Genomic DNA, 144,179 nt, shown 5'->3' with positions numbered 1-144,179 from the left:
TCTTTGGCATATTTACAGACAAGGACTCTCAGTTCATTACCCCTTCACAGAAACGGAGTCTCAGAGACCACCTGCCTATGTCTGTAAGATTAGTACTGACCCCTAAGATCTTCCCTACAACACACCTTCTCCTAGAACTACACCCAAAGGTGTGAGCCTTCTGGATGACCTCTTCAAGGGATCATGTGGTAGGTGTAGCCTGTAACACAAGCACTTTGCACAGAATTCTATCACACTATTGCTCTATATTTTAATCACACAAACAATATATAGAACTATATAAAATAATCTTTACACACATTTCCCTGCCTCAGTTTCCTCATGGCTCCATTTTTGGACTAGGATCAGGGTCCTTTGGGACTGCCTAATGTCCTTCTGTTTCAGCTTGTGTGCTGAAACAAGGATTTAGCGCCCTCAGCTCAGTTACTTTGACCTTGTCCAGTCCCTCTCCTTCCTTCCTCCTGTCCAAACTTCCTGATTGTCACTGTGTCCTTTCAGAAACTCCTCAGTGCCTTTCCACTGCTCCAACTTGCCAGTGCCCCGCTGACCAACTTGGGCACAGTGGTTTCTCCCTCCATGACACAGCCATCGTGTGATCAAAATACTGTCATTAAAGTTAAGTATTCCCCATAGTGCTAATTTTGGTGTATAGTTACTGTAGGTCTTATCTACAATAGTGGATTTCACACTTAAACTGGGAATTTAGATTCTGTGATAACAGAAATCTTCATGACAAAAACTTCATAATAATTTCCTATCATCCACATTCATAAATTGTACAGATTTTCCAAATCATCATATTTGGTCTAGAAAGGTGAGAAAAAAATCCTTGGGTAGAAAAGGAGGTGTGAAATCTGAGAGCTGAAAAACAATTTTTTTTTGTCTGACAAAGTAGGATAGAAGTTCCCAGAAAGGAAGAAGACCTGATTTAATCTTTTAAGATCAAATCAGACAACCTGAGTGCATTTATTTACCATGCATCCTGAAATCTGTCTTATTCACATTTGTTTATGATTTATGCTCATGTACGCATTGATGTTGCACAGAGCAAGGGTATCTCTGGTCCATAACCAGGGCACCTACTTACTTTGATTATACAAAGAAATAACAAAAAACAACAACTAGAATGACTCCAAACTCAGGATAACTGGTTTGCAAGCTATTTCAGTATTTTAAAGTTACCCATGAACTAGAAAGTCTACAAAATTTCATTTCAGAAACACTGACACATAGTGTTTCCAAAATAATAATAAAAAAATCCTGCCAGTTTTGCTGAGCAGCTGGTAGGCTCTGAGTTAGGCAGCATGAGGAGCCAGCTGGCCTGGGAGTCTGGAAGCCATTAGAACAGGGGTAGGGAGTAATTATTGATGGGGGGGGGGGGGGGCACTCCAAGATTTTGGAAAGTGGTTGAGGGCTGCACTCTTCCAGGATATTAATGGAGGAATTCTGTGGTCTGGGATGGAGGTTGTGTGCAGAAGGAAGCTTAGGGTAAGGGATTGGAGTGCAGGAGGGAGAATGGGGTCTGGGAAGGATTTTAGGTGAAGGAAGCAGTTGTGACCTAGGCCAGGGCACTGGGATGCAGGATTTTGGGATGTGACTTAGGCTAGGAGAGGATTGTGATCTGCGGCAGGAGATTGGGGTGCCAGATCTGGGAAGGGGGTATGGGTGCAGGAAGGGGTAGAGTGTTTGGGTCTGTGAAGGCGGGGCAGAAGTTTAGGGAAGGGAAGGGCTGGGGTGCCAGAGGCAGGCTTTGGATGGGAGGCGCTTACCACCAGAAAACTGAGGCAGACTGTCTGCTGCATGCTGCTTCATGTAGCTCTGCTCCAGGCATGAAGGGGAGGGGAAAAAGGAGGGGGGACGAGGAGGGAGGCTTCCTACACTGGCCCTGCTCCCAGCAAAAATTCTCAGCGCCTATTGGCTGGAAACTGAGAGTTTGGCCAATGGAGCTAAGAGATTTGCTGGGGGGCGGAAACAGCATGAGAAGTCTCCCTCCTCCCTCCCCAGCTGTCCAGAACAGAGAACAACTGTCTTTTTAAAGTGTGAGCTGTTCTCTGCCCCATTCTCCGGCAGTGTCTTGGCAGGCCAGATCTGGCCTGCTGGCAGCCTCTTGCCCGTCCCATTTTCTTTTCCCAGCCAGTCCCAGCGCCCTCTCTCCACTCCTACCTCTTGGCTCCCAGTTCCAGTCTCCTCACCCAGCAAATCTTAGTTTCTCTCACACTTCACTCCTCCACATTCACCAATCTCACCAGATCCCTTGTCACAATCTAATCCTTTCACTTCTCCCTGTTCAGGCTTCTATCTCCAATCAAACTTCTCCCTTCATCAAACAGCCTGGGTAGCAGCGGGGAGATCGCTGACAAAATCTGCCTCTCCTGTTCTCAGTTCTGGTGTCCAAGCCTGTTCAGGAGAAAAAAGCTATTACATTATAGCAGCCCCATAGCACTGGGCAGGAGCATGCCCAGTTGTTCAGTGATGCTAGCACATGCACAGACTGATCAGCACTATGAGCTGTGAGATGCTCAAGAATATTTGGAGATTTTAGCTGATGAAATGTAAGAAGTTTCTACTGAACATGTGTGAACTATGACTTCACAAATGGATATAAGTTGGCCAAATTCGGGGAGATTTTCAGGAGATTTCCAAAATTCACATCTGACACAAAGGTCACCCCCTACCAAATTTCAAATCCCTGCTCCAAAGCATCACAATGCAGGATCTATTCAAACAAAAGGTCACTAGAATTTTTCCAACATGGGCAAAACATTTATTATAGTCTTGTTCTTGAAAATGGCTTAACTGGTTTGGCTGAAAGTTCCACAAAAATCCAGTCTGAGACAGCCATGCAGCATGGAAATATTTAGCCCAAACAGTTAAAGTTTGAACAATGTTCTAAGCAACTGAAAAATAATTTCTTACAATAGGAAGTTTCAGGCAAATAATAATAGGTGGTGTTAGCAACCCCTTACAGTAACCCCTCATGCATATATGTAGTCTTTCACCCACTCTCCTGCATGCACAGGCTCACAAACACATACTTAATAGAAAATGTCTAAACTTTACATTTCGTGCATGGGGGATGGTGGCTATGAAGCTCTGTCTGAAAAGTATTTCCCTGATATTTTTTCTGCAGCAAAATGTATTCACCCATCCCTAACTGAGGCTGCTAAAAAAGGGAAGAAAATATTTTACAATAAGAAAAACAGTTCACGTGAACTTTAGAATGCTCAGTTTAACAAAATACTGTTTTTTTACAATGACTCTGATTCTTCGATTTTCCTCCATTTGTCCTGCATTACTATCCTTCCCCCACCTACCCTCCACCCCCATTGCTGTTGCTCAAGAACCTGTGGGTGGCAGTTGAAGTAGTGAGCAGCACATGATGTCACCTAGCAACCTGATGTTCATAAATAGTAACCATCATTTTTATGACTATTTCCCTTATCAGGAAAAAAGGTTTAGATCCATTCCATTCTGATGGTACTGATTTCTCTCTCTGACCTTTGAGCATACTTACCAATTGCATTCTCATTTTGTGAGCAACTCTCTCTCCAAACTTTCACATCCTGGTTGATGATCCCAAGAGGCTCTCAACATATTTCCAAGCTTACTGTAAGGGCACATCTACACTAGGAAATTATTTTGAAATAACTCGAAATAATTTCAAAACAGCACATCCACACTATAAGGCAGCATCAAAATTATTTAGAATTATTTAGAAAGAGCGTATCCACACTGATTGGAGCCTGCATCGGATTTAGAGCCCCTAGAAACACTCTGGGAAGGGCACTTCCTGTGGCTGCTTCCCGAGGCTAGCTGAGACAAGTGCTTCCATGGGCTCCTCTCTACAACTGCATCTCACATGCTATTCCTCTATTGCCTACCCCCTTTCAGGACATCAAACTCAGACTGTGTGTTCTGGTTGCCCTTGTGTCAGCCGACGGTCAGGGCAGTGTGTGCATGTGTGTTATACACCCGAGACTTCAACTGCTGAGACCGGGGTCCCTTGCAGCGGGCAACCTGGAGGAGGTTGACGGGTGCCCCAATAAGTTTACAGGGAGAACTTATAACACCTCAGATTTTAGCTGCTAGGATATAGAAATCCCTTTGCAGCGGGCAGCCCGGGGGAGGCTGAGAGGTGCCCCAACAGATCTGTCCCCTGGAAGCGACACGATCCAAAATGCCCAAGCTCTCCCTATATCTGTCCCTTATGACCGGCTGAAGTTCTTTTAAAATTGTTCTTGGTTCTGTTACAGCAACTGAAGGAGTCAGGTTAAAGCTTAAACAGTTACTATTTTATTGTTACAGTGTAAACTTAGTTGTTAAATGCTACTACTATGTTACAGATAACACAGTCACTACAAAGGACAGGACAGAAATTACACTAAGTCACTTACAGGTACCATGAAACCCTTTTGGTTCTCTGAGCTCTTATTAAATGCATGCAAAATAGACACCTAGCAGGTATAATTCTTACCCCTGCGTTCCAGACTTGGCGTGGCCAGCGTCTTTCTCTCAATCCCTCGGGAAGAAGTAGGGTGAGGTTGGGCGCCCCACAGACCTCGGGAGACAATCAATACCTGCCAGCAGGTATAGATGATTGGAGCTCAAATGGGGTGGGCTACTAAACCCCTCTTTATACCCCTTGGGTCACGTAGGCTTCTTCCTGGTCTCAAGTGGCCAATTAGGAAAAATGGCTTTGGATGCCAAGTTTCCCAAGAAAAAGCATAATTCACACCTGGGAAAATGCAGACAATGGGCACCTCTGGTATGTGATGGGCGAAGATTCCTCTCCTGGGACAGTGCAGGCGTGTCAATTATTGGTACTAGCCATCAGGGCGACGGAAGGCCCTGGATCGTCAGCTAGCCCATTTACTGTCTGGTTTCTGTTTATGGTAGAGTCAGGGACAGGCAGCACACCTGCTTTCCCAGGGTATCAAAGGCTGACTGCCTTTCTCTTGCTCTCTGGGGTGGGGGTGGGGGGGGGGGAGAACAAGATGGGGTTCGTGTCTGGCTACACCTTGTTGATACCCCAGCACTCACAACATGGAGCCGGAACTGCTGCAAAGCAGTGCCAGGCCCACGGGCCTCGTGCTACATCTCATGGCGCAGTTCATCCAAACTCCCCATGTGCTACTTCAGGACAACGACAACCAGCCCAAACTGCAGGACTCCTTCGACCAGGCCCTGGTGCTCCTGCTGCAGCAAATGATCCTCAATCCCCTGCACACCACTGAATGCTGCTTCTGGCAGAGTGAGACCTGTTCGGACTGGTGGGACAGTATTATCCAGCAGCAATGGGATTACCTGCAGTGGCTCCAGAACTTCTGCGTGCAAGAGGCTGCCTTTCTTGGAGCTCTGTGAGTGGCTTATTCCTGCCCTTAGGTGACAGGACACCCACATGACACCCACCATCCCCCTGCAGAAGAACATTGCCATCATACTGTGGAAGCTCGCCACGCTGGAGAGCTACTGCTTTCTGGGGAACCAGATCGGTGTGGGGAAATCCACAATCAGGGCCATGCTCCTTTAGGTAGTCAAGGTCATCAACACCATGCTGCTGTGGAGGGTTAGCACTCTGGGCAATGTCAACTCCAGCATAGAGGGCTTTGCCGACATGGGCTTCCCCAACTGTGGGGGGAGGCGGAAGGGGCGGAGGCATAGACAGCACACACATCCCCATCCTGGCCCCCAACCACCATTCTATGGACTATATCAACAGAAAGGGGTAGTGCAGGCCCTGGACATTAACGTTGGCTGGTCAGAGAAGGCACATGATGCCCACATCTTCCAGAACTCAAGCCTGTTCCAGAAGATGCACGCCAGCACTTTGTTCCCTGACAGCACCATCAGGGTCAGGGATGGGGACATGCCCATGTGCATCCTGGGTGACATAGCCTATCCTTTGCTCCCCTGGCTTATGAAGCCCTACAGTGGCAGCCTGGACCCCTGGAACTTCAACGCCAGGCTGGCTGTGTAGGACATAGGAGTAGCTGGGTATCAGGAGGCTGTGCTCATCCAGAAGGCTTTGAAGGAGAGTTTTAACCAACATCCTCTGTGAGACTCTCCTCCAGGCCTCTCCACAATGGGGGTCCCTGCATTGCCTCGTTTGCCTTTCCTTCCCCCTCAAAGCCTTTTTGTTTTGAAAACACAACTTTGTTTTTTTCATTTAGGGAATATATAATAGGGAAGGGACTGGGGAAAGAACCTGGAAAGGGAGCGGGGGGGGGGGGGGGGGGGCGGAGGGAGAGGAAGAAGAAGGAAGGGGGACTCAGGGACGGGATTAGGACTGGTGCCTGACTTGGGTAGTTCAGGAGGCTTTGGCTGTCCGAGAGGTCATAGACTCATAGACTTTAAGGTCAGAAGGGAACATTATGATCATCTAGTCTAACCCCCTGCACAATGCAGGCCACAGAATCTCACCCATCCACTCCTGGAATAATCCTCTCACCTATATCTCAGATATTGAAGTCCTCAAATGGTTTAAAGACCTCAAGATGCAGAGAATCCTCCAGCAGTGATCCGTGCCCCATGCTACAGAGGAAGGCGAAAACCCTTCAGGGCCTCTGCCAATCTACCCTGGAGGAAAATTCCTTCCCGACCCCAAATATGGTGATCAGCTGAACCCTGAGCATGTGGGCAAGATTCATCAGCCAGACACCCAGGAAAAGTTCTCTATAGTAACTCCTATCATCCCTCCATTAGCCTATTTACCACTGATAGTGAAAGGTCAATTAGTTACCAAGATCATGTTATCTCGTCAAACCATCCCCTTCATAAACCCATCTAGCTTAATCTTGAAGCCAGATAGGTCTTTTGCCCCCACTACTTTCCTTGGAAGGTGGTTTCAGAACTTCATTCCTCTAATGGTTAGAAACCATCTAATTTCAAGTCTAAACTTCCTAATAGCCAGCTTATATCCATTTGTTCTTGTGTCCACATTGGTATTGATCTTAAATAATTCCTCTCCCTCCTTGGGTATGTCTACACTACCACCCTAGTTCGAACTAGGGTGGTTAATGTAGTCAATCGAAGTTGCAAATGAAGCCTGGGATTTAAATATCCCGGGCTTCATTTGCATCTTGCCGGGCGCCGCCATTTTTAAATCCCCGGTAGTTTGGACTCCGTGCCCACGGCTACATGCGGCACGGAGTAGGTAGTTTGAATTAGGCTTTCTAATTTGAACTACTGTTACTCCTTAAATCCCGGGCTTCATTTGCAACTTCGATTGACTACATTAACCACCCTAGTTCGAACTAGGGTGATAGTGTAGACATATCCCCTGGTATTTATCCCTCTAATATATTTAAAGAGAGCAATCATATCTCCCCATAGCCTTCTTTTGGTTAAGGTAAACAAGCCAAGGTCCTCAAGTCTCCTTTCATAAGACATGTTTTCCATTCCTTGAATCATCCTAGTGGCCCTTCTTTGTACTTGTTCCACATGTTCAGGAGGCCTGGCAGCCTCTGGGGAGGCTAGGCTCCAGGCACGCAACCATGTGCTCTATCACAGAGGTTAGGAAGGAACACATGGCCTCATGCTGGTGTGCCAGTTAGTCCCACATGGCCTTCTACTGCTCCCAGTCAGCCCAGCGCTCCTCCTGGTCAGCAGCCTGTTCCTGGTGCTCTTCATTGAACCCCTGGATGAGGGACTGGAGGCAGGCCATCTGGTCTTCTCTAGTTCACTTCCTCCTGTGGATCCTGCAGAGTTGTGGAGATGGTGTTGGAGGTAGTAGATGTGCCATGCTCACAGCTGGCCCAGCTGTGAAGAAAAGTTACACGTGCAGTCCTCCCAGGAGACACCGTGTATGATGCCTAGCCCTGATCTCTGAGCCGACACCAAAGGTCTCGATTCAGACAATGGCGATGTGCTTCGAGCAAGGCCACCTGCTATCTAAGCAGCAGGCACTTTCCTACATGAGCATGGATGTTTCAGGGGAACATCGCTACACCCACAGAGGAGGAACAATCTCCATATCACCACGCTTGATCAGGAGTGGATGCTGTATGAGTGTGGGCATGAGCCTATGCCATGTGCGGCACTGCTGTATATTTTCATATCTCCAACCTCCTTAGTGGTGGCTTGTCATGAGAAGGTGTCCCACCATGGAGTTTGAAGGCAGGCAGGCCTCTCCAGGAACCCTGTGAGAAGGACCAAAGGATTTCTATGTGAGAGCATCATGGAGCTGAGTGCTCCAGACTGGTGCTCCCCACGTGTGAATAGGGAAAGTTATGGAATTAACCTGAATTGCCTTTGCTGGGATTGTACAAGGCCGAGGGCAGAGGGGGGCGAGGGGGACTGCTTCAATGTGAGGAGCAGCTCCTGGCTGGCGGGCATGGTTTCCTGCCTGGCTAGCCTGCTCCTCTTCCTTCTCCACTGATGCAGGGTGTGTCCTAGTCGGACTCAATGACGACGGGAGAGGGGGGAGAGGTGACTGGTCCCCCTTTCAGGATGGAATCCAGCTGCTCATAGTAGCAGCAAGTGTGAGGAGCCACCCCAGAGCATCCACTTTGCTCCCTGGCCTTAGTGCAGGCCTGCCAGAGCTCTTTGATTTTCATTTGACCTGGTTGAAGATCTGCATGTATCCCTTCTTGGCCAGGCTGGCAGTCATACTGCTATAGACATCTGCATTCTGCCTCTTGGTGCAAATATCCTGGAGGTTGGTCTCCTCCCCGCACTCCTCAATGAGGTCCAGGATCTCCGTACCAGTCTAGGTTGGAGCCCTCTTTAATCCCTGGCCAATAGCAGCTGAGGGTGCTGTGGGAGTGCTGGCAACTGTGGGGGGCTCAGAGGCAGTGCTGGGGTCGGCCATGGCTCGTGGGATGACTACTGTGTAGCACAGGGCTGGAAAAGCTCTCCTCGTATCACAAGCCCTTTCCCTTCTGCCTGCAGCTTTAAGCTATGCAGAAGGGGAACATTGGAGTTCTCAGGTGTGGCCAATGCAGCCACAAATGCAGCTGAGAGAGGCCTCAGGAGGCCAGTTATTTTGAAATAGCAGCAGCCGAGCATTCACACTCACACTATTTTGAAATAATTTCGAAATAAGTGTTATTCCTCATGGAAAGCAGGGTTATTATTTTGAAATAACCAGCCCTTATTTCAAATTAACAGGCTTAGTAGTGTGGATGCTCTGCTTGTTATTTCAAAATAAGTGGCGTTATAATAAGTGTAGACCAGGGCTTCGAAAAAAATTATCAAACACTATCAACAGCCCTATTAAAAATGAAACCCTCTCTGAATATCTGTATTGTCTAAATTCCAAGTGCTTCAGCACACTACTATTGGGATGAAAACATAAATGTTATCCATGAAAGGTTTTTTTTTTTTTTTTTTTAAAACATGCCATTTGGGAATATGCAGGAAATTCTGAGACTTTTCAATTTTTACAGAAAGTATTTGTCTGGATTTAGTGTGTCCTAATAGCGTTGGTTATAAAGCATAAAAATATCAGCCCTTTAAAATATCAAATACGTTGTCAAGCCAGTATATCATATAATTTGACAAATGACATCACGTGTTAACTAGTAAGTTACCATCATGTAGAATTAGTAGACAAGAAACAAAATGATTATACCACCTAGCCTTATTTTTTGTCTGTAGATCTCAAGCTGCTTCCCAAACTTTATTGTATTCACCCAGCCTCACAAAACCCATGTGAAAGAGGGAAGCGTTAGGATCCCCACTTTGCAGATGGGGAATGGAGACAAGAAAAACTAAGAGTACATCTACACTTGCTCCCTATCTCGAGATCGGCTACATTTGCATCCCTACCAAAACTGCTAATGAAGCGGGGATTTAAATATCCCACGTTTCATTAGCATAATCTCCCCAACATACTATTTCGATCGCTAGCTGATTCAAACCAGGAAGTGCACTCCGGGCCGCGTTTTGAACTAACGCGGCCCGGAGTGCACTTCCTGGTTTGAATCAGCTAGCGATCGAAATAGTATGTTTGGGAGATTATGCTAATGAAGCGTGGGATATTTAAATCCCCGCTTCATTAGCAATTTTGGTCGGCTATATTTGCATCCCTATCTCGAGATTTGGCAAAGGTCACACAGGAAGTCTATGAAAGTTGTGTATGTGTGTCTGTGTAACAAATGAGCAGCACTTTTGAAAAGGAGCATTCCATAATTTTAGATGTTACATAACTGCTATATTTTCTAAGCCCAGATTGATCTCTATACGATCTATAGATCTACTGATCTCTATACGATTGGTTATAAAGCTTGCACACTTCCTTTTCTTCTCCAAGAAATCTTATTTTTCAGCATCCATAAGGGGCATAAAGGGAAACAAGAAGACCTTTTATAAATACATTAAAAGGAAGAGGAAGACCAAGGACAGGGTAGGCCCACTGCTTAGTGAGGAGGGAGAAGCAGTAACAGGGAACTTGGAAATGGCGGAGATGCTCAATGACTTCTTTGTTTCAGTCTTCACCGAGAAGTCTGGAGGTGTGCCTAATGTAGTGAATACAAGCAGAGAGACGGTAAGTTTAGAAGATAGGATACACAAAGAACAAGTTAAAAATCACTTAGGAAAGTTAGATGTCAGCAAGTCACCAGGTCCTGATGAAATGCATCCCAGGATACTCAAGGAGCTGATAGAGGAGGTATCTGAGCCTTTAGCTATGATCTTTGAAAAATCATGGCAGACAGGGGAGATTCCAGAAGACTGGAAAAGGGCAAATAAGGTGCCCATCTATAAAAAGGGGAATAAGAACAACCCAGGAAACTACAGACCGGTCAATTTAACGTCTGTCCCAGGGAAGATAATGGAGCAGGTAATTAAGGGAATCATATGCAAACACTTGGAAGGTAATAAAGTGATAGGGAATAGCCAGCATGGGTTTGTGAAGAACAAGTCATGCCAAACTAATCTGATAGCTTTCTTTGATAAGATAACGAGCCTTGTGGATAAGGGAGAAGCGGTGGATGTCATATACCTAGACTTCAGTAAGGCATTTGATACGGTCTCGCATGATATTCTTATTGATAAACTAGGCAAATATAACTTAGATAGGGCCACGATAAGGTGGGTGCATAATTGGCTGGATAACCGTAGTCAGAGAGTTGTTGTTAACGATTCTAAATCCTGCTGGAAAGGGATAACAAGTGGAGTTCCTCAAGGGTCTGTTTTGGGACCCGTACTGTTCAATATCTTCATCAATGACGTAGATATTGGGATAGAGAGTACGCTTATTAAGTTTGCAGATGATACCAAACTGGGTGGGGTTGCGACTTCTTTGGAGGATAGGGACATAATTCAAAATGACCTTAGCAAGTTAGAGAAATGGTCAGAGGTAAACAGGATGAGGTTTAATAAAAAGAAATGCAAAGTGCTCCACTTAGGAAGGAACAATCAGTTCCATACATACAAGATGGGAAGCGACTGTCTAGGAAGGAGCATGGCGGAAAGGGATCTAGGGGTCATAGTGGACCACAAGTTGAATATGAGTCAACAGTGTGATGCTGTTGCAAAAAAAGCAAATATGATTCTAGGTTGTATCAACAGGTGTGTTGTAAGCAAAACTCGTGAAGTCATTCTGCCGCTCTACTCTGCACTAGTTAGGCCTCAGCTGGAGTACTGTGTCCAGTTCTGGGTGCCACATTTCAAGAAAGATGTGGAGAAATTGGAAAGGGTACAGAGAAGAGCGACAAGAATGATTAAAGGTTTAGAGAACATGACCTATGTAGCCAGGCTTCATGAACTGGGCTTGTTTAGTTTGGAAAAAAGAAGATTAAGGGGGAACATGATAGCAGTTTTCAAATATCTAAAAGGGTGTCACAAAGAGGAAGGAGAAAATTTGTTCCTCTTGGTTTCTGAGGACAGGACAAGGAGTAATGAGCTTAAAGTGCAGCAAGGGAGGTTTAGATTGGACATTAGGAAAAAATTCCTAACTGTCAGGGTGGTCAAATATTGGAATAAATTGCCAAGGGAGGTGGTGGAATCTCCCTCTCTGGAGATATTTAAGAACAGGTTGGATAGACATCTGTCAGGGATGGTGTAGACGGAGCTTGGTCCTGCCTTGAGGGCGGGGGGATGGACTCGATGACCTCTCGAGGTCCCTTCCAGTCCTATTATTCTATGATTCTATATAGTTTCATCAAGCTCCCAAGTCTAAGTTAAAGAGCACTTTGCCTATATAGGCATACCAGCATACTGTATTGGCAAAGCACACCCCGTGTGGGCACAGCTTATACTGGCAAAGCTTTTCTTTTGCTAGCTATGGTGAACTTCAAATATCTGTAATAATGTTTATGAATATGGTGCATCTCTCTCATGTTTATGATGGGGTACTTGCTATGGAGTTAATTCAAAAGGTATTGTTAGGGAAAGAAGGAAAGGCAACACAATGTCCTATGATCAGAACTTCTCAAAAAGAAAAAGGTTGAGGCCCCTTCAGCATGCTATAAGCCTCCATTGCCTATCTGTGCAATAACAATTTTTTTTCTGCATATCTAAGCTAGGACCAACATTAGGGAGTAGCAAGCAGGGCAATTGCCCATCCCTCATGCCACACTTCACCCCAAAAACTAAGTTCCTCAGGTTCAGCCCCAAGTAGAGCTTGGATCCCTGGGCTTCAGTCCCATGTTGTGGGGTTTAGATTTTTGTCCTGGGCCGCAGCAAAACTAATGCTGGCCCTGCTTAGCGACATCCCTAAAACCTGTTTAGTGGCCCTCCTGGGGGATCCCAGACCACTAGTTGAGAAACACTGACCTAGATAAAGAATATTCCAACACACACTCAAACCCCAATAACCAGATTTATAGCAGTCAAGAGCCAGCTCCTTAGGCTTCCACTCCAGTGACATAACTTTAGCAAAACAGCTAAGAGAAATCAAAGAGAACATTACAGGAATCTGGGCCTAGAAAAGGAAGAGAGATTGGATGAACAAAAGGGTTGGGGGAATCTGTGACCCTAAACAGCTCTATATTTACACTGTAGACATTATTGTAATCATCTTTGTGAAAAATATGAGGTACCTTGTGAGGTATCATTTCAAAAACTAAAAACACACAGATGATTAATAATCTTGCGCAATGTGTGTACAAAATGCGTATAAGAGATATGAATGTGAGCTAAAATTATGACTAAAATGCCTTTTCCAGACAAGTATGGAGAAGGGGGTAAACCTGTCGCTCAAAGACAAAGGAAAAGATGATGCCTTTAGCCAGGTGTCATTAAACTTGACTTGTAAAGTGGCCATTCTTTGGCAAGAAAGGGGGGCAGGAACAGATCGATCTGCATTTTAACAAACAACAGTCTTTCGCTAGGAGTCTTCATGAGTCCTTCCTCCCATCTGGAATGAACTTTACTTAGAGGTAACCTTCAGGAAAATGCATTTCATAGTGTGACTGCACTATAAAAGTGAGAGGCAAAACCACTCCAATCTCTCTCTTTCACATAAAAAGACAAAGAACCAGCCCTGAGAATTTGGTCTTGATTTTACCTTGAACCAAGTCCAGCTTAAGTTTTAACTACTCAAAAGTATTTTAATCGCAGAGCTCTGCATAGAGGCAATGTGGCTCTGGCAGTTTTGCATCCTGCACAGCATCACACTGGAAGCCTACCACCTGCCAGGGGTTTGAAAGGCAATCGTAGATCATCTCAGCAGAGTTCTTCTCTCACCATGAGTGGACACTCTACCCTGAGGTGACTGCCTCCCTCTTTGGAGACTGGGGACATCCCCTAATGGATCTCTTTGTAATGAGAGACAACACAAGGTGCAGTTGGTTCTGTTCCAGGTTTGGCCTTGAGCAGGGCTCTCTGCCCTATGAGTTCCTGTTCAGGTGGTCGGAAGGCCTCCTGTATGCCTTCCCAACATTTCCCCTCATAGGCAAGGTCCTTCAAAAGGTCAAGAGGGACAAAGTGATGATTATCCTTGTCACACCAACCTGGCCTCACCAACACTGGTTTGGGACACTAATGAAATTGGTTTCTTGCATACCCAGGAAACTGCCACTGAGGCTGGACATGCTCTCCCAAGACCAAGGTTGCCTGCTCCAACTGAGCCTCAGCTCACTCCAACTGATAGCATGGTTCATCCATGGCTGAACCCGCAGGAGCTGGCACGTTTGGGTGGTGTACAGCGGGTCCTCCTTGAGAGTCGTAAATCCTTGATGCACTCCATGTATGTAGCTAAATAGACCTGTTTCTCTGCATGGGCGCAGCAATGGCAGGCCGTCCTGGCCAAGGTCTCTTTTCAGGAGATCCTGGACTACCTGCTGTCCCTGAAGCAGCAGGGCCTGGCCTTGGCCACCAACAAGATCCACTTGGTAGCGATCTCTGCTTTCATGCACTGCTGCAAGGCCACTCAGTTTTCTCCTCTTGGTTCCTAAGGGACCTGGAGAGGCTCTACCCCCAAGTTAGGGACCCTCTCCCAAAGTGGGACCTGAACCTGATCCTGGCAAGGCTCATGGGTCCACTGTTTGAGATGCTAGCCACATGCCCCCGTCACCACTGTCATTCAAGGTGGCTTTCCCGATTGCTATTACCTCATCCAGAAGGGTGTTGGAGCTCTGAGCTTTGACATCAGAACCTCCATATACCCTATTCTTCAAGGACGAGATCCAGCTTCAGCCACACCAGGCCTTTCTCCCCAAGGTGGCCTTTGCCTTCCATGTGGACCAGGACATTTTTCTGCCAGTCTTCTACTTGTTGTTTTATATACTCTGGAGTCTGTAATTCCCACTCCAACTCATCTGATGAAGTGTGTTTTACCCATGAAATCATATGATGCATTTGCTAGTCTCTAAGGGTACGTCTAGATTACATGCCCCTGCTGACAGAGGCATGTAAAATAGGCTACCTGACAGTCAATTAAGCAGGGATTTAAATATCCCTGACTTCATTAAAATAAAAACGGCCTCCACGCTGTGCCGGCTCAGCTGATCGTTGGCACAGCATGCGAGTCAAGATGTGGATTGGTCGACAAGGGAAGCCTTTGTCAACTGCTCCTGTAAACCTCTTTTCACGAGGCATAAAGGAGCGGTCGACAAAGGCTTCCCTTGTCGACCGATCCACGTCTTGACTCGTGCACTGTGCCGACGTTCAGCTGAGTCAGCACAGCGCAGCAGCCATTTTTATTTTAATGAAGCTGGGGATATTTAAATCCCCACTTCATTGACCATGTTGGGTAGCCTCTGTTAGCAGAGGCATGTAATCTAGATGTACCCTAAGAAGCCACAGGACTGCTCTGTATGGAGAATGTTAAAATACAAGGGAAAAATGTTAAAATAGCAGGAAAACGGCAGGTTACTATACAACATTCAACCAACTTTGTAACCGGTTACTGGTATAGCTGGTTCTAAGCAAGGTTTGGGTTTACAGAAATGCGGTTAAAACTTGGACTCCAGTCTTAAAATTTGTTGTGCTTCAGAGAACACTTTCACAGAATTACATCGACCCAAGTGGGTCCATTCAAACACAGCCAAATGCAGAGCCAAGGCCTTAGTGATTGAGTAATCATGGTCATTTAAGGGTGTTTTGCCCCTCCATAGGCTTACACATGGTTGTCTTCCCATAATCAGTTCAGTAAGTGGTATTTTACACCATCTCAGAGCCATAGCCAGTCCTCTCTTCCTGCCTCGTATGGTAGAACACCCCATAGTATATTGTCCCATGCTGCTGACACCTCTCTCTGTGGGTGTCTCCCAGGTACAACATCTGTTGTTTCGTCATTACAAATCCGTGAGGCCAAACCTGAACAAGTGGTGCTGCAATATGGTGCTTGTTTCCCCACATCATTGCTTCTACTACAACCACCAGAGCGTCAGAAGGTTTGCTGCATTGCCACAGAAAGGAGAGGTCCCTAATTTCTGTAGCTCACAGGCCCCAAAAATATAGCACCACACTCTCGACACATAATAGTTGCAATGATTTAATTTATATTTTTATTTAAAAGAAGTACATTTATAAATTTAAATAGATGAAGACATATACATATAGCATTGAATTAAATGAGGCTACATCCAGTACAAATAGTGTAAGAGGCTGCTTACAGGATATGTCTCTGCAGGAGCAAGGTGTGTGACTGAATTGGTGCAGAGAAAATCTGCGCAACCATATCATAAATCCCATCTACAAAGGAGAAGTGTTGCAAAGATTCCTAATCCATTTAAAAATTATTCAGTAAAACCAGTTCATGCCACCAACGCCTAATATACATTATAGCTCCAGCTAAAATTGGTTTAAAAACCTGAGTGAGGCTTGGAGTAAATTTCCCTAATGTTGGCAGGTTTGCGGCAGAGAAGCCAATGGCTTAATGCATTACAATGAGATTTTGATTCAAATGTCAGTATTATGAACGATTCCTTAAAAGCAGTGGGAGGATAATAGAGTTGCATGAGTTATTAGGGAGACATCTTTTTAGTGCCATGAACTGGTGACATTTGGAAGATCTCTCCACTTGCGTTTGGACTCAGGCAAGAAGGAGTGATGCCCAATATTACAATAGTAATTGTAATAGAGCATATTCAAATCCAAGAAAAGATGAGCCAAGCTCAAGTAGCTTAGTGACTCTTAGAGGGTGCGTCTACATTGCACCGTTACTCCGGAATAATGACTTTTATTCCGGAAAAACTATCGTAGTGTCCACACAGCAACTGCGTTATTTGGAAAGAAAAAATCGAAATAATGGGGGGCTTTTTCCAATGTTGGTAAACCTCATTCCACAAGGAATAATGCCTCTTCCAGAAAAGCTTTCGGAAGAGGGTGGGTGTGGACGCTCTACTGCTGCTCCCATGTCGAAATAGCTCCTCACCAAGGCCATTCTAAAATATTCCTCCCCAGTGCCTCCAGAATAGCTTTTTTCAAAATAAGCTTGCAGTATAGATTTAACCAGAGTGTGCATAATTTGTTGTGAATTGTGTCTCATTTTGATGACTCTCATGGACAGAGCTTATATTATAGGCTCCAAAATATTTCCAAACTTCTGAAACTACATATTGTCAATTTCAGGGAAGAAGGTATAGTTAATATGGTGAAATGGACTACTCTCTTAACAGAAGTAGCCCTGTAAGGAAAAAAAAAAGATTTCTATTCCAAAAGCAGAGTTCTGGAATAACTGACCACACATGACTATCATCACTATGGAATACGAGCTTGCGGGATCCAGTACACCAAATGAGTCATCAGAGAGCACTGCAACTCTGCCTCAGGCAAAGCTTTGCAACCATTGGCACAGAAACCAGACCATGAACAGCAAGTCTCTCAGAATACTTTGTTCCAATGTCTACCAATCGGGAAGACAAGGTAAGCATAGTATAGATGCATACTATTGCTCTTTGAACAACACAAAGACTGTTAAAACAAAGTGCTTAAAGGGCTGTTCATGGATAAGTAGATATTATGTCTCCAAAGGACCTTGTTTGGGTCTACCTCTGAATAATTGTGGCTAGGTACAAATTTGAACATAGGTAAGAATAATGAATGAACTGAGTTCACTCTTTGTATTGGAAAGCAAGAATATGGGTGTTTGCTAAAGAAGCTTTCAATAACACATTTCAGATTAAAGTACAATTTCAAGCACCCCAAACTCTCATTATATAACTTTAGATCTTGTCTGTAGTTTGGAATTAATTACCAGGTGCAGCAATACCAATGCAAACCCTAGATCAGGATCTCAGGAAAAAACTCAAATGGTGCAAAGGGCAGCTGTTTTCCTCTACTCAGGGATTGTTACGATGCTGCATTTAGTGCCAAAACACAGACAAAGCCTTAGAAAAACACTATCATTGCTGTCAAAGAGCTCCATTTTGACCCTGGAACCATGGCAATATTGTGTAGATAAAGAAACATAAGATTGGCCAGGATTCAAAAGAGTCTGAAAATGGTTAAAGAACTGAAAAACATTTCTATATTAAGTGAAATGAGCTCAATTTACCTTCTTAAAGAGAAGGTTAAGGGGTAACTACCACAGTCTATAAGTACCTACAGGGCAACAGGTAATATATTTTATTGGACTAATTTCTGCTGGTGAGAGAGACAAGCTTCCAAGCTACACAGAGTTCTTCTTCAGGTCTCTCTAATATCCTGGGACCAACGTAGCTACAGCTATACTGGGGGCAGATATTTGGTAATAGAAATTCTTCAGTCTAGCAGACAAAGGGTGCGTCTACATAGCAGGACTTAACTCAGAATAAGCTACACAAATTGAGCTACGTCAATTGCATAGATTATTTCAAAACAGCTTATTTCAAAATTGGGAGTGTCTACACAGCACTTATTTTGAAATAGAGCACTCCTCCTCCGACTTCCCTTATTCCTCAAACAGAGAGTTACAGGAGTTGGAGTAAGAAGTCCTCCAGCTTGATAGTATTTTGACATTATTTCGAAATAACTGCCTGCTCTGTAGATGCAGAATAAGTTTTCGAAATAATACTGTACTAGTTATTTTTTAGTAATGTTGCTGTGTAGACGTACTCAAAGGTGTATCAAGATCCAATGTTTGGAACTTGATGCTTGACAGATTCAGACAATAAATAAGGAGCAAAAGTTAAATTACCCACTAAAACAATTTATCAATGGTTATGGTGGATTCTCCCTTTCTGGAATTTAGATACATCCAATCAAGTTAAAAAAAAGATAAGTTCTGGGTGGTTACACTAGATCAGAGGCGAGGAACCGTTGGCCTGTGGGCCACAAGTGATTAATCAGAGTAAATAACCAGCAGGCTGCCAGACTGTTTCCCTGAATGTCCACAGGCATGGAACCCTGCAGCTCTCAGTGGCCATGGTTTGTTGTTTCTGACCAATGGGAGCTGTAGGAATTGGTGGCACCAGTGAGCCACCACTTCCCGCAGCTCCCATTGGCTGGGAACAGCAAACTGCGGCCAATGGGAGCTGCAGGGGTCTATGCTTGCAGATGCTCAGGAAAAAAAAACCCTGCCAGTGGCTAACCCTGATGAACTGCATGACACCAGTGTGCTAGAAGTTCCCCACCCTTGTACTAAGTGATTGCAGTGATCCTTTTGGCCATATCTAGGAATATAATGGACATTCTCACTGTTCATTTTGCAGCGAGTAATATATTATTGGGTTGAGTACTAGGAACTGTGCACAGAAGAGACAAGATTTGTGCTGCAGTGGTCTAACATGACCATAACATCCTGCAAAGATGGTATCAACTGATTTTGTACCACAAAAAAGCTGCAAGTTTCAAAGGTCCTTGTATATTGAATGATGGTACTGAAATATCTTAAAAGATTACCTGTGTAAAGAAAAATGTGTGAATGAGAGTGAGAGTGTGAGTGTGAGAGAGAGAAGCAGGCTGAAACGTATTTGCAGAAGAAAGCCAAGCAGATTTTTTTAAAAACAAACATTAAGTTTCATTTCCCCTAGTTTATGTCTCCCATTTCAGTTACAATCTATTAAAACAAATTTAAAAAGGCTAAACTGACTGCACTAAATTAAGAGATTTTTCAAATAATGTTAACCCAACTTGAGTTCTCTTTTGACCAACTATAGCCATGCCCTTTTAAGACTACTCATGAAATTGGCTATAGAAACAGACATTCTTTGGTATCAGCATTTGAACAGGGTTCAAAAACCTAAGTGGTTTCAATAGACACTTCTTGGTTCACCTTATTTACCTGCTTCATCAAAGATTTTGAGGCATATAAAATTAATGCTAATGAGTATTGATAGGGCTTCTGTTTCTTTGTGTTTATTAATTTAATTTTTGAGTGTATTTTTAACAATTTAAGTTTTATGCAGCTCATTTTTTCATTTTCTTTTTATGTACTGTACATCATTATGGCAGCATATCTCTGTAGTACTCTCTAGTGCATTTTATTATAATACTATTTCAAATGGCACAACAGTAAATGCACTAAGAAAATCTAAGTGTGCACGAGTTAAGTCTACATAGAACAATTCATTCACACTTTAGAAATAATACAAAGACTCACACTACTGAGCCTACATTAAAGCTCCATATAGGGAATAAACCATATCTAACTTTTTGTTTTGCTTTTTTAGAAAGGTAGGACATACAGTGGTAATGGAAGAGATAGATTTCATGGAGCAGATGGAAGACACCCCCTGCCCACATTTTTAATTCCTATAAATAAAGAATCTTGAATCACTAAGTCAAGTGTTACTTACACATTTGGTACTTATACATTTCAAACTTGGAATTCCCCCTGGAGTATATTCTCTGACCCCACTTCCTCATGGGTTGTAGAAAACTATGAACATATTGGTCTCTGTGTTAGTTTGTTTAAAAACGTTTTTAAAAGATAAAGAATAAGACAGAATATCTTATTTCCTCTACATAAATCCATGGTACATCCACATCTTGAATACTGTGTGGATATGTGGTTGCCTCATCTAAAAAAAGATATCTTGGCATTGGAAAACAGTTCAGACAAGGACAACAAAATTTTTTAGGGGTTTGGAATGATTAATAAAACTGGGACTTTATATCTTAGGAAAGAAGACACCAAGGGGGATGAGATAGAGGTCTATAAAATCATGACTGGTGTTGAGAAAGTAAATAAAGACAAGTTATTTACTTTTTTCTATAAAACAAGAACTAGGGAGTCACTAAATGGAATTAATAGGTAGCAGATTTAAAAACAAACAAAAGGAAGTATTTCTTCACACAATGCACAGTAAACCTGTGGAACTCCTTGCCAGAGGACGCTGTAAAGACCAGTATTTAACAGGGTTAAAAAAACCCTACATATATTCATAAGAACATAAGAATGGCCATACTGGGTCAGAACAAAGGTCCATTCAGCCCAGTATCCTGTCTTTTGACAGTGGCCAATGCCAGGTGTCCCAGAGGGAGTGAACCAAACAGGTAAGATCAAGCGATCTCTCACCTGCCATCCATCTCCAACTTCTGACAAACAGAATCTAGAGACACCATTCCTTACCCATACTGGCTAATAGCCATTTATGGACTTAACCTCCATGAATGTATAACTTTTCCTTATTCACTTTCTCCACACCACTCATGATTTTATAGACCGTTATCATATCCTCCCTTAGTCTCCTCTTTTCTAAGTTGAAAAGTCCTAGTCTCTTTAATCTCTCCTCATATGGGACCCATTTCAAACCGCTAATCATTTTAGTTGCCCTTCTCTGACCCTTTTCTAATGCCAATATATCTTTTTTGAGATGAGAAGATCACATCTGGGTGCAGCATTCAAGACGTGGGCATAGTATGGATTTATAGAAGGGCAGTAAGATATTCTCTGTCTTTTTCTCTATCCCTTTTTAAATGATTCCTAACATTCTGTTTGCTCTTTTGACTGCCGCTGCACATTGCATGGACATCTTCAGAGAACTATCCACAGTGACTCCAAGATCTCTTTCCTGATTAGCTGTAGCTAAATTAACCCCCATCATATTGTATGTATAGTTGGGGTTATTTTTTTCTAATGTGCATTACTTTACATTTATTCACATTAAATTTCATGTTGCCCAATCACTCAGTTCGGTGAGATCTTTTTGGAGTTCTTCAGTCTGCTTTGGTCTTAACTACCTTGAGCAGTTTAATATCATCTGCAAACTTTGCCACCTTGCTGTTTACCCCTTTCTCCAGATTATGAAAAAGTTGAATAGGATTGGTCCTAGGACTGACCGTTGGGGAACACCACTAGTTACCCATCTCCATTCTGAAAATTTACCATTTATTCCTACCCTTTGTTTTCTGTCTTTTAACCAGTTCTCAGTCCATGAAAGGACCTTCCCTCTTATCCCATGACAACTTAATTTATGAGAGAACCTTTGGGGAGGGATCTTATCAAAGGCTTTCTGGAAATCTAAGTACACTATATCTACTGGATCACCCTTGTCTACATTTTTGTTGACCCGTTCAAAGAACTCTAATAGGTTAGTAAGACATGATTTCCCTTTAAGGAAACCATGTTGATGTTTGCCCAACAAATTATGTTCTTCTATGTGTTTGATAATTTTATTCTTTACTATTGTTTCAACTAATTTGCCCGGTACTGACGTTAGACTTACCGGTTTGTAATTGCCGGGATCGCTTCTAGAGCCCTTTTTAAAATATTGGCATTATATTAGCTATCTTCTATTCACTGGGCACAGAAGCTGATTTAAAGGATAGGTTAACAAACCATAGTTAATAGTTCTTCAATTTTACATTTGAGTTCTTTCAGAACTCTTGGGTGAATGACATCTGGTCCTGGTGACTTGTTACTGTTAAGTTTATCAATTAATTCCAAAACCTTCTCTAATGACACTTCAATCTGTGACAAGTCCTCAGATTTGTCACCTGCAAAGGACAGGTCAGGTTTGGGAATCTCCCTAACAACCACAGCTGTGAAGACTGAAGCAAAGAATTCATTTAGTTTCTCCACAATGACTTTATTGTCTTTAAGTGCTCCTTTCATATTTCAATCGTCCAGGGGCGGGTAGGTCCATCAATGGTTATTAGCCAAGATGGGTAGGAATGTTGCCTGTAGCCAGTTTGTCAGAAGTTAGGAATTGGTGACAGGGGAGGGATCACCTGATTACCTATTCTGTTAATCACCTTTGGTCTGACCCAGTATGGCCATTCTTATATTCTTATGTCTACTTCCTTTTTATGGCAATATCTACCTTTTCAGTCTCTTAGCTGACTTCCTGGGAAAGCTATGTCAGTAACATGTTCAGTCTTTTTTAACGTAACTAGACCAACCATCCTCAGATATTTGTTAGGCAAGTGGCTGTATTAAAAATGGGAATGGCTGAAGGAAGCCTGCAGCAAAGCCCCTCTAGATATTACTTTATCATGTGTAAGAAATGTGAAAGCATTCGCAAGAAATAGAGGCACATGGAATTCAATTTAGAACGGTCTGTACTAAATTCTGACAACTTAATTTTCAAATCATAACCAACGTTTCTGCTTTCTATAGGTCCAACTTCCACTGAATACTTTCTTCGGTGAACAGATTTTTGCCCTTGATGTACTTGCTAATTTTTTTTTTCAAATTCTACTCTCTTTCCACGTGTAGTAAGTGTTCATTTTTCTAATACATTTGTGAAAAATCTAAAAATTAAAATTCAAACATAGGGTTATAAACAAGTTTTAAGTATTTTGCATGATTTAACAGAAGTTCAACAAACCAATCCAGCATAAACAGCAAACCTAAAAACATTCAGCTCCACAGTAGGTCTGTAGGTAGAATTAATGTTGTATTATTTATGTACACACAGTAATCTGAAACAGACAAGTATTTGATTAAGAAACAATAGTAATACCTTTAGAACTGATAAAGTAAAGAATGCAAGAGTTTCACAGTAACAGAATGGCTCATATTTTTTCCAAATGTATTAGAAATTTGATTGTTTTTCTTAATTAGTAAAATATTAATGCTATATGTATTCTACTCTCCAGCAACAATTCTTAAATGTGTATGTACTATCTTGAGCTGCCCCAAAAAAGAATGGAAAAATATGTCAGCTGTTTAATTTCATGATAGTTTTAATCAGGTAATTGCAGGAAAAACATTGAAACTGTTTTATGATATCTGATGCCAACTTACAAGTGTATGATGTTGCAAAACAGTTACAAACTTATATATGCATATTTACATTATATACTCAAAAGTAACAAGCTATATTCTTATACATAGAAGAAATACATCTATGACATGAGTTAAAACTAAATCATACATCATTTAGTAGAAATAGCTGTTAAGATTTTAATGGAAATAATATACAAGTGAGGCACTTTTTGAGATTGTTAGGGGAGAAAGCAAATGGCATTAAGCAAAATAAGAGGCAATGTTCACAAATGAAAATCTATGTACAGATTATACTGTAGCTTCAAATACAACTGTTCCTCCACTAGGGTAATGCTTTAGAATTCTCAAAAAACTAAGAACAACTTTTGCAATTTAAGAAGCTTTCAGAAAAAAATGCGTACATTTATCAGTGCACTAAATAGCATATGGAAGTTTTAACCACCTGGCTGCTGATTAACAGTACCAAAAGGCTTCTCACCCTGCACCTAACATCATTATTATTTTGAGATTCCTTTAATGAATATGTATGCATTAGTGTACTGTTCACATACCTTGGTGTTAATTCTGTGAAGATTTAAAATCCTATTTTAAAATTGTGCATTATTTACAAGGGATTTTTCAAATTTATCCTTTAAATACACATGAAAAGATCATCCAAAAGAGAACAAGTCAGAAATGGAAGTGCCACATTTCAACATGCAAAAATCTATGCATTCTTTAAAATAGCTTATCCAGAGCACAGTGCATGTGTTAAACATCCCTCAACTTTGCTATAGACACTTGTGAATTATTTCCAACCATTTACTGTGCTGTTCAAGCAACAATTATTTACCACAGATTTCTCAGTATTTTAAGAATTTTGCCTGAACACTTTAGATATTCCTCCTTTACAACTGTTGGGGGCCTGCTTGTTCACGGTTGTTAAAAAAAGCTACACAAAGAATTAAAATACTCTATCTACATGAGCATTTCTATCATCACCTTGGAACTAGCAAAAACTCCAAACAAAGTAACTCCATCTTTTTTCAGGCATGATTTTAGCCATTACCTTCATTTCAGTGATATATACTTTTTATATTTTAGACCATGGTACATCTTGCAAATTTGTACTCTGGCAAACATTTTATTTTTAAAGTCAGATGTAACAAAAACATTTTAAAGGTGTAAAATCTCAGGAATCAGAATAAGGGTTTTTATTCCCATTTCCAAATAGTTTCTACTTAATTCATACCTCAAACAGTCTACTGCTGTATTTAGCTGGCCATTTCTATAGGAATATAGCTACATGAAATGACTGGGCAATATAATCATATGCGACTTTAATTTTTCCATTAGGTGGTGCCCAAGTGCTATACTTGACCTCTTTCCTCAGGAGACTAAATGCTTTCTTTTCATGTCTGTAAACTGGCTGTTTCCTAAAACATAGGTCTGCCATGTGATAGCACAATACTCTATTACAAAGCTACCTGACTAAAAATTTGAGTTCTGATTTTTTTAGGAAAAAAAATGTTGTATGATGTTTCCCTCTTCCCCTTCAAAAACTTAAGAAAAGCTTTCAGAAGTAAAGGTAAACTTCACTTAATACTACCATAGACAAAGGCCGGGATGCAAGGGGCAGTTCCTGAATTGCTTTGCAAAGTGTCAATTTTCAGATAATCAGAAAGTGCCTCCAAAAGCGAATAAGACCCCAAACAGAAGAGAGGGCATACGTCTTTCTGCTTTACTACATCCAACACATGCATCCATGTATATTATGGTAATTCTTTTCATTACTCTTAACTTAGGTAATAATGGCATTAATTTTTTTAATGGACCAAATTTTAAGAAAGGAAAGGAAAAGGGACTGGGACAAAATTTTAGCAGCAAAGTGGTTAAATGCAAATTGAGAATACTACTGCACACATTCAGTAAAAATATTAAAGCATATATGTTGCATATAAAATACAGTACAGGACTAGGAGTTGCACTATGCTGAATAGTGCTCAGAGGAAATTGTTAAACTCATTTTTTTCCTGAAGTATATACACACACAATACAAGTCTACAGTATTTTCCTATACATTTTCCTATACAGCCAGCAAGTTCTTTTCTTAGGTTGTTCATACCTCACTCAATCGGATTAAAAACCTAGCACTTACAAATTTTTTTATTCACAAGAAAAACTTTCCCAGTTCACTAATGAAAAGTAGTTTAAGTAACAGTCTATTCTAGGCAACCAAGTTTATCTGAAAACATGTGAAGCATGAAAATCATTCAGAGTAGCAGCTTTCAAATATATAAACAGTAAAAATGTGACTTAAGACTGCTGCTACAGTGTCATATTCTTGGACTTAGTTCATCCAATCAATTTTTAGTATAAAACTAGAAGCTCTTTCATAACTTCTATAGTTATCAATATATCTGTCTTCTTTTCAATGTGAAATAATACTTCAAGATGCTCTATGTACACAATGGTGTCAATTCAAGCTGTCATATAAATATAAATGATTTATTTAAAAAAGTATTTTACAGATAGTGTTATATACATTTGTTCAGAATTTGATTCCTGGGCTACAGAAGAGAGCTAACAAAAGCTTTAATATATGTAATAAAGAAAAGATACAAACCCCCACACTGGGAAAAAAGCATAGAAAACTAAGAAAAAAAATCAACTATGCAACTTCTTATAGGAAGAATATACTAAGGACATTCTTTCCTATTCCATCCCTATAGAGATATCTTCCTAAAATAATGAATGCCTTTACTTGTTAGACATTTAACACGACATTAACTGAAAATTGAGTGAATGCAGTTTGTTGTAACATATAATAAGTCATAACAACTTGTTTAAAATTTCTCTAACAGTTAATCAATTGAATATTTGACCAGTTCCTGTGTAAATTAAACATTTAGTAATATAATGTTGTGGCCAATTGTATACACATTTAGTGTATGCACGCACACATACACATGCACGCCATCTCTCATTCAAAAAAATTCACTCCAATTTTTCATGGGCTGTAAGTTAATTTTTTAAACAATAATTTTATTCTTGCTAGTTTAAATATAAAGATGCAAGATGCTAGAATTCAAAATAATGAAAACAATTTCAATTTTTGTTAATGATTAATCTTTCAGTTTAATCATAGTACTTGATAAACAGTTGAACATAATCCTAGTTTAACAGAAGGATAAACTGAGAACACTGATGACAAATCATTACAACTGTCTCATTGCACCTTTTATTTTGTTGAACATTTGTAAATTCAATAAAATATTTTTGGAAGACACCCTAAAAGAAAACAACTTGCTGGTTGAGTAACAGAAAACAACTTCCTTTTTGCTATATTGTTGAAACCAAAGTCATTTACATATAAAAATAAATGTTATGTTCCTGTTAGAACATTTTAAACAATTACATCTGTGCTTAACAAATAATATTGGTCACTCAAGACTATAATTAATATTTTAAAGATTTTACAGATTACCAGAATGCATGGTTACAACTCAATATAAACTGTGGCTGATTGGAAATAGGACTGAAAATACCAATTTGTCCATCTGGAACAGAAATGCTACTAAATAAACTAATTAAATACTTAAAATACTATCATGGAATGTGACTGTAGATATGATACATACCTACTCTATATCTGGAAGGGGAAAGAAAAGTTGAATATGTAATAATTCGTACCTTACACATTTAGTTAAATATAAACATTTGTTATTTATATATAAAGCTGCTTCCAAAATCTATTAATAAGTGATTTAGTTGCACTTAAATCAGTTTCATTTCTCATTTGCCACGTATTAACTTTTCTTAGTTTTAAATCAACTGTCATTAGTGCACTTTTAATTTCCTCTCAAATAATTTGTAATTCTTTTAAGAGCCCCATCACCTAAACCATGAATGTACAAAATGGCAAAAGTTAATCCCTTTTAGTATATTGTAGTTTATATACTCATTTTATAGCCAATAATAAGAAAAGGCTTCCTTTTCCAAATGCCTTCATAACTCGCAACGAAACACCATGCACTGAAAGGAAATAGTTAGGCATGGCTAGCATTTGTAAAATGCTACGGTCTGACAAGTCTTGCTGCTTCTTCCACATCAGGCTTCTCTTACACGAGATAAGATTTCCTTTTGCTTGCCAAAAGCTTCCACAAATCCAAGATAGATGCTTCCTGGAAACAAAGATTTTCAGCTCTATCTGGCACTAAACTGTTCATCCAGCAGCTTTATGCTTTCCTCCACAGCACCCACATACCTCACCACAGTGATGGCATGCTCTCAAGGGGAGGTAGCAGCACATACATGGGGCAATGAATGACAAAGCTATTAGGGCTAACCATCGTAAGCAGAACTTGTCATCACTAGTGTCACATGAACAGGGGTCAGAGAAATCGCCTTCAGAGTCTGACATGCAGTGATATAGCATGCTCTCTGCACAAAGCATGCAACTAACTTGGTATATGCATCTTTTTATAGGATCTGGAGCATCTTGACATTTCCCCCTGCCATTCTCTTCATGATTAAATCTCTCCTGGCAGTATATGCAGCGAGAACGCTCACCGTCTTCTTTCCTTCTTTTTGACTTTTTAAATTTTAATGAGGAAGGCTGTGTTTTAAATACCACAGAATTCTTTGTGTCCTTTAGTGAATTCAGCTTAGTTCCATCCCCACATGGATAAAGATAGTCCAATTTTTTATTGTCAGACTTAGAAAACTGTATATTGGAGTCCATCTCATCCCTCTCCAAGTCATTTTTCCACATGTCAGGATGTCTGTAGTCTGCATAACGACGTATTAAAATATCACGAGGATTTATTCTAACAATTTCATCTTCATCTTGAAAACTGACATGTCTGGTTGATTTCAGTGGGACCTGAAACGGCAAATGGAAGCATCTTGTTAAATAATGTACAGGGACACAGTTTGGTTAGTACTTCAGTTACCATATGAATCAGCGCACAGAACTTTTCCCCACTGCCAGGAGAGAGTGCTCTCAGTTTATATATTACCTTGCAAGGTGTGAGCTCAACTTATCTTATGAAGCAGATGATCAATTATAGGTGGGAACATAAAAGCCACCAAACATCCATTCCAGAATAATTTCAAAATACTTTCTAATGGAATTGTCTTTGCTTATTAAGCAGTATATCCCAAGAAATGCATTAATGCTTATGGTGGGAGCTCACAGCCAATTACCACAAAAAGGGAGTAGAATACTGCTGGTATCTAATGGAAAGTCTGCTAAACCAAAATCAATGTAACTTTTTCATAGTTCTATAAAAAGAGCCATCTCTCTCTATTAATGAAAGTAAATTTGCTATATAGTTTTAGTTTATGAGCAACAATTAAAAGCAAACAATCATTTCCCATCCCTCCCAACAGCAAACAAGTCCTTCAATTATAGGGGAGATTAACCTCTGCTGAAATATTTGAGATTTATGAAGAGTTTGTTGGCTCCACTGAATAAAGTTCAGAACCAGCCAACCTTACCAAAGGTAATCATTCTAATACCCTAGAGCAAGACAGAGAGGACAATCATTGAAAAGCTGCAGGACACAGTCCTCAGTCAAAATATGGCAACAGACATCTAAGGTACTATAGAAGTTCTGGGTCTTTAATGGCAAGGGTCTTTAATCAGGCAAATACCTGATTCAGCCCAGAATAGGGGTTGAGACAGCAATGAATGCTGAGAAAGGCAGAACTCTCTAAAACTTTATTGTTCTGTCCATAGAGCTTCATGGGAGCAATTTGTGCTTTATTCTCCCCACAATGGCCCTAAGAAAACCAGACATAAGGAAAAACCTGGAGCGGGGCTCTCCATTAAGAGCACTAGAGCAGCAGTCAGGTAGGTTGTGGAAAGGACCTGTTAAGAGGCACAGAGGCAGGCAGAAAAGGCAAAGGAACTTTGCGGAGATTTATGTTGTGCAAAATCAGAAGAGGTATCTCATAAAAGGACCCCCATGGAAGAGTGATGCAAATGACCAAAAAGGCCTGAGACAATAAAGTGCTACACAGTCCTGTTTTTTGTTTCTGGGACAATACAGTAAGTGTAGACTTGACGTCAGCGCCTGCCTGATCAGGTGTTTCAAACTGGGGATTCTTCTGCATCAACACAGACTTCAGAGGCAGGTACAAGCAATCCCTCAATAGATGTATGTGATAACTACTCCCCAGAGAGCATGTTTTATATTCCTTTTGAAGCCTTTTAATTTCTACTATAATAGTACTATTCTTGTTATGCATACAAAATATCCAATCTTTCTTTGAATCTTGCTAAGTTCTTGACTTCTACAACATCCTGCGCAGGGTGGATTAATTTAAATGAAAGCAATTTAAATCACTGATGATAATCATTAAATCAGGAAGTAGGAAACCTTCATTTAAATATTTGATTTTAATCTTGCTCTGCATTTGCACGTTAAGCATTTTCATAAAGAAAAATCTGAATCTAATTTTGTTTTGTAACCATGCTGATCTGTAACTAAATGGAGTTTTTACATCAAATTTGGTCCTTTTTGCTAATCAGAAAGATGCAATATATCTATACACATTTCTTTAAACAATTATGAAGCTTAATGTACTTATTCAGATGTTTACTTTTACAATATTTTATCAAATGGATGCATTTTTATAAAATGCTATGATGTAGTTCTTATGTACTAGATTAATTTTTTATTTGTGATTTGTGTTCAGCTATATTTGGATGGAAATTAGAATTCAATGGGAACACAAGTCTTTTCTTTAGTTCAATCCAATGAAATAAATGTGCTAGAGACAGTTTTTTTTAAATCAAACATTTTGCATTTATAAACAACTGATTTACATATAGCCTTTTATTTAATATCTATAGTTAGTGAACTGAACTGATTGCTTCTGGTCACTAAATACCATCTGGACCTTCAAGATTTTAGAATAGATATCATCCTTTCACATCTAGTTTTTTCAATATATTGGAAGAGGAAAACAGGGTTCCTTCCTTCTTCAAGTTCTAATTGGTTTCTTAATTCTGAAAAAAAGCTTCAGGGGGTAGCCAAGTTAGTCTGTACAGGATAAACTTAAAAAAAAACCAACAAACAGTCTGGTAGCACTTTAAAGACTAACCAAACATGTAGATGGTATCATGAGCGTTTGTGGGCACAGCCCACTTCAGATGACCAGCATCATGAGGAACACATCATCCTGGGATCTCTTGCCTAGTCCCATTTATGAACAAAAGTGGGAGCATTTGGTATTGCTGGGGGTCACAAAGAGATCTATGGAAGGATATCCCCAATAGCAAAAGATGGAGGTAAGCATTGTTGAGTGTAGTTTCTCTCTCGTGTTCGATAGAAAAGTTGTGGCTCAGAGCATCCACCCAGACATTGTTCACCCCAGATAAGTATGACGCTTTGAGGGTGATCCCGTAACAGATGCACCAGTTCCAGAGATAGATTGCTTCTGCACAGAGTGATAGGGAGGGGGCCCCCTGTCTGTTTATATAAAACACTGTGGTCATGTTGTCGGTAAGTATATGTACAGTACATTTGGCGATGATGGTGACAAAGTGGTTGCATGCCGTCATCACGGCCCTAAGTTTGAGGAAATTGATGTGCAGTGCAGATTCATGTGGCAACCATCTGCCCTGAATAACATGTCTGTGCAGGTGTGTGCTCCAGCCCGTATAAGAAGCATCTGTAGTAATCTGCATCAATGGTTCAGGTTGGTGGAAGGGTACTCCTGCTGGGATGTTGCTGGGTAGTGTCCACCACCTGAGCGAGACCAGCACCTTCTTGAGAACAATGACCTGCTTGAGAAGAGGATGACAAGAAGGCTTGTAGACTGATGCTAGCCAGTGCTGCAGGGCTCAGAAATGGAGGCATGCATATTGGACAACATAAGTGGTAGCAACCATATGTTCCATCAATTGGAGGCAGGTAAGTACCGTACTGGAAGGACTTGTGATTAATATAGTCACAAAATCGCGTAGCGCTGTGAAGCGGTGATGTGTGAGATATGCCCTGGCAGTCAAGACAGACCTAATTAACTCTATGTCCTGTGCGGGTTCCAGAGTTGATTTCTGTTCGTTTAGCAGGAGGCCCAAACGATTGCACAAATATCTGGTTTTTGATACCGTGATGGTAGTTTCCACATGGGACTGGCCTTTTATAAGTATGGAAAGATCATGACTCTGTGCTGCCGGAGGTAAGCTGTAACTAGAGCAAAGACCTCTGAAAAAAGACACAGGAGGCGGAGGACAATTTGAAAGGTACTGGAAGTGATCATTGCCCACAGTGAATCAGAGGTACCATGTGTGACGGGTGTATGGCGATGTGAAAATATGTGTCCTGTAGGTGGAAGGCTGCCAACCAGTCCCCTTCGTCCAGTGCCAATATAATTGAAGCCAGTGTTACCAACTTGAATCGTTGTTTCCGCAGGAATTTGTTTAGCTTGCAGAAATCTAATATAGGTCTCCAGCCACCTGTGAGCTTCTGAATCAGGAAATATTTGGAGTAGAATCCTCTTCCCCAGAAAGCATCTAGGACCCTCTCTATTGCTCCTAAATGAAGGTAATCAATTTCTTGTTTGAGGAGAACCTTGTGAGAGGGGTCTCTGAAGAGGGTCAGAGAAGGAGGATGGGTAGGGGGAAGGGACATGAAGGGGAAGTATCCTGTGCAGATAATTTTTAGCACCCACTGATCTGACGTTACAGAGTCCCATTGGTGGTAAAAGGGATGAAGTCTGTTGGTGAACAGGTGGTAGTGGCTTGTTGGCAGAGGATGGAAGGGGGGGGGGAGGGTCAGGCAAACCCTTAACCAAATGTTCAAATTTGTTGTTTAGTTGCCTAGGAACTGGAGGAGCGGGACTGAGGTGGGCACTCTTTGGGTTTGTCGTCTGGGACGGTTATAGTTGTATGGCTTTTGTCGTGTGCGGTTGTAATAGCTGTCTCTATATCTGTGGTATGGCATATAATGCTTCTGGTGGTATGGAGGTGTGTACATGCTGAGTGTTAAAAGCATAGTGCACAAGTCCTTGCTGCTATGCAGGCCCTCATCTGTACTGGCTGCAAAGAGCTTATGTTTATCGAACGGAAGGTCCTCCACCTTTGACTGGAGTTCCTTAGGCACTCCGGCTGATAGAAGCCATGAAGCCCTTCTCATTACCACCGTCATGGCTGTTGCCCTGGCTGCTGTATCAGCTACGTCTACTGAGGAAAGAAAGTCTGTATGTGTGATGGTATGCCCTTCAGAAATAATCAATTTGGAATCTGAGAGATGTTCCATAAGCTCAGCAAGTTTGGAGTAATTATTGAAATTATGGTTCGCTAAAAGAGCGTGGAGTAGTTAGCAATTCTTAGCTGTAGTGTGGCTGAGGAATGTACCTTTCTTCCAAATAGATCTAACTTTTTGTGTCCCTTATCATTAGATAATGGTCAGGACTGAGGGAGTTGCATGATGATTGGCAGCATCCATAACCAGAGAATTGGGTTGTGGGTTTAAAAAAAAAAAAAAAAAAAAAAAAAAACACACCACACACTCCTTTGGAGAGATGAAGGCCAATTTCCTGTTGGCCTTCTTACATGTTGGTTGGATGGAAGTGGGTATTTGCCAAATTTCATCTCAGACTTTCATGATGGCCTAATGGATGGGATGGATGTTCCCTTGACTTCCTGCAGCTTGACATCTTGGCTCTCAGCTTCTCTTTTGAAAATCTCTTGGAATTACTTCAAATCATCCATTGGGTGAGTATCTTTTGGTATTACAGCCTCATCAGGGGATGAAGAAGAATTATAGGCCGGAAAATCTCCATGATTTTGGATTTACATGTGTTCATCCAGGATTTGACCCTTATCCTTGTCAGAGTCAACGGTGGTTGGCATGGTACAGGATGGTGAGGGTGGAGGAGGTTTCTTCGCTGGAGTAGATGGGGCTATGGATTGTCTTCTATAGGGATCGTAGTGGTTCAGTGGTGACCAGCGAGGGAGGATATACCAGGGGCTGTTTCTGGTTCGGCAGTAGCAGTGCCAGATTGAGACCTAGGCTCTATGGTGTCAGAGGAACCTGGTTTGGGCCCTTTGGCCACCCTAGGAGACAGAGTGGGAGGCAATGATTTCGAGGGGGACAGTCTCTTTCCTAGGCATTTCTGGGGCAGTGAGGAGGCAACTCTTTTTGCCTTTCCTGGAGGCAAAGAGGATTGCAAGTCCTTAGCCATTTGATAGCTCTCTTGAACAAAATCATTCGGAGCTGGAGCTCCCTATCTTTTCTGGCTCCGGCCTTAAGACTGTGGCAATGATCACATTTTTGGGGCACATGAGTTTCCCCTAAACAGTGAATATAGGCAGAATGTTTGTCTGAGACCAGCTTCAGCTCCTGGCATGTGTCACATTTCTTAAAGGCAGGTGAATCTGGCATCGTGTAGTCAGTGAGCACCTCAGACGTGTTAACTGACACCCTGCAGTTTCTCTCTCCTTTTGTGTCCCTGTTTGCTCTTGTTGTTTCATTTTCTCTTTGTTTGTCTCTCTCTCTCTCTTTTTTTAAATGAGGAGAGGGAGGGAAAGTGGTATTCGGTTGCTTGAGGAAGCTAGCGGCTCTGTTAGGACCTGACAAGAATTTTATTTTTTTTCAGGAACGGAGAGGCAAAACACAAATAATAATAATCTGAAGAAAAGAGGAACGAGGCTAACTAATTTTCTCTGTGAGATTAATGAAATGTTGAGAATGAGGAGCTCCATTTGCGACCAAGGGCAGTAGAAGAGAAATTGAAGGGGCTGGGGGGGAAATGGGCTGTGCACATAGGATGCCAAAGCGTGAGCAGCGCAAGGTGCTCTTCGCGCATGTGCAGCCCGCTGACAACTGCTCAAAAAAGCTCTGCTCTGTGGCTCTGGGATGTCCCGTCACAACAGTGGAGCACCCACGGGGACACTACCCAAAGAAGAAAAAGGAACTTCCCTGGTTTGGAGGCTTGGCTAGAATAAGAACAGTTTCAGGGTAAGTTTGTGGTAAGTGTTAGAACTAGTGATGCGTTTTCTGTAATTTTAGATTTATAATCGACTTTGCCTGTTTTCCCTTTTACTCACTATCAAGCCCAGTGTAAATAAATGTTACCTGGGGGAGCAGTCAGTGTGTATATCCTCCTTTCATTGTTAAAGGGGGATTACCTGAATGATTTATTTGGGGTTCTGATTTTATTTAGGGACTGCATTTTCTTTGGACCTGAAAATTTCAGTGTGTGTATTGCTCCTCAGGGCATGCATATGTGTATGTGATCTCAGCTCTGTGCCTTGGTTGGAGGAGACCAGAGGTTCTGGCCCAGCAGGATAGCATGGTGAGAAGCCACAGAGAGCAAGGAGGCAAGTGTCAACACTCCGGGAAGCACCCCCAAAGGGTCTTCTGTGACCATACCTGATCACAAACATTTATTACTGTTGTATAGTTTTATCATGTCCCTTCTTATTTGTCTGGTCTCTAAAGTAAACAATTCCAATGTTTACAGTCTATATGAGACTTTCAATGCCCTTAGTCATCTTGTTGTTAGTTTCTGAACTCTGTCTAATTCTGCAAAAACCTTTCTGAAATTGGGGTGACCAATATCCAACACGGTATTCCAGGCCTCACCTTGTGTCAAAGGATATTGATAAAGACTGGGACTTTTTACCATTAAGAAAAGACAAGACAGACAATAAAAGCATATAAAATAATGAATAAGCAGATAAAGAACTTCTATTTGTCCTATCTCCTAATACAAGGAGTAGGCAGTATTAAATGAAAATCCATTGAAAGGAAATACTAAGGAGCTTACAATCAAAGTACAAGAGGAGACAATAGCTGGATGCAGACAGCTAATAGTGAGGCGATTATGTTCAATATAAATTAGTAGCAGTCACAGCACATCAATTGCACAGCCTTTATTGAGTGCTTTATTGATATCAAAACCCAGGTGAGTTTTAAGGAGAGATATGAAAGAAGATAGCACAGAGGTTTTCAACAAACATATTGCAGAACCCTTGCACAAAATAAGAGGCAGGTGAGAGAAAGCCTCAGATTCAGTTCATCCATAAAATGGGATATTAATTCTTAACTACCTCACATGGCTGCTGCAAAGATGAATTAACTTAGATTAGTGAGGAATCTGGAACTATATTGGGGTCATACAAGAACCCAGATCAAGAGAATGGAAACTCTTCAAGTTTCAAATCAGTTGTTTCCTCATTCTATTGTCAGGTACACGATTTGTAAATCCTCTCACTGAAAAAGCTGAGAGTGTTGAGTCCCCTAATTTAGGGCTCTGGACCTGAATTAATGTGATCTGATTCCGTGAGCAGGAGGGAGCTTAAGTAAGAAAAGCAATAAGAAAAGTCTTCTGAACAGAAGAACTTTCGGTTTTAGCACCAGAACCTAATATAGATAATCAAAAATGTTTACTGCATGTTTGCCATAAACCTGTTAACTCTTTCCTTAGAAATGTATTACACTTCCAATCACTTCTCCTCTAAGGGAACCTTCATCAACACAAAATGTTGAAAATACATTCCAATAAAAACAAAACTAAGTCCTTCTTTAAAAATAAACTTGGTTAATTAATAAAGTATGAAGAACATAATTTGGGTTAATAGTCTAACCATAATAAATTGGACCTTTTTCCGTCTTGTTCTTTGTAAAGGTTGCTATTTTTATTTACTCATTCATATATACACATACTGTACCCACTTCTTCCCTAAATCATCCTCCAATCTAACACTTGCTCAAATATGTCAATGCTTATATATTAAAAACTTGGCAGCAATCCACCAGACTAGCAACCTGAAAACAAATAATCAGTTAAGGAACAGGGGAAAAATCTACAAGGAAACAAATTTCAGTACCAAACTTCCAAAGGTCCTATATATACACATGAAGAATATGAAGTAATTTTAAGTACTAGGTGATACACCTTAATAGTGGATACCTTTAAAACAATTCAAAAGCAGGAAGTAAAGGTGACTATCATAGTGGATGACCCGGGTTCATCTATTTACAAAACATTGCTGGCAAAACAAATTATGTTTTGCCTTTCATTGAAAACAATCCCATTCTTTAACTCAACTTCAGAGTATACCTGCATCTAGATTTATATATTTTAGGATTCACACCACCCAATAGTGAAATGTGATCTCTCCTAACACCACTTAGTAACACTACACAGCAGTCTGAAAAGAGAGTGATAAAGAATATTATATAAAATTGGAACTCCAGAGGGAACTCCAGTGAGAATTTCATTAATATAATTACCTAGCTGGAAATTAGTTGGAACACCGGTGCTAATGTGCTTAGTCTTGCTGGAAGTACCAAGAGATTAACAACATCACTGATCAGGGCCTTAATGTTACATTTTGTTTCAAACACAGCACATCCAAACTAGGCTTGGACATTGGTTTGTACTGTATATTTCCCACATTTTCAAAGAGGGTATCCCACCCAACAAAGTGAGAAGATCCAACTTTGCTTAGATTGTACAGTCAAGCTATGACTGTAGGCTGGATACACAAGTAGATTGGAAGGGTTGGATTATGGTTGAATTTCTTTACTCATCTATTAAAATGCTTAACCATAATACTACATTAAACCGTTTTGTATGTTGTGGTATATGTTGAGGAATTTACCTCATTAAGCACAACTCCACACATATATTAGTGTATATACAACTGAAGCTCTGCACATTAAAGCCATGAGAAATATACATTAATCTTTCTATAATTCTGCAAATTAAAAAAAACCCAGAACAAATCAACAATATCCCATGCTCTAAATGGGACTCTGGAGGGTTTATGCTAAAGAGGCCTGTGCAGACTACAATTGGTCCTTAGGTTCGAAAGGAATGCTTTAGGAATCTAAAATTTACCTCATTCTCCATGGATACTCAACAGTCTAGGTAAACTGGATTTGAATGTTAGTACTTCATAAAAAAAATCTATAATAAAGCATTTTTACAGAGACATGTGTTCAAAGCACAGTAGAGACATCACCTAAGAAATCTTTACAATATCCCTTTGACCCAGGTTCTGCCCCAGGGGTCCCCAAGTCAGCCGCTGCTGAAACAGATCAGCGGCTGATTCCAGGAAGCCCGGGGCAGAGCTGCTCTGCCCTGGGCTTCCTGGAATCAGCTGCTGATCTGTTTCAGCAGCGGCTGAATCAGGGACTCCTGGGGCAGAGCCTGACTATCGTAAGGGGGGGGGCTATGAAGGGTCTGGGGGGGCATCCCCTCTCACCCCACTCCAGATGCCTCATAGCCCCCCCTTCTGATAGTCCGGCATATCTGATAATCGGCACCCCCTGGGTCCTAAAGGTGCCGGATTATCGGAAGTTTACTGTAGTTTTGGGTAACTAATCAATTCACGCACTAGCTGATACAGGAGACCCTTGCGATTCTCAGAATTACTGTTTGCAGTTCTATGTATTCACAGGTTTCCTGTCCTGGCCAAGCACCGTGTGTGTTTGTGAGGGGTGGTAGTGGTGGTGAAGGGGAGCAGCAGATCCTGGCCCCTGCAGTGGGTTCAGGAGTTTTGGCTCCCCGTATTTGCAAATTTCGCCATTTACAGTGGATGCAGGAATACATCCACGGCAAATGGTGAGGGTTTCCTGTCCTAATTTGTGAAAGGGGAACGACTTCTTTGAAAGAATAGATAATGCATTAGAGAACTCCCTCTTTATATCTTTTCTGGGAGTAGAAGTATACTAATAAAATGTACTGAACTATTATTTGAACTTCCACATTTTTAGTACATGTTATGGACATACTTTCTAGTAAAAAGTTCCCCAACACTTCTGGGGAATAATGTCCTGTATAATAAATAAGTTACCCAAGTCTATAAAAATGCTTACCATTTCTATGCTGGCTATCAAAAACGTTGACGCTTTGTCACTTAAACAGGAAAATGAATTCATCATATTAGAAGATAAAGGTCAGGGTTTTTTGTGTGTATGTATGTACCACTATATTTTAGAAAGTGTATCTGAACAAGTAAAAAACAACAAACAAAAACAAAACTAAAAAACCAGCAATGGTCCTGTAGCACCTTAGAGGCTAACAAAGATATATAAATAGTATCATGAGCTTTCGTGGGTACAACCCACTTCTTCAAATGACAAATTTGGAGTCCTTTCATTGAGGACTAAGACCATGGCTAATTAATAGTTTAAAAAATAAATGGCTCATCAAAACACAAAAATGTGTAATAAACTAATAAAGACTTGAAAAAAAAAAATCAGAATATGGAAATGGTTTTTCACTTAATCTGATTAACTCACAGATGGCTAAACAATTTTAGAAAACTTTACTTTCAAACATCCTTTGAGGGAAAAATCCTGTAAGATTTCATCTAAAGAGGATATAACTACTACATTTCAGAAAGTAAGGATTGCAATTTCTACATACAGTAATTCCTCTCTTAACACGTTTTCACGATAGTACAATTTTTTTTAGGGAACGTTTTTCGAACATGACGACCGTCCCCGCAATAACACGATTTCCCTGACTGGCTGGCCAGTCGCTGGCATCTGCGTGGGGCTTCCCCTGCCTCCTTGCAAAACAGCGGAGGTTTGCAGCTGGCCAGCGGAGGTTTGCGACCGGCCAGCTGGGGAAATCCACCCGCCGGCTGCAAGCCCCCTCCCTTGTCCTCCCCTTTCCTTCCCCAGAGCCAAACACCTCCCCTCCCTGCTGTAACCCAGTCCCCTTTCTCCCCCAACTTTATGTCCTGGTCCCAAAAGACACTAACGCTTGAAACGCAACCCCCACCTCTTCCATTATTTTCAATGGGAAAATTGACCCCGCATAACACGTTTTCACTTAACACGATCATTTTCTAAACATATCTATAGTGTTAAATGAGGAATTACTGTATATGGGGCTTATAATTGAAGTGTCATCCCAACCATACCTGTGTAGCATTGGATTAGTGACTAATACAGAATTACATGATAAGTGAAACAAAAAATGTTTCTGTGGTTGGATGCAGGGTTGACAATTTCTGGGAAAAAAAAACTACGTTACAACAGGGCACTGGAAAATATCAGTTTAAACTGGAATACATATGAATTACTATTGGAATGTACTAATGAAAATTACTGGAAAATACCTAAAAATTTAAATAATAATTTTGCAGGATATATAATAAAATTTAAATACTCCATAGCACATAACTTTCTTGAGAAAATACTAAAATAAAAGACACAGTCTAATAGTGAGTATATTACATATTAGTTTACACCTACTTCAGCTTTACTTTTTTTGTACAATTTTAAATCAACTGTAAAAAACTAAAAATAAACTGCTGCCTTACAAAACCACAATTTGAATATGTACCCAAGACAGAGTAATGTGATGTGCATTACCAAAACAGTTTTTCAAATAGAAAATGCCTTACATTGGAACTAGCTAATCTTTCTGGGATATTAACAACTACAGGTTGAAACTCTCTAGTCTGGCACTCTCCGGATGTGACTGTTGCCGAACCAGAGAATTTGCCAAACCGCTAGAGGTCAGTATTGTCTAGTAGCATTACCAAACACTTCCGCTGTTTACTGGGCATTTGAGAGTACATCAGAGCTAAATAACAGGACAGAACACTGGACTGGTTGCTGTAAACCAACTATATGGGACTGTGTGAAACCCATGAAAAGTGGCCACCTGTCTAACTAAAATCATGCCAGGACCACACATATTGCTAGACCAGAAACACCGGATGAGAGAGGTTCAACCTATACAATTTCATGTGATAAAAAACACATCTGGCGAACACCATGCTATCCCTGGCTGGCAATTTCTTACCTGATTGGGTTGGCAGGGAAAGTAGGGTCTTCTGGAGTTCAACTCCTCAAATGTTGAAGGCCTTATATTTGGACTTTTATATGGTTCGTTGGTTACTATGGTTTCATGTTGGAAAAGGTGATCTTTTAATGAAGTAGAAGTATTTTCTTGAATTGCCTAAAACAGAAGAATTCAACTTTATTCTATTCTTGGTATGATTTAACAGTTGTATAAAATATTTATTAATACAAAATCATAACATTTTAAAACTCTTCAATATATGCATGTATATTACACAAAAATACATGTCAGAAACATGTAATATTCACAAAGTCTCAAACAACATTTTCTTAAGTAATGTCCAAGAGAATGAAATACCCTATCAACAAAACAGAAACAGCATAGGCAGCAGCAATACAAGCCTCTCTATCCTACCAACTTAAAATCTGACATAAGGGAACCTCTTATAGGAGTTTAGACCGGTCTCCAATACTGTATGTTCTAGAACTGCCCAGAAACATATGAATTATTGTTGATTTTAAGAGTAGCTTGTGATGTGCATTTGCAAAATGGTATTGCTGTCACTACAATCTATGAACAAACAAAAACACTCCAACATACTGCTGGAAAAAATTCTGAAAGTAATGATACACAAAACAGAATTAATGGTTGGGTGTCAAGTTTAAGAAGACAAGTTTAACAGTCTGGCTTGCTATATAAGAAATAAATGAACAAAAAGTGAACTTCAAGATAGATACCGGGAGCTGAGTGTCACATAGTCACAGTAAGCATACACAAAACTACTGATGACTAGCCAATATTGAAATGAAAATGATATGAAACTATTGGGCAGAAAATAAGATCATGTAGTAAATGCATATTAAGATATCTGCAGAATAAATCCCACTCATCGCTTGAGATAGTGGAACAGGATGTGTGCTTTGATTTAAGAGTGCCTTTATATGTAACTAATCCATTTATTGAACAGAATAGAGATAATATTAAAGACTCTGAAGTATTTAATGAATTGGAGTATAATGAGAACAGAAGGTAATGAGTCAAGGGATGCAAACATCCCAGTTAGCTACCCAAAAAAACCAACCACCCCAGAGGCCATATAAAGTTCTATTAGCACTGACAAATATAATTAAAAATTAGAATTGGCTGGGTGGTAAAATCTGATGTTACTTAACAAGGTCAAACTGACTAGGTTAATAATCGTCATTGTAATAAAATAGTACAAGCTAAGGATTTATAGAGCACCAAAAAAGTTTGAATACAAAATGAACAAAACAGAAAAGGTTGCCAGTCATGTTTAGACTTCAAAATACGAAAGTATTTTCAACTTTCAATGCAAACCCAGATGCCCAGCTAGGTACAGAAAGTGTAAAACTCTGAACCTCTAACTCCCCTTTTGATACATATTTTTTCTTTGAATTAGCTCTGCATCTGAAGCACACAAAAACGTCAAGTTCTGGATCTTTAAAGATTTGGATGAGATGTAAGAAGAGGTTACTTTCCTTACAATAACCTGAGTTTGAGATGTTTTGTCCCTATGGGCATTCCACCATATAATGTGTGCAGGCTTGGGCCCTCTTGATTGGACAATGCAAAGCAGTATCAATGGGCCCTGTCACGGCATATCATTGTTGGACAGGCACTTCCTCACAGTACTTTGGGGGATTAGCTCAAAGCTGATGCCCCTCTACTTGGTTTGCTCACTGTTACTGTCCATTATTGCTGTTCATTTGCTGTCCCTCACACAGCTTCAGGAATCACAATCCCCGACCCCTTCTGGGAAAGATTAACTCCTCAGTAATCTTAGACAATTCCCTTGCTTATCACTTCAGTGCCACTCACCCACTGGCTAGTAGGGGAACCAGAGGTTGCCCTCTTCTCCTGTTTCTAGCCCAGGGACAATCAGCTCAGTTGTCTTGTCCTTCTCTCTCTTGGCTCACTGCTCTATCTCCAGGCTGCTTATTATTGGTTTCCTTTTCTCTTCCTGGGCATACCAGTTTCCCAAAGCCTCCTTCCTCTTCCAATGGAGAGGCTGCCTTTTCCCAGCTGCCTCTTCACTTTTCAGCTCCTGGGCTTTATTAGCCCCACCTATTCCCGCCCTGCTGAGCTTCCTTAATCAGTTACCTAACGTGTTAATTGAACCAGCTGGCCAGCCTTAAAACCCTGCAGCGTGAGTAAGTCACCCCATCACAGGTCCAATACTTCTGTAAAGTAGAATCTTGTGCCTCCAAACCAGGGTGTATAAGGAGGAGTGGACCAACCACCATTTAGTTCCTTCTCAGCTGCTGAAAGCCTCCAAAGTTAGGTAAGAAGGGCAGGAGGTTGAGCATACATAGTGATGTTAAATTCTTGGGAATAAACTTTCAGAGAATATTCCTGAAAATGTTCTTGAGAATATTCTCCAATGCAAGAATTTTCTCTTAAATAGTTGTTAAATAGTTGTTTTTTTAAAAAGAATTTTACTTCTTTAATAGAACTTCAAGAATCATGAAAGTTTCCAATTGTTAAAATGAAAATTCGGGAAAGTAAAGAAAAAAAGACAGAGGTTTAAATTACTAGAACTTTTATTACAAATCTTCTGTTGTAGGAAACAAATATTTTTAACTTTCTGGATTGAATACAAGTCTAATCAGAATCTGCAGTTTCCGGATCTGACCCATATATTTCTCTTTCTTCTTCTTCCTCATACATATCTTCTTCAACTTCTTCTTTCTCTTCAGCATCATCAATTTCTTCTTCCTCATTTCTCTGGTTCTGTTTCCTTTTTTCTCTTGGGGATTTCAATGGAGCATCATTTGGGTTTTTAAGAAGCTTTATATTATGGGCTATGAATGTCAGCTTGCCTGCCCTTTCTTGTGTTAACTTGTTTCTTTTTGCATTATGAATGATACTGTAAGTGCTGAAACTTCTTTCAGTTGCTGCCGTTGTTGGTGGCATATTCAATGTTGATCGCTGCTTTCCCTAATTTTGATCCACTGCAAATACCTTTCCGCCATGTTACTGCATTTACTGAGCCAGCTGATTGTTACATATGATTAAAAAAAAAAACCACACACACACACACACACACACACACAACCACCTTCTTTAGAACAATACTCTGCAAGCTCTGCAATGACTTTTGCGGAGTGATCAGTGCCATACATTCTTGTGACTAATTTATCGATTAATTCTGTTCCTTGTATTTGTTCATTTCTAGTAAGGCACTCACCACTGAATTTTGGATCTAGAATATTTGCAGCATAGTGAATGTCTTTTAGAGCCATATCTTTTCTTTTTTCAAAACTTTTCATCACATCCTGTTTTTCTTGTTTGGTAAGTGGACTTTTGGGAAGTAGCCTATCAAAATGATTGCTTAATTCCCTGAAACATTCAGGAACTTCTCTCATTTTTGGCTGGTCAGATTCAAGCAGCATAATCCATTTAACAACAGGACCTATCCGTGCATGCAGTTTTTGGACCCATACCCAAAATACATCTTCATCCAGGATTGAATTCCTCATACATTTGCTCAGTTTAGTCTGTAAATCTTCATGGACAGCAAGGAATTTTAAGACTTTTTTTATTTCAATAAGCTTTTCAAACAATATAAAATGGAACCCCATCTAGTTTTAACTGGCAATATAAGTACACAAGTTTGATTTTTCTCTTTTTGAAATGCAGTAAAATGAGCTCGTAAAATGTGCGATTTGTTAATTTCCTTCACAATAGTTTTACAGGTAGCTTCAGTTTCTTGAACAGATTTTAAGTTATTGATGTCACCAACTAACAAATTTAGTGTATGAGCAGCACAAGTGTATACAGCAATGTGATCGTATTTTTCGTTAAACATTGATAAGGATTTCACCATTGCTGCAGCCTTATCAGTGACAATGGCACCAAATTTTTCAGTGCCTATTTGTCATTATTTCTTCCATACGGAATGCCATATACTCAGCAGTATGACGTTCAACATCGGTTGCCACTGTCTTGTAAAACACTGGTTGGGGTGTTGATATAATAAAATTTATAACACATTCATTTTTTCGGTTGCTCCAAGCACCACACTGCAGTGCAAGAGAAGAAGCTTCAGCAATTTTTGTTTTTATAAGAGCATCAACACATTGATATTCGGCTTCCAAAAGTTTGTTAGAAAGCGTGTACCTGGATGGCATCTTGTAAGATGGTCTTAATTTTTGCATGAAAAGTAATCCAATCTTCGTTTTCAACCAGTGAAAGAGGCGATCCCGATGAGTATACCTCATGCAAAAAATTCATCCAAAGCTTTGTTTTCAGTTTCATTCATAGAATCAAAGTAGCGACTTATAGAGTGAGACACCTTGGCTGAACTAGATGTGGAAGGTGGTGATGTAAATTCACTAGCACTATCACAGTATTCTATAGATGCTGATGCAGTTGATGGGTGAGATGATCTGCTTCTGGACTCTGAAAATTTTGTTGCCTTTTCCTTGATTTAAGTAGGAGTCTTCAAACAATTGGAAATATGCGCTCTCATCCTTGTTGCATTTCTGATGTATTCAGCCTTGCAGTACTTACATTCATATAACACTTTGTCTTTAACTGTTTTATGAAGGAAATAATCCCACACATCACTTTTAGGCTTAGTTCTTCTTTTCATACTGATGAAAACACAATTACACCTTTCACAAAAGAGAATAAATGTGTTATTGCCTTTTTATATACTTTTTGTGATGCTTCCAGAAAGTTCCATAGCAGTCAGAATTTCTGACTTATGAATGTTCTAGAAAGTTCCATAACATTCTGGAATGTTCTTTCTATAACATTCTCAAACTATCTTGAATCATCAAGAAAGCTCTTTAACATTCAGGGTCTTCTAAAAGTTGAATATATTATTTCAAGAGGAAATGAAAAATTAGAAAACTCTCAAAAATTCTCGGGAAATAATCTTTTGCAGAATATTCTCAGAATATTCATGTTCTCGGAGAATATTCTCCAGAGAATATGCTCACCTCACATCACTAAGCATACAGAGAGACAAAACATTTAAAAAGAACTCAAATTATTGTACAGTAAGTAACTTCTCTTTTGATTTCACATCCCTATAGGTGTTCCACAGTAGGAGAAACTCAAGCAGCAACTTAACAAGAAGGTGGGTGCTGAGGAGGCAAATCCAAGAGAGTTCAGAAGATTACATCACCAAAGCTAGTGGCATCCCTGAACACAGGAATGATGGTGTAATGCAGGGATTGGGAAACCTTTCTTGGGTTGGGAGCCGCTGATTAAAAAACCATTTGGGGGCTGCACACAAGTGAGAAGCAAAAACACCCAACCAAGCTCTCTCTGACATGGCTCCCAACAAAGAAGGAGACACACACTCCCCACATTCCCATCATACACCAGAGCTAAAAGGGCCCAGGCTAGTAGGTTTTTTGTGCTCCAGCAATGCAGGGAGATGGCGGGGAGGGGGACTGCTGGGGAGCCCTGAACCCCAGGAGCTGGATCCAGGCAAACCAGAGGCTGCATCCAGTGCCTAGGCCTTAGGTTACCCATCCCTGGTGTAATGCTTCACAGAAATATGGATAGAAGACCAAGACCTACAAATTTCTAATATGGATGCATTCTTCAATAAAGCTTGTGACAGAGCAGGTTGAAGAGCTTGATGGAAGGGGAAAGAGGCAGCTGTTGCAGAGGGAACAGCAGCAATCCTGGCTAATTAGGAGCAGCTGAGACAAGGAAGCTGCAAATTAATTAAGGGAGAGGTGAAGCTGATTCAGGCTGCCAGGAGGCCTCTTTGAAAACCCTGGGGGAGGCGGGAGGGTGGGGAGCAGAGAGAAGAGCGTTGAGAAGGAGTTTAGAGAGTGAAGGAAGAGTTTGGAGTGTGGAGATAGAGAAAGACAACTGATAAGGAGACCGGAGGAGCTAAGCAGAATAGCATCGGCGCTGCTAAAGGCTGCAGGGGGGGTGACAGAGGGACAAATACCAAAACAAGGTGAGTGAGTCTGATACTGTGACTCCTAAACTGTGGGACAGTGGGCTGAACAGGGTTCGGGGCTTAGGAGTGGGACTGACCCTGCCACACGTGGTGCCAGGTGTGGGATTATTTCACTGCACTGAGACCTTGCAGCAGACCCACCCAGGGCAGGGTAGGCCACCCTACTAAGACGGGAAAAAAAAACCAAGATGGAGGATGTAGTAATGGCCCTAATACAAGCCATTGCAGCACAGCAAGAAGCTACCCGGACTCAAGTGGCTATCCAGCAGGAGTCAGTGCGACTACAGCAGGAAACAAACAAGCTGCTGACGAGCCAGGCTGCCCAGGATTGAGCCACCTTACAGGAGGTAATAATGCAGCTAAAGGCTCTAACCACTCAAGGGCATGGCTCATATGGAGCACGGTCCCTGCGGGCTAGCAGTTTCCTCCAGAAAATGACAGTGGAGGATGATGTGTAGGCGTATCTCCTGGCCTTTGAGAGGACAGCCCTGTGGGCCAGCATCCTGGCTCCATTTCTATGCAGTGAGGCCCAGAAGTCCTATTTCGACATGCCCGAGGAGGCCGCCACTGAATATTCCCAGGTGCAGGCTGAGATCCTTGCCAGGTCGGGAGTAACCACCGTGGTCAGAGCTCAAAGGTTCAATGGATGGCGTTATGGGGAGGGCGGAGCACCAAGGTCACAACTATTTAACCTAGTAATAGAGATGTAGCTCTATCTAGATAGTCCTGTCTTTTGTTTCAACTATTTAACCTGATCCACTTGGCCCGGAAATGGTTGCGGCCGGAGACCTACAGCCCGGAGAAGATCATGGAAATTGTTGTCCTGGACCAGTTTATGAGGGGCCTATCACCAGATCTGCTAGTCTGGGTCAGCCAGAATGACCCCTCTTCATATGATGAGATGGTAGCCCTTGTGGAAAGGAAATTAATGGCTAAAGGACTTTTGCAACCCCTCAGCAAAGAATCCCAGAAGGATAAGAGAGTTGGACTAGCCCCAAAGGTCCGTGGCTCTGAACCCTCAAGTAAGACTTGGGTGGGGAAGAGGGAGACAGAAGAGCTGCTGGAGGCCGTGAAGGGACTTGGGAACTGGTGGCAAGAAGGTCGGGGGGTAAGACCCAGTAGCCCAAGAAATAGGGAGATGCCCCGTGCGTGATATAGATGCTACGCATGCGGAGAGATAGGGCATGTAACAGCACACTGTCCAAACATGACAGAACCCATGCAGTGTGACATACGAGGCCCCTGCAGTCTCAAATTTGGCAGGCCCCCCCCATCTGTACACCCAACCCATTAAGATGAATGGGGTAGGGCCCATGGCCCTGGTGGACTCAGGGAGCGCTGTCACATTGGTCTCAGGGCAGCTGATGGAACCAGAATCAGCTGACCCATACCCAGCGCACAGGGATCTCCTGTGTCCATGGAGATGTCAATTATTACCCTGTTGTCCCTGTACAAATAGAGATCCAGGGGAACGTCACAAGGATTGCAGTGGGGGTGATTCCGAGGCTCCCATAACCAGTTGTGATTGGGCGGGACTTCCCTGGATTTAGTGCCTTGCTCCCTACAACTGAGGAGAAGGAAGAAAGCCCACTCCCAAGCTTTCACGAATTTTTCCAGGACCTATTTTCTGAGCCTGGGAAACCCCAGAAATCAAGGCGGAAAAGGAGGGCAGTCAAGAGACTGGGCACTCGATTCCTGACCCAGAACTTAAGGCAGGCCCTGGTTGGTGGGGAAACTGAGCCGACTGATAATGGAGCACTGCGAGAGGTAGATGAGCCTGAGGCTAGGCCTAGCTCAGCAGGGCCCCCTGGTATGGGAGGGGCCGAAGGTTCCCCAGAGCCCAGACAGGTAGGGCCCTCGCTTGAAAATTTTGGACAGCATCAGGCCAACGACCCCTTGTATCAAAACAGGTAGTTGAAGTAAACGGGGTCCCCGTAGAAGGAAGGCTCAAGGGCCCTCGACTCTATTACATTATCAAGGGGAACCTACTTTACTGAGTGTTGCCAGGCCAGCGACAGGAGGTGGAACAGCTCTTGGTGCCCCAGAATCACCAGCAAGCCGTGCTGGACCTAGCCCACGGTCATTTATTCAGAGATCACCTAGGTGTTGAGAAGACCCTAGATCGGATTTTACGAAGGTTTTATTGGCCCAGGGTATATATGGAGGTTCGGCGGTATTGTGCCTCTTTCCCCGAATGCCAGCTTCATGGGCCCTGGCTGCACTTAAGAGCCCCACTGGTACCCCTCCTATTACTGAGGTCCCTTTTGAGCGCATCGCGATGGATCTAGTGGGCCCATTAGAAAAGTCAGCCTGAGGACACCGGAGCATATTAGCGGTCCTGGACTATGCCACCTGATACCCTGAGGCAGTACCCCTGAGAAATACCCATTCTAAGACAATAGCAAGGGAGTTAATTCAAATCTTCTAAAGGGTGGGGATACCCAAGGAGATCCTAACCTATCAGGGTACTCCCTTTGTTTCTAAGTTAATGAAGGACCCGTGTGCACTGCTTCACATACGGGCCCCGAGGACATCAGTATACCACCCGCAGACAGATGGCCTCGGCGTGCGGTTCAACCGCACCCTCAAGTACACAATCCGGAAGGTAGTGAGTCAGGACGGGAAAGACTGGGATGCCCTATTCCCATACCTCATGTTGGCCTTCCGGGAAGTGCCACAGGCTTCCACAGGTTTTTCCCCATTTGAACTGCTATACGGGCAAAACCCCCAAGGCATCCTAGACCTCGACAAAGAGACCTGGGAGGAACAGTCAAACCATGGACGCAATATTGTAGAGCACATCCTCCAGATGAAGGACAGGATCGCTCAGGTTACACCCATTGTAAGAGAGCACCTAGAAAAAGCCCAGCAGGCCCAGCAAACCTACTACAACCGTCGGGCGATGATCTGTAAATTCCAGGTGGGCAATTGGGTGATGGTATTGGTCCCGACAGCAGAGAATAAGCTCCTTGCCAGGTGGCAGGGACCCTATGAAATGGCTGAGGTCCTAGAGGAGGTAGATTATAAGGTGCGGCAACCTGGTCACCGGAAACTTGAACAAATCTACCATGTTAACTTGCTGAAGCCATGGCAAGACAGGAAGGTAGAGCTGGCTCCCCTGGCGGCAGTGAAACCAGATGAAAGCCAACAGGGACAGGTGGGGATCTCCCCAGAATTAACCCTGGGCCAGAGGGCAGAGGTTCTTACGATGCTGGAGAGACACTCAGATGTGTTCTCAACAGAGCCTGGCCAGACCACTGAGGTTGAGCATCACATAATCACAGACCCAGGTGTAAGAGTGAATATTAGGCCCTATCGAATCCCAGAAGCAAAGCGAAAGGAGGTACGAAAAGTAATAATAAAAATGCTGGAACTGGGAGTCATTGAGGAGTCCCACAGCCAATGGTCCAGCCCCATTGTTTTAGTGCCTAAGCCGGACGTCAGCCTCCGTTTTTGCAATGATTTCCGGAAACTGAATGACGTGTCAAAGTTTGATGCATACCCCATGCCGCGAATAGATGAGCTCATTGATCATCTGGGAAAGGCTTGGTTTTTGGTCCACCCTCGACCTGACCAAGGGGTACTGGCAAATTCACTTGGCCAGGAAAACCAGAGAAGACAGCCTTTGCCACCCCCCAGGGCCTATATCAGTACATCGTCCTCCTGTTCGGACTCCACGGGGCCCCTGTAACTTTCCAGCAACTTATCGACAAGCTACTGTGCCCTCACCGTGCATATGCAGCTGCTTATATCAACGATATCATCCACACCCCAGACTGGGGGACACATTTGGAGAAAGTGGAGGTTGATTGGACACCTTAAGGGAAGCTGGCCTAACCGCAAACCCGGCAAATGTGAAACAGGACTAGCAGAGGCCAAATGCCTGGGGTATATAGCAGAGAGGGGCTTAGTGAGGTCCCAATTGAATAAAGTGGCTGCATTGCAGAACCGGCCCTGGCCTGTATGAAAGAAACAGGTCCGGGCATTCTTGGGACTAGTGGGGTATTACTGGAGGTTTATCCCCCACTTTGCTTCCAGGGCATGTCCCCTGACAGACTTAACGAGAGCCCGGGGCCCAGTGGGCTGAACAGGGGTCAGGGACCCAGGGCTACGTCCAGACTACATGGCTCCGTCTCGTTTCATGAGGCATACCGGAGCGGTCGACAAAGGCTTCCTTTATTGACCGTGCCGCGTCTAGACTGCCGCGCTGTGCTGGATCAGCTGATAGTCGGCACAGCACGGCGGCCATTTTTATTTTAAAGAAGTGGGAATTATTTAAATCCCCGCTTCTTTCTTTGACTATGCCGAATAAACTATTTTACATGGCTCTGTCGACGAAGCCACATAGTCTAGGGGTACGTCTAGACTACATGCCTCTGTCGCCAGAGGCATGTAGATTAGGCTACCAGACATAGTAAAATGAAACGGCGATTTAAATAATCGCCGCTTCATTTAAATTTACATGGCTGCCGCGCTGAGCCGACAAACACCTGATCAGCTGTTTGTCGGCTCAGTGCGATAGTCTGGACGCGCGGGTGGCGACATCAAAGGTATTTGTCGACCACCCAGGTAAACCTCATCCCAGGAGGCATACCTGGGTGGTCGACAAATACCTTTGATGTCGGCAGGGGAGCGTCCAGACTATCGCGCTGAGCCGACAAACAGCTGATCAGGTGTTTGTCAGCTCAGCGCGGCAGCCATGTAAATTTAAATGAAGCCGTGATTATTTAAATCGCCGCTTCATTTTACTATGTCTGGTAGCCTAATCTACATGCCTCTGGCGACAGAGGCATGTAGTCTAGATGTACCCTAGATGTAGCCCAGGAGTGGAACTGACCTGGCCACAAGCTATATATGTGGACTGAGATCTAGTGGAATGTATTATCACTCTGTGATAGGACTACATCCCAGCAGATTCATAGAAGGTAAAGAGATGTGGCCCCTAAACCCACTTTGCTAGTCTGTGTGTGGAAACAGGTTGTCCCTTTATCCTCTCTGAAAATGATACAAATAAAAGAGACCTAGAAGGTCTTAGTCATGTCAAGGTAGAAGGTAAGTATTCTTCTGACATGAAGTGCATTTAGGCTGATAACCTCTGTGGTGGTATAAGGATTTGGGTAGAATATAGGTAATTGAATCTTCTGATTAATGTGGTATTCTGAAGAGACCTTTGGAAGGAGATGAGTCTTGGGACACAATATGGCCATTTCTTTATAAAAGATGCTATATGGCAGGCCAACCTTAAGGGCACAAAGCTCTCCTAATTCTCTTCTAGCTGAAGCAATGGCAATGAGGAATGAAGTCTTTAAATTCAATTAATGGAGATTGCCTACCTCCTAGAACTGGAAGGGACCTTGAAAGGTCATCAAGTCCAGTCCCCTGCCTTCACTGCAGGACCAAGTACCATCCCTGACAAATTTTTGCCCCAAATCCCTAAATGGTCTCCTCAAGGATTGAACTCACAACCCTGGGTTTAGCAGGCCAATGCTCAAACCACTGAGCTATCCCTCCCCCCTTGAAGGTCACCTGGGAGAGAGAATAGAAAGCTACTGGTTCAAAGGCAGTGGTGCAAGTAAATTAGATTTCTAACCAGTACAGGGTTGGTGGGGGCGAATGGGAGAACAATAGTAAAAAAGGGGCCTCATGGCCCTACATGTGACTCCACCCCAACCTCAGCCTGGAGCCTGAATGCACTTCCTTTCCCTTCCCCATCCCACATTATGTTGGTGGGGGTTGGGAGCAAGTACCACAGCCAGAGGAGCTGCTGGTAGTTCAGCTGCTTTCCCTGCTCTGCCCCTGCCAGTGAGGAAAGGAGCAGAAGATTCAGCCCCAACCCTTTCCCTTCCACAGAGCTGCAACTCCTCTGGCTCTATATAGCAGCAGCCCTGCCGAAGGATGGGATTGATGGTGCAGGGCTGGGGGTCTATTTCTTTCCCTGCTGGGATAGCAGTGGGGACAGGGGCAGAATGCAGGTAGCTCTTCCAGCTGCTGTACTGCTCCCAGACGTGTTCGGAAGGGATCCTGAGAAGAGGCAGCTGCGGAGAGGCCGGTACAGTGTCTTTCTGGTACACCATACTAGCTAGAAATGTCTTGCTGGTATAGTGTACTGGACCACACCAGCCTCCTTGCACTGCTGTTCAAAAGATAGATTTCTCAACTGGTGAATTGGATTCTGTAAAGGGGAAACAATACAGTTAAAACCCTTGAGGAATCTAGCTGTAGCAGGGAGGATAAAGACTGAAAAGCCATTGAGGTGTGAATGGAAGTCTGCAATAGTGACCAAATGTACTCTGAACTTAGTGACAGGCCTTGATTTTCAAATCCAAAAGGTAGCAAGGATTTTGGAGACCAGGATCTCAGAAGCTTGGGATGATCAAAGAACACCAAGGCTGAGTCTAGATTGGCATGATTTTCCAGAAATGCTTTTAACAGAAAAGTTTTAGTCCAATGTGAATTTTTATGGCATGGTTATAGACACCTGAAAAACAGCATTTATAATGGAAATACTGGCACAACTTGAAAGAGTCATAGAAACAAACTGATAAGCATTCTTTAAACAAGAATCAAGCATATAAAATCTGCCTTCAGAACAAAACCTGCCACATTAAATAAATATATTATATATATATATATATATATATATATATATAAAAATAAAAACACAAGCACACGTTTCCCTCTTCTACTGTTCACAGCAATTACACACCGCCTACATTGAATATCTTTTTACCATAGCCTGAAAAGTTCAACGCTAGCATAGGTTAGTCAGTATCATCTGTAAAGTAATCTACGCCAGTTTTTAATGCACAACGGAAATCTGGTTTGCTCCCAGCTGCTGGTATAATAATTACTGTCCTATGGTTGCTAAGAGATACTAACTTTTTTTCCCAAGACTACTAAAACATTTCTGTGCTCACAGGCAAAAGGATGCTGGGAAAAGCAATAAAATGAGTCCAGCTGTAGCTCTCCAGTGGAATTCAAAGCCAAATGACAGCTGTAGAGAAAATGAAAACCAAAAAAAGCTTCTCTCTTCTTCAAAGCTTCTCTCCACCCTCCTCCCAGTTTGCCAGAGCTAAGCCTGGGCGAGAATTCAGCATTGTTTTTGCAAACATTGTTAAAAAATTGTTCTGCTTTCAGTATTTTGAATGATTATACAGAAGGAAGGATTAAACGACCACATTTCCATTACTTGTATTTTGCTTCTGAGGCCTGAAATTTTGCTGCTTGATTTTAACCAACAGGTGAAAGTTAAGTAATTTTTTTCATGTGAATAAGTGAAACAGATCTCAATAAATTTAAAGTAACCACCTTCTACTTTAGCTAGTTCTCAGACTGATGGAGCAATTTTCATATTTGCTAATAAAGCCTTCACTATAAACAATCACATTTATTTTCTGGCCTAGATTCTGAAAGTGTTGAAATGTAGTCAAGATTAAGGCCATTAAGTTTTTTTAATATCAAATTTGATATACAAAATCATAAAATATAACAGGAAGCATATCTCTGAAAAAGTAAATAGGGAGAGATTAAATCATCTGATAATTGGTATTAAACAGAAAAAAAATAGTACTTCCTCTTCCTAGGATAGTATGCACTATGCCACCCCTTCAAAATTGCTATTTTAAATAAGGAACACAGATGACTCACACATTTACAACTTGGGGTTAAAACTAGTTACCATGCTTTTTGCACCACATGCACATAATTTGTATAGGAATTTCTTAACACCATAGTACACGAAATAAATGAAATTACAAATATAGTATCACTGCTGAATTAGTTACAGTTGCTGCAAGAGGTCATAAAGCTATCAATAAGTTTAGTAACATGATGCCTAAACTTGCGCACACAAAAAATGGACACTCAAACATCTTTACAAAATGGAACATGGCCCACTCAATTCCTGTCTGCAGTAGCCAAATACCATTTTAGACAATGGTGTGTAAAACATAGGCCTTTTTACCACTTTGGCTAAAAACCTGAAGCACTTAATCCTGACAACTGTCAAGCTTTTTCTTGGAGTCACGGAATACAGCCTATCAATCACACCAATATACCTAAACAAAGTCTGTCAGACATCATGACATAGATCTCAAAATAAAAATTTAAAATAAGTATTAATTTAAAAGAAATATGCAAGTATTCTAAAAATACTGCAGGCTTAGTCTTCACTATAAGATAAAAACAGATCAAAAGATCTTGATTCATTCTTTACTTTTGGTTTATTATTCTTAATTTTTATTTTTAAATGAAGATGTTACCACTATCTATAAATTTATATTTGATAGAGGAAAACAACAAGGGCTATCCACTTAAAATGCAGGTACGTTGAATGCAAAAACATGCTCTTCAGCTAAGCCCACATGTCCTATATTTAAAACAAGAAAAATCTGATAAATGCATGCCTCATTGCTTAGCTTCCCACATATGAGCAATAAATGGGTCTGTGTGCACCCACTGTACTCTCAGCTAAATGTTTGTCCTTTACAACTTTTATACATGTGCATGGGCTTTTGCATGTATATGGGGATTATATATATATATATATATATATATATATATATATATATATATATATATACATACACACACACACATACACAGAATAGTTATTTACAAATACAGTAACTACTGCATATAAATTTACAGTTGCAATTACTGTCGTAAACAAGTTAATAAATTGCACTTAACATTTTAAGTGACAATTTTTTTTTACAGTAGATTCTTGAAAAATGAATATCATCAGCTAACCACTTATTGTGGTGAATTGGTATTTCGTAGTGCTAAACAACAAAAATATGTAACACTGAGTGCTAGCAGTGAAAGTCTTCAGATATAACAAAAGTTATTCAGTAAATGGTAGTTTTATTATACTGTAACCAAAAAATATAGCTGTACCAATCTTTCACTGAACAGAAGTTTGGGGGAAAAAAATGAAGTGCTAATTTTTTTCTTTTAAAACATCCTTAGTACAGTATTCCCATTATTTTGCTTAAGGAACCCAGAAGAAACTTAAGAAATTTCCCCACTGACAGCCAGATCAAACAGGTACTCTCTCAATGGAGATAATTTGCAACTGCAAAAAACATTATTGAAATCCTGAACATCTTTAAAAAAAACCAGCACTTCAGTTTTTACCAAACTGCTTTTAAGTGAAAGATTGGTACAGCTATATTTATTGATTACAGTGAGATTAAAACTACCATTTATTAAACAATCATATTAATTCTACTTGGGTATCCTTAGGTATATGTTCAGTATTTGTATTGAATGGTACAAACGCATTTTCATTTTTTAAAATATTTAATTTTTCATGTTCTGGAAGCTGCCTTGCCTTTTATTATTTTTGTGGCCAAATTTACAGTCTTTATACTGAAATCCATAGGAATGTTAGTATCAATAGAGCTTATGCTCTAACAAATTTCTTACACCAAAAAAGCCATTTGAATATAAAGTTATGGACCCTTAAAAAAATAGGTTACAGAGCAAGAAGTTCAGTTGATGCCAAACTTAACTTCCATACATTCAAAGGATTTTGCAAGCGTGTAATGTTGTTATATACATGCATTTTAATGGATCTACGCTAGTAGTAGTACAAAGTAAGTCCAGAGACATTATGTACATTTTTACTCTGAATTTCTAAGGTTTGACTGGTTAAAACAACTAATTATTTTATAATAAAATGAATTTATACATGTTGAATATTAGTTTTCTTATTGTACGTAATCACAATCTTTTTGTGGGATCTGTGTACTATGCGATGGCTTGCAAATACAGGCAGTCCCCGGGTTACGTACAAGATAGGGACTGTAGGTTTGTTCTTAAGTTGAATCTGTATGTAAATCGGAACTGGCGTCCAGATTCAGACACTGCTGAAACTGACCGCCAGTTCTGACTTACATACAGAATCAACTTAAGAACCCCAGGCGTCCCCAAGTCAGCTGCTGCTAAAACTGATCAGCAGCTGATTCCAGGAAGCCCGGGGCAGAGCAACTCTGCCTGGGGCTTCCTGTAGTCAGCGCTGGTCAGTTTCAGCAGAAGCTGACTTGGGGACGCCTGGGGCAGAGCAGCTGGGGTGCTACTGGACCAACCCAGCAGCACCCCATCTGCTCTGCCCCAGACGTCCTGATTCAGCCGCTGCTGAAACTGACCAGCAGCGGCTGAATCAGGACCTGGGGCAGAGCAGCTGGGGTGCTGCTGGGTTGGTCCAGTAGTGCCCACGGGCGCTGCAGGACCAATCGGCAGCGCCCCAGCTGCTCTGCCCCAGAGTCCAAAACAAAAGCCTGGTCTGCTGGGGGGGGGGGGGCACACTAGCTGCGCCCCCCCCCAGCAGACCAGGGACACGGGGAGCAGAGCCGCAGCGGCAGCGGGGTGCCGCGCCTCTGAGGCTTTGCTCTTGCAAAGCCTCAGAGGCGAGGGACCCCGCCACGGCTGCGGCTTCAGTCTGGGTGCCTGTGGTCTGCTGGGGACGGTCCCCAGCAGACCACAGGCACCCTGACTGAAGCCGCAGCCGCGGGGGGGTCCCGCGCCTCTGAGGCTTTGCCAGAGCAAAGCCTCAGAGGCGCGGGGAACCGCCACTGCTGCCGCTCCAGTCTGGGTGCCTGTGGTCTGCTGGGGACGGTCCCCAGCAGACCACAGGCCCCCGGACTGAAGCCGCAGCCACGGGGGGGTCCCGCGCCTCTGAGGCTTTGCCAGAGCAAAGCCTCAGAGGCGCGGGGAACCGCCGCTGCTGCCGCTTCAGTCAAAGCGGCAGCAGCGGCGGTTCCCCGCGCCTCTGAGGCTTTGCTTTGGCAAAGCCTCAGAGGCGCGGGACCCCCCCGCGGCTGCGGCTTCAGTCCGGCTGAAGCGGCAGCAGCGGCGGTTCCCCGCGCCTCTGAGGCTTTGCTCTGGCAAAGCCTCAGAGGCGCGGGACCCCCCCGCGGCTGCGGCTTCAGTCCGGGGGCCTGTGGTCTGCTGGGGACCGTCCCCAGCAGACCACAGGCACCGGGTCTCAAGGGGCAGCAGCAGCGGTTCCCGCGCTTCTGAGGCTTTGCTCTGGCAAAGCCTCAGAAGCGCGGGAACCCGCCCGGTGCCCCTGGTCTGCTGGAGACGGTCTCCAGCAGACATGGGGCACCGGAGCAGCTTACGAACGGGGCTTTCTCGCCCCGACTTCCGGGGCGAGAAAGCTCCGTTCGTAAGTGCGGATCCGACATAAGTCGGATCCGCGTAAGTCGGGGACTGCCTGTACTGTAAATATTGTTAAGAAGATGGATAACAGTTAAGAAGATTACAAAACACATCAGCAAAACATTTTTGAAATCTCAAGTAAAGTTGTCTAACATCCCAACGACAAAAAATAATCTGAATTGAAGAATTCTGGTGTATGGTAAAAATAGTTGCAAGCAGGATGCAACTGTGCTGATGTGAATTTCAGGTCACTACTTTTTGGGAATTTTTTTTTTTTTTTTTAACAGCTGGAACACAAGCCTCCCTCAGTCTCTCTTCCTTTTCTGAAACAACAATTATATGTAGGCATACTATTTGTGTTACTTTAAGCACAATAACTATAGCTTGTGAGGATGAACTCTATACTGAATTGTTACCAGAAAATTCTGGATTTAAAGAATGTGGATTATGCATCAAAAAGATTAAAATACATATTTTAGCATTTCCATCTCTGAGAAAGTAACAGTTCAGAGTAGAGCAATTTTGGGGCTTAAAATATTAGCAGATACATCTAAAAAGTGACACTCTCCTGCTCCTCTCTTCCCTCACGCCTCAATTTTTTTTAAAAAGTAAAGGCTTATTGTGCACATATACTGAGTCATTCAAATTGAAGGACATATCAAAGAAAATACTACCTTATAACTGGAAGGATCGTCTGGATTAAAATAGTGGAATGGGGATGAAGCCTTTTAAGATTTAGTGCAATAAAATGGGATTAGCCCTGTCTCTCCAGATATTTAAGACAGGACCTTTTGTCAAGGAAATGATTATAGACCTCTTCATTTAGCGAACCCCCCCCCCCCCCCCCCCAGGGTACAGGGCTGGAGTATGTGCCTTGATAAAGAGAAGTTAGGCTCTCAAACAAGGGGGGTAAGGATTGAAGAGTTAGAAAATTACATGGTACAATAAATGAAATCTAGTGGTACTGCTGTTGCACTAAACCTGCAATGAAGTAACAAAGGAGCACCAAGCCCTACAGAAGTATTGCTGTACTGAATCAGGTTGAAATGTATTATTTAGTTATAACCAGACTAATATATGTTAGTATGTGACAGACTGCGCAAACCCACTCTTCCACTCTATAGAACACATTTGGATAAACAGAAAATTCAAAATTCAATCACAATTTGCCCTATTCTGCAGTTTCAGCAAGGAATTCCTCAAATTTTTAAAGGGCAGAACTACCTGTTAGCAGTCAAGAAGCAAAAGAGCACAGTTGATAGATTGTGTTCTGCCCCAAGAGTGACATTGTGCCAACTGTTTAATATAATTTTCACATAACCATAAACTTGTGACCAAAGCAGTGCTGATGGAAGAACACAGAAACGAACAACACTTGGCACTGGTGGCTTGGGTAGTCAGTTTCTTCAGGGTATCTAGGCACAGAGCTGGATGGGGTGCTGCCAGAATCCCTCCAGATAATAGTACTGGAGGGCAGTGATCTCATAGATGATCTTGCTGCAGTTGACTGTGGGGAGGAAAAGGTGAGCATGCAGTGCCTGGGACTAATATTGGGTCCCTCACCTTGTGGTGGTGATGCTTCTCTCTCAAGCACGCTTTCCTTCCTGGGATGCAACAAGGGGAAGTGCAGTAGAGGGGGTGCCTCACTGCATGTTTAGAGCCAATGGTGCTAAAACAGCAGAACCTACTGAGAAATACTTGCAACCTTCCCATTGCATAGTCTAACACGTGAGATTCAGCCTGACCTGCAGTAATGAGAGACAGGGTGCCAACTGCAAGACTGCATGGAACCTGGTAGCTCTGAAAGGGACTGCAAGTGCAATACCTAGAATCAGTATTATTTTTATGATGACCAACTTGCCATATAATTCTTTAACCTTCTCAGTAGTATCTAACTCCACTTTTAGACCCACACCTGCTCTACCTGATATAAGGCTATAAATGTTCTCTGATCATGTCCCTTCCCTGACGGCTACAGCAGATGCCCCAAATAATTAATAAACCTTAATTTTCCACTTTAATATTCAAATTGTTGTAGAAGTTTTTGTTTCACTAGCAGTGCACAAACCTTGTCTGAAAATGTTACTGGGGTACTCAATAAACACTTGTCTTTTTCTCGTCTGTTGTGCTGTGTGAACTTCTTCATTATTAAAATATCCCTTATTTAATATGCCATGCAGCTAGAATGGGAGGGTTTTTTTTGGCTATTTGTTTTGCCACCAAGATATGAAATATGATTACAATAGGGATTGCTAATTATAATGCCACTTTATATTATGTGTTCCGGATGTCTTGGATACTGTGATTAGACTAATTTTATCTGCTAAACTAACCGCAGACTGCTATAAGTAAGAGGAACAATCATCTTTTGTGAAGGAAACTGACTCTTCTATGATACAGGTAATTCTAGCATTATAAACTTGTCTAAATTATGTCAGTTTAAGATATATAAAATCTTAAAGTGATTTTGTCTAATAACATTATAAAGATTATTCTCCCTTGTATCTATAGGTTATAACAGTGCTCCCAAATGGGTGGGAGAAGGGGAGCACAGTTAGGCAGGACATGGGTCATGGCATGGGCCACATGGGAGGTGGGGAGAGAGTGCCACCTAGCCCATTCCACCCCAAACTGCAGCTCTGCTCTGCCCCCAGCTGCACATCACCCCTATTCTCTCTCTGTCCCTGTTCTGCCCCCAGCTTCTCAAGTGAACCCACTGCGCTGCAATGGACAGGTATAATGTAGAGGGTGTGTTTGTGTATGTGTGCATGCACACATGTGCATACATACAGAGTCTAATGCTGGGGGAAGTTCAGGAATGTGACAGGAAAAGTCTGGACCCCACTGCTTTATAAGGAATTTCCAACTTTTAATCCCCATTTCATTTTGTGATAAATTTGTATCAACTAGGGACATGAAATAGTGGTTAGGAAGTTAATCGAGTAGTTGAGAGTATTTCCACTGACTACTTGATTAGTCAATATGGGGGTTTGCTGCAGCTCTGCTTTTTAAATGTAGAAAGAGCGGCTCGTCTCTTATTTAAAAAGCGGCAGAGCTGCAGTGTCTGGGACCTGGCGTGAGCCAGGACTCAGCTGTCCTGGCTCGCGCTGTTTCCCCTGCTGCACCTCTGCCTCCCCTGTCCCCTGCGGAGATGATGCTGTAGGGAACCAGCTTTTAAACTGGCTCCCCCCCAGCACCGGCTCCTGCTCCTCTGGACTTTAGAGGCAGCAAGGGGGCGGGGAGTGACTAGTCAAGTAGTGAGTTGACTACTCAATAAGCCTAGGCTTAGCGGGTAGTTAATAGCTGTTTACATCCCTAGTGTTGACTACACGATCAGACGATAAGGAGCTACCCCCGCAGCGGCTCTGCCGTTTAAATGTAGTAAGAGCCAGGTGCACAGGCAGCCTGGCTCCTAATACGTTTAAACTGCAGAACCACAGCGGGGTTAGCTCCTGTTCAATCCCAACTTGTGCCAGGTCCAGAAGCCCCTGTCCGTAGGGGTCCCAATTGAGAATTGGAACCCCCAAAGAGAGGGGCTGCTTCGCCATAGCAGTGCCTGTCTGCGGGTGGTCCCAACTCCCCGATGGGACTCCCTATGGACAGGGGCTACTACCAGAGCAGCCTCCCCTATCTCCCCACCCCACACTGATAGAGGCAGCAGCAAGGGGGAGAGAAGCAACACAGCTGAGAGGGTCCTGGGAAGAACCAGCTTTTAAGCCAGCTCCCACCAGCTTCTGCTTCCCCCCTTGCTGCCTCTGATATAGAGATAGTGGGTGGGAAATGTAAAAGAATAGACTAGTCAACTACTCACATCCCTATTTCAGAGTGCTCAGTGTTGTCTCTGAATTAAGTGCTGTAGTTTTTTGTGGCATATCTAAAGGAAGCTTGTTAACTTCTAATCTCATCTACTGACATTGTTCAAGAGCAGTTCAAATAAAAATTAAGCCTGTAATGTAAAGTTGAATAAAAAATGTTAGAAGATGCTTAGAAACAACTTTAACTATGGAACCAGCTTCTTGACTTAAAATTATCTGAAGTTTTCCAATATGACTAACCTGTTGGGACTCGATTCTTCCCACTCTGTCCTCGATGACTCCCTTAGGTTGTGTCGCATACCCTCAAAAAATAAAAAATTAAATACCCCTCCACAACACCCTACAAAATACCCCACCACCTAATCATGGACAGTGCCTGCAGAGCACACCGCAGCATAACACATCCAACTCAGCAAATAAAACTATTTTTGAAACTTCACACCTCCTGTGCTTTCTTGCAATGTTACCAGAGGATAAACTTAGTATCAACATGACACACATTCCCCAGGAACAGACAACTGTAAAAATCTGATTTTTTAAAATGGCAAACCATCCCCTTGTTTAATATGTATTATAAAGATATGAGATGGGCTGGATTAACTACTTTCCAAAATTCTGAATCTAGGAAGCTCATTTTAATTAAACCTAGAATGGGCTAATATTTTAAGAGGACGCAGGAAAATAAAATTACAAGTCAATCAACTGTCATTTACTCTACATTATGCAATTGGTAAAAGACTTACATGAAAGCCATCTTCGACCACTTCAGCATCACTGTGCAATGGTGGACAACCTGTGGAAAAATGAAAAGTATTTATTTTACTTGCTTCTCTTTATATTGCTTAAGTCATTCTATCTGAACTTTGAGTAACCACGTAGGACGTAAAAACTGAACTAAATACTAAGTCCTTTAAATATGTAGATAAAATTACTTTATCATTTATGGTGACAAGCCTATAATACAGGTTCTTAGTATTTCTGATGCTCCTGTTAGCATGGTCTTTTAACTAGCTTGCAATTCTGCTTTTGCTGTGTTTTTACAATCATGCATCATAGACTCATAGAATAGTAAAGGGACCTTGAGGTCATCTAGTTCAGTCCCCAGCACTCATGGCAGGACTACATATTATTTAGATAATCTCTGACAGGGTTTTGGTTAACCTGTTCTTTAAAAAAAAAAAAAAAAGATAGATTCCACAACCTCCCTAGGGTAATTTATTCCAGCGGTTAACCACTCTGACCCTTACAAGGTTTTTCCTAATGGCCAACCTATGCCTCCCTTGCTGCAATGTAAACCCACTGTCCTATTCTCAGACACTAAGAACAACAATTTTTTTCCCCTACTGCTTGTAACAACTTTTATGTACCAGAAAACTTATGTCCCCTCTCAATCTTCTCTTTTCCAGACTAAACAAACCTATTTTTCAAATCTTCCTTCATAGGCCATGTTTTCTTTAATTACAGGCAGTCCCCGGGTTACGTACAAGATAGGGACTGTAGGTTTGTTCTTAAGTTGAATTTGTATGTAAGTCGGAACTGGTACATATTGTAGGGGAAACTCTAGCCAAACATTTCTCCAGAGCTCAGTTTTATTCTCCCACACATCACTTCCCTCAGTCCTTTATTCTCAAGCTGAGGTGTCTGCTGAGAAAAGCCGCTCCGCGTCTCCCTGGTCTGCTGGGGGGAAGCAGCTAGTGCGGGGTTGCCTCACCCCGTTTGTAAGTAGGGATCCGATGTAAGTCGGATCCATGTAACCCGGGGACTGCCTGTACTTCTGCTGCTCTTCTTTGGACTTTCTCCAATTTGTCCACATCTTTCCTGTAATGTGGTGCCTAGAACTGGACACAATACTCCTGTTGATGCCTAATCAGCATGGACAAGAGCAGAATTACTTCTCATTTCTTACTTATAACACTCTTCCTAATACATCCCAGAATTATTATTTTTTAACAATATTATAATGTTGACCTCCAGCTCCAGATCTCTTTCCACAATACTCCTTTTTAAACAGTCATTTCCCATTTTTCTTTGTGAGCGCAACTGACTGTCTTTTCCTAAATAGAGTACTTTTGCGTTTGTCCTTATTTAATTCCATCCTGTTTACTTCTGACCATTTCTCCATTTTACTCAGGTCATTTTTAATTTTAATCCTATTCTCCAAAATATTTGCAACTTCTCTCAACTTGTTACTATCCACAAACTTTATAAACATATGCTCTCTGCCATTAGCAGAAAACAAAAAAGAACAAAAAACAGACACACCAAGGAAGATATTGAACAGAACAGAACAAGACCCAGAACTGTATGCCCTTCTATCATTGAACTATTGAGGACTACTCTCTGGGAATGGCTTTCCAACCATTTATGCACAACCTTACAGTAGCTCCATCTAGGTTATATTTCCCCAAGTTGTTTACGAGAAGATTGTGTGAGACTATATCGAAAACCTTATAAAAGTCAAGACATACCACATCTACACCACTTCTCCCCTCCCATAAAGGTTGTTACCAAAAGAACATAAGAATAGCCATACTGGGTCAGACCAAAGGTCCATCTAGCCCAGTATCCTGTCTGCCGACAGTGGCCAGTGCCAGATGCCCCAAAGGGGGTGGACTGAAGACAATGATCAAGCAATTTGTCTCCTGCCATCCTAATAGCCTTTTATGGACCTAACGTCCATGAATTTATCTAGCTCTTTTTTAAACTCTGTTATAGTCCTAGCCTTCACAGCCTCGTCCGGCAAGGAATTCCACAGGTTGACTGTGCGCTGTGTGAAGAAGAACTTTCTTTTATTAGTTTTAAACCTGCTACCCATTAATTTCATTTGGTGTCCTCTAGTTCTTATATTATGGGAACAAGTAAATAACTTTTCCTTATTCACTGTCTCCATACCACTCATGATTTTATTTCATTTCATTATTTTATTTCTCTATCATATTCCCCCTCGGACTCCTCTTTTCTAAACTGAGAAGTCCCAATCTCTTTAGCCTCTCCTCACATGGGATCCGTTCCAAACCCCTAATCATTTTAGTTGCTCTTTTCTGAACCTTTTCTAATGCCAAAATATCTTTTTTGAGGTGAGGAGACCACATCTGTATTCAAGATGAGGGTGTACTATAGTTTTATATAGGGGCAGTAAGATATTCTTTATCTTATTTTCTGTCCCTTTTTTAATAATTCCTAGCATCCTATTTGCTTTTTTGACTGCCGCTGCACTGTGTGGACATTTTCAGAGAACTATCCATGTGAACTCCAATATCTCTTTTCCTGATTAGTTGTAGCTAAATTAGTCTCCATTATGTTGTATGTATAGTTTGGAAAAAATAACCCCATGTGCATTACTTTACACTTATTCACATTAAATTTCATTTGCCATTTTGTTGCCCAATCACTCAGTTTGGTGAGATCTTTTTGAAGTTCTTCACAATCTGCTTTGGTCTTGACTATCTTGAACAGTTTAGTATCGTCCACAAACTTTGCCACCTCACTGCTTACCCCTTTCTCTAGATCGTTTATGAATAAGTACCCTGTCAAAGAAAGCTACTTGGCTGGCTTTACACAATTTATTTTAAGAGGCAGGTAACTGGCTAATCATATAGTCAATACAATTTGTATCCACTACACGATTAGTTGATAAGGGAAGTCACTTAGTCCCAGCTTGTGCCAGGTCTAGGAGCTACCCCTGCTACGGTTCTGCAGTTTAAATGTAGTAAGAGCCGGGTGCACGGTGGTTGGGGCTGGCCACAAACAGAAGCTACTGGTAACCCCCTCCGAGGACAAGGGCTGCTTCACGGGATGCAGAGCAGCCTCCCTTGCCCACCCCCGTGCTGCTGTTTCTGATACAGAGGAAGCAAAGGAGCGGAGGGGAGCAGGGGGGAGAGAGAGAGGAGGGGAGAATACATCTCTAATTTATTCTTGATAAATTCATGCTGTTATTAGGGATGTAAAAAGTAGTTTAAAAATGTAACTGTGTAACTGCTAAAATTCTAGCGGTTACACATGTTGCGGCCTCTTAAGTACACAGCTTGCCATCTTTGCTTCCTGGGGAGCCGGTGGTGGCAGGCTGGGAGCTGCTCCAGCCCCTACCAGTTAACAATTTACATCCCGAGCTGTTATTTATCACCTTATTATCTTCTAGATGTTTGCAAATTGCTTAATTATTTGCTCCATTATCTTTCCAGATACAGAAATAAAGCTGACTGGTTTGTACAGGATGACTGATTTAAATCATGATTTAAATAACAAGTTAGGAAGACTTAATGTAATCATGGTTTTCTACATAAAAGTGCATTCTTGTTGGCTGTTATAACCTTAATACATACTCTTTCCAACTCAGATAAATGTAGGTTTCATTTTTAGAAAGTACACGCTATACATTTTAAAACAGTTATTTTGAAAACTTTTCAGATTAGTTTTATAGTTGTATCAGAAAATGAATAACTGTTTATTTCATTTACCAAAGGTAACTGAAGAAGATATTTATGAAGTCATTGGGAGGTGAACTATGTCCAATTCACCAGGTTAATCATTAATATTTGAAGGATTTTCTTGCCATGCTGTATTAAGAGGAAAACACCACTAGTCAGACATTTAAATTGTTTTATTTAACTAACATTATGTATTGTGGATTTTTTCTTCAAAAGCAAACATATGATATTTTAACACAACAAACATATGCATTTTTTAATTTAAACATTCAAGTTTTTAAAATCAAGTTTGTTTTTAACGAAAATAGTTAAATGAAATATTCAAAAAAATAAAATAGACTATGGCACCCAGGTCAAAACAAGAAACTTAAAATACTGGCTTCTGCAGATAACTTAGTAGTCTTCACATTCATTTGCTTGTTTTTTCATAATAAGGAAAAGAAAAACAAGCTTTCCTGGTTTTTCAGGTCCCAATTGATTTCTCAATTTGGAATGAATTAGTCCAAAGGAAGAAAATATTCTTTCTACACTGGCAGAAGAAGCTAGTGCTGTTAAAAGTGAGGTCATCACTTCAACAGTCTCTGAATCCAAGTGCTTCCACCAGTTCAGTGATGTGACTTTCCTTAAGACAGTGGTCCCCAACCTTTCTGGGCTACCGCGCGCCCGTGGCCAGCGCCGCCCACACGCTGCACTCCTGGGGCCGGCGCCGCTCCCGTGCTGCACAACCAGGAGCCAGCAGTGCCCATGCGATGCACGCCTGGGGCTGGCGCCGCTCCTGTGCCACGTGCCCGGGAATAGGGACGCTCATACGTCACACGCCCTGGGCCAGGATAGCCCATGTACCGCGTGCCCGGGGGTGGGGCTGGCCCTGATCACTCGGCGGGTGCACAGAAAAGGCCCAGTGGGCGCTATGGCGCTCGCGGGCACCGCATTGGGGACCACTGCCTTAAGACATAATCATCAAACATATATTTCCTGAATAATTCACCCTTAGCTCTGAAGTTTATTATTGTTGGCATTATGGAGGGAATGACTGCTGGATGTCCATGTCATAACCAATTCCTCTTCTTCAGCAGTTAAAGTTTGACCCTGATACCGAGTATCGAGAATATTTGCAAGAAAACGAGCTGGAGATGGTGTTTGTCCCATTCATTTTTTAAATGGTTGTAATTTAACTCTATTGTTACATATCTCTCTTTTTAAGATCTTTTTCAGTTGCTTCTAAATTTCAACGGCATCAGCAATAAAAGTTATTTCCCTGCATTTTGTTCAATGCTACAGAACTAGGCATCAGGGTACTCTGAAGGGGTTCAACATTTCTTTTCAGCCCAATTTTTAACTTGTTCTAAGTAATTTCTCTAGTTGCCTACTTATTTGCTTTCCTCTTCTTCACATGTAATAGCTTTATTTTCAGAAACCTCTACTGTGATTCAGAATTAAGAGAGCACCCTTTTTTGGATTAAAAGTTTTATAGATGTTTCAAGTATTAAAATGTATTTTGTGCTACTCCTTCATACTATAATCTTGCAACTCCCAAAGTTATGCTTTAGCTGCATGAAATGGTAAAAAGGCAATATGTTGCATGTATCTAAAGACAAAAATATTTCCTTTGAGAAGTAATTTTGGAACACAGGTTGTACCTCCCTTAACTGTGACTCTTTGATCTGGCAACATCCGTGGTCCGGTAGGACCCCAGACATTCCTGGATCACAGAGTCCAGGTACAGGGAGGTCTGGCCATGGGGCAGGAATGCAGCAGTGGGGACTGGTGACTCAGCTGGGAGCCCTGTGAGGTGAGGGGGCAGAAGGGAGGGCCAGGTGCAGCGGGGTGTTCTGGCCACAGCAGCTGGGCAATAGCAGGGGGCTGGCGCCAGCTGTGTAGCTCTGGCCCTGGCAGGACTAGTGGGAGCTGGAGAGCTCAGGCTCAGGGAGTGATAGCTGGCCAGGCATCAGTGGAGTGGGCTGGAGCCTTAGCTGGGGTGGGAAGAGGAAGCAGATGTTTAACATGGGCCAGGAGAGGAGGGACTTCTCCTGGTCTGGCAAATCCCCTTGTTTGGGACTAGTCAGGTACAAAGGTGCCAACCAGGGAGGTTCATCCTGTACCATCATTTTCTTTCATACAGCTCAGCTCATTTTAACAGAGCAAAACAATTAGCACTATGCCTTTCAAGTAGGGATGTTAAATTTAGTTTAACTGGCTAAATGAATAGTCGATGCAATTTGCATTGACTATTCAATTAATCAATAAGCGCGCCTCCACCAGGGCTGTTGCTACACTTTAAAGGTGAAAGTGCTGCGGGGAGCATGGGCTCAGCGGGGAACTCAAGCAATCCCCCACTGGCCCCGTGCTCCCCACAGCATTTCAAAGCAGCAGCACCACATGGAGCCCAGGGTCAGCTGGGGACTCAGAATCATCAGCTGGCCCCAGGCTGCATGTGGCGTTTCAAAGCAGTAGTGCAGTGTGTAACCTGGGGTTTGTCCCTGGGCTCTATGTGGCGCTGCCACTTTGAAGCACCCCCTTCTCTTCCCCTCTCCTTGCTGCTTCTATCTGATAGAAGCATTGGGGGTGGAGGTGAGGGGGGGAGAGGGAGAAGTAGTTAGTTGACTAGTGTGCTGACTATCCAATAAGCATTTGTTTACTGGATAGTCGACTACTCATTCACATCCCTGCTTTCAAGTACTGTATGCACTTTTATTAGCGCTTCTTCATGCACATAAAAAAAAAGATACTGAGAGATTTACATAGAATACCAAACTCTCCATTGTTTGACTTTCTCTTTTAGAGGTCTGAAAGGAACATTACCTCCCTTTTCCATTGGCAAATATTAATTTTACCCTCACCCTATTGTGTTTCCACCTTTATTTCACTGTCATTCTTGTGCACTTAGTTCCTATGACAGACAGAGCACAGCTCTGGGATTTTCTGTTAATTAGACCGTTACTTGAAATTTTTCATGAGACATTTTTCAATAGATCCTATATAAAATTTGTGCATTCAGTTATTTTGATAGAATCATTTATAAAAATACTATGAAGTAAGCAGCTCAACGAAGGAAGTAACCTTAAGGGTGTCTGACCATTTAGATACACAGTTCACATGCTAAAAACAAATAAACTGATATACCCGCAAGAGCCACTAGTATGGAAGCACTTATATGCATCAACATGATCAACAAATGGGAATGATATATTTGTAATGAAAAAGGGACTGGGAATTTACTGATATGGACAAACCAGTTCCACCACAAGTCTCTGGCATGCTCTGGGTAAGTCAGTGAACCTTTCTGTGCCTCGGTTTCCTCATATGTAAAATGGAGCTAATACTTCCTCATTATACAAGGATGTTTTGAGAATTAGGATTCTTGGATGTAACGTGTAGAGAAATTCCAAGTATTAACAACCTATCTAAATGTTATACCCATAGTATATAGTGAACCAACTTAAATTTTTAAATAACTTAAAAGTATTAAATCAAAACACATTTTATGTCATTTCACATGGCTAATATGGGTAAGTTTTTAAAAAACCCAAAGCAAGACACATACCTTGAGAGAGATCTTCTACAGCTCTACGGATGCCTCTGTCAAAAGCTCGTGCATCAGCAGGACTCTGGAACGTAAGGCCAAACTTCTTGTCATCAATCTTCCAGTGATGAAAAGTTGGGGTAACTTTGTTGTAAATGAGGTCCTTCTTTAATGTACATTCCAAAACCACCTTCCAAAATCCAAGAGGAAAAAAAATTAATTATCTGAAAATATCACGACGTTTGTAAAGAATGGATATTCAGTATACATCTTTGGAATTTTACTTGAAAAATGACTTCTTAGTCCTTGTTTAATTTTCCCCCAGTACAAGCAACTAAGACCAGGTCCACATTACAAATGTTAGCCAATATAGCAACATAATTAAGGAGTAATATTCTTTAGTGACATTTCTATACCAACAAGAACCCTACTCTTGACATCCCCTTCCAACATGAAAAGCTTTGCAATGTATCTTATTTTACTTACCAAATCGGTATAAGCTATGCTTATACTGTCAACCAATCTCATAGCTTTCTTTGATAGGATAACAAGCCTTGTGGATAAGGAAGAAGCGGTGGATGTGGTATATCTAGACTTTAGTAAGGCATTTGATACAGTCTCGCATGATTTTCTTATCAATAAACTAAGCAAATACAACTTAGATGGGGCTACTGTAAGGTGGGTGCATAACTGGCTGGATAACCACTCTCAAAGAGTAGTTACTAACAGTTCACAATCCTGCTGGAAGGGCATAGCAAGTGGGGTTTCGCAGGGGTTTGTTTTGGGACCGGTTCTGTTCAATAACTTCATCAACAATTTAGATATTGGCATAGAGAGTATTAAGTTTGCAGATGATACAAAGCTGGGAGGGGTTGCAACTGCTTTGGAGGATAGGATCATGATTCAAAATGATCTGGACAAACTGGAGAAACGGTCTGAGGTAAACAAGATGAAATTTAATAAGGGAAAATGCAGAGTACTCCACTTAGGAAGGAACAGTCAGTTTCACACATACAGAATGGGAAATGACTCTCTAGAAAGGAATACAGTAATTCCTCATTTAACACTATAGATGCATTTCTGAAAATGTTCGTGCTAAGTGAAAACATGCTATGCAGGGTCAATTTTCCTATTAAAAATAATGGAAAAGGTGGGGGCCGTATTTCAGGTGGTGGTGGTGGTGGCGGTGGTGGCAAAGTAAATTTTTTGTTGGTGCTGGGTTGTCAACGTTAACATTAGATATCTAGCAACATAAGTTAACTAGCAACACAAGTCGCCGCAGTTTGTTAAAACACAAAGATAAACACGTGAGTGAGCGGAGGAGCGCTGTGACCACGTGTATTACCACTGTTTTCACCAGCTTATACTGCTGCATGAAGTAGTCCACCACTTGATTATTTTCGTGTTATTTTGGGAATGGTCATGTTATTCGAAAAAATGTTCCATAAAAAAAAATCGTGTTATTGCGAAAACGTATTAAGTGGGCATGTGTTAAACGAGTAATTACTGTACTGCAGAAAAGGATCTAGGGGTCATAGTCGAACACAAGCTAAATATGAGTGAACAGTGTGATGCTGTTGCAAAAAAAAAAAGCAAACAATTCTGGAATGCATTAACAGGAGTGGAGTGAGCAAGACACGAGAAGTCATTTTTCCACTCTACTCTGTGCTAATTAGGCATCAACTGGGTATTGTGTCCAGTTCTGGGCACATTTCAAGAGAGATGTGGAGAAATTGGAGAAGGTCTAGAGAAGAGCAACAAGAATGATTAAAGGTCTAGAGAACATGAGCTATGAGGGAAGACTGAAAGAATTGGGCTTGTTTAGTTTGGAAAGGAAAAGACTGAAAGGGAAAATGATAAACTTAAAAAACAACAAATAGTCTAACAAAACATGCAGATGGTATCATGAGATTCTACATAAACAAAGAACCATTGTTGCCTTCATTGTTTGGTAGGTTGATAATGACTCAGCCATCCAGTATCTTTATTCAAGCCATAGGTGTGAGAATCCAACCTGTGAATGAATTGTAGTTCTAGTCCTTCCCTGTGTATTTGGCTTGTGGAGTTGGTCTGTAACAAAACAGCTACTTGAAGATCTGTTAATGCATGCACAGAAAGATAGCAGTTTTCAGGTATCTAAAAAGGTGTCACAAGGAGGAGGGAGAAAAATTGTTCTCCTGGGCCTCTGAGGATAGGACAAGAAGCAATGGGCTTAAACTGCAGCAAGGGAGGTTTAGGTTGGACATTAGGAAAAACTTTCTAACTGGTCTCCCTTGTGAAATCTGTACAGTATAGGGTAAAAGCACACAAAAGATCAGATATCACATGGAGAGACCAGATTTCATGTTACATGATGTGTTTTTCATTGCTGTGAATTTGGTTGGGCCCTAACCATAATCCATGGACCTCACTCACAGATGTTAGGTTCCGTTTGCTATACCATGCACATAATTAATCTGGTATAATACTTTTTTTTTTTAAAAGTAGAATTATTAATTTGAATTTCCCATGTAATTTTTTTTCCTTTAAAAAGAATGATTTAGTAATCTACCACCCCGGAAGCTAAATATTCATTCTTTCAGATAAACTGTACATAAATTGCTTCCGTGAATCTGGCCAGAAAAATGCCATTTAACTATCATCAGCTATTATTACCAGCATCTAATTCTGCATCACATAATGCTTATTTTTCCCTAGTTGAGAGAGACAGAGAGAATTCAAGAGACAGAATGCAACCACTCGTGTGTGTGTGTGCGCGCGCGCGCGCCGTGAACAGATATTATTGTTTGCTAGGTTTTTCTTCATCCCAACTAGCCTAGCTTTTCAACCTAAATTAACATTTCATTGGTTTGAATGCCATAGTCTCGTAACAGTTATAGTAGAGAACCTATAGAATTCATAATATAGAATAGATGAAACACCAAAAGGTTACAGAACTAAAGCTATTATACTTTTAAAAAATAAAAACAGAGTATTACAAAGAACCATAGATAGATAGATAGATAGATATGCTCAAAGTAACAAGGTTTAGACCCCAGAAGAATAAACTTCTAAGTATATTAAACAAAGTGATGTGGTTTTCCTTTCTATCATTATAAAAATCAAAATTCATTTTATGTTCTTTTGTTAACTGCCATTCTTGAAACTTTGCTTAAATTGGTAAAAGGGTTTGAAGCAATTTTTGTTTGACCTGGGAAAGCAAGTCTAGACTGAAATACGAATTCATCTTCTGTCAAACAATTTCATTTATTTTACAAAAGATAAAAACTTAAGATACCTTTTCACTATACAGGAAAAAAATCAGCAAATGATTTCTATTTTCAAAAATCATTAAAATGTGGGAAAAAGAAAAAGCAGAGAAATGTTTCTTTTTTAGAAACTCTGTAGGCACATGTAAGAGAATAAATGGTGACTCACTATGCTATTAGAACAATCTACCTACAATCATTGGATATAACTGCACGAAGCAAAAAATACTTAGGTTTGCAGTTGTGAGGTCATCTTGGCCAAATGTGGCTCTTATCAATGCCAAGACAATTATCAATGCCAAGACAATCTTCCACTGTGTTGCATTAGTAACTGACACAATTGGCAGGGCATACTTGGTATGAACACGTAACTAGTCTAGTTTAAAACATGCATTAGACCTTGCTATAACCAGTTAATTTCTAAGGGGTAGTCAGATGCCCTTATTCATGCTAAGCAATGAATAGCCTGATGTAGTGATGTTAAAAAGCGTTTAATACAGTAACTGTGTAGCTGTTAAAAATTGTTGCTTAGCTTTATGCTGCAGAGCCCACAGCGAAGATGCCTCCCCAGGAGCTGGCTGAATTAAAGTTTAATTGATACAATTAACTGAGAAGCATCAGCTTATTAGTTAAACAATTAGTTGGTTAAACTCTAACCTCTCTAGCCTGATCTAAAGATGTTCTCAATTCATAGGAACTTCTTTGGGTGGAATATAATGGTCTATACTAGTGTATTTAGGCTACCCAATGTTAAGAAAGGATTATGATTTGAACACTGAAGGTACCTATGTACCTCTGACCTCTTCCTGCACTGACGCGGAGATAGGCTCACAGCCATATGCAGAGTAACAAAAGATGCAGATCAGCTCAGCTCAGCTCTGGGAAGGCTCAGTGCTCAGTTACACTGCTCCAATGAGACCTAAACTCAAATAAATCCGTCTTATTCAGTACTAAGTTTTATACGGAGCAAGTCCACCCTCTTTCTTATGTAAAAAGATGTGCACATCTGATTGCTCCCCCTCAGTAATTACATTGCTTTTATTAATAAAAAGTGATTTTATTAAGTATAAAAAGCAGCATTTAAGTAGTTATAACAGCACACAGAATAAAGTAAGTTATTAAGCCAAATAAAATAAAGCATGCCAGCTAAGCCCAATACACTAAGAAACTTGTTACCTCTAATACCTTACCCTAACTGTATTTCTAATCATCTTCTTTAACAGACTGGAAAGCGTCCCTATCTGGGCTTGATTCTTCCCAAGATTACTGCAGGAAACATCTAAGACTGAATAGGTGGGTAGTAAGCAGGGGTGTCCCTGGCAGCAGTCCCTATTGTTTGGCTTCTCACCCTTATATAGTTTTTGCCAAAAGCAGGAATCCTTAATGTTCAGTTTAAACTTTTTCTCATTTTTAGTAAAAAAGTACAATGTCCAAGATAGGTGCCAGTATCTGGTGACATGACCACATGTCTTTGTGGGGACTCTGAGCCCATCCTACATACTGGGCCATAGGAACAACAAACCCATGTATTGACCTTATCTATGAGACATTTCTGAAATACCTTTAATGGCTCTCACTTAACATGTCTATATTAGTAAAACAGGTTTATACTTCATATTTCTACCGTGAAATACAGGAATGATATATTCACACAAATAGAATATATACCTTCAGCAGATTATAACTTTTCAAATGATACCTACACATAGTATTTTGCATAAAGCATTTCCCAGTTATGCATATTCATAAGTATCTTTGCATAAATAATATGGCTAGCCCTGCCACTGACAACCCCTTTTAGAATCCATAGTTTGATTCACTCTCCTTCAATACTTCAGAAAATACAAAAAGTTATTCTTGAAGAAGGCCCAGATAGAAGGAAAGAATTTCCATATGCTTCTCATATTTTTTTTTTTGGAGGGGGGGTGGGAGGGCAAAGGAGAGATGTTTATGTGGAGGAGTGGCTGGAAAGAGCAATTCCTGAAGCAAGCCTCCTTCACTGAGTTCACAGGAAGAGACCTAAGGTGTGAAGATTTTGTAGGTAGAAAAAAAATTAAACCCTTGAGAGAAGATACTCTCTCAATTCCACATTTTCAGGACAGCCTTCTCTTGTCCTCTGGAGACAAACATTCTCCTTATGGTGCCACTATGTTTTAACTTGCCCTCTAAATTAGCCCTCTACATAGGGTTTAGAAAGGGCTGGGTCCTTGTTTGCAGATTTGTATTTATTAAAAGCGCCCACTGAGGACTGAGGTCAAGAAGGAAAATTCTACTATTCCACCCAAGAAAAATACAGCCTAATAACTTAGGCAGACTGTGGAAGGGTTTAAAGTATGGCAAACACACGGTGACTTAAATGGGAAGTTTTGACCATCAGATCCCTTATCATACGGTATTGGCTCCTATTTTGGAAGCCAAAAGTCTACTTTGTGTTTGGTGGTAAAGCCATAAACATGCTTCTTAGAGCAGATTCTTCCAATTAGCCTCAACCACTCAAGAGGCAGAAGGAATTGCTGAAAGCAACTTTTGTCTAAGGCAGCAGTGGGCAATAATTTTTGCCTGGGGACCACTTCAAAAAATTTTGAAGTAGTCCCAGGCCACCATTATTGGTCTGGGGGTGGAAGAGACCCTTTGCCCTCCCCTTCCCACTAGGCACCCATGCCTTGGAAGAGGCTTGGCACGTTCTCCCACCCCCAGACCAATCAGGGCCTGGGGGTGGGGGCATGCAGGAAGCCTCCTCCCGTCCTGCAAGCAGAGCGTGATGCTTTGAAGGCCCCGATAGGCCTGGGGGCGGGGGAGCATGTGAAGCCTCTTCCACTCTCCCTCCCGCCCCCCGCCCTGCCAGGAGTGCGCAGGGCCTCCGGAGGCTGGAACCACCCACTTGGTGGGCCAGATCCAGCCTGTGGAGGCCCTTTTGCCCACGCATGGTCTAAGGCAATGTGTGTATTTTGCAATGGGGAGGGGACTGAGACAAACTCCAGGGGGAAACCTATAGAGGGACCCAGTTGTTACCACACAAGACACTAATATCTGAGTCCATTCAGACACAGAGGGGAAGAGAAGTTACCAAAGACTTGTGATTTGATCTTATTAATTTATCTGCCTTGTGACAGTGAGTGGAGGATACTAGGGGCTGAATTTATGGAGACAGAATAGGAGCAACCTTGTCCTTGGGAAGGACTACTACAGAAGTACAGCTACCATTAGTTTAGATATTCATTTTGTTGCTTTAGCTGATTTGGCTCTGCAGCTGGTGGACCAAATCTGCCTTCTGACAGTTGCCGCAGTAGAATAAAATCTGGCTGGGCCTTCAGGAGTTGGCCTGCTTCCCTTCCAGCCAGGCAGATAATTTCTATTTATACGTTTCTAGTTCTTCATTTTCTTCCCATTTTCTTTTCTTAAATTGGAAACTTTTTATAACTTATTTAATTTCTTAATTGGTAGCAGAATTTTAGAATTTATATAGGTCCCCCTCCCCCCACACACACAAATAAAATGCTTAGGTATGCTGAGAAAGTCAAGTCCATGGCCTCATTAAAATCATTACTGTGATAATATTAACGCAAAAGACAATATAGTATGTATGTTAACCGGTTCACCTGTAAGCATGAAGCTTACCAGTATGCTTACCAGTTAACTGGCCCTGGTCAGTGAACTCCAATGGCACCCAGCCATGTTGGGCCAGAAAAGCCCTGATTCTGCCCTGGCAGGCCGGGCACCAGGACCTCATACCTGCAGTGGGACAGACAGCAAGACCTCACAGCTGTGGCTGCAACGGGGTTGGGTGGTAGAACCTAAAGTAAAACGGTTAACTGGTTAAGCGTTCTTGTTTAATCGGTTAGCCATTTTAAAATCCTAGATACAGATAAGCAAATGGCTTCTGCTATGTTTGCAACTGATTGCCATATGCCAATACCTTGAACTTCTTCTAGTCAGTAAAGCTGAAATATTTTAGCCAGGCTATACTTTTAGGGTTTGCAACATACAATCAATGGGAGTTGCACTTTTAAAAGCATATATCAATCCTATCTTTAGGTGTCTAAATCCAGGATAGGAGCCTAACATTAGCCTTCTATTTTTGAAAACTTTGGGCTATGAAAGAAAAACTTCAGACTAACTGCTAATGTATTTAATGAATAATATTAACACCAAGACAATTCTGTTTTGAAAAGATTTTAATAAAAATACAATTATAGCTCATGATGCTGAAAACACTTCAGCACAGGCTTAGCTGTAAGCACGTGCTTAGTCTCATTAAAGTCAACTGAACTATTTATATAAGTAACATTAGATACCTGATTTAGTGTTTGGAAAATTAGAGACTTAATTTTCAATATTTTGTTTTTTGTCTGTGGTGGTTTTGTAGCAGCCAAGTAAGATATCTTATATATAGTAGCATTTTATAAAATTATAAATGGTGTTTTTAAAAATTTACACTATACACTTTAATCTCAAGTTACAGTAAAATTAATTTTCAAGTTAGATTGAAAAAAGCCTCAAACTCATTTAAATTGCTCCACCCTCCAGCAGAAAGATGAAGACCACTCAAATTCTTTACCTTAAAATTCTATTCCCCACAGATATATTTACAGGCTTTTTACAAAAACCATGTACAGGAAAAAAAAATTCCTATTCATAATACTGTTTTCCCACTGTTTTGTCTTTGCTCCTTGTTATTAGAAGAAATAGTAGCATTTATTTTCTAAAGAACATTTATTATGAAAAGGAAACAACAAATCATGTAATTTGTTTCTCTCTAGTAAGAGTCAGAAGATTAATCAAACTTTGGAGACACAAGCAAGTATTCTGCTTAAAAATGTAATTGTAGCATAAGTAATAAGAAATAGCTCTTCAATACATGGATTTAGCACACAAACTTATGGTTTAGCTGCTTTTGAATTTAATAACATTCTGGCACAAGCATGCCAGTTAATCTCTTTCCAACACCTAGTCAGAAGAGACTGAAAAACAGAATTGAGTCTCCTAAAGTGGTGGATTTATATGAGGTATAGTGCAGCTCCTTTATACAAATGCATCGCTGTATCTCTCAAATCAATCAAATATAGTTTTTTCCTCAGAAGAAAGTTTGTAACCTATTCCATCAGTCACTTCTGATGGATGAACCAAATTAAGTCAGTCTCCTCTTTTTATTTTTATATTGGGTTCCATTACAAGGATGAACTGGAGAAATGTGCAAGCCATAACAGAAAAGCACCATAATTAAGCAAAAAGCCTAATTAATTAAGCATTTTCCTTTAACAAATAAGATTTACAGAATTCAAAAAACCTAGAAGTTTTACACTAATATACATTTAAAGATGTTAATATCAAGTTAGAAATATACTTATCTTTATACAAGCTATCAAAGAAGCAGACCTGACCATGTTAAAATGGAGTGTACTTTGTTCCAAGTAGACTGGCTGGAGCCAGATCTAGGAAGGTGACTATAATAAAGAAGGAAGTGTGTAATTATGTCAAGTATATTTTGCGAGACTTTACATTCCAGCAGAGATCTAAGCAATCTGGGTAAGCTTGTCCAGTAAGCCTCCCTTTCCTCTCCTAAATTAAATCAATATCCTTCTTGGTGCCACCACTTTGACTTCCTTCCTAAACTACTACCATGCCATTTGCCAATACCATATGAGATTTGAAGCATTTTATTTAAAGAGACTTCACAGAGTTTCTTAAATTCACCTAGCATATGCAATTATGAAGGCTCTACATAGAACCCAGCTAACCTTTGTTTACCACTAATCTTTAATTTTTGAGTGACTAAAGGATTTTTTCAAAGAATTCAGTGTCAGAATAATCAGTAATCGCTTGTAAAATGTTCTCAATTTAGAGAGACCATTTTAAGAGAAGCTTCTCTGTCTACAATTTATTTGGTCAATTCACACTCACAAATAATTCTAGCAAACCCTTATGCTGTAAATGATTAAAAAAAAATCAGTCATTGCCTGGTAGAAATACTTGCAATTCGAACTGATGAAATATTTATTTTGTTAAAAAGTGAATTTCTTTTCAAGTTAATAGCAAGACTTCCTACAGAAAAGGCAAACATTTTGGAACCTGTTTTAAATCTGAAAATTTAAAAAAATGAACATTTGAAGTCAATTCTGTGGGAATAAAACAAATAATTGTAATGTAGGAAGACTGTATATACTCATGAAGGGGAAAAAAACCACCACCAACAAAAAAAACATTTCTAAAAGATTCTACTTTCCACAGACCAAGATTTCATATAGGTGGAATGGGCATGTATTAGAAAATAAGCCACATTCATCTGTGCCCCAATCCTGCCAAGAATTACACAAATGTCTAGAGCCTTGCATGGATTTGTATCCATATCAGTATCCATAAAAATGAGCTGTGGATATCTGCATTATATCTGCAGTTATCCTTATCCCAAATGTCTATAAACTTTAATCATAAATAGTCCTACTGTAGTCAATATGCTTAAGTCTTTACAGAATCATAGTCTTAACTGAAAGATTATAAATAAAATATGTATGAAATTTCTGGGAAATGCTAACAAGTTTAGCTTTGCAAAGCACATCCTGAAAGCATCTTGTAAATTTTCAGTTATTAAGGCTATGGTTCTGCAGAGACTTAAGCATATTAGATTCAAGTTTTGTTTGTTCATAAAAAGATCTTTGGAATAAAGTATACACATACACATATACACACACAAACCAACATTAGTCCCAAGATTATTTAAAAAACAAAACAAAAAAATTTAATTAAGGGGCCCACTATAAAATTAAAGGAGTGACTCAGGTTAGAAGACCTCATCTGCAAGAACATAAAATGAATATTTCTTTAAGATACTAATGTCATTCAGTGGTAATATGAAGTACATTTTTGAAGACTATTAAACAATGCTTCTGGAATTTTAAAACTAATTTACTATATGATCAGAATTACCATTTTGTGTCCCATGCAGACATCATCATAATTATAGTTACAAGTAATGATTTCTGAAAAAGTCAGAAGTCGATAAGGCTATTCTAATCTATATTTGAAAAAATAAGAGGTTTTGTGATAGATCCTAAAATCCCTATATCACTTATGCCACGGTGTCACAATGGTTTCTACAGACCCCATTGTGAGTAGGGTTGCCAAGCCTCCAAGGATTATGTCATGTGATGAAATATCCAGGAATACATCCAACCAAAACTGGCAACCCTACTGTGGAGGAAGACCATTCCTTTGACTATAACACCAGCTGCAGCGTCCAACTTCATTGACTTGAGGACAGAGTCCTGTTTCTTTCCAGAGCACTAGCAAATAATTTCATAGGGCTATAACAACCAAATCAACTTGTTCAGATTAAACAAACGCTTCTTGTCCATTTGCAGAAAGAAGAGGTGCATGGGCTAAGACTTATTATAGATTCCTAGATACAACCGCATCTGCTCCAATACCACTGATAAGAGACCAAAAACTTCAAGATCTCTACCAAGCATTCATAAAACTCAACTACCCACCGGGGGAAGTTTAAAAAAAAAAAAACAGATTGAAAGGGCCAGACAAATACCCAGAAACCAGCTACTTCTAGTTAGGCCCAAGAAAATCAACAATAGGATACCACTTATTACCTATAGCCCCCAACTCAAACCCTTTTAGCACATTATCAATAACCTATAACCTATACTGGAACAGGATGCTACACTCCAGGGGTATGTCTAGACTACATAGCTCCATAGCTGTGCCGATCAGCTGTTTGGTGGCATAGCTGGGCAGTCTGGACGCGCCACGGTCAACAAGGGAAGCCTTTGTCAACCACTCCAGTATGCCTCGTGAAATGAGGTTTACTGGAGCGGTCGACAAAGGCTTCCCTTGTCGACCGTGGCGCGTCCAGACTGCCTCTCTGTGCCGCCAAACAGCTGATCGGTACAGCACGGCGCCCATTTTGATGTAAACGAAGTGGCGATTATTTAAATCTCTGCTTCATTTTCCTACGTCTAGTAAACTCATCTATATGGCTCTGTTGACGGAGCCATGTAGTCTAGACATACCCCAGGAGTCTGAGTGACAGACCTATACTCTTCTATAGACAACCACCTAACCTCAGGAAAATTCTTACTAACAACCACAGGGTAAACCACATTAATACTAACCCTGGAACTTTCCCTTGCAACAAACCCCATTGCCAGCTTTGGAGACACCATCACTGGACCTAACCATGTCAGTTATACGATCAAGGGCTCATATTCCTGTATGTCCAGCAATGTGATATATGCCATAATGTGCCAGCAATGTCCCTCTGCAATGTATATTGGACAAAGTGATCATTCACTTTGCCAGAGAATTAATGCTCACAAGTCAGACATCTCTAGACAGAGAAACCTGTAAGCTGATATTTAAACCAAACTGGCCATTCCCTTAAAGACCTGACAACATGCGTCTTACTTCAAAGAGACTAACACCAGATTATAGAGGGAGACTTCAGAACTTTTATTTATGCTAAAATCTGACATGTTGCGAATGGGCCTTAATTTAGATGATAATTACCTTACATACTATAAAGACAGACTCCCCAGCTTTTGATATTTATAGTAATTCCAGATTAGCCACTTACTTGACTTTTACAATAAGCAATGTCCTCCTTCCTTGTCTCTTCCTTGTCCCCTCACCCCTACCTTCTATTCTATGTAGCTGATTTGTTTACTTCTTCATTGTATTCCTCTGTTATATAATGGTAATGCCATTTCACTTTCAGAATATGATCTGAAGAAGTGGGTCTGCCCCATGAAAGCTCATCACCTAATAAACCATCTTGTTAGTCTTTAAAGCGCTACATGACAGCTTTTTTTGTTTGACCAAGATCAAACTAAGTGCTACATAGTTTTTCCTTTTGTTTTAGCAGGCTCAGACTAACACGGATACCTCTCTGTTACTATAGATTCTATTTTCAAGCATGTAAGGCCCTTCAAATGGCATTACATAAATTTTACCCAAAACAAGGAGTCCTGCAGCACCTTATGGCATATCTACACTAGAAAATAATTTCAAAATGAGTCAAAATGAAATAATAACTCTCAAAATAACAATCAAAATACAGTAAGCTTCTGATAATCTGGCACCTTTAGGACCCAGGGGGTGCCGGATTATCAGATATGCCGGACTATCAGAAGGGGGGGCTATGAAGGGTCTGGTGTAGGGTGGGAGGGGATGCCACCCCAGGCCCCTCATAGCCCCCCCTTACGATAGTCCGGCTCTGCCCCAGGCGTCCCTGATTCAGCCGCTGCTGGTCAGTTTCAGAAGCAGCTGAATCGGGGATGCCTGCAATAGAGCAGCTGGGGTGCTGCCGGGTTGGTCCCGCAGCGCCGAGGGGCAGCGCTACAAGACCAACCCCGCAGCACTCCAGCTGCTCTGCCCCAGGCGTCCGGATTCAGCCTGCTGGTGAAACTGACGCTGCTGGTCAGTTTCAGCAGCGGCTGAATCCCGACGCCTGGGGCAAAGCAGCTGGGGTGCTGCCGGGTTGGTCCCGTAGTGCCGCCCCTCGGCACTGCGGGACCAACCTGGCAGCACCCCAGCTGCTCTGCCCCAGGGGTCCTCAAGTCAGCCGCTCTGAAACAGACCAGCGGCTGATTCCAGGAAGCCCGGGGCAGAGCAGCTCTGCCCCAGGCTTCCTGGAATCAGTCGATGTTCTGTTTCAGCAGCGGCTGAATCGGGGACCCCTGGGGTAGAGCAGCTGGGGTCCTGCCGGGTTGGTGCCGCAGCGCCGTCCTTTGGCGCTGCGGGACCAACCCGGCAGCACTCCAGCTGCTCTGCCCCAGGCGTCCCCAAGAGCAGCTGGGGTGCTGCCAGGTTGGTCCCGCAGCCCCGAGGGGCAGCGCTACAAGACCAACCCAGCAGCACCCCAGCTGCTCTGCTCCCGGCTTCCCCGATTCAGCTGCTGGTCAGTTTCAGCAGCAGCTGAATGGGGGAAGCCTGTCCGGCTGCCCCAGCACTTCCGGGTTCCTGATGGTGCCGGACCATCAGGAGTCCTGGAGCATTGGATGCCGGACTAATGGAGTTTTACTGTAGTGTGTTCCCTCAACAGAGGAGCATCAAAATTAGTCAGAATTATTTCCAAATAGCACATCTATATTGACTGAACTTAAGAGCTCCTGAAAGGACTCTGGGGACAGCACCAGGAGGGCAGACACTTCTTGTGACTACTTGGTCAGGAAAACTGCAAAGTGTCTCTCAGGAGCTCCACTTTACGGTTGTGTCTCATGCGCCACTCCTCCACTGCCTCCCCACTTGCTGAGTACAAAACAGATTCAGTGTGCTCGTTTCCCTTGCAGATGCCACACCACTCCAACATGGAGCCAGAGTTGTTGCAAAACAGTACCAGGCTCACAGGCCTTGTGCTGCATGTTCTGGCGCAGTTCATTCAAACTGCCCACATGCTGCTCCAGGAGGATGACGACCAGCCTGGAGGCCCTCATCACCTATGTGTTGTTGCTCTTGCTGCTGCAAATGCCTCTTAATCCCCTGGACACCATGGACTGCTGCTTCTGGAGGAGGGAGACCAGTTTGGATTGGTGGGGCTGCATCGTCATGCAGCGATGCGACGATCAGCAGTGGCTGCAGAACTTTTGCATGCAGAAGGCCATCTTCCTTGCAGCTCTGCAAGTGGCTCACCTCTGCCCTCAGATGAAAGGACACCCGATGGACTCGTCATCCCCATGCAGAAACACATTGCCATTGCCCTTTGGAAGCTAGTCACGCCAGACAACTACCGTTCCGTTGGGAATCAGCTTGGCGTGGGGAAATCCACACTTGGGGCTGTGTTCCTGCAGGTAGCCAAGTCCATCAATCATGTGCTGTTACAAAGGGTCATCACTCTGGGGAACGTGGACAGCAACACATGGTTTTGCTGCCACAGGCTTCCCCAACTGCGGGAGGGAGCCACAGATAGCACTCACATCCCCTTCCTTGCTCCCAACCACTGTGCCTCTGCAACAGGAAGGGGTATTTCTCCACGATGCTGCAGTCCCTTGTGGATCACAAGGGTTGCTTCACCAACACGCTGGCACCCCCCCCCCCCCCCCCCCCCCGACATCAAAGTTGGGGAGGTGGACATTGTCATCTGCACTCTGGGGGATGCAGCCTAACCCTTGGTCCCCTGGCTCATGATACTCTAACACAGGCAGCCTGGACCCTTCCAAGGAGAACTTCAAGGCCAGGTTGAACAGGTGCTGCATCATCATGGAGTGTGCATTTAGCTGCTTAAAGGGGAGGTTCAGGAGTCTCCTCACCCAGCTGGACCTCAGCAAGATCAACATCCCCTTTGTGGTGGTGGCTTGCTATGTGCTCCACAACCTTTGTGAGGACAAGGGGGAGACTTTCTTGCCAGGGTTGGGGACAGAGACTGAATAGCTGGCCAGAGCATACAAGCAGCTGGACACCAGCACTATTTGGCATGCACATCAAGGGATTGTGCTCATCAGGGAGGTCTTGAGGGGAGAGTTTCAGCCAAGGCCACGTGTGAGACTTTTAGACTATCAAGTTATACACGTATTAATAATGTAAGTTGTTACCGTTTTATCCCTGAGTCGTTCTCCGTGGATAAGAAAATCAGAACAGCTGTTTTCTTCCTGTTGAATATCTTTGAAGACTGTGACACAGCTTAGTCCACCTCCACCAAGTGGTAACCATCCACCACTTGAGTCATCCCGGGTCATCACCACAGCTCGTACTCGTGCATAACTATTACTGAAAGAGATGTAACACGAACAAATTAGTTTTTCCCATAAACACAAAATGGCTAAGCATCCAGTCTTATTTGAAAAACCAAGACCATTAATAAAAATAAATGGCTCTAAAGTGCTTGCTGCATTCACAACAGTCAACAAAAAAGAGAGCAGAAGCTACATCCTGAAAACCTGCCCAATACTGAACTTTTTTATATGCTTTTATTTTAAATCTAATTATTTAAATCTTGTTTTGCATGCATCTTCTTTTTCTTGGGCACTTTCAATATAACTTATTGTCATGGTAAATATCTGGTGATCAGAGGCATTAGGGATGAAATCTTACCAACCAACATTAATGGTCAGTAAAGATATGAAAGGATTTAGAAACTATACATTTAATGGTCCAACTATATCTGAGAAGAATCAGATTCTGACTGAAGAAAACTATCGTATATACTTGAACATAAACTTGTTCATTTATAAGCCAACCTTATAGAGAACTTAGAGAAAAAATGGTTTTAAAAAAAATCCAGTGACCCATTTGTAAGCCAACTCCAGTGTACAGACTTCCAGTCTCAGCTCATCAGCGTCAGCACGGGCTGAGGGACATGCAGTATACAGGCATGGAGCTTTACAGCTCCCACTGGCTGCTGTTCACTGTTCCCAGCCAATGGGACCCGAAAGGCCCCATGCCTGAATGTCCCTTCAACTCTGCAAGCAAATAAATCTCCCAGCGCGCCAGCGGCTTACCCTAACAGGTTAGAGCCAAAGTATGCTGATCCCTATAGTAGATGTAGTTCAGGACTCGCTTCTTTAAAAAAAAAAAAAAAAGTGCTAAAAGTTTATTTTTATTTTAATTGTATCTACATGAGATTTGACCCTTCCACTTCACAAAGTGCTAGACTTTAAAAGACAATAAAAAATACAATGAACGATAGTACTAGGACACTGGTGTCAGTCTGCTACTGAGCAATTTGAGCTCATCATGCATGTTGACCCCCTGGACCTCCTAAGTGTCTGCAAATATAATGTGCAGAATTGAAATCATTAATAACATTTAAATACCCTGTTATCATCCCAGATGTGCCAATCTGCAGGGCTTCTTCGAAATAAACAACGAACAATTATAATCTGACAGGTGGCATTCCTCTATAAAGTTCTATGGAATCCACAAATTACAGTATTTTCTAAGATTTTTGCACTAGAATTTTAAAACAAGCAACACTGAAATAAGAATACCGTCTCCTTATATGCAGCATTTAAGCTTAGAGCTGTTGAATATGCACAAGCAAACAATAATTGTGCTGCTACTCGTGAATTCTGCATCCATGAGAAGTAATAGAATGGCGAAAAAATAAAGCAACACTAAAAGACATGCCAAGAGGCAAGAAAAAATGTCCAACAAGGTGTGCTTCATTTCCTGAGCTGGAGAAAGAGCTCAATGATTGGGTGTCGACAAAATGGGTACCTTCTCACTAAAACTCAGAACAGTAAACTTCAGTGACTGTGAGCTAACAGGTTCTGTGCCTGAAGACATGCCACATGAATAAAATGTCCCAGCACGCCAGCAATTTGCCCTGCTCCCACTGGAAATTGAAGTTTGCTGACCCCTCCCCTCATGGAAAAATGCAAGTAACACTGCCTAGTTCATAAGCCGACACACACGCTTCACAAGATTTTTTCCCCCCAAAAAAAGTCAGCTTATGAATGAATATATATGGTTATTATGAAGTGAATCTGGTTTCCACCATCAGTTGTACAGAAAGGTAAACAAGTGAGAAAGGGCTTGATCCTTCTTCGAATGAGGCATGAGCAGGACCATGTCCTAACCTAGGAAACCTGGTGTTTTTCCTCCCACTTTGCTTTACAAACAATATGTTTTCATGAATCCCACAAGTTATGTTCTATAAGCAACAAACAGCATAGGGCCCTAAAAAATAAAGAAAAAAATCGTAATTGACAATAGATATTTTTGCTGAACTATGCAATTTCCATGAACACCTAAAATTACTCGTTGCTAAAATTGCATTTTTAAGAGTACTAAACTTTTTTTAGGACCATTTGCTCTCAACTTTTCTATTTGATACATGATGAAATGTACTTTAACTTTACATTTTGCATAGGCTTTTTAAGAAGTGTAATACAGAGAAATGTTTACAAATAATTTAAAAGAATACTATATTAATTATTCAAACATCTCGGCCAACTTGTTTTGTTTTTTAAAAAATAGGGATGTAAGCGACCACTTGTTTCCTCCCCTCCGCTGCTGGTTGCTTCCAGGGCTCACTCTACATGAAGGGGGCGGGGCTGTTGTTACCTCTCATCTGCCACTTTGAAGAAATGTCTGCAAGGAGGCGCATCAAGGACCCTGAGGTGAGAGCGGGGGGAACGGGACATTGGTCCCGGGGGCGAGTGGGGGGGTAGGGCAGGATTGGGAAGACTGGATCGTTAGTGGGCAGGCTAGTCCGGAGGGGCTGGACCGGTGGGAGCGCGTGGGAGAAGGGCAGGATGGGGGGGGAGGGAGGGCTGGACCATTGGGGGGGGGCGGGATGGTCCGGGGGGCAGGGGCTAGACCGTTGGGAGTGAGTGGGGGGAGGGCAGGACTGTAAGGGGATGAAGGAAGTGGGGCTGGACAATCCTGCAGGGAGTGAGTGAGAAATGAAGCCCATAGCGGGGGAGGGGGGGGGATCTCCTTTGGAGGGGCACTGACCCAAGGGGCAGCACTGGATGATGCTGGGTGGGTAAGAAATTAATCCAAGGCCAGGGGGATCCCTCAAATCTGGGCACTGGTCCTGGGTTTGATACTGGATGATCCTGGGGGGAAGGGGTGTGTGAGAGAGATGCAATCCATGGGAAGGGCAGCTGGTCAAGGGAGTGGTATTGGAGGAGGGACTATAGAAGTGCCAGCAGGCTCAAATAGTTGACTCATAGTTTCATCAAAAAAGATGGGAGAAGCGTTTGAGGTGTCACCTTGAAATCTCTCCGATTCAGTAGGGCTGGCCCTACTGATTGAGGCATCCCTATACTCAGCTCTTGGATGAGAATTTGCAGACCCAGCATGCCTGTCCCTACCAAAAAAACATTAGCTTCTACAAGGATAATTAGCAAAAATACCATCTGATAGGAAGCAAAACATTGCACTATTGAAGAGGGGCCTCCATATGTTTCCAGCAACGGTGAGAAAATAAGCCATGGTGATTTGGGGGCTCTCCCTTCCACTGTGCTTTTAATGACTCATGACATGGGAAGAAAACAGAGACATAGTTTCTATTGTGCCTTTTGTATCTAAGTTTGCCAAGTCAAATAGCTCTGATTCCCAACATTGCAATGCCTCTTTTTTGAGTCAGAGACTTTGCTTTATGAAGCAGTAGAAAAGCATGGGGGTCTGCCATAATGACCAGATGTCAGGCACTGGCAGCTGCGGTGTGACTGGAAGCTGTCAGGCCCAGCTTCTGTTTTTCTAAATTTTGTTCCTTCGGTTTCCTGGGCAATGCCGGGTAAGTCCAGCTAGTTACTACATAAAATACAAAGTCTATAGTATTCACTTTATATTATTTTTTATTACAAATATTTGCACTGTAATAAGGAGAAACAAAAGACTTTTTCTCCCCCAGTTTCCTTCATACAAGCACTGAATGCAATCTCTGTACTGTGAAAGTGCATTGGGGGAAGGAGGGTTTAGTAGGGATGTGAATGTGTACCTGGGTACACAGTTAACCGACGAGCGCACAGTTACAAGTGCGGGGAGGGAAGAAGGGGAGAGGTGGGAGCCGGTGCACACTGGGAGCCAGCTTTTAAGCCAGCTCCCACCGAGGTGCCTGCCTCCCCGCCTACGCTTCTACTTCCCACAGAGATAGCAGCGTAGGGAGGTGGGGGAGAGGTGGGAGCCAGCTTTCAGGCCAATTCCCTGTGCATGCTGACTCCCTGCGAGCACGGACTCCCCACCTTTTCCCCTGCAAGTGAACGTGTAACAACTGAACATTTCAGCGGTTACACATCTATACAAATAAATGCATTTTAACATCTCTGTAAATGGAAACAAACTTTTCTGTCTTAGTGACTGGCTGAACAAGAAGTAGGATTGAGGGGACATGTAGACACTAATGTTTTATTTTTGAGAACAGTTAAAAGAACCTCCCCCCAATCTATATTTGTAAGGTGCTCTGCAATAACCAAAAGGTTAAACTTACAGTATCTTCTGAAAATACAGCAGAGATGCCTCATGAATTCTCATGCCATTAGAGTTATTGTTCCCTAAAATCTCTAACACTTCATATGTTCATGTGGCCTAGAACTTTATCTACATTTGGGAATTTTGGGTATAAATTTCTACTGGGTGCTACCAAGGATTATATAGACAAGACTTCAAGATCCTTCAAAATTTAATCTTCACTCTTAGATGTAGCATGTCCCACTCATATCCCTTTTCATACAAGAATCAAGAAGTGTACGCATAGGTGTCCCCATTCCTATGGGTCACCCTCAGCTGGGACTGACTCTTCTCCTCATACACTGATCAGATCCAGCAGCTCCATGGTGCTCCAAGCAGGGGAGCATTTGGAGGGATGGCTAGGCATGAGTACCTGGGAAGACACCATGAGACCACTGCATACTGAGCCAGCACATGGCAGGGTGTCTGTGGGGGGGTGGGGGGGGGGAGGGGGGGGAGGAGGAGAGAGAACAAAAGGCTTTTTTCATCAACAAAACTTGCCAGTGTAGACCAAGTCTCAGTCTCACAAGAGCCATCACAAACAGCTAAACAGCAGTAGCAGCATTACCAAGTCTTTTCTAAAACTCCCTAATGTGACCCTAGAGTCAAAGATCAGTTTACATAAATTATGAATATACAAATTACAACTACAAGGACATGGAAGCCGTAGGTAAGAGGATAAGAATGCAGTTATCCGAGATAAACACTGAAGTACTGTTTGTGAATTAAACAGGAAGATTCATCTTGAGAGTACAACTACACTCCCTTGGTACTAATTTAAAAGATACTAGTTTCACACACAGTAGAACAGGTTTCTCTCTCTAATCTGCAACTTATCTGCGGTATCCCCATTAAACTGGAAACAAAAATCAGTTTTAGTTCACCATATCAGAAACTCATAAAATGTCTTGAGTTCTCACTTGATAAAAGATCTATGAGATGTGATTACAAAGTAGCTTCCTTCATTAGTAATATAGATCTCGGAAATTATATATGAAACAAGAGATAGCAGGGAATAATTAGCACGTCAAATGTAACTATTAGTGGGCAATAAAACATGCAGATATAAATCTGATCAAACCTTTTAATTTCCATTAATATATACAACTAGAATTCACCCACAATACAACAAATTAAAAAAATGTTTGTTTTGGATATTATGTAAATATTATTATGGTAATAGCCCAAAGTGGAGTCATGGTCCAAATGTAAAGGGTGCTCTTCAAACATAGAAAAGAGGAATCCTTGCCCTCAAGAGCTGTGGGATGCTAGACCAGCCTCTGGCGCATGGACTGGCTCCCACCCGTTGCCTTGCACCACTGCGTCTGTGGCACAGGCAGCAGCACGGGGTGGCAAGTGGCTCCCCTGTGTGCTCTTTATTTAAAACTTAGACTGGCGGGCTGGGACTGAGCCAGCCTGCCAGACCAAGTTTTAAATGCAGAGCTTGTTGGGGGCGAGGGGAAAGAGAGGGCAGGGGGGAAGGAGTGGGTGTTGCGTTTAACCAGGACAGTTAACGATAAGCAAATCACTTCTCAGTTACACACAGCCAATAAGCCACTAATATCCCTAATAGTTAACATAGTACAAGATGAATTTCTGTAACTCAACGGTTGGCATATTATGGCAAAGAAAGTTGTTATTGGCTAAGCGTTCAATTTGTCAGGGAAAAGTCAATTCGTGCAATGGATTGTCGAACCGATGATGCTTTTTCACTATGGTGGAAGAGGAGAGAAAAGAAGCTTTTATAACACAAAAGTATGTGCCAACTACAGGACTGCCATACAGAAACATTCTACATTCTCTAGATTGGAAGCTCAGAGTGAGCTCTTCCTGGATCCACACTCTCTACACCTCAGGTTGGTGTTTTATAATCCTATTAGTTTTTTGGTGTTCTATTGGGGGGAGAGCAATTTAAAATACTCTTGTTTGCTCTTTGGGAGGGACTGTTAGAGCTATTCTTCTGTCTCTTTACAGTACCGGATATCCAAATCAGGATAGCACTTTGACTGCCAACAGATAGGACAGGGGAGCCTTTATGTATTTTAGAAAAGTGCATCTGGCTGTCCACGAGTCTGTTTGTTCAAAAACTTATCCTGAACAGTAAGAACTAATACTACCAAATTTGGTATGCAGCTTCCTCTTATTCTGACTTAAAGCAAGGTCAGGGTTTGGTTGTGCCAGGAAAACAGGAAGACCCTGGAATGGGACTATTTTCCATAGCATGGAAAGTGAGGGGTCTGCTGTTTGGACAGATGTGGTATTGAGTGACACCACTGGGGCAATGAGCACAGGTAAGAACTATAGGGTACATCTAAACTACATGCCTCCGTCGACGGAGGCATGTAGATTTGTGTATTCGAAAAAGGGAAATGAAGCCGCGATTAAAATAATCGCGGCTTCATTTAAATTTACATGGCTGCCACGCTGAGCCGACAAACAGCTGATCAGCTGTTTGTCGGCTCCGCGCGCTAGTCTGGATGCTCCCCTGTCGAAATGAAAGCCTTTTATCGACATCCCCTGTAAGCCTCATCCTACAAGGCATAAGGGGGATGTCGATAAAAGGCTTTCAGGTCGGCGCGGCACATCCAGACTAGCGCGCGGCCATGTAAATTTAAATGAAACCGCGATTATTTAAATCACGGCTTCATTTCCCTTTGCCTATCAGTCTAATCTACATGCCTCCATCGACGGAGGCATGTAGTCTAGACACACCCATACTTCAGAGTGTCACTATTCTGCAAGGTGACAAGAGTGGCAAGGTGGGACTGGGACTCACCATCTTCCTTGCCACCAGACTGGGTAAGTAGCCCTCCTGCCCTTGGCCACAGTGCTGGCCAAAGGAAGAGAGCAAAGGCCCCAAGCTGGATAGGGAAGGGAGAAAGGACCCTGGACTGGACTGGACGGGGAATTTAAAGTGTGCGGAGGGGAGAGAAAAGGCCCATACCAATTAGGAAGGAGAGTCGGGAGGTTGGGGGAAAGGAGGGAGAGAAGGCTCTGTAAGTTGGGATCGGAGGGGGGGAGAGAGGGGAGTGAGTGAAAGTTTGCCAGATGGAATCTCCCTGCCCTGGACCCCTCCTCATCCTCTAACCCTCAATATCGCACTCCCCCACACCTCCAGCCTCCTACCCTTCTCCTGTACTTCCTGTCCTGTCCTGACTCCTGCACCCCCAAGACTGCCAGCTCCCTGCTCTGAAGGACCTGAGCGATGCTGGGTATGTTTCTAATTACATACACATTAGAAGACAAGATAAAAAAGTTGTTGTTTATATAAAGAGTATCATATTAAAACCAAAATCTAATCAGGCAAATCTACTGCTTAGGTTAGGTGAAGAGCTGTACTTGCAACAAGGGTTGTAAAAATTAATTAAAAAAATAACAGTAACCACTAAAAATCATAGCAGTTACACGGTTACATGTGCTGCAGACTTTGAGGTATAAAGCTTGTTAACCACCTTGCAGGGAGCCAGCATGTAATTTATGGCGAGGGGCCGGGTTGGGCCTGCCACAGACAGGGGCAGTTCCAGTGGACCCAGAGCAGTCCCCTGTCTGTGGCTGGTGAGGAACTGCTCCAACCCTTTCTGGTTAACCAGTTAACCATTTGTATCCCTACTTGTTATAGTGTGTTGGTCCTTTGGGCACATGTGTGGAATGGGATGTTTGCTTTGGGTATGAAAACCTTTTAAAATAAAGTTTTGGAGTGGCAGACTTCAGATAAAAGACATGACTTAAGTCCTAAAGGAGATGTTGCTTAGATGAGCAAATAGAATGTGTCAGAATAGCTGCATTTTCCCAAAATCCTTTTTTTGGCCTAGCTATGTTGGTTACCTATGTGATTTCCTCCCTCACTGCACAGACACACATTCCTAATTGACAAAGGTATCCTCAGTAATTTTTAAGTGTAAATGTAGCCTGAAAAAAGTCATGTGACTGCAGGATGAAAACAAGATGTCTGCTATAAAAGAGGGAACCTACTCTCAGGTAAGGGAGAGGTCAGGAGTCTTGGCAATCCTGAGGACATTGGGTACTTTGGATGGCAACCAGCTGTGGGAAATGGAGTACATGAGCCAAACCAAATCCAAGTATTGTTAAAAGAAAATACAAAAAGAAACCTAAGGTCTGGTTAGAATTAGGGATGTAAGCGACTAGTGATGCAATCTGCCGCTCCCTCCTCCTCCCCCGCCCTTGCTGCCTCTATCTGAGACAGGCAGCAAAGGGGGTGAGGGCAGGAGAGGTAGAGGCACAGCAAGAAATGGTGCAAGCGGGGACTGAAGCAGTCTCCGCTCACACCGATTCTGCTGCAAATCTTCTTTTGAAAGAGCCTTGGCAGGGTGCTTGTACATTTCAAAAGCAGAAGCCCAGCAGGGAGTGCTTCTGATGTGCCTCTACCTCCCTGCTGGCCCCCTGCTCCCTGCAGGCTTTTGTTTTCTGAAATGTACAAGAGCCCCAATGGGGCTCTTGTACATTTCAAAAGCAGAATTGCAGCAGAACCGGCAGGAGAAGAGATTGCTTTAGTCCTTACTTGTGCCTCTACTCCCCTGCCTTCCGTGGACACAGTGCTGGGAGGGACCAGCTTTTAAGCTCAGGCGTCCCCCCCCCCCAAGTCACGAGTCCCCTGCTAACCCCGAAGGGCTTCTTTTTGAAATGTACAAGAGCCCACTGGGGTCAGGTGCCACAGGGACCACATGGCCTGCGCTCCCTGTTGGGCTTCCGTTTTTGAACTGTAGCAAGAACCTGGTAGAGCTCTTGCTACAGTTCAAAGGCAGAGGAGCCCTTATCAATTAACTGAATAGTCAATGGAAATCCCACCGACTATTCAATTAGTTAACCTAAATTTAACATCCCTAGTTAGGATAAAAAGCCTAAAAGGAAGGCCAGATGATAAGAACAGGACATACCTCCAAAAGGTTGTAAAATGAAACACTCAAAATTAGGAAATGTCATAATTAAGGTAAGTCACATAACCTAATTCAGCTACCCTGTTTCAATTCAGTTTTTAATCACACATTCCCCCCCCCCACAAAACCTGTCTCATTTAGTTACTGAACATTTATACTCCACAGTCAATATGTTGCTCCAGTCCTTATTTAAAAACACCACTCAAACCTACCATTGAATAAAAAGTTATTTATTTTTCAGAGCTGTTTATATGGTACTCTCACCACCAGTTAACTTATCCTTACAACATCCCTGTAAGATTAGGTAGTATTATCCCCATTTAACATATGGAGAATTGAAGCACAAAGAGATTAAGGCCAAAATTCTCAATACTCTCCACTAAATTTGGATGTGTAGCTTGGAACATCCAGGGCCTGATTTTTCAGAATAGTTTGTATATTTTACATATTCAATGCAGAACTCCCATTTACTTAGTTACAAGTTTTGGTATAAGACTTAAGAAGAAAAAGCAAAAAACTGAAAAACAAAATTCTATAATGAGGAACATGAGCATACAAAATATTTTTTCACAACCAGCTGAGCTGTTGTAATTAAACTTTAAAAAACTAAACTAAAATAAAAAACCTGAGGCAGACACCCTGAATGGAAAAACTTCAACTCAAACAAGTTAAATCCGCCAAAATTTCAAGCAACTAAGAGAACATGGTCTGTAATTCTACTGGTGGAGAAAAGAACAAAATTCAGAAAACTTAGTGCCATCTTTGCCTCTAACATGATCTACCTGTTTGTCTGATCCTTACTTTGTGTGCCATATCAAGTAAAAATTGTATATTTTAGGAACAGAAACCGTATTGCCACTTACGAGGTGCATCTTCCATAAGAATGCTTGGAAAAAGACAAGAAGACTCAAAAGACCTTTTAGAAGACCTTTTAAATAACAACAGCACTAGAATAATTTTATATTGTGTCTAGCAGCAAAATCAAGTCTGAAAACAACAGCCAATTCACCAGGCATAAGATATGTAGATGTATGTATCCAAAGGCAGATTTAAGTGACTCTAGATGACCAGACACTTAAAAAATATAGCCAGACAATACCCTGCCTCTAAAACAAACAAAAACAAACCAAAAAACCCACATCTGCAACATTTTATAAAATAATGTAAAAATAAAGTTTGGCAGTGGCTTTTGTTTTCTCTGAAATAGCATTGGCTATTAATAGTTATAATAAAATATTGGCTTAATAAACAATTTTCAGTTAGTATTTGCTAAGTTTTGCAAATTTGCAGTTCTCTCTTTTCTCAAGGCCAGATTTTGCCATCGTGTGTGCGTGCGTGCACGCACGCACGAGTGTGCGCTCCCTCCTATCACTTTAGTAACTGGATACCATCAGACTATGTGAGAGCAGCAAGACCTCTAAGACAAAATAAGGTACTATACTCATGGTTATGGATGACAGAAAAATAACACTCAATGTGCACACATTTGGAACTGCTAATTAATTGTTGATCAAAAAAATGAAATTTGATTACCTAAAATAAGAAGACTACAGTACATTTTTTATGTGGAAATATGGTTGATAAGAAATCAGATCGTACGCCACTCACTGAAGTTTTCAAACAAATTACTTTCATGTCTTCTCCCTTGTTGCCCCCTTCGCTTCAGGAAAAACTCACTGTAAACATCCACAAAGCTAATTTATGATGATCCTTCAGAGGCCTCCTTTGCTGTGATGCCTTAAAAAAAATCCGTCCCCACACGGCAATGGTTAGAAGTGTCCAATCTGCTGAGATCACTCCCTTTCATGACAACCAGTATTGTTTTACTGTTTCTTTGTACTCCTCCGTCTGTAGACATGTTGTCTCATCTTTTGCTTAGATACTACACTTCCTTTTGTTCGGTCTTTGCACAGCAGCTAGTATAAGGGGGTTTCCAGCACTATGGTAACACTACTACTAACAACATTCCAGATCCATCCTTAGCATGGGTTGTAAAGCTCTAAAGCCAGCAATACCTAGGGCTGTGGTCTCCAAACTTTCTACGCCCAAGATCACTTTTTAAATGTCAGAACAAGCCAAGATCTACCGCCTCATTCTTCCCCCAAGACCCCACCCCTTCCTTGAAGCCCCACCCTATCTGTCCTCCTCCTCTCCATCACTTGCTATCCCCACCCCTTCTACACTCTCAGGGTACAGCTACACTGCTGCTTTTTTCCCTGATTCTTTTGTAGGAAGAGGTTTTTCCAACATTTGGCCTGTCTAGACTGGACCAAATGTCAGAAAAAACCCTTCTTTCGGAAGCCCCTTTATCCCTCGTGGAACAAGGAATACAGGGGTTAGAAGAACACATCCCTGGATGCAGAAGAGTTTTTCCGGGATACTTCTGGAATCCACACAGATTCGCAGTGTGTGGATGGTGCAGAAGTGTTGTGGCAGATGATGGAGGATGTGGGAGTGCAGGAGTTTGGGGATATGAGAGGCTCAGGACGTGGGGGGTGCAGGAGTGTTATGATGCTGTGACCAGATGGGGGCTTGGCTCCAATTGGGGGTTTGTTGGCCAGGCTTAATTTTTAAATAAAATATGTCAAACACAAAAAGTTCCACCATTGTCTTTATTTATGAGAAGGGTGGGGAACCTGTTTTGAGTCAGGGGTCACTGACCCACAGAAAAGTAGTTGGAGCCACACAAGTGAGATGCAAAAAAATAACTCCTCCAAACCCCTACCCTCTAAGCCTCAGTAATGTGGCCCCAACTGTGCTGGTGGGAGCAGGGGACATGGTACTGGGGAAGGGTGCTAGCGGGTGCTCCCCCAACCCCAGGCCAATTAGGGCGCTGCGCGCTACTCGCAGATCAGGGGCAGAGCGGAGAAGGCTTCGGGCGCTCCCCCGCTCCCTTAATTGGCCTGGGGGTGGGGAAGCACGTGAAGCCTGCCCTGCCAGGAACACGTGGTGCTTTGAAACGCCGTGCGCTGCTCACAAGGCAGGTGAGAGGGCAGAGGAGGCTTTGCGTGCTCCCCTGACCCCATGCCAATCAGGGCCTGGGGTTGGGGGAGCTGCGAGAAGCTTCCTTCGTTCTGCCCCGGCCCTGCAAGGAGCCCGTGGCACTTCCAAGTGCCACGGGCTCCTCGTAGGGCAGGAGTAGGCTTCCCTCACTCCCCCATCCCAAGGCCCGGATTGGCCTGGGGGTCGAGGAGCGTGCCAAGCCTCTTCCAGGACATGGGTGCCTAGTGGGAAGGGGAGGGAAAAGGGGCTCCCCTACCCCCAGACCAATCATGGCCTGGGGGTGGATTAGCCCTGCTCCTTCCCATTTAGGCCCGCCCCTTCTGGGGTGACCTGGGGCTACTTCAACATTTTTTGAAGTGACCCCCAGGCAAAAATTATTGCCCACCCCCGAGTTAGAGGCTGCCCAACTGCAGAACCACTGACAAAGTCCACCACACTTTTCTCCCTAAGGGAAAATGGCAGTCCAGCCTTCAATCCTTTTACTACATCTACATTCATTAAGCTTATTCTTAACTCAAATGGGTCGGAATTAAAGTAGTTAGATACTACCTTTAATTTAAACCTACCTTTCCACTTCTATATCGGTTTACAAAATCCATATAATTCTTTGTTTCTCTTCCCACATGGGTTGGGTGAGAAATGCAGGCAGAATCACATCAAATCAAGTAGTCCTGAGCAAATATATAAGTAATGCTAAGTAAAACAGAGAAGAATTTTAATTTTTTTAGAAATGTCAGTGTCAATCTTTAAATAGGCTATTAACGTAGTATATAAGTAATATAATAGACTATAAAAGCATGCTGAACAAAAATGTATATGGTATTGTAGCACTGATAGTACTATTACAGCAAAGTTTGTGTCAACATTTGCATTATAAAGTTTGACTTCTAAAAAGATGTAACTTGGTTATATAAATTTACTCCTAAAATGAAACTCCATATTTAAGAATTAGCTAAAACTATTTTTCAAAAAAGGAATCACTGTCATTTTGCGTATTTCTCTTAGTGAATACCAGTAACTTTTAGGGCTGTCAAATTATTAAAAATTAATGATGAATTGAGAGATAAAAAAATCTTGATTAATCACAGTTTCAGTTGCACTGTTAAACAGAATGCCATATTATTTATCTATGTTTGGGTGTTTTTTACATTTTCAGTTATTACACGGGATACCCCCCCATCAGCTGGGAGAGATTTGCTGCTCTGTCCTCAGCAGGGAACTGCTGCTGTCGCTGAGGGAGAAGTGCTCCTCCCCATACCAGGTAACTCCATGCGTGAATACCGAGCCGCTGGCTGGGCAACGCTCATTAAGCAGCTGCAGGGCTGTAGTGCTGTGCAGCTTAGAGGGAACACTGATTATAGGGTGAAAAACTACAGATAGGATGCCATAAATTTAACCAAACTTGTATGTCTTAGCGATTGGCTGAACAAGAAGTAGGACACTGGACTTATCAGCTCTAAGTTTGACATATCTTATTTTTGAGTGTAATTATGAAACAAAAACAAATTTACACATGTAAGTTCTACTTTCCACAGTGAAGAGATTGCACTACAGGTTGGCACTCCCTGGTCTGGCATCGTCAGGACTGACCAGTCCCAAACAAGAGAATTTTCTGGACCGAGGAGGTTCCTCTACCATCTGCACCAAGGCCGCTGGCTCCCAGGCTCTGGCTCCCTCTATCCACCTTCCCAAATTGCCTGTCCACCCTATTGCCACCACAGCCCCCACCCCCCTAGTTACACATTGCCACAGTTCCCCAACTCCACGTTGCTGCAGGCAGTCAAACTTCTTCATCTGCCCAGCTCCGTGCTGCTGCGGGTAGCCACAGTTCCCCTGCCCGGCACTGCCACAAACTGCTAGGGTTCTTCGGCCCAGACCCAGCACTTTTTTGCAGGGGTCTGGCCCCAATGGCCCTGGCCCTCCTACCATTAGGCTCACAGGCTCCCTGGTCAAGGAGCATCCATGGTCCGACTTTAGCACAGATGTTGTAAGACTAGAAAGTGCCGGTTTTCAGAAGTTCAATCTGTACCTGAATGAGGTGAATTAAAAAATACTATTCTGTTTACCTTTATTACCATGAAAATATTTGTAATAGAAAATAACGTGACTACTGTCCACTTAATATTCTATGCAGTAACTAAAAATCAATATTTGAAAATAAATACCAATTTTAATTCCACCACTTGATGATAAAGAGTAGCTACACAATAATAAGGTTGCAAGGCTCCCTATACAGATTCGCGTTAGCTGTTCAGCTATTTTCATAATTGCGTAACTTTCAGTAGAGGGGCTATAATGAGGCATACATACTAATGAAAGGAAATTTCACAGGCTTCTAGGTTAGTAGTCCTTAAAAGAAGAAGGAAGTGTAGGATGCAGGATTATTTTCCATTTGGTCACTGGTAAGAATCCAGATAAAGTCAGAAGTGCTCAGAAATGTGATTTTTTTTTAAAGTAACCTATGTGTAACAATCCCAGTTTTAATTAGCACTGTTCTTGGCAGTCTCAAATGCCAGTGATTGAAAGGAAATGGTGACAACTGTGCTATGAATACTCCCTCTAATTCAGAGAATTGAGGAACAGTAGCAGGATATCATAAGGAGAGCCTTTGACAGCCATCACTTCATTTTAACTCCTGTTTGATTAGGCAACTTTCTTCCTAACTACTGACAAGCTGTTATTTCACAAGGACCAAGTTCTGGAAATAAGGTGTGTGCATCCATGAAAAAAAACATACAACAAAGCAGAAAATATGTCTGAGAGAGAAAATAGCTCCCCAAAGAAAGTACTGCACAATTAATTGGGCACTTTTGCACAACTAATGAGGAAGTTCTCGACTTTTTATGTTGATGTTTGACTGCTGCTAGACTGTGTGTTCCAGCAACAAATAATGTTCCATTAAAACTAATGTATTTGAATTAAGAACAAAGATAATATCCACAAAGCTTCAATGTATTGTTCTGAATGGCATGCATACAATATTAGTGAGTGTAATTATCCAGCATGTTTTAAAAAAGCATACCAACTGTAATAGGGACCCACTGTATTGTGTATACACTTTTACATATCCTTATTTTGAGAACAGTGAAGGGTTACAGAAATCATTAGATGGTTTCTTATGCTTTCATCTTGCTGCTCCCTCTATGGACTTTGTTTTTTTAAAACAAAGATAGGGTGAAATTAGCTGAAAGAAGTTCTAAGAGGAACTTAAAAGGAAACAAGTTGAGGCTACAACAGGATCAAGCAGTCTGCTCCAGGAAGTGGGCTCGGCCTGAGAGAATGCAAACTCCACATAAGGTAGCTGCTTTGCTCAGTAGGTAGATGTATCCAAATTAGCAAGGGCCATCCAATGAAGAGGTGAAACCTCCTCTACAGTTAAGAGATCTGTTTATTGTAAGAAGAAGTAGGAAGTTACTTGCTGCAACTCCACTATTAAAATACTAGCTGAAGTTACCCAGTGTTGCTCGGGAAACCGGAGGAATAGAACGTAGAAAAACAGTAGTCCATTATCTTTTTCTGAATGGTAGAAAAGTTGCACTGATTTCTATAGGGATTAAAATATAGGTCCGCGTCACGGCCGGGGGGGGGGGGAGGTTACACGCGGGAGGGGCGCCCCAGCTCACACCCAGGGCAAGGAGGCAAGGGGGGGGGTGCCCGAGCAGTTATGTGCATGGGGGTCAGGGCACTGTGTGCTGGCGCAGGAGAGAGAAAGAGGGTCGCTTATGTAACCTTGTGGGCGGGAGGGGTGAGTCCCGGATGGCGCTGGGGGCCACAGGCGGTGGGCATGGGATCTAGGGTGGGCGGGGTAGCCCTTGCAGCGCAGTGCGGTGGGTTGCCTTTTGATTTTTACAGCTTGAGTTCGGGCCCAATAGGGTCCAAAAGTACCTTAAAACCTTTTTCTGGAGGAAAGGTTACCCCATGCAAAGTTTGGTTGTGGTAGCTTTTATAATGCCCGAGTTATTAGCAAGCAAGCAAGCAAGCAAGCAAGCAAGCAAGCAAGCAAGCAAGCAAGCAGTCTCCTTTATATGTTAGATAATACAATAATTAAATTTAAAAATTCCTAAATGGTAACTACTTCCTGCCAACTTTTGAAGAAAATCAAATCACTGAGCGGGTGTAAAGGTAAGCACCTAAAAATGAGGTTAGCACCTCAACAACTCCTGAGGTGCTAAGAGAATATTTTATTCTTTTTAGTTTATTCAATTTGTCCTAGTTCAGCAGCTCATGTAAAATTAAAAACAAAACACAACAAAACCAAACACACACATCTGGGAACTGAAAAAGCAGAAAAGCTCATCTTCATCTTCCAATATAAGAACAAAATCTAGGGGTGACAGAATGAGCTTTAAAACTCTGAAGAACAAAGTAATCAGAAATGAGTTCAATTCACTAACTACAGAGAATACTTTGTTTAGGAGATCAGATAGCTTTAGATGCAAAATATATTTTGATAATTTCTTAGGTAGCCACACATTTAAGGCTGTTTAATTTATGTAAAAAATCCTGGTTTGGTGAATTAATTCAGTTTGAATTTACATCCAACTATAACTTGACAAAAGTCACAAGTAAAAAGAAATCATTTCTCATTTTTCTCACTTACAAATGCATCCATTCTCCATTTTCTAAAAAACAAATGCAAAAATTAAAAATGTTAATGTTAATCTATAAATAAATCTATATATTGCTTAAATAAGTATGTATACATATAGTGCATTCCCCTTAGCTCACAAGAAATAGCAGCACATTTAGTGGAAAGGCTATATTTAGTTTCAAATCAACATATTTTATTGGTTACCTACAAAACAAATAAAAAAATAGTTGCTTACTGCTGTCTGACACACATTGCTCATGTCCATTCAAAGTAAGCATATGCACACCATCTGCACAGTCCCTCAGTGGTACCTGTCAGGTTGACCATGGAGCCCCTGCAGTTGTGCCTTCATGGTGGCACAGATACATACAGATACCCACCGACCTGCCATCTCTTCAGTTCCTTCTTATTAGATACTCAGACAGACCGGAGGTGGATGGGGCTTGGCATGGACATGAATAACATCTCAAAGAACAATTTAGAGAGGTAGGTAACCATTGTTTCTTCTTTCAGAGCTTCCTCATTTTGATTCCAAGCAGATAACTCCCAAGACTTATCTAGGAAGTGGGTGGAATTGCTGACTGTAGAACCGCGCTGCCAAAAACTTCATCATTTCTGGCCTGCTGCATAATGGTGTAGCATGATGGAAAGTTGCGGATGAATGACCTTGTCACTACTCTGCGGATGTCTTGGATAGGAACTTGTGCCAGGAACACCACTGGGTGTATTCCAAGAATTAAAATTATAGCAACTAAGGATTACCTACTGGTTGGCAATCCAAAGCTGGAGTCCTCCAGCCTCATAGAATATACCTGCCTAATGAAGAGGTCCAGTTTCTTTGCCTCCTGGAATGTAAGTGTCAGTCCCAGTTGTCCCTGTCTTTCCTTTTGGTTGACAGTTTCCACCATGAAGGTGCCTGCCTGAGGGCAAGAGTGAACAGGTAACCATATCATTTTGAAGGCACAAAATACTTCTTTTCCACCCCTTTTGCAGTGGGGTAGGGAAGAGAAGTGGGTCTTTGCCACAGTCCTTCAGTAGTGTTGCGAATGGTCATAATGAAAGGCAAAGGACCTTCGGGCACCAAAAATGTCGATCCGAAAGGTTTGTCTCCTCAGACATCTCTTCTGCCTTTATGACCAAATTTTGAGCCACCCTTCTAATCCACATCTTAGATGTGACTACTGCTACTTCACCAGGGAAGGAGGAGAAGGAAGATGCCCACAGGAGCCCTGTGTCTTCCTGCGGCTCTGGTTTGTGGTGATCCCTCCATTCTGAAAAGCCCTGTATGGTACCAGGAGCTGACGTGATCTTTGGGCCCAGACTGGTCTCAGTACCAGCTGCAATGCCACATTCCACTGCAGGCTTGGTATCAGTGTACATGCCCATCTTTTGTCCTTGTCGAGGTTTCTGGCCCACAGATGTTGATAAAGGGGCCCATGTCTCCAAAAACATTCACAAGTATATGGACACCAGTTCTTGTGCTTGGTGGTAGGTCCATGCATGCCAGAAGGGGCACTGAGCCATGCCTGCCATGACAACACAAGTAATGGCTGCTCCTCTTCTTGTTTGAAGTATGCTGAGAGCAGTGACATCTTCACCTAGAGGCATACAACTCTGCCTCTGAATGTTATGAAGACTGACACTTATGACCAAGGTAGTATAGAATGAAACAGTGCCAGGGAGCAATGCTGCATCATTGCCAGCTTGCTCCTAGAGGACATGGTGCATCTTTGCAGCACTGATACACATGTGGGGGACTGTGCTGTCACCACTATGAGGTCCCTACACACCTTAACAGCGTCTCCTCCTGAGGCACCAGGAAGTCCACTAGAATTAGACTCAACAGACCTCACTGAGGCCAGAATTGAAGATGCCAGCTGGATCGGAGCTGGAGCAAGGTGTCACAGCATGGCTGGTGCCTCCACATTCCACTGCTTTAATAGGAGAGTAACTTCTGTCTTCTTTCTTTTGGGTGGCAATGACAAATGGGAGCAGTACCTAATACTCAAACTGGAGGTGATCTTCAGGGCCAGGGAAGGGCAATACTGAAGGTCCCAGGAGACCGAGTCCTTTCTCAGCACCACGGTCTCTTACTGAAGCTAGCACATTCTGCAACCAAGTGCTGGGTTTGGGAACTGGATGCTGCCTGTGCCAGCTGGGGATGAAGGACTCCAATAGTAGTTTCAGTCTAAAGTCCCTCTCCTTTTTCTTTCTTGGACAGAAGCCACTATAGCAGTGATGAACAATATGTGGCCCATCAGGGTAATTAATTGCGGGCTACAAGACATTTTGCTGATGTTGACAGTTGCATTTGCTGGCACATGCAAGCACCACCTTCCGCAACTCCCAGTCACCATGGTTCACCATTCCCGGCTAATGGGCGTTATGGAAGTGGTGCCTACAGGCAAAGGGACTGCAAAGACGTGGTGGCCACCACTTCCAGCAACTCCCATTGGCTGGGAACTGCAAACCATGGCCACTGGGAGCTATGGAGGGCAGTGCCAGCAGACCAGTTAGTATCAGCAAAATGTCACATGGCTGACAACCAGATTATCCTGATGAGCCCACCACTGATCTACAGTTTTTGCACTTCTCAGTGTGATGTACTTCCCGAAACACTTTAAACAGGAGTCGTGTGGATCTCCCTTTGATACAGGTAGGACCTGCACAGCATGAACCCATGACTAGGTTCATGGGAGAGGAAACATGGTACTGGGAACCCCAAACTGTTCTGCCTGCTTCAGGGTGGGGTTTTTTATGTTTTGTTAAGTTTAGAGCATCTCTCCCCCAATCCCTAACCCTAAAGTAAACCAGGCATGGAATTTTCAGCAATATCCATATCTAGAACACCTTGTAAGAGGAGATATATAAGTGAACAGGGAATGTTTAGACAGATGCAATCAGGTCATTTCTCTTTAATTCTGGGTTTGGTTGAACTCTTCTGTGCTGAGTTATGTCCTCCCTGTAACTTTTAAACTGAATCAGGGAAGCAGTTCTGTGTTTTTGATCTGCCTTTTTTCCCCCAGTTGCTCTAACAGCTAGTAACCAATGATGCTTTACCAAATATATCTTTGTTTGATTAATAAATTCACTTTTTAAGACTGTGATCTGATTCCACTGTCCTAGAAGGCAGGAGGTTCTGTGTGCCTGAGACTGAAGGTCAGGGTATGTCTACACTACCCTCCTAGTTCGAACTAGGAGGGTAATGTAGGCATACCGCACTTGCAAATGAAGCCCGGGATTTGAATTTCCCGGGCTTCATTTGCATAAGCGGGGAGCCGCCATTTTTAAAACCCCGCTGGTTCGAACCCCATGCAGTGCGGCTACACAGGGCACGAACTAGGTAGTTCGGAACGAGGTGTACCGGTAGTTCGGAATAGGAAGCCTAGTCCGAACTACCTAGTTCGAGCCCAGTGTAGCCGCGCTGCATGGGGTTCGAACCAGCGGGGTTTTAAAAATGGCGGCTCCCCGCTTATGCAAATGAAGCCCGGGAAATTCAAATCCCGGGCTTCATTTTCAAGTGCGGTATGCCTACATTACCCCGCTAGTTCGAACTAGCGGGGTAGTGTAGACATACCCTCAGCTATTAAAAACATATACAGTAAAACTCCGATGGTCCGGCATCTGACGGTCCAGCACTCCTGACGGTCCGGCACCATCAGGAACCCGGAATTGCTCCGGGTAGCCGGACCATTGGAGCTGCTCTGCCCCCAGCTTCCCCGATTCAGCCGCTGCTAAAACTGACCAGCGCTGAATCCGGGAAGCAGGGGGCAGAACAGCTGGAGTGCTGCCGGGTAGGTCCAGTAGCCCTGCCCCTCGGGGCTGCAGGACCAACCCAGCAGCACTCCAGCTGTCCTGGATTCAGCCGCTGCTGAAATTGACCAGCGGCTGACTTCAGGAAGCCCGAGACAGAGCTGCTCTGCCCCAGCTTCCTGGAATCAGCCGCTGCTGGTCAGTTTCAGCAGCAGCTGACTTGGGTACACCTGGGACAGAGCAGCTGGGGTGCTGCTGGGTTGGTCTTGCGGCGCCAAGGGTCGGCGCTACCGGACCAACCCGGCAGCACTCCAGCTGCTCTGCTGCAGGTGTCCCCGATTCAGCCGCTGCTGAAACTGACCAGCAGCGGCTGAATCAGGGATGCCTGGGGCAGAGCCGGACTATTGGAAAGGGGGGCTATGAGGGGGTCTGGGGTAGCATCCTCCCACCCCACCCCAGATCCCCTCATAGCCCCCCCCTTCTGATAGTCCAGCATATCTGATAATCCGGCACCCCCTGGGTCCTAAAGGTGCCGGATTATCGGAAGTTTACTGTAGTTTGTTTTCAGAGTCTCTCCTGAGAAAGCATTACAGAACTTGGGGTTAACGCACAACAAGAAATTCCCACGTGCATCTTTCTGGGCTCTCAAGAGTTTTTTGTATTTAGGTGGTGGTAGTGTATCACCCAGATCAGGAAATTTGTGACCTAGATGAGTTCTTTTTTTTTTTTTTTTTTTTTTAAACAAAAGCCTTTACTGCCAGGGTATTTGAAGGTCTTGCGTGGGCCCCCAGCTTCTACACTCGAAGTAGGAGTGTGGAGAACAGCCTTGACATAGACCAATCAGTAACTTTAATATCTCCAAAGATACTGTAACAAATTATAAAACCATCAATTTGTGAGCATCTGATAATAGAGTAATCAGGAACATCCACCATGAATGTGTCAAGAATAAGTCATCCTGAACCAACCTAATTTTCACGTTTGTCAAAGTTACTGGCTTAGTGAATATGGAAGACGTTATAGAATTTTGATTTTAAGTTAAGGCTTTTGATACAGTCCCATACATTATAATAAATAAATTAGGGAAATGTGGTTTTGATGAATACAACAAGGTGGATGTACAACTTGTTGAAAGGCCATACTCAAAGAGTGGTTATTAACAGCTTGCTGTCAAATTGGGAGGATGTATCTAATTCCTGAAAGAGGTCTGAGAGTCTTGAAATTATTCATTATTTTCATTAGTAACTTGAATAAATGAGGGGCAAGTATGCTTAAATTTTGTTGATGACAGAAAGCTGCAAGGAGAGTATTGCAAACACTTTGAAGAACAGGACTAGATGAAAAATTAACTTTGACAAATTAGAGAATTTTTGAAGTCAACAAGATAAAAGTCAATAAAGACAAATGCAAAGTACTTCACATAGGAAGGAAAAAAATCAGATGCGCAACTACAAAATGGGAATACATGGTTAGACAACAGTAATGAAAAAATATCTGGGGACTGCAACAGATCATAAATTGAATACAGGTCAGCAATGTGACTTGCAGTTGCAAAAAAAAAAAAAAAAAAAAAAAGGCTAACATTCTTTTAATATCACAAGAAAGGCATGGGAGGTATCTGTCCTGCTTCACTCTGCATTAGAGAGGCCTCAGGTGGAGTCATCATCATCATCAACCATGGGCTCAACGCTCATTGGTGTCCAATGCCTCCCTCACTATTTCCTTCCATCTTTCCCTGTCCAGTGCAGAGTAGCTAGTTTCTGTAGACTAGCTCTGCACTCATCTACTATATCATCTACCCATTCTCTGTGGAGTCTGCCTCTCCTATTCGGACCATCCATTGTGCCGAATACCAAGGTCTTACCTTATCGCTTGTCATTCATTCTGCAGATACGCCCGATTAAATGTAACTTCCATTGTATAACCTTCTGCAGTAGGTTCTCTTTTGGCTATATCTGCCTATATAATTTCTCGTTGGTGACCTGCATCCATCCTACTCTCACAATCTTTCTATAACTCCTCCTCTTGAACGCAAATATCCTTCTCTTCGAGTCTTTCGTTATCACCCATGACTTACAAAATGCTGCTAAATACACACGTTTTCAAGACGCTCAGCTTCATTCCTAAACTAATCACTTTACTTTTCCAGATCTTATCCATTGCTTTCAAACTCGCTCTTGCTTTTGCTATTCTAGTCGCTATTTCCTTCTTCCAGTCTAGATCATATGTCATATTGCTCCCCAAATATGTGAACTTCTCTACTTTCTCTAATTTGACCCCATCTACACTGATCTTCCTTCCTAGTTCCTTAACTCCAAATACCAGTCTTCGTTTTATCGATATTCATGATCAATCCACACCGCTTACCTTCCTCATTTAGTACCTGCACCATTCTCGCTAACTTCTCTTCATCTTCCTTGACAAATACATCACCCACGAACCTCAAGTTGTTAATTCTCATCCGGTGCACAGTGTACCTCTTCCTTGATCTTGCCCATCGCTCTCTCTAGGTGTGTGATGACAATACTCGGCAATATCAGATCTCCTTGTCTAGTACCTCTACTCATTTTAAACCAACTTCCTAACTCTCCGCATGTTCTCACCACTGCCTCTGAATTATCGCTGATATCCTTCAACAACTGTATCAGTCTACAATCCACTCTGTATGACTCCAATACCGCTCAAGTCACTTTCTGATCTATACTGTCAAGTGCCTTCTGAAAATTGACGAAGCAATTGTAGATGTTCTTGTTCTTTTGCCGAGCCTTCTCCACTATCAATCTTAGTGCCAATATCTGCTGTATGGTACTTCTATCTTTCCTGAATCCTGCTTGCTCATCCACTAGATGTTCTTCTATCATCAGCACCTTGCCAAGATGACTCGTTAAGGCAATCGTTCTGTAGTTCTTGCACTCCAACTTTCTTGTGTATTGTTACTAGCACAGATTTTATCTATTCCTTAGCTGCCTTCCCTTCTTTCCACGTTATATTACATAGTCGATGTATTTCCTGAATCAGACTTTCTCCGCCGTATTTGATCATCGCTCCCATGATCTTATTTCCAGGGCTCTTGTTATTCTTTAGTCGTTTCACTACTTTTTCTACTTCCTCCTTCAAAATATTGGTCTCGCTCTCAATGCTCGGCGGTGAGCTCTTTCAATTCTTCGATCAGTCTCTCTGAGACACTCGGGTCCAACAGTACTTTGTACAGATCAGTACAATATCTCATCCATTGCTGCACAACCTTCTCCTTTTCATGAGCATCTTATCATTCTCGTCTTTGATCATCATCCGCTTCGGCTGACACTTGCTGTTAATATTCTTAATCTTATACACCTACCTGATCTTACATTCACCGTAATACCTCTCTATATCTTCACACTGCTCCTGTACTGTGTCCAATTCTGGGAGCAATATGTAAGGAAAGACATGAACAAACCAGGAAGAGAAAACTTATTCTATGAAGAAAAGTTTAATTAATGGGTCATGCTTAGTCTTGAAAAAAAGAAGAGCGGGAGGGAACTTAAAGTCTTTAAATATGTTAAGGCCATTAAAAAGAGGACAACCATCACTTGTTCTTCACGTCCACTGAAGGTAGAACAAGAACTAACAGGCTTCAATTGCAGTTAGGGAAGTTGAGGTAAGATATTAAGACAAAAACTTCAAATGTAAGAGGCAGTTGGTTAAGCACTGGAACAGGCTTCCAAGGAGGTTGTGGAATCCACATCACTGAAGGTTTTTATGAACAGATTAGAATAAACACCTGCCAGGGATAGTCTAGGGCAGAGGTCGTTAAACTATGGGGCGTGCCCCCCCTCCTGGGGCATGGAAGGGCAATCAAGGGGCACAGCAGGTTTTGGATAAGCCCCCATGGTTGGCAGGGAGAAAATACCACCCATTTTTTCTCCACTCGCAGCTCTGTTTCCAGCCCTGCTCCCATCCCCAGCTTCAGCCTCCTGACCTTAGTCTGCATCTTCCCCCTTCCCCAGGAGTTGCAGAAGTTTAGTTTGACTAATTGACTAGTCCATCGACTAGTCAAAGGCTGTGGCTCTGCCTTTTAATTCACTTAAAAGGCTGAAACATAGCAGGGGAGACCCTGCATGAGCCAGGACAGCTGATTCCCAGCTTGCACTGGAGGGAGGGCTGCCTCAGGGCTGCCTCAGCCAGGCCTCTTCCCAGCCCCACTCTAAGCACTGCCCATATTTCCCAAGCCCAGCAAAGCTGCCTTCTCCATAGATCAGCACAGTCCTGATTCCTGAGGCTTAGTCCTGGGATGCAGAGTTTTAACAGACCTAGCCATGTTAGCCAGGACTTTTCCCAGCTCCGATTATAGTAAATTTAGTATATGTTTTCATAGTTTTAAATAATGTTTAAAACAAAATAAAAAAAAATCAGCTCTTGAACTCATTTTTCATCCTCTTAGTTTAACCTTGTAGCCCCACCTGTGGCCTCGTCTTCACAGTGGAAGAGGGAAGGAGGAGTTTTTTGGGTTCTTTTAAATCTTGAGGCAGCTAATGTGCACGAACTATCTAGCCCATTCAAGAAACAGTGAAGATAGGACACTTTATAGTTTTACATAAGGTAAACTAGGTAAGGTCAGCATCAAGCAGAAAGAAAATCCTGGCCTCACCTAGTTTACCATGCAGTAAAACTTAAGTGCCTTATTTTCACTGTGTTTCTTGCTTGGGATAGGTCATGCACAATAGCTGCCCCGAGGTTAAAAAAATATATATATATCTTTTTAAACCAGTGATGACAAGGCTCAAGAGTCAGCCACTATACGTATGGCACTCTTGCAAACACTCACAATACACATTTTTCAGACTATTACCAGTAAACTGTTAACACACCCAGGGAAGAACAAATTTTACTTCTGAATATTTTTAAGGCTAAAACAAGCAGGAAAATAAAATTTAACTTTTCAGGACTTCTTTATATAACAACGAAAAGCTGAAAAGAACACAAACATTATTTTTAAAAAATCCTTTGCAGATCACCTTTCAGGGCAGATTCTAGTATATTTCTAAGGTCCTCTAAATACGGTGACATGATGTGTCTGGAAAATTCTGCTATGCTGAAACAAAAGAATACCAAAAGCACAACTAACTGACAGTATGCTAAAGCTATGTCTACACTAGCATTTTTCTTGATAAAGTTTGTCAGTCACGGGTCTGAACTAGGGATGTATAATTCTGTTAGTTAACCATTCACATCCGTAGTCTGAACCCCCCCAACCAACATAAGTTTCACCAACAAAAGCACCAGTGTGGACCACAATATGTCATTAGGAGATGCTCTCCTGATGACTCAGCTGTTACTGCTTACTGAAGGTGGTTTAACTATGCCATGGGAGAGTTCTCCCCCATTGGCATAAACACCTATTGGGACACCCTATAGTAGCACAGCAGCAGTGATACAGCTGTGTTGCGGCTGTAAGCTTTGTTATGTAGAGACATAGCCTCATTCTCTTCCCTCCCCTGAGGAAGTACAGGCAAAATCCTTCAGGCTAAGCTAGCAGCACTAGTGATATTAATGATTAGTTTGATGTAGGTCCTCAGGAACATCACTGATTACATTAATCTGAGAGCCTTCTTGTTGGTACCTAGATTTCCTTATAGGTCTGCTGCTTAATGTCTCTCCCTAAACAGAAAAAATACAATGGAATTACCATTATTTTTTAAAAAGTGAACAGGAGATGGGGTTGCCTACAAATGGAGCAACTGGCAGCAGAACTGGAATAAAAGAGATGCTCTTCCAAACTAGAGGTTAAGGGTGACGAATAGCAAACCCCTAAGCCAGTCTGATCTCTCCTGAAGAAGCTGGGGTAGCCATGTGAAGGGTGAAGAAAGAGAAAAAACAAAACACTACAGTATCTTTATCTGCAGGATTGGCAATTTGAGAGTGGGGCACGAAGGAGAACCTGGGTGCTCTTGCTTAATTAAATATACACACACAAACTGGTGATAAGCATATGCCTTATTTGTGTGTGACAGAAAACAGATCACAAATATCTAAGTGTAGTTCTGCTATTTTTCATATATTAACATGAATATGGGGTTGTCTTCTTCATAGTTAAATCTTTAGCTGCATTTGAAGATGTGCTACACGGATTACTTTAAATAGATTTTGGGTTTAAACCCCACAGAAGAAAATAAATATTGATAGTCTAGAACTACAGAATGGGAAAGTATAAGAACCACAAGTTTAAGAAATGTATAGTCACAGAGAAGAAGAGATGCACAACAATCTGACCTATTGGATATTTTCTGCAGAATGGAATCCATGATCCCATCATCTTCTACAATCCTTGAGTTAAGAAGTTCTTCCTGTGCCGGGGAGAGATAAGGATATGAAATATTACGAGTCTCAAGTCTTCCCAAAAAAAGCCTGGCTTATTAGATGTGAAATCAATTGCAGAATAAAGTGCTATCATAAACCGTACATACAGACAAGGATTCTATCCCTATTAATGTTCTTTGCTAGAGTTAATAGGATAAATTGGGGTCCAGTTGGTGAAGTGTGTGTGCCTGTCAAACAAAAATTAAAGTTCTTTTGTGTGACTCTAAAATACACCTATGGAAAGCAAAAATTTCTTCCAGATGGAGAAGGGGAGAAAATTTGGTAGTACAAAAACATGGACATTCTGGCCTTTGTGAAAAGACTTTATCCATCAGTCTGGTAAGAACTCAATTGAAAAATGTACTCCAGACACTTAAATTTTAGAAAACCTAACCTGTATAGCTTTCATCTTCTGTGATCATCGTTACTTTGACAGCTTGCAAAACACTGAAAATATTTATATTTTCAAAGTTAAATAATGAAGTTATGCAACACTACACAGCGTACTGGCATTAATCAAGCACACTAGGTCAAAACTTTAGTCCAGTTATTTAATGTATATATTATGCTAATATTCTAGAAAGTCCAACTAGATGTGAAGCCCCACTGTATGAGGAATTGTACAAACAAATAACCAAAGGTATTTTACAAGCATGCATTTTGTACAGTAGTCCTGTAACTGGTATATCTGTGGCACTTCAGAAGCTCCCTAACAGATGTGTTCCTTATGTTCCATTCTAAGCTAATGCTAAAACTCCTTATGAATTCACCAGGAATAGGACTGAAGTTGGGGTTATTTCAGTAACGAACAAATTACTACCATATAAACATTATTACGCTTCTGAAGTTTCATTTCTCATTCAATATGGAGATATGGAAATACAATACAGGCAGTCCCCGACTTACGCGGATCCGACTTAGCCCCGTTCGTAAGTGCGGATCCGACCTTTCTCGCCCCGGAGGTCGAGGTAGCGGATTGCTACCTGCGACCTCCGGGGCGAGAAAGCCCCGTTCGTAAGCTGTTCCGGTGCCCCTGGTCTGCTGGAGACCGTCTCCAGCAGACCAGGGGCACTGGGCGGGTTCCCGCGCTTCTGAGGCTTTGCCAGAGCAAAGCCTCAGAAGCGCAGGAACCGCTGCTGCTGCCGCTTGAGAACCGGTGCCTGTGGTCTGCTGGGGACCGTCCCCAGCAGACCACAGGAACCGGGACTGAAGCCGCAGCCGCGGGGGGGAGGGGTCCCGCGCCTCTGAGACTTTGCCAGAGCAAAGCCTCAGAGGCGCGGCACCCCGCTGCCGCTGCTGCTCTGCTCCCCGTGTCCCTGGTCTGCTGGGGGGGGGGGGCGCGGATAGTGTGCCCCCCCCAGCAGACCAGGCTTTTGTTTTGGACCCTGGAGCAGAGCAGCTGGGGTGCTGCGGATTGGTCCTGCAGCACCCGCTCTGGGCACTACTGGACCAACCCGGCAGCACCCCAGCTGCTCTGCCCCAGGTCCTGATTCAGCCGCTGCTGGTCAGTTTCAGCAGTGGCTGAATCAGGACGCCTGGGGCAGAGCAGATGGGGTGCTGCTGGGTTGGTCCAGTAGCGCCGAGGGGTGCTACTGGAGCAACCCAGCAGCACCCCAGCTGCTCTGCCCCAGGCGTCCCCAAGTCAGCCGCTGCTGAAACTGACCAGCGCTGACTACAGGAAGCCAGAGGCAGAGTTGCTCTGCCCCAGGCTTCCTGGAATCAGCGCTCATCAGTTTCAGCAGCAGCTGACTTGGGGAAGCTTGGGGTTCTTAAGTTGAATCTGTATGTAAGTCAGAACTGGCAGTCAGTTTCAGCAGCGGCTGAATCTGGACGCCAGTTCCGACTTACATACAGATTCAACTTAAGAACAAACCTACAGTCCCTATCTTATACGTAACCCGGGGACTGCCTGTACCACATAATATTCATGTTAACATGTTAGCAGCTACCAAAATTATATATAGACTATTAAAGTCACATTATAAGCTATATTTTTATTGTCAAAATATTGAAGTTTCAGTTTGCTGTCCTGCAATGATTTAGGGGAGTGAAAACAGTAGCAAAGTTCTCGCCTCACTACTGAGGCCTAAACACAATTTTATCCAGCTGTAAGACTCAAAGCTATCACTTTACACTCATGGCTTTCTGCAACAGAGATAAATATTCAATCTGGTTCTTCTCGTTTTAATATTCAAAACTTCCACAGCCACTATTTTCAAATTACTTAATATATACCAGGTGCATGAACGCTGTCTGAAGAAACCCGCAGGTTAACATTTTTCTGTCACTTACACTAAAAGAATTATTTAGTTTGTATCACCAAAATCAAGGGCTAACAAAATGAAATGCCAACCTGGTATTTTATTTTCAACCACAGCCTCAAAGTGAGGATAAAAACTTCAGCATAGAAAAGTATCCACTGTGAAGAGTACTGAAATGAATTGTTCTTTAAACCCTCTTTATTAACTATAACCATATTTCTACTCTATGTACTTTCACTTATATTAAGTCTGTTAATTCATCTTGTACAATAATATGAAAGCTTATATAATTTTAAAAGTATGTACTATGGTCCTGAGAACCCTATCTAGCCTTCTATAAATTTTACTATTTGCTTCAGCTATACCATCTGTATTTATCTGCTCTTTTAGAGTACTTCATATTTAAAATACGTTTTATGTAGGAAAGAGACATATCTTCTTCTCACTATATATTTTAGAAATGTGCATCTGTCCATCTGTGAATCCATTTGTTCAAGAATTCCCATAAACGGTAAGAGCTAGGATTACCACATTTGGTATGTAGCTTCCCCTTATCATAACTTCAAGCAAGGGTAGCGTTTGGTTGTGCCAAGACAATGGAATGTGCAAGGAATTTGATTAAGTCTCATAAAATGGAAAGGGAGGGGTATCCCCAGAATGTGCCTGCTTAGCTGCAACTGTCCTGGACAGGAACTTCTCAGATGGCACCAAGCTGCTGCAGTGAGAGAGTTAAAGACCTGATCAATGCCAGGTAAATCATCTAGTATATTGTATATATACAGGAATACTACTAGGGATGTTAGATAGCGTGTAATTGAATAGCTGTGTAACTGTATCAAATTTTAGTGGTTACAGAACTATTCGATAGTCCCTGGGAGTGGGGCCGGCAGCCAATGTGCTCCCAGTCCCATTCCCAGGGAGCCCCCTGCCACCCTGCGCTGCTGCCTCTCTATCAGAGGCAGCAGTGTGGGGTGGCAGGCAGGAGCCAGTCCATGAGGGGAGACAGTTTAAAAAATGGCTTCCCATGCAGACCGGCTCCTGCCTGCCTCCATGCATTGCTGCCTCTGTATTAGAGACAGCAGTGTGGGGAGGCAGCAGGCTCTGTCCACAGGTCCACTGCAGACAGAGGCTGCTTCATGGCAGCCTCCACCCATGGCAGGGGAGAGGCGGCACTGCAAAGCTGTCTCCCCGTACGTGTGGGCTCCCACCTGTCCCCCTCATCTTCCACACTGCTGCCTCTTTATCAGAGGCAGAAGCACAAGGGTGGAAGAGGGCAGGCAGATCTACTGCTCGCCACCTCTCCACTTGTTGCTTGGAAGGAGTGGGGGAAATGAGTATAGTGGGCAAGATTAACTGATAAACCCAGCCTTATCAGTTAATCATGTAGTCGTCTACATGTTGACATCCCTAAACGCTACAAGAGCTCCTGGAATTCCACCTTTACAAGGATTCCATTGTTTAAGGTGAAGATCCTTGATGATTTCTCTCAGGGGTGGCCAACCTATTAAACAAGAGAAGCTGCCCCTTGAAAAAACACTGGCTTAGACTTTTTGGCCACATCAGGCTTCTTTTGGATGCCGCCATCTTGTGGACACCATTTTGAATCGCTGCCAGACAGCTCTTGTGCGCCGGTGAGCACAGGGAGCCGGGGGCCGTTTGGAGAGGTGTGGGGGCAGCTTCACGAGCCCCACTTTTGGGGGGGGGGGGAGAGAAGAGCGGCATGCAGCTCGCGAGCTGTGGGTTGGCCACCCCTATTTTTCTGGAACACAGAAAAATGCAGGGATCTGAAAGTTTCCTAGTTTCTCTCAGGCATCTCAAATTGTAAGTTTTAAGGCTGGGTTCTGTCATGCTATCTTTTGAGCAGAAACATGTTCCATATTCCTGAAAGGCAGGCATTTCTACGTGAATAATCCAAACATTTTACCAAAACATCAAGAGTGACACTATTAAGAAATCATATGGTAGAAATTCCTCTGCCTAGTGTAATGAATATCAGTTGTGACCATACTCCTGCAAACAGCAAAGTACCTGCATATTCACATATGAAATCTGGCTAAGTACAGTAAAACTCCTAGTCTGGCATCCAGTTATCCGGCACTCCTGATAGTCCAGCATCAACTGGAACCCGGAACTGCTCAGGTCAGCTGCTCTCATGGCCAGGCCGCTGTGAGACGCAGGCGTGCTGACGGCCCGCTGTGCCACTCACAGTCACCAGCGTGCACAGTGTCCAGCCTGCACGTACTAGCAGCCGACCGCCGAGCACAGGCAGCTGCTTTGAGACCCAGACAGGGGATTGGGTGACAGCAGGGAGGGGAGGTGTTTGGCTCTGGGGAAGGGAAGAGGAGAGAAGGATTGGGTTGCGTACAGCATCCCAGCCAATTCATTGAAAAGCCGTCCGCTCAGCACATGTGCCCCAGTGCCTGGAGGGAGACGTGCGGCTGTACCGGCGGCTCCGGGACCCAAACATAAGGAGGAGGAGGATTGGGTTAGGAGTATGCGCCTCCTTATAGTAACTCCTTATTATCGGCATATCCGATAATCTGGCACCACCTAGGTCCCAAAGATGCCGGATTATCGGAAATCTACTATACATGGATTTCCACACATGCATCATATAGCTTCTATATTCAATACATTGCCCCGTAACTTAAGTATTCCAAGTAATTATTTGCAGCTCATATTTTGCTAATTTAAATTTTGTATTTCAGATAATGCTCATTAGTGTAAGCTGGAAAAACTCAAACTATCATGTCTATTTAGTCTAATAACAAAAAGGCTACTCAAAATTAACACATTTCAGTACAGCATTACAGTATGTGCAAATCTGGAATACATGACGCTGTAATAGAAGCACACGAGAAAAGTGTGATTTCATGCTGGCTCAAACTACCCCATCTAGACCCTGCAGGTGCACTCTAGAATGTTCCTCCATTAACTACATTGATGTGAACTAGGCAAATCTTCGAGCATGCCAGATGGGTCTATGTAGAACATTTATAGCACAAAGCATTAGAGTGCTTTACAAATCATACTCCTCTACTGAAACAAGCCCTAACTTACCACTTAGCTTTACTTCAAAATTAACTGTGCCCCGTAGAGCTATCTGTAATACTTGACTATTTATATCAAGATGGATAGTTATATTCTATCACTAGTTAGAATAGTATTATTAAAATATTAATATTCAAAGCATATGTTTCCGTATAACTGATGTATGCATCCGTGTCTGCTTATGTTCATATTTATAATTTAATATAAAGTTTTAAATCTGGGTAATGAATATAGCTCAATAGCTTCACATTTAATAACTAGTCTCTGTTCATTACGAAACACTGCATTTTATAGTACCATAGTTCATTTCAAGTTAGAACAATAAACCTATTTACACATTTACCTTTAGATGAATAGGTTCCAGCTGTATTCAAGATTCTGCATGCTTTACATTACATCAGCAGTAGTCAAATGGTTAAAAACTAATCTCCACTAGAATAAACTTCTGGTGGAAAATGATTAAAAATTAATCCCATTGCCCAAACTTCTATCTAGAAATCTGTACTCCATCCCACTTCCTCCTTCTGAAACTTTGACCTAGTCTGTGCTACACCCTCCTTGTTGCCTGACAATCTAAGCTATACAATTTCAGCTACACGAATAGAGTAGCTGAAGTCAAGAACTTACCATAGTGTCTTCCATGTTGCCCCAGCTCCCAGCAAAATCTCTCAGCTCAAACTGGCTAGAGGCCTGCCCTTCCCACCCTGCGTAGAGCCACATGGAGCAGCCAGCCACTTTGAACCTGGGGCTGTAGCAGGCAGAAAGCCTGCTTGAGGGTCTTGCTGGGCTTCTGGCTGGAAGCTGCCTAGGTAAGCACCTCCCAACTCCAGCCTGTACCTGGCCCCCATCCCCTCTGCCCCATGTGACCACCCAAACCTTCTGCACCTCCCCTTTCTCAGGTCACAGCTCCCTCCCAGACCCTGCACTCTGTCCTGCACCCCAATCCTTCTAATGAGCAATAAAATTACTTCTAGACTCAGAGGGGGAAAGGAGAAGATTCTCCATTCCAAAGCTGATAGGTGTCTAAAACTCAGATTTTTCTCCCTTAATAGCTGATATGAAAGAATCCCCAGACAAGGCTCATGGTGGGGATAAGTTTCTTAGAAGGGCATAGCCCCATGACTTGTAAGGTCAAAGCAGCAGAATTTTGCTCTAGGATAATGTGATCAAATGCACTAAAATAGAATTATGCTAGTTACTTTTCTTGACAGTTTAACTAGAGATGTTGAGAAGTCCCTATTTTAAGTCTTTTTCAAATGATATCTCCCTGCTGTACAATTCCAGTGCAGAGACATTATTTGGTTTTTAATAGCAGGACAAATTTGTAACAGAGTTAAAATCTTTATTGCTTTGATGTTAATTAAAACTGTTTAAGTGAATGTGAATTTAAGTGAATTTACTTGAAACAAAAAACAAGGCACTATGCTCATAATCCCACATTATTTAATCTTTTTTTTAAAAAAGAAGTTTCTTACCCTGTATCATTTTTGCAAGTACAAGTAATGAAACTCATTTTGTTGCGTGATAATACAATAACTGAATTAATTACCTTAAACAAGATTATGAATTTTGGCCTGATCTATAGATTGAACATAATTATATAGATTACTTATTAATTTTCAGTTACCATCTTTAGGATTGACAGGTCTTTTGTCCCAGGATTAGGCTCAATATTTAAATTATTTTATGGTTGGGAACCCTGATGTGCATCGTTGCAACACTTACACTATAGGAACTATTGTATATTTACAAATATATTTAATACATTTAGTGCAGTTACAAACACCCCAGCTTCACAAGATAGGTAGGTAACGTACATTTATATTTCCTTCTACTCACACCATTCCTTCTTGAACAACCTGCATTGTTATCCATCGTTTTCCTTATCACAAACACCTTCCCCCATTATCACTAGTGGCCATGACTTGGCACTTCCCAAGGACTATACCTCTTTTATAATATGTTACACTGATGTTGTGTTTGATTCAATAGGTGATGTTTCCTCATCTGACTAATAGTGAAGTGTCTTTTTCCTATAGGTCAGTGTTTCATTGATTTTAAATTACTAACATATACATTAATTCGTTACCACGAGCCTTTTTTAGTTATGTATCACATTTGTTATTTCTGTCCTACCCGATTATTTAGTTTGGTCTTAACTAGTTATTTCAGGTTTTTCAAAGTAATGATGTATCCACTAAGTTTGAAGGTATTCTTGGAAGCCCCTATACTATTGAAGGCTTTATTTATTTATTTATTTATTTAGGTGAAAGGACCTGAATATACACACACCTATGTTGCTATCTGGGAGGAAGTTCCCAAGCATATGCATGCTACCTTTGTCTTAGCTCAACATACAAGATGCAGCCTATAAATCTCTTGAGTTATAAGTTTAATATTAAGTAGTTTGGCTATTATGATAAACATGTATTATTTGCTTATAGTTTTGATAACATCTAGAAGTATATAAAATCTAAAGCAGGTTAGCCCTATAAACTACAGCATGGACTTGTCCATGTGACTCCATACTCCATTTTTACCTGTGCTTACCGTGGAAAATTACAAAGGGATTCCCTCCACATGGCAGAAGCTGTAAAAGGCCCTGGAAACGCCTCCATTTTGCCTCTTTCCTGCTCCAGCCTCTGGACTATGGACTTATACTAATGGCAGTGTTCTAGCAAAAAGATTTGAGGACTTTTCAAATGATTTGGAAGCAACCAGAGACTTGACTTAAGCCAACAGTTTATTCTATCCCTATTACAAGCCTGAACTAAGAACTTTACATTTATTGTATAAAATTGGTTCAAATAATCAAATATAACTCTCATCTTTATTTTAATGAATAAATCATTAGATTTTTAGATACTAAAGGGTTGGCATCAGTGTGATTTGTGATAAGATCCAAGATATATATTGACTTGGGTTTATGGCTGGTTCTTTGGGATCAGAAGAACCTGTTCTTTGATTAAATTGGTTTTAAAGAACCATTTATCTTTAAGTCCACTGATTTTGGGCATGATATAAGGACTAGAATGACCAAGGAGATTATTTTTATAACTTGTTAGCCAGCAGAGTCAGACAGAAGTTCATTTTTATTGCTGGTCTGGTATATCTTATGGAAGGATAACGACCAGTTTTGAGGTATATTTGCCCTGTTTCTCAGCAGTGTGTCCTGAATTTGGTATTCTCAATTGTGATTCATGAATACGGTTATAGTGGGCCTGGTAAGAAAGACAAACTTGTGAACGGTACTAGCTTCAACATCAGCACATTCCCTCCGGAAAGCACACAAACATCTACTGAGTCCATTATATTAAAAATGCGGAATATAACTCTGCATAAACCACAAATGCAACATAATTCAGAGTGGAAGCTAAAAATCTGCTATTAAATCATTATGCATTAACTACTTATTACCAGCTGTGTGCTATGTAAACTGACTTGCCGTTTAAGACCCACATATAATACTATCCTGTCACTTCAGCATGTCTCAGTACTCCAATAAACCGTATTCAGAGATCCACAAAAATTTCAGTACATGTGCATTTGGCATCCAATTTAACTTTTTTTTTCCTTCAGAAAAACAAATTGCTGTAGCTGCTTCTAAAGACTTTGTTTTGACAGTAAAGACATATCAGAGCTTTAAATATGTAAAGCAATTTCATAACAGGAAAGATTATGGTTAGAACTCTGTGCTCTGAACACAGATTCATCATGGACCAAATCCTTATTCCTTTCCTATAATTGGAAAAGTAATACAATTCCTACTGTTGTCTCAGAGAAAAACTTCTGTCTATGGAAAACAAAAGGAAAAGCTTAACTTGGGTATTTTTAAATGATACTTGTGAATTCCTAGAGAATCGGATTACTAAGTGATTAAAAATGAATTCAACATTTTGCTAGTGATGAGACCTTCAAACAAAGTCTTAAAAATTTCACAACATACCAATGTAACATGCAAGCTGGCAGCAGTGAAATTATTACTCTCTCTTTGCTCAGCATTCACCAGGGATGTTCACCATCATTTATTTGTGTAAATATGTAACCCCTGGAAATGTTAGTCATTACACATTTTCATGGAGGGAGGGAAGGAAGCAGGAACCTGTGCTTGGGGGGAGCTGGCTTTCAAGATGGGTCCCCGCAAGTACTAACTCCTGCCTGTCCCTCCCTGCTGCCTCTAACAAAGAGACATCAGCATGGTGGGGGGGGGAGGGAGATGAGAAGGTGGCTCCGTGGGAGCAGATACACACGGGGAGCAAGCTTGAAAGCCGCTTCCCACATGTACTGCCTCCCGCCTGCCCCCCTCACCTTCTGCACTGTTGCCTCTCTCTCAGAGACTCGCCATCCCTCCTCCCTTGCTGCTTCCCTCAGCAGCACAGGGGGCAAGCAGAAAGCAGCTTTTAAGACAGATTTTTGCATGTGCTGGCTTCTGTGGTACTACTCCTCCCCCCCCCCCCCACAGAGGCAGCAGCACTGGGACGTGGGGACAGATGGGAGCCCACCTCCCCGCACTTCTGCCTCTGTGGGAGGCAGCAAAGGGGACAGGTGGCTCTGCAGAAGCCATCATGCACAGAGAGCTGGCTTAATATTTGTCTCTTGTCTGTCCCCATGCTGCTGCCTCTGTGGGAAGCAGTGGTAGGGTGGAAGTAGAGGGGGGTAGGTGGCTCTACGGGAGCCAGCACACACGGGGATGGGCACCAACTCCCACCTCCCCCTTTGATAAAGGGGGATCGGGAAGGGGCCGGGGGGGGAGTTGTGTATAGACAATACGATTAACCAGTAATCCCAAGCTTATTGGTTAATTGTGTAATTGACTATATGTAAAACCCCTAATATTCCCTGTTTCCCCCCTCACCCTTCTTGTAAGGTTTAAGCAAATTATTTAAACACAATTGCTGTTACTGAATACTTCTAATTCCTAAGTGGCATCCTGGAGCATTTTTTCCACTGTATGCCAGATTTTTTTTTTTAAAATTCTAGGAATAAATAATGTCAGTCATGGGTTTTTTGATATACTCTGAAGTTTGTCAGACATTTATTTCCAAAAACTTTGTAGTAAGGGCAAGCCAGCTGTCCTGCTGAATACAACATGAAATATTATGGAATACATGATGCAGCTCTACTCTTACATTTTCTTAATATTTCTAAGTGGATTCATTATTTTAAATGTATTCTTAAGTCTTCATAAAGTAATCATTCCAAATTACCACATATTTAATGCACCAAAACAAAAATATTATTTTAAATTGATCAAAGTGGTTTAGTGCGCTCATAATGTACAGTGCTTTTAGAAAAAGGGAACACTAATTTATTGTGTGATGTCCACAACAATAGACATGTTTATGAAATATCACACTAAGTTTATGCTAAAAAGGTTTCCAAAGATTTTAAACATAACAAAGGATATTATATCTAACTAAAGCATTGATTTTGGTGGAGGGTACTCTTACAACCAGATATAGGAAAGAAAAGGGATGCTGTTCCTTAGTTTAAGGTCTCTCTTCCATTCGGTTGGGGGGAGGGAGAGATGAAAGGACAAAAAGGACAGGAAGACTTTGAAAGCAAGTTTTGTACTAGTGCTGTCAAGAGATTAAAAAATTAATTGCAGTTAATTGCGTGATTAATCGCGTGCGGTGCCCCTTTGAAATGCTGCAGCGGTGTTTCAAAAGGGCAGCATTGCGGGAGCCCGGGAACAGCTGGAGTCCTCGGCTGACCCCAGGCTCATTCAGCTGCCCCTTTGAGGCAGACCCCACAGAGAATGGGTAGATGATACATTACAGTGTTTCCCAATTTTATTTGGCCGAGGAACCCTTTTCAGAATTTCAAGGAACCCCTAGGTTTGTCAAGAAAAAAAAAGGGGGGGGGGAGGGAGGGGAGGACCCACCAATTCATGAAAATCCCCACAAATGCATGAAAATCACATTCCTTCCCCAAGACCCCCACACCCCCCCCTCCTTGAGGCCTCATCTGCTCTGTTCCCCTCCTCTCCATCACTTGCTATCCCCAGCCCTTATACACTCTCACTTGGTTGAGATAGGAGGTGTGGGGTGGGAATGAGGGATTTGGATGTGGGAAGGGGTGAGAAGTAGAAGCTCTGGGAGGGTATTTGGATGCAGGAGAAGGGGATGCTGGCTCGGGGAGAGGGCTCCAGGCTCAGGAGTGTTGGGCTCAGGTGGAAGGTTGGGGTGCTGAGCAAGCCATGGGCTTGTGGATGTGAGGGTGCTGGAGTTTGGGCTGGATATGTGAGGAACTCAGGGCAAGAAGGTTGTGAGTATGACGGGCTCAGGACACAGATTTGCCATGTGTGGATGGTGCAGGAGAGTTGTGGCAGAAAACTGAGGATGTGGGGATGCAGGAGTTTGGGGATGTAAGAAGCTCAGGACAGGGGGTTCCAGTGTATGATAGGCTTAGATTTGGGGTCAGGTGGTGCAGGAGTGTTATAATTCTGCAGTGAGATGGGGGTTTGGCCCCAATTGGGGGCTTGTTGGCCTGGCTTCATTTTTAAATAAAATATTATGTCAAACTCAAAAGGTTTTAGCATTGTCTTTATTTATGAGAGGGGTGACGAACCTGTTTTGAGTCAAAAGTCACTGACCTACAGAAAAGTCTGTTGGGGCAACACAAGTGAGATGCAAAAAAAACCCAACAACCCTCCAAAGACCCCCAAGCCTCACTAATATGGTCACAAATGTGCTGGTGGGAGCAGGGGACAGAGTTCTCATGTATGAAATCAGGGCTTCTTGCGCAAGAACTATGATGCTCCCGCTCAGGAATAAGCTCTTTTGTGCAACTGTTCTTGCGCAAGAGGCCAGTGTAGACAGGCAATGTGAATTTCTTGCGCAAGAAAGCCCTATGGCTAAAATGGCCATCGGCACTTTCTCGGGCAAGAGAGCATCCACACTGCCATAGATGCTCTTGTGCAAAAGCACAGCTCGCACATGGCAGTGTGGACGTGTTCTTGCACAAGAACTCTTGCGCAAGATGTTCTTGTACAAGAAACCGCCAGTGTAGACATAGCCTAAGAGTTTCCTCGCATGAGCAAAATAAATTGTGTTGTGCACCAGTACTGTGTTCATGTGGCTGGTTTGGATGTGCCACTGTGGCGCACAGGTTATTAATAAATATTTCTAAACCTTTACCTTTTCTCTCTGCTGCCATGTCTCCTCCCCTTGTTCCATCAGCTCCCCTGGTGCCTGCTGTGTCCCAACTTCTCACCCTCCTCTGCTGTCCTGACTCCTGCCCTTCTCACAGCCCTCAGTCCTCCTGCAACCTGCCCCTTCTCCACCAGCCCTTCTCTCCTCCCTATGCCCACTCCTCCAGGAGCCCCACTCTGATCATGTGAGCTACCCCTCCTCATCCCCTCTTCTAACACCTCCCTCTACAAACCTGCCCTGTCTCTCCCTTCTGGTGGTGGTTCCTCCCCTGCAGGTGTCTGCCCTTCTGCTTCACCACCAGAATCCCCTGGCACTTGCACCTTCTCTTACTCCTGCACCCTCCTGTTGCCTCCCCCTTCCCTCACTGCCCCTGCCTCCCTTGCCCTCTTTTTCCCTGATGCCCACCCCCTCACCAACCTCTGCCCCCGTTCCCCTCATGCCCCTGTGCCCTCACACATGACTTGCTCCATCCCGGCCTCCCTCATGCCCACCCCATCTTTCAAGCCTTCTCCCAGCACCTCCCCGTCCCCCCTCTAGCCCCCAATGCCTTTACCCTCTCCCCTCCCAGCATCACCCTGTCCCCCTACCACTGATACCTCCCCTCCTGCCTTTTTCCTCATTGTCTGCACTTGGCCCCCTGGCATTTGTCTCTCCTCTACCCTGTCCCTTTGGTGCCTTCCTCTCCCCTCCCCCGCCGCACAACCCCCCCTCCTCTCCCAGCCCTTCTCCTTCCCCTACCTTCTGCCTTCCACCTTCTGGGGCTGGAGTCTGCACTCCGTCCCCGGACTCCAAACCCGCAACTCAGCCATACAGCGCAACGCAGCGCCCAGCAGCTTTAAAATCTCGGGCCGTGACATTACGTCATGCCTGGGCATCTCCCCGCCTACCAGTTTGAGCACGCTGTGCAGGGCAGCAGCAGCCAGAAAAGGGAAGCTCACTGAAGGTTGCCCACAGCAGGGACGGGGACAGGGGAGAGATGCTCTGGGCCCACTCCAGTTCCAAATATTGGTGGAGCATGGGCACCACGAGCCCATACAACTCGCTGCCCATGCCTCTGCTGGCTAGCCGGCTCTCTCTCTTTCACAGGGGGCGGGGGGAGTGCCAGCTCCTAGCGGTGCCCCTAGGGTTTCCCAGAGCATCAGTTGGGAAACTCTGATATAGCAGATTGGAGCAGAGCTAGTCTACAGAAACTAAGTCACTTTGCACTGGACAGGGAAAGATGAAAGGAAATGAGGGGGGCATTGGACACCAACAAGTGTTGAGCCCATGGTGGTTGATGATGACGACAACTATTTCTGTCAATAAATTCAGAAAATACTAGTATATACCTGGTAGATGCTTGTTTGTTAAGTAGATTCAGTATTACTTAATGGCTCTTTTAAAGATTAAATGTTATGCAAATAGGTGTAGCAAGCTGGAAGGCTTTTTACTTTTAAAAGATTCAGAGGGTAGGCCAAGTTTGTCTGTAACAGGAAAAACTTAAACAACCAATAGTCTGGTAGCACTTTAAAGACTAACAAAATATGTACATGGTATCATGAGCACAGCCCACTTCTTCAGATGGCCAGAGTGTTGGATGTTGGTTCTGTACATGGGCTGTGCTCATGAAAGCTCATGATACCATCTACATATTTTGTTAGTCTTTAAAGTGCTACTAGACTATTTGTGGTTTAAGTTTTTAATTTAAGTTTCTAGATGTAATCTAGAGGACAACTCACCAGTCTGCAACAGCCTGTTGTGTGAGCCTGCAGGAAGATTCAGAAAAGGGAGAGAAAGAGAGGATCAGTTGAGCACTAAGACCCAGGAAAGGCAATGCTTCTCCTTCTGTCTTATAGCTGATGATCTTGCTGCAAGTCCTCCTTAAAATCAGGTTTTATAATACCAACATGAACTAAATCTTTAATTATTATGGCAAGTGCCATTATTTGCTATGGGCTTTTCTCATATGGACTATGTCAAATAGATTTAACTCCATACATGTAACATGATTTTATAATTATTATGACTAAATTACAAATTTTAAAGTAGGCTGACATCAATGTAAGGCGACAAGGCAGTTACAGATTCAGAATATGTAGATTCCTTCATACTCAGTTAAAGGCAAATTAATAGAACACAACAGATTTTTCTCTATCAGCAGAAAATACTGATATTTCTGTTATAACTGACATGAGCTGACCAATCAAGTTGTATATATGTTTCATACGATGACGGTACTTACCCATCACCTGTAATAGATGCAAAAACAAAACATTTAGCAGCTGTGAGGTGAACAGAAAAGCAACTCTAGTTAATAGCCGAGATCAACACTATAAACCATCCTCTAATGTGGGAACTCATTTTCTATTGCAGAATGATGAAAATCTACAGCACAGTACAAACCCACATTTAGGAGTCAAAGATTTCCAAAAGAAATACATTTTTAAAAGGAAAAATAAATTCTTTTTTTTGGGGGGGGGGGGGGGGAAGGGGAGGAAGAAGCGGCATGATTTAAAACAATTCACAGGTAAATCAGAAACAAGAGCTGAAGAATCTTTTTAGTACAAAGAAACCCTTATGACTCAGAATAAGATTAAAAAACACCACTTCCCCACATATACTTGCATTTATCATTACATATTTTATTACAATTAACTAACTCAACAAGGCACACTATTCACTTTATACTACACTAATGCATACAACAGAACCTTTATTTTATCAACTGAGGAGTTTGTAATAATAAAAAAGTTAATGGAACTGATTAGGGATATTAGATAGAATGTAATTCGTTAGTCGTGTAACCGCACCAAATTTTGGCAGTTACATGACTATTTGATAGTCACCCAGAAGGGGGCTGGCAGCCAGTGCGCTCCTGGCCTCACTCTCAAGGAGTCTCCTTCCATTCCATGCTGCTGCCACTCTATCACAGGCAGCAGTGTGGGGTAGCAGGTGAGAGCCGGTCTGTAAGGGGAGCTGATTTTTTTTTTTAAAAAAGCAGATAGGCTCCTGCCTACTGCCCCTATCTGCAGGGGGCCCCGAGCTCTCTGCAGATGGGGACTGCTCTGTGGGATGCTGGAGCAGTCCTGGTCTGCAGGGAATCCAGACCCCCAGAGGAAGGGGCTGTTATCGTGGAGCAGCCTCTGTATGCGGAGAGCCCTGGCTGTGGGGGAGAGGAGAAGTGGCTTCATAGAGCCAGGGGGAGCCAGCTTTTAAGCCGCGTTCCCCAGCACAAATTCCTGCTTGTGCCCCCTGCTGCCTCTGTAGGGGGAGAGGGAGGCAGGTCCACATAGCCAACATATGTGGAAAGCCAACTTAAAACCTGGCTTCCTGCTCATATCGGCTCCTACCTGCTCCCCTCACCCTCCATGGCTTCTGCCTCTCCCTTTGTTCTCCTCTCTACTGCCTCTGACACAGAGGCAGCAAGAAGGGGGGGAGGGGGGAGAATGAATGTAGTCAACAGGATTAACCAATAAGACCAGGCTTATCAGTTAATCATGGTAGTTGTTTACACATTGACATTCCTAGAATTGATCATTTGAAAATTACAGTAGATATGGTGCACAATTGCAGTGTCGACCTAGCGTAACAAAGAAATTAAATTTTACTCTCTGGACCGTTTTTCTGTTGTCTTATGCTGACAAATGGTAGAGATTTTCCCTATCTTATAATAATACACAAGGACAACAGTTTTACAAGAGAAGTCCTAAAGGTTTTCATTAAAGCAGCCTGTCTTGTGGACAACCTGGCCACGGTCTTAATTTCTTAGTTTAGTCTACTTAACAAGGAAAGAAGCTTAGAAAAGGCTTTTCTGAAGTCATTATACAGTAAGATGTCTGCAGCAACAAAATGGCTTTAAGTGTAGGGATGCACATTCTATATTTTTTCTTAAGAGTGGCCAACAAGCTTCTAGCACCCAAAGACTAGTATTAAAGACTGGGAGGAAAAATTTAATCTGAAAAAAATGTGAAAAAACCCAAACCCTTTACTAGATGCCCCCAAAACCCACAGGGAGGAAGACTGATAGAAATGTAGCCGTGTTAGTCTGATGTAGCTGAAACAAAAAACAGGACTATGTAGCATTTTAAAGACTAACAAGATGGTTTAATAGGTGATGAGCTTTTATGGGCCAGCCCCACTTCCTCAGATCAAATAGTAGAAGAAAATTGTCAACACAATTTTGGTTGTGACAATTTTCTTCCACTATTTGATCTGAGGAAGTGGGGCTGGCCCACAAAAGCTCATCACCTATTAAACCATCTTGTTAGTCTTTAAAGTGCTACATAGTTCTGTTTTTGTTTCAGTGAGGAAGATTGTGTTTGTTGGGGTCAGAGAGCAAAAAGACCTGGCTTAGAGGGGTATGTGACAGCATCAGTTATTTATACAATTATATATTATACACACACACACACACACACACACACACACACAGAGAGAGAGAGAGATTGTAATTCATTTATATATAACATCAGAAGCTAGAACTTGTAGAAAATCGATAGGAAAGCAGAGGGAAACAAGAAGAAATCTATCGCCAGAATTCAACATCATGAGTTTTTAAAAACAATTAGGAACAAAAAGAATCCTAACAATAGTACTTGTCCATTACTAGATGGAAGGTTTAAAATTACCACTAATAATGCAAAAAGGCAGAAGTGTTCAATAAATACTTCTGTTCTATTTTTAACCAGATAGTTGTAGACATGCCATTCTTTCCATTCTACCAGTATCTTAGGATAATGTAAAACAGCAGCTACTAAGTAAAAAAAATGTTTAAATTGGGAGATCCTGATAACTTGCACCTATGAGTTTTAAAAGAGCTGGCTAAGAAACTTGCTAGACCATTAATGTTGATTTTCAATAAGAAGTCTTGGAACACAGGAGAAATTCCAGAAGAAAGCTAATCTTATAGCAATATTTTAAAAGGATGAACAGGATGACCTGGGTAATTACAGGTCTGACATCGATCCGGGGCCAGAAAAAAATCAAGAGGCTTATGCACGACTCAGAATTAAAGGAGGGAAATTAAAGGAGGTTGTGGGGTCCCGGGCACTGGAGGGGGGGGGGACCCTATCCCTTTGTCCACTCTAGAGCCCACCCCCATCTCCCTACCTTTAGGTCACCCCATATCCTGCCTTTTTAGTTGGGGAGCCAGCTTCATCCCTGGGGTGGTGGGTGTTTGCTGTCCGGCTGCTGCCTGTGTGGGTGGATCACCCAACACAAGCTTGGCGATGGATGCACCTGGCACCCTTGGGACATAGGACAGATAAGAGGGGGCACAGAATGAGGGCTGGCTGCATGGCTCCACATCTTGCCTGGGGGACCTTGGATGCTGTCAGCCCCTCAGTGAGTAGTTTTCTGCAAATGCCAATTCACATGGGTTTGTGGAAAACAGATCCAGTTAAACTAACATTTTTTAAAACTGAGATTACAAGTTTGATTGATAAAGATAACTATGTTGATGTAATATACAGAGACTTCCATAAGATATTTTACTTGGTACTGCATTAAATTTTGTTTAAAAACTAGAAGACAAAATTAATATGGCACACATGAAATGAGATTAAAATCTGGCTGATTGAAGTTTCAAAATGTAATTATAAATGGGGAATCATCATCAAATGGATGTTATTCTCCAGTTGGGGCCTGCAAAAATTATTGGGTTTTGGACTTGAGCTATTTAACAACCTAAAAGAAAAACAAAATCATCAAAAGATAGATAAGTTGGAGAGAGTTCATAGAAGAAACACAAAAATAACTGAAGGATTAGAAAACATACCTCAGTGTCAGACTTAAAAAAATCTCAATCTATTTAGCTTGAGAAAGACAATTTTAAGGTGTGACAATTACGGTCTAAGTGTCTACATAGAAAACAAATACTTAATAATGAGATCTTCAATCTAGCGGAGAAAAATATAACATGATCCAGTGGCAGGCAGCTGAAAATAGTCAAATTGAGACTAGAAGGAAAGGCCGCCCTTGGTAAAAGTCCAAGATACGTTACAAAAAACTTGGACTGATAGCGAAACAACTTAAAGCGGGGATTTCCCCCCCCCACAGCTGATTTCCATTTGCACAATTTTTTTTTTTTTTTGCATGCGACTTAAGAGCTGGGAATGGGAGCACTTATAATGCATCCATTCCTACAAGCGTCAATTACTTTAGTGGGGAACACTAGGGCAATTTACAGCAAGGACATCTTTCTAAGCACACATTTTTAATAAAAAGAGAGTAATTAATTAACCACTAGAACAATTTACCAAGGGCTGCAATAGATTCTGAATTGCTTACACCTTTAAAATCAATACTGGATATTTTTCTAAAATATAAGGTCTAGAGTAGTGATTCTTAACCGTACTGCAAATATGGTTCTCAAATATGTTCTCGCACCCCTTATTAAAAAATCATTGAAGTAGGTCAGTTTTAAACCTAAGATATATCATAAAAATCTGGCATGTCTCACACCACCAGAAAGGGCGTCTCGCACCTCCAGGGAGCGCGTGCACCCCAGGTTAAGAACCACTGGTCTAGAGAGTATTTTTGGAAAGTTTAGTAGTATATGCTATACAAGGTAAGACAAGATGACCTTGGAATCTACAAATCTTCAAAAAAAAAGGAAGAGGATACAGGGTAGAAAATAACTTTTTGGTTGGTGAAAGTGACCAACATTAATGTCTGTGGAGTAAGAGTCTCAGAGGGATAGCTGAGTTAGCCTGTATCTGCAAAACCAACCAGGAGTCCTGTGGCACCTTAGAGGCTTAGGCCCTAATAAATCTGTTAGTGTCTAAGGTGCCACAGGACTCTTTTTTTTGGGGGGGGGGGGGAGAGGAGAGGAGAGGGAGCATTCACACAGAGTTAATCTGTAATAGCAACACCACCAGAAATAAGGTAGCACTCCTTCCTTATTCTGGAATAACTTCTCCATATACAGTACAAAAGCCTCTGTTCAAGATGTAAATTAGCAAGTAAAAATGTAATTATTTTCACCTTACTTCACAACAACTAATATGGGTTCATTCAATCTTCATTGCATTAGAAGGCAGACCTATTAAGATAAACAACTAGAGTGTGATACCTGTACAATTTAAAACTCCAAAATTTAGTAAAGGGCAAGGTATATTTTAAAAACAAAGGGAGATGCATTTTTTGTATTCAAGACAAACATACCCATAAAATACTTATACCAACAACTCCCTTCACATCAATGCTTGGTGCAGCTTGCCTATAATACAAAATATAGGGCAATAAAATATTTCCACAATGTGATGTGGTAACATTGATACTGTTCCAGCTTTTTTGGACATGGTATGCAAACAGAAAAGTATCATGGTATAGAACACTCAAGTTCTACTTCAAGTGCTAGAGCAGGATTCCCCAATCTCGAAAATATTTCTGCCACCCCTAATTAGGAAATAGCTTTTTATTTTTTTTGTAGCCTCAGTCTTCAGCTTCGCAGGCAAGCACTTAACTAATTTGTGAAATGCATCCAATACCTAACATGAGCTTGTTAACATGCAGAATTCTTTTCCGTTGCAAAGTAACGCTGCATGAAAAGGTGTGTAGGGAGGGGGTTCTCCAAGAATTTTTGAAATCTGTCCACTAGTTTTCAAGATCTTCTTTAAAAGATCTATTCATCAGTTTTAGAACTAAACCACCAGACTTCTCTATAAAACTAGCTGAAGTACATGAGAACTCAATAAATGAAGGATCAAATTAGTGAAATGTAAAAGACACTGTCCCTACTCCTTACTTGTAAAGCGTACTTCTATAAGGCATGCAATATCAATTAGGCAGAAAGACAAAGCTCAGAAGTTTATGTGATTTTCTTCATCATGCTAATGTCTTAGTTTTCTAAAGAAAAGAATATGACTAAAGCATATTTAAGAGTAAAATGTACTTCTCCCCCCTCAATGAAAGAGCTAGGAACGGGCAAATACAGGATTGAGGGGAGGGAGAAGGGAGCATCCAAACTGATATGTATTAAATAAGATCACAGGTAAACATTAAAACATAATTTTATGCACAAAAAAGTACCATCAAGCTGAAGAGTATTAAGAAGCAATTCACAATAATGCTAGCTAGAAATATTATAGAGTATTGTACAGACTTGCACAGGAATAATACCACTAATATCTGAAAACTACAGTAAACAAGAGATTCTTTAACTCACAGATGAAGAAAAGAATCAGAATAAAATTCTATCTATATTACACACAAAAAACTCATTAGGCCAAGGTCAACGTTTCAAAGTACGTGTCAGAATTAAGGCTAGAAACCTTATTTCTGCCCTTTGACCATAAGCATGATAGTTTAATTACATGGTCACATGCTATTTGCTCTACTCTTGCCTCATTCTGTCCACAGGACAAACAGTAAACTAGCCAGAGGGCTGCAAGAAGAGAAAAGATGTTTCCTTGTGTTTAAGGCATTGTGCTGGAGGGTTCCATTCCTGACTTGGACTTTTTGACATGGTTGCTATCTGCTCATGCATGTGCATTAAGATTAAAAAACAAAACAAATGAGCACATTTTTAGACTTCAGCGTTCTTAACTCTGCAATGTTAATGTTCCTAGGAACTATTTTTGTATGGCATTTGAAGGTGTTTTTAAAGAGCAAACTGAAAATACAAAACTGACACGTGGACTCATAGTAATTGCCTACATGGGCCATCAGTGTGGCCAGAGCCCAAGCCCTTTAAATTCCACAGCACAGGCCTCTAGCATTTGGCCTATAAGATTACCTGGTAAGCAGAAAGTAGTTATCCTCTGGAGGCCAGAAGGGGATTTTTGCTTTTGGCTTACAAGTACTTGTTTGACAGAGGAATAAAGGGAATTGGGGATCTTGGATTCGATTCTGACTTTGAAGGTGCGGGAGGGATGACAGCACTGGCAAACAAATAGCTTCACCATATTCATGGGAATGGTGAATGATAATTAACATGCTTTCTCTAACTCAATGGTTGAGAATCATCTACAACACTGTGTATATTACTCATCATTCTATTTCACAAAGGATACCGAAGAACTAGAGTGGATTTTGGTAAAGAGCGATATGAGTCAAGGATATGGAAACTCTTCATATGAAATAAGGATGAAAAGTTGGTACTCTTTACCCCAGAAAAGGATCTCAGAGGGGTAACCCTGTTAATCTATAACTTTAAAAACAATGAGTGGTCCTGTGGAACTTTAGAGACTAACCAAAATACATAGAATCATGAGCTTCTGTGGGCAAAACCCATTTAATCAAATGAACTGGAGTGGAATTAACAGAAACCAAGATTATATTCTATTTATCACAAAGCAGAAGTAGTACTTGTCAATTGTAGGATTCATATTAGAAAAGGAAATGATTAAGAGAGGACAAGACAATGTATGTAAAATAAAAAATGGCATAAAAAGTGGATCAAGAATTTCCATTCTCCCTGTCTCTTAACACAAGTCACCCAATGAAATCAATAGCTGGAAAATTCAAATGCAATTTAACGAAATACAGTGGAACTCACAGACCCAAAAAGTTGATACCAAGAAAAGATGTGAATATCAATAATATACAGAATTTATCATAATTGAAGATAAAAATTGTGTGGAAGGGGTATTGTGCTTCAAAGTTTAAATCAACTGGTAAAATTATGATGAGATCTACTACAGGGGCAGAATACTCCACAGTTGCCTACTGTGGATTCTTACACTTACCTTTAAACAACCAGGTACTGGCTACTATCAAAGAGAGAGTACTAGACTAGATGGATCTAGGCAAATATAACTTAGATAGGGCCACGATAAGGTGGGTGCATAATTGGCTGGATAACCATAGTCAGAGAGTTGTTGTTAACGGTGCTAAATCCTGCTGGAGAGGGATAACAAGTGGAGTTCCGCAAGGGTCTGTTTTGGGACCCGTACTGTTCAATATCTTCATCAATGATGTAGATATTGGGATAGAGAGTACGCTTATTAAGTTTGCAGATGATACCAAACTGGGTGGGGTTTCAACTTCTTTGGAGGATAGGGACATAATTCAAAATGACCTTAGCAAGTTAGAGAAATGGTCAGAGGTAAACAGGATGAAGTTTAATAAAGAGAAATGCAAAGTACTCCACTTAGGAAGGAACAATCAGTTCCATACATACAAGATGGGAAGCGACTGTCTAGGAAGGAGCATGGCGGAAAGGGATCTAGGGGTCATAGTGGACCACAAGTTGAATATGAGTCAACAGTGTGATGCTGTTGCAAAAAAAGCAAATATGATTCTAGGTTGTATCAACAGGTGTGTTGTAAGCAAAACTCGTGAAGTCATTCTGCCGCTCTACTCTGCACTAGTTAGGCCTCAGCTGGAGTACTGTGTCCAGTTCTGGGCGCCACATTTCAAGAAAGATGTGGAGAAATTGGAAAAGGTACAGAAAAGAGCGACAAGAATGATTAAAAGTCTGGAGAACATGACCTATGAAGCCAGGCTTCATGAACTGGGCTTGTTTAGTTTGGAAAAAAGAAGATTAAGGGGGGACATGATAGCAATTTTCAAATATCTAAAAAGGTGTCACAAGGAGGAAGGAGAAAATTTGTTCCTCTTGGTTTCTGAGGACAGGACAAGGAGTAATGGGCTTAAAGTGCAGCAAGGGAGGTTTAGATTGGACATTAGGAAAAAATTCCTAACTGTCAGGGTGGTGAAATATTGGAAAAAATGGCCAAGGGAGGTGGTGGAGGAATCTCCCTCTCTGGAGATATTTAAGAACAGGTTAGATAGACATCTGTCAGGGATGGAGTAGACAGAGCTTGGTCCTGCCTTGAGGGCGGGGGGCTGGACTCGATGACCTCTCGAGGTCCCTTCCAGTCCTATGATTCTATGATCTTAGGTCTGATACAATAAGGCAATTCATGTGGTCTGTGCAAATTCCCTGAGACATATTTAACCAAGAGGAAACCTGCAGAGTATTTGCATGTTTGGGCCAGCCCAAAATTTCATACTATTTATGTGATGTTGTTTATGCCACTTACATTAAAACTATTACATACAGTAATTTCCTTCTGAATGCATTTAATTTATATAAAATACTGTCCCCTTTCACCTCTCTGGAGGATAATTCATTTAGAGCAATAAAATTACCACCATCTTCATTAAATGAGGACACAGGAAACCTTTAAGTAATTTTAATCTTGTTTTGAAAGTGTGCTTTTAGTTATTTCTCCTAAGAATAGTTGATTCTTATTGGCTGATAATCATTAAAATGTGTAATTAAACATATCCTTTATGCTAAATGTAGTGCCTTTTTTTGGCGCTAGCCAGGGACAAAAATCTGTAAATGAAATGTAAGTGATTAAATATTTTAATGTATCCAGCTTTTCAATTTTTTATATTTTATGGCAGAAAATGGTGAAAGATGCATTTTTTAATTTTTATAATTCATATTTTACTTCTGCTTTATGTTAAGCTGTACTTTAATGGGAATTCAGTTTCAATTACAAATGCACAAAACCAGCATATTTATATTAAACAAAACTATGTTTGGTATGCTGGAAACACAAGAAAAATGTTTATCAAAATATTTTGCATATAATGCTGATTAAACAAAGGGAGGGATTGCTTGTTATTAGTGTATTGAACCTTTTCTGGTCACCATACCCTTAAAGGTTTTAGAACTAGTAGCCTGCATCCTATTATAAATAGTTTTTGTTAGGGCTGTTAATAAATGGCAGTTAAACAATTAACTCAAAACAAATGAACTTGATTAAAAATAATTGTAATTAATCATAATTTTAAATAATATAATACCAATTTGTTTTAAAATATTTTGGATGTTTTTCTATGTTTTCAAATATATTGATTTTAATTACAACACAGAACACAAAGTGCACATTGATTAGTCTATATTACAAATGTGCACTGTAAAAATAGTATTTTTCAGTTCATCTCATACAAGTATTGTAGTGCAGTCTCTTTCTTGTGAAAATGCTACTTACAAAAGTGATTTTTTTGTTATATAACTACACTTGAAAACAAAATAATATAAAGTCTTACTTTATATACACTTACAAGTCAACTCAATCCTACTACTTTTTCTGCCAATCACTAAAGCAGGTTTGTTTACATTTATGGGAGATAATGTTGCCTGGTTCTTATTTACAAATCTCACCTGAAAGCAAGAACAGCACTTTTGTAGCTGACATTGCAAGGTATTTACATACTAGATATGCTAACATTCATATGCCCCTTAATGCTTCAGCCACTATTCCAGGGAACGTTTCCATACTCATGATGCCCGTGAAAAAATGTGTTACATTTTGACTGAACTCCATAAGGTAGAATTGTCTGTTTCCTACTCTGTTGTTTCACCCACATTCTGCCATATATTTCACATTACAGAAATGTTGTTTGATTTAAGACACTTTCATTGTAGGTCTGACAAAATGCAAAGAAGGCACCAATGTGAGATTATTAAAAATATCTATAGCACTCACCGCAAGATGTATGAATATTTGAAGTGTCTTCCAACATCTGAGAGGACAAGGTGTGGAAAATGCTTTCAGTAGTTTTAAAAGAATAAGATTCACATGCAGAAACAACAGAACCCAAACTAACAAAAAAGAAATCAACCTTTTGTTGGTGGCATCTGATTTGGATGATGAAAGTGAACATGCGTCAGTCTGCACCGCTTTGGACTATTATCAGGCAGAATTTGTCATCAGCACAGACGTATGGCTTCACGGTGGCCAAAGCATGAAGAACTTTGCACAGTTCAATGATTTGACTTGTTTTGAAAATTAACAGAACACAGTTACTTGGTAGTATCATTTTTGGTACTTAATTTAAAACAGATTACAGTTTAATAAAATTAGGCCTTAATATAGGTGTTCATTGTTAAATTTTTAAATAAATACTTTTTTAAAAAAAATAGCCCATTAATTTAAAACTATTAATTTTTAAACCACTTTTAATTCTCTGCCCTTTTTGCCTTCCACTTCAATATTGTGACATTTTCCCCGATTTCTAGCATTCACTTTTCACACTTCCTTTTTTGAATTCTGTTAATCCATTTATGCTGTTATTGGCTCTCTCTAGAGAATTTTCTCTAACATGTCCAATTGTAGATTATCACAATAAATTATGGTTGCCTTCTCTATATAAACAGAGAAGTCTATGCTGGCTTCATAACCAGCAACATTGTAACAAAATCATATGATGATCTGTAGTGAAATTAGGATTTCTAATTATACTTGATATTCTTTCAGATTAAAGATTTAAGGTTTGTTAAAATTAAATTGTAAGTTTAGGGTTCATTTTAAGTAAATTGATGCATCGCCACACACTTAACTCTATAAATATCTATAGCAAAACTGAGATGAACAGATATAGACAGTAATTACATATCAATTAGACAAACAGCATATACATAAATACTTATAATGAAGAATTTACCTGCATATACTAAGGATGTTAACTATTTAACGGTAGAGCTGAAGCAGCCCTCTGCCTGCTGTGGGCAGAGGGCTGCTTTAGCCACATGGGGCCCACCACGAGAAGGGGTGCTTCAGCCCAACTAGAGCAGCCCTTGTTCATGGCAGACATGGGACGCCGCAAGGAGAGGCACTCCAGCCTAGTGGGAACAGCCCGCAGCTGTGGTGTGGGGGCCAACCTGCCTCCCTGATAAATCAGTTAACTCATTAAAGTTAACATTTAAGCATTTAACCAATTTAATGATATTTTACATCCCTAGCATATACATCTGTATAGATATGCACAAAATGTCTAAATGATAAATTAAAGATGACCTACAAAAATGTCCTTCAGACACAAAGCATGTACCATATACCTTTACTCATTAACAGTTCCTGTGTACACGATCAGGGCCAAAATTAAGAAGTGTCATTAACTTCCAAAACACATACTGAATGTCTCTACTATTCAGGTCAAGTGCTAATGTAACACTATCGCCTTAAAAAACACACAACTACTTTCTTTAGTTTCTCCAAATAATGCCATTGGCTCTAGTTCTATGGTGCATCCTAGAATAAATGTTTCTAGGATATCATAACCAAGAAACGCTATTAAAGCAGACCTATCAATATTTTTCTCTTAACTTTTCAAATTATGTAACCTGAAATTCATTTTCCCCTCAGAGTAATAGGTAGGACATAACACCAAAGTAAAGCCCATGACACAGCCATTAAAATTGGAATGGAATCTCCACAACTTCAAACAATGCCCCAGAAATAAATAAATTATAAAATGGCAGTGACAATCTAATTAGCAAACTCAGAAGGGACACTATCAATTTACATTTTTTACAGTTTCTCTCATATATACATATACTGTATGTGTGTGAGATTATACACACACACACACACACACACACACACACTTACTTCTCTTAATTTAAGGTTTTTTGTATAAAAGTGACAGATTTCAAAAATCTAAATTCATTTTTTCTATATAGGGTGTTTGTTCAAGCTGCAAAAATGCATTTAAAAAAATCTAACAACTAACACTGAAAAAGAACTAGTTAGTTTCGATTCCAGGGTCAAAGTCTTATATTAGTTCAATCATTCTATATTTTGGCTGGAAATAAAAGGAGATACTTAAAATGTATTGATGATACAGTACTGCAGTTTTATTTTGAAGTTCTAGGAAAATATTTTGCAGGACCTCATTGTATTTTTAAATATCCACTCTAGTTTTGGGAGATACACTTGACTCAACATTTTCCCCTCCACACTTAATAGATCGGCCAGCTCTGCCATGACATGATTGATATCGCTGTTCCTTGTCAAATTACAGGCAGCAACGTATCTCTGTTATAAAAAATTCAACTGAAATATTTAACAGGCAAAAATACATGACTCTATAGTTAAAATAAATGAGAATGCTATATGAATTTAAGATCATCTTTCATCCAGAACTTACAAATCAGAGCCTAAATGTGCAAGCCTACCGTATGCACAAATGGTCTCCAAAACTGAGTTCAGGAGAAACAGTAAAGAGGACTTGCAGAACCATGGACCACTTCTCTTACTAAGGGCAACCTGGAACTAACATATGCAACAATAGGAAATAATGTGAAAAATCTGCCAGTAGGGTGTTGCTTACTTTTGGACGAATGGGTCCCAAAATGTAATTGTATTACAAAATTAGTATAATAATTCCATCCAAGCTTAGTGGTTATTTATCCACATTAAAAATACAACTCTATTTTAGTTGTCATAGGCAGTGTTGACTTCCAGATATTATAAACACAATAAGGAGGGTTGAATTGGCCCAATAAAATATATTACCTCACCCACCTTCTCTTTCTCTTAGTAGTGAATTTGTTCTGTTCAATGAAGGCCTGATTGTGGAATTATTGGGGGTGCTTCTAGTCAAGAAGAGATGTACACACAGGCAAGAATCAAACTTTGTAAGGTACCTGTTCACATAATGCTAGTATGAGATATGCATAATTAGCTTATGCCCATGAGCATCAAGAAAAATCTTCACTCTTCCACTATACCAAATGACAAAAAACAATCATGTTCTTTTTATTGTCCATCACCCATGTCAAATTGTCATGAAAATGTGTCAGCCTAGCACAGCACATACACACACGCACAAAGTATTTGTTCATGCTTTACAACAAGATGAAAATTAAAACAACAACAACAAAAAGACATACCTAAGGAAACTATTTGCCCAACTACAAAATTCCTGTCCCTCGTAAGCATAATTTTGTAATGCTAACCTTCTACATATTCGTTTAAAAAAGCAAGGAGTGACATCTGATACCGCTTTTAATTTTCACAGCCTTTTATTTCACTGATATCATTTACAGTGATACAAAATATCCTTAGATGAGATCAAATGTTAAACAAGTATATAACCCAATCCTTTACTCGTTCTGTAAAATTTTTTTTAATACAGAGTTTTGCATGCCAAAAAAATAAATGACCCAGCTTTCAGCATAATTCTCAGTTACACTGTAACAAAATGTCTTTCCAAGTACCCGTATTTGCTTTTAGGTGATGAGAAATTTGTAGATTAATACATTAAGGCAATAATTTTGTTCACTCCTCCGTTGCTCTGTGAAAGACATACACAAACAGGGAAGTAGTGAAACCAAGCAATGTCAAACCATAAAGCAAATTGGAAGTTTTTTCAAATGTTTCTGTTACAATAATGTCTGAGTACTATCTGCAACCATAGTAGATAAAAAGCCTGTTCACATAGAAAATTTTTTGAATTGACAGTGCCTTACAAGTTTTTAGATTAGTCATCTGTTTACATTCAAACACCTCAGAAAACCAAAAATGGTCTCAAACTGTAGATATCATAAGTATTGAAATCACTCAAACACCATTCTCCTGGCTTTTTAAGAAAATTCCCCCAATCCCTTCAAAATGTCTCTCTGCCAACTAGGAATTAAACTAGCCCAATAATATATGTATCATCATCATCACAAAGATTTTAACACAGCAACCTACCTAGTATTTTTTAACAAAAGATTCAGGTAACCAAATGCAAATTGTTTTCTGCTGGTTAACTTGAATCCAACAACTAAGTTTCCTTGAATATTTGATTTTTTTAAATTGAGATACTCAAAAAATGTTTCAATGGACTAATTTAAAAATTTAAAACAGCATCCTTCACATTGGTTCTAATTTTTTTTAAAAGAGTACTGCTCCTCTGATATTTAAAAAGACTTTTCAGCAAGAGGAAAAAAGTCTAAATATGAAAGTGACTGTACATAAGTCCTGTAAAATTCATAAAAAGAAAAATCTTTCCTTCTCACTGATTTTTTATTTTTACGACGAGACATTACTTAACAGAAGTTACACCATTTTCTGAAATGTGGTTTTCAACATCATATTAAGGTTTGACTTATTAAAAACACTAGTATCTGTTATTCCATGTTGCAGAAAGAATATAGTACAAAGTAATTTGAATTATTGCTATGGGAACTGGCAAATTAGTTTGTCTTGAAAGCAATGCAAGAAAAATGCACTGGTGAATTTGGTTTTTCAGTATTTCATTTCTGATTCGCTGTTTCTAAAGATGAAATTACTCTAAACATGCCTTCCCACAGTACATTTTGAAATGTAATGAAGTGATTTCTGGATTATCTTCTCTTTGAATGCAATTTTTATTTTAAAAAAAAACAAAGAAAACACAACAAGAAAAGGTAAGTTTATCCATGATCCTCAGAAATAAGCAGTCTCTCCTTCCCTTGAATTCTGACAAACCTCGTCTCTCTCTATCCAGATCTAATCTGCAACTCTGTTCAGAACAGACAGTGTACTGCAGTGTGAATGGACAGCCAGGTAATTTTATGAATGGAGCAGATCACGTGCTCGCAGCACCTCCCCGAGCTGATATTTCCCACATAACTCTGTCAACAACCAATTTTTTTAAATCAAGTAGTCCTGGAAATCCTAATGTTCAAACTTCCTACAATACTCAGACTGTTGACGTGCAGGAAAGGCCTATACAATTCACACGGCAGGTCTTGTTGAATGTCAACGGTGGTGTTTTAATTTTTTTTTATGAATGGAAATTGTGGTATGCAAATTAGAACGATTCACAAAAAAGAAAACATGGCGACTGCTTCTGCCTCGTTACACTGATACTGGAGCAATTCACCTTCTAAACCACTGCAATGTAACATTTCGTGCTTTACCTACTGTAGCTTAGGATTTCTCAAAACACTAGTTATTCAAGTTTGAAATTTAATCAATGTGTTAAAAAGAAAAAAATATTTTCCTTAACGATTTTCCTTTCCTTCCTTATATCTTAAGGAATGCTTTATTTAGCGGAATGCCTGTAAATGGCAATCTACCTGCACTACCAATGACACAGTTTTGTCATATAAATGACAAATGAACTCGCTATTTAAAATACATTTTAGAAAGCACAGGATGATTATTTTCCATCACCAAGAGTTGAGTCTGCACTATGACAAGCCACATCATTCGTAAAACGAATTCCAGCAAATGACTGAATTGCAAATCATTATTCTGGAAAAGATTACATAGCCTCTTGCAGACAGAGGCACTGGTAGTAACCCTCATGAACTTTATACCTTTACACGTTTCTGATAAAGACTGAGATCAACATACCTCTAAATACTTTGCACTTGTTTTTAAACGCCACAAAGGGACTATTTACTAACAGAATATTATTTCTTCCCTTCCACTCAAAATGTAAATATCATAGACTAAAAGCAGTAGGATAAATATCTAAAAATCGCAAGAGGCGGCCTGACTTCGTCCAATCTCGATATATTAAAACTGTAAGAGACTCGCCCTCCCTTTACCCAAGAGCTCATAACTTCAGGGAAAAGTTTAAACTTTATTTACATTGACTGACTCATCCCATTAAAATTCAACAGCAGTTTCCTGCAGGATGAAGCTCCCACACACTAATTTCCATGTGAAACATCTGTGAGATAGGATTTGACCCTAGGCGGCATGTAGAGGAGGGAGGTGCACTGTTCGGACATTAAACCCCCACCTTTCCCCAAGTTCAACACACGCCGCCGCCAGTACCTGGCCACCTTTCTGTCATGTTGTAATTGCACTACACAAACACGGAGACTGGCTCCCGAGCTTTATGAACAAACCCCTAAGACACAAAAAGAGACCCCAGTGTTTCCATAACACAGACAATCCCTACGCGCAATACACACATAGGTAGGGCCACAGACCATCCGACAAGCCAGAGCAGTCCTGCACGGAACTGCCCAACGGTAGAAGCAGAGGAGGCAGGAAGCAGAGGGGTCAGAAGAAGAGTAACAAATATTTGCTTACTCGTTGTTAGAAGTCGCCGTCTCTTCGCTCATTTTTTTCCTCACCGTGATCCGACAGCGAGATGGAGCAGCAGCACCGACGCAGCCAGGGCGCAGCAGGAACTCACCAGAAACCTCACCATTGTTAACCCCCGAAGCTGCCTCTCCAACGAGAACAACAGTGAGGGGCAGCGGCAAGTCTTTTATCCCAGAGCCGCAGGGACCCTGCTGTCCGGCACTGGAGCGCAGCCCCCTGCCTCAGCGACGGTGGTGGCCGCAGCTCCTCTGGTCCGGAACGGGCACAGGCTGGCGCTGGTGGAAGAGGCAGGCTCCCAGCTGCAGTGAACTCCGCGCCGCTGTCCTCCCGCTGCAGCTCATCTCCCGCTGCAGCTGCCTTCAGCGCCCTCCTCCTCCTCCTCGCCGAGCGGGCTCGCCCCTCGCAGCCAGCCCCGGGGCAGCAGGGAGGGGGAGCAGCCACAGAAGAAATTCCTCCAAACAGCCGCGTCCGCCAGCCGAGGGGGAAGGGAAGGGAAGGGGGCGCGCGGGGGGAGGGGGCAAGTCACGCACCCCACCCTCAGCCAGCCACAGCCCCGCGAGCAGGGGACAAGCCCGGGGGTGGGGGCGGCGCGGGGAGGCGCTGCGAGGGGGGAGGGGGCGGCGGGATGCGTCACGGCTGCTTGTGTGAGGAATGGGGGGACGCAGGGGCCAGCGGGCGCCCCGCGGAGGGGCGGAAGGGAGAAGCCCCCAGCCGGAGCCGGCGAGAAGTTCAGCAGCCGCGCTCCATCCCCGGCGGCAGCAACTCCATTAGCCGCAGCCCCGCGCTCGCCTCCCACCGCCTCGCAGGAAAACTGGGCGGAAGCGTTGACTTCAGGCTCCTTCCGCCGCCACAGCTTGATTCCAAATAACCACGGGCGGGTGGGGGGCGGCAGAGAAAATAATCCCTTCGGCCCCCTCCACGCCAGCCGCTGGAGAGGCCTGCCGCGCGGCCCCGCTCGGCGCCTCCGGGGCCAGCTTAGTGGCGTGAAAGTAGTTCCTTCCCCTCCACTCGTTTCCCAAGGAGTTGTCAGCGGCACACACTCACGGAGGCGCGGAGGGATCTATAAAGCACTGCACTCGACACCCCCCTTCGTTTCGTCCCTGTGCATGTGTGAGAGAGAGCGCGAGCCTGTGTGTGTATGTGCGCGTGTGTGTATGTGAGGGAGAACGGAGGCGAGTAAGCGAGAGAGCTGGAGCTCCTGCCTGCGAGATCTGGGAGGGTGGAGGCCCAGGGAGGTTGCAGGGTTGCAACGCAGCCCTTGCACACAGTGCTGGCAACTAGCTTCCAGTCTTGCAAAGTTGGATCGGACAGTTCTGGTCTCTTCCTGTCAGGGCTGGAGTCGTTTGCAGGCAGGGAGGCTGCTCTGGTGCCGCACAAAGCGTGTGCATGGCACACACTCATCTGTTACTCTTCATGTAAAGTGCTGCCACACTGCAAGGGGGCGGATCGGGTTAATGCACGCAGCGCTAGTGCTGAGGTTGCATTGCTGCACCACAAAACATTGAATGGTATACATCTAGTGCTGCCGGGCTACACTGGATTTGCTTCTGTTCACGAAGGAGGGAATGGTTAATCTGTAAGGAGCCTGCTTCCATGGCAGGCAATGGGATTTTTTGCCATTGAGTTCAGTGGGAACAGGATGCTGCTCCGGTTCCATGCCAGTAACTGCAGAACTTGCTCATTGCATGCATTAATCTATTTGCCAATACAAGGAATCAATATACCTTCTGTAAGCCTGATCCAATGCTTTTCTGTCCAATCATTTTTTTTTTGGAATGCACGGATTTGTTTCTGACATGCTTGGAGGGGGGTTGCTAATAAGCATGAGGTGTAAGATTGCAGACATGGAGGAATGTGAGAAGGGATAGTGTTTGCCGTCAAAGGTTGAAGCGTGGCCTGACACACTTCAAACAAATGCCGTTCCTTCTCCAGTACATGCAAGAGGCCCGTGACTGCAATTTATCATTGCTAGCAGCGTTTACACAGACACATGCAAAGTGTTTTTAGAGAATTGAGTGTTTCCTCGTTAAATTCTCCTATAGGCTTGACGGGCTTCTTTACCAGCATGGATAGCTGAGATATCAGCAAAAGCA

At 42.0% G+C, this 144,179-nt stretch overlaps 1 protein-coding gene across 3 annotated transcripts; it reads right to left on the bottom strand.

The window, feature by feature from the left end:
• Nucleotides 1-23,421: 23,421 nt before the first annotated feature.
• Nucleotides 23,422-143,226, bottom strand: SPRED1 (sprouty related EVH1 domain containing 1). Of its 3 annotated transcripts, none has more exons than XM_075927035.1 (6): nucleotides 142,072-143,226; nucleotides 83,916-84,090; nucleotides 69,155-69,323; nucleotides 61,927-61,976; nucleotides 40,253-40,408; nucleotides 23,422-28,346 (listed from the first exon to the last, which is right to left on the bottom strand). In XM_075927035.1, exons 1-6 carry the CDS (start codon nucleotides 142,101-142,103, stop codon nucleotides 27,687-27,689), a joined length of 1,242 nt encoding a protein of 413 aa, XP_075783150.1. In that variant the 5' UTR covers nucleotides 142,104-143,226; the 3' UTR covers nucleotides 23,422-27,686. The 3 variants fall into 3 exon arrangements, with proteins under 3 accessions (XP_075783150.1, XP_075783151.1, XP_006132759.1); XM_075927036.1 differs by lacking the exon at nucleotides 142,072-143,226 and adding an exon at nucleotides 110,776-110,822; XM_006132697.4 differs by lacking the exon at nucleotides 142,072-143,226 and adding an exon at nucleotides 96,746-96,856.
• Between the last annotated feature and the right edge of the window lie 953 nt (nucleotides 143,227-144,179).

This window comes from Pelodiscus sinensis, chromosome 4 (assembly GCF_049634645.1).
Source record: "Pelodiscus sinensis isolate JC-2024 chromosome 4, ASM4963464v1, whole genome shotgun sequence".
NCBI classification, from domain to species: Eukaryota; Metazoa; Chordata; order Testudines; family Trionychidae; genus Pelodiscus; species Pelodiscus sinensis.
The sequence above is the reverse complement of the archived record's forward strand: the minus strand, read 5'-3'. Positions and strand labels throughout refer to the sequence as shown.

Coding starts and splice junctions, on each gene's coding strand:
- SPRED1 (XM_075927035.1), bottom strand. CDS start 142,103: ATGAGCGAAGAGACGGCGACTTCTAACAACGA. Junction 84,091..142,071: donor ACGGCGACTTCTAACAACGA/GTAAGCAAATAT, acceptor CATCTCTTTCAG/TAATAGTTATGCACGAGTAC. Junction 28,347..40,252: donor TTCCCTGCCAACCCAATCAG/GTAAGAAATTGC, acceptor TTGCCGTTTCAG/GTCCCACTGAAATCAACCAG.